Genomic DNA, 144179 nt, shown 5'->3' with positions numbered 1-144179 from the left:
TTTTCTCATTCATATTTAAAAATCAGACTGGATTAAATGTCCAACACTGAAACAGTGAAATAAGGATGCGGGGAAGAAATACCCACGCCGCCCCAAAAAAAACCACGTAGCCTATGATAACTGAAAATGTACGCATATGGCAGTTAACTATTCTGTGGAGATGATATGTCCCTTTTCTTTGGACCTGGAGTATAATTCTTCCTTTTGATGCAGTCTTGTCCTGTAACATCTCTGCTCGGCTTTTGTGGACAGCCCCTGGATGAAAAAGAATACTACTAAATATTTCTGTTAAGTGGCCATAATATTCTAAGCAGATTCACTAAAGTGATATACTATAAATCTACTAAAGTGAGTTATCATTTTCTAGGGAAATACTATTTTAAAAATTATGATCCAATATATAAGCACTAATTAAATTTGAAATGAATCTTCATTATTTAAGAATCTGCTAACTCAAAATTACTGGTAATTTAGACTGTGCATACCTGGGCTGCCTTACCTTTCGGGTATAGTTGAAAAGAAATTGCTTGACCAAAATAATAATAAATAGCAATAGCAATAATAGTAAAATGATAAGGGATATGTGTGAATTACTATATTGTTTTTCAAACCCATTTCATCTCTTGATTCCCTATCTCAGTGAAAGGCAGTGCCCGCCATTGGATGCTAGTCTTTCAGCCTTTTATGCCACAAATATTGTTTTGCGCTCAGCTCTGGATTAGCCACGGGGAATGAAAGATGAATAAGATCCAGAATATGCACCCAAAGAGCTCCCAGTCTCCTGCTGCCCACTCTTGAACAAACAACGATGATACACTGCGGGAGGCCGTGTGATCAAGGCAGCAGGTGTTTGGCCAGCAGAGAGGAAGGGCAGACGTACCTTCAGGAGTGTCAGGAAAGGATCCCTAAAGAAGATGATGCTGAACTGACCGTAGATAATGAACTGGAATTTTTCTGCCTCCACGTGGCCCCGCCCCCGGGTCTCTCCTGCACCATGGCCAGCCCCTCTCTTCCGGTTTCCCCACCAGCCTCTCCCAGTGGAGCCCACAGCGCTTACAGAGCAATATCCCTGAAATGCACCCTAGAACCCTCCTTTCTCTCCCAGTGTTCACGACTGCTTCTCGGCACATGACACTGAAGAATCTAAAGATGAGGAGCCCACACCCGAGGGTTGCCTACTGGCCAAGGGCCAATCCGCCAGCTGCCTCTACAAGGTGTCTCTGAAGTCCCCTGCTTTGTTTTTCCAACGTATACACACTTTGGATTCTAGTTTACATGATACCTTTGCTTGTTTTAATATATCAGTAGTTTTTTCCCCAAACTGTTGAGTACATCTGTAGCTCCGTGCTGACATGGCTGCGTCTCAGCCCCCTGCGAATGGGCATCAAGCCCCTCAGAGGGGAGCCAAGGGGAGAGGATGAACCCTGATGCCTCAGGACAACAGGCAATGCCTTCACAATTCTCTCTGCCGAACCAGAACCACTAGGATGCTTACATGTAGGAAGAGATTTGTTTTAAGGAATTAACTCAAGCGATTATGGAGACACATCAGTCCAAATCTCCAGGGTGGGCCTTCAGGCTGGAAACCCAGGAAGAGCCGATGTTGCAGTTCAGATCCAAAGGCCGTCTGCTGGCAGAACTTCCTTTTGATTGGAGGAGGTCAGTCTTTTGTTCTCGTCAGGCCTTCAACAGGTTGGGTGAGGTCCACCCATATCATGGAGGGCAACCTGCTTTACTTCAAGTCCACCAGTTTGAATGTCAGTCTCATCCAAAAACGCCCTCAGAGGCACATTCAGAATCATGATTGACTAACTGTCTGGGCGCCAAGGCCCAGTCAATTTGACACACAAAATTAACCATCATCAGCCTAGTTCCTGTACCTTTCAGGTGGGCTCCTCCTCCCCCATCTGTGGCCTGCTAGGGGCTCACATCATCAATCACTCTCTCAGCGCTGATGGTGGATGTGATAGAGCAAAAATAAATTCACTCCCTGACTTCACGGACCATATATTCTAGTGAGGAACTTGTAATAACTCTAGAGACATTAATGAAATAAACACAGAAACGAATGGAAAATTGCCAGGGTGGCAGCTGTTTTCAGTGGAGGCAATAAACTAGAAGTGGTACCGAGTCTGAGAACTGGGGGGAAGTCTCCCCAAGGCGAGAGGCTGCATGGCGCTGGGGCAGAGTGTAACCACGCTAGACTGTGCCTAGGGGTCCCACTTTCTCTCTGCGGCCATCAGTCTTTAAGATGTCACGGCCGCACATCACATCCTAATGTTCAGTAAATTACAGGAGCCCCCTTTAAGAGTGCACTCAGGGTCTCCCTTCCCCCCTGGAGGGGGCTTGTTTCGTTCAATACAGAGGATGGGAAACAGGGAGACATCAAAAATGCCTTCGAGAATTTTTGAGGCCATCACTGATGACTTCAGGTAACACTAGTGCCTGGAGCTTTGATTCTGTGTCAGGACTGCACTCGGGCCACACAGACAGATGCCGTGCTGGTCTTCAAGGAGCAATGCAATGGGTGGACGGTGTGTGTTAGGTTCTTTGGATCCTGCACCAGCCCCCGTGGAATGTTGGGATGACCCCGGGGGAGGCCAAGGTCGGGGGCGGTAGGCAGGGGACAGAGAATTTCCCAGCAGGCATTCTATGAGCCGACTCTTCAATGCTGAGTCCTAATCATCTGAGTGATGGAGAGAAAAGCAGGGTTGATATATAGAGAGAAGCATGAGCAGAGGCCCAGAGGGAAGAAAAACATGCTTAAGGCTCCGGAGAGCTGCAAGTAGCTTGACCCATGGGAGAGTCGGGCGGTCCCGGGAGAACCTGCTTTGATAATAAGGGAGTAGGCAGGGCGGCTGCTAGAAAGTGTTTTTCAAACTGATTTGACCATGAATCGCAGTAAGAAGTACCTTTGGCACTGAGACCCCGTCCACAGACGCACGTGCACGCATCTGTGTAACAGCAACACTCGTTTCACAGGACAATACCCATGACTATTGAACATTGACTTGCAATGTTCTAATATTTCCTATTCTAGTTTATCATAGTTTTTATAAGATGCTGGTCAAGGACAGCTAAATTGATTCTACGACCCCCATAACTGTTACTCGTAGCATTTTGACCAGCACCACCCTAAAATATACTAAAAAGTTTTAATTTCATCTCGAGGGCTCTAGAGAAATCTTCAAGGATTATAAACTGGGGGTGGGAGGGCTGACATACCAGGCCCATATTTTCTCAAGATCCCAGGGTAACAGTGAGAGAGTGAAGCAGAGGGAGACACACCTAGAGGTACAGAAGTCAGTCTGAAGGTTGTTTACTAATTCAGGGGGCACCTCTGAGGGCCTGGACCAAAGGGTCGGTTGGAAATGGTCCAGCATTAGGTTGACAGAATGCTCAGGACCGGAGACTAATGGATGACACAGAGGGAGGAGGGAGGGGTCATTTGAGCCGGGGGACAGTGGAAGAGGGGGTGGCTTTAGACAGAATGAGGCACCTGTGGGCATCCCGTAGCAGTGGCCATGGGCAGCAGACCACAGGTGAGGCTCAGGGGAGAGGTCTGTGCAACTCAGGGGTTTGACAACCCAAGACCAGCCGAGAACATGGGTGTGTGCTGGGCCCCAAGAGACTTAGAGGGAATTCAGGGAAGAGCCCAGGAAATACATTTTAAGAGAAGCGTCTGGTATTCTGGTCAGGCCATTCTCTCCACCTAGAACAGCTGTTGTCCAAGTGTGGTCTCGGGACCCCTGGATGTCCATTGAGGGCCTCTGAGAACCTTTCAGATGGTTTAAAAGATAAAAGCTATTTGCTCATCATGTTAGGAGGTCATTTGTCTCTTTCATTCTCTTCCTTTCATAAATACACAATGGAGTTTCCCAAGGGCTTCCCAACATGTGATATCGCACTACTTAATATGACCCAGTGTTAACATAGGCTCCATGAAGTCAGGAATTAAATTTATGTTTGCTCTGTCAGATCCACAATAAGTCTTGAAGATGTGAAAATCTAGCCGTCTTCTTTTACGAAAGAGGTTGGCCGCAACTTAAAACAGTGCAACTCTCCTCATTAAATGTTTTGTTGGGGAAAATGAATTTATTTTTCTTGAAATATATTATTTATGACAACTGGTAATGCATTTGTTATCGTTTTTGAATGGATTAATAAAGAAATATTTCTAAAACCCAAAATTCTCAACTTGAATTTCCAATACTTTAAATATCAATAGACAGAACACACATAAATAAAAGCTCTTTTGGGGAGGGCCTCGGTAATTTTTAAGATCATAAAGCAAGCCTGGGACCAAAAAATTCCGCAAATCATAGGACTAAAAGAACAGCGTCTTCCTGACCTTCACAACTGGCTCACAACTACCTTAAGCCTAAATCCTATTCCTCCTTCTGGGTCAGACTCAGGCGCCCTTGTCTGTGGAGTCTTTGCTAAGCCTGTCAGGCATAATTAATGGCTGCCTCTTCTGTGCTCACCAACCCTCAGCTGGACATTTCGACTACAGTACTTCTGCTATTATGTTTTTTTAATATGTCATTTATCGGCACACTTTAAAAAGTACTTTGATCCTACTCCGTGCTAGCTACTGCAAATAGAGAGAGACAGCATAAGAAACAGATAACCACAGAGTTATCAGGGGTCCCAGACAGAATCCAGAGGCTGTTACTATTCTAGCACAGTATTGCTTATCGAGTATGGAGGAGGGATGAGAGGAAGGAAGGAAGGAAGGAAGGAAGGAGAAAAAGGGAAATGGAGGGAGGAAGGGAGGGAAGAAGGAAGAAGGAAGGAAGGAAGGGAGGAAGAAGGGAGGGAGAGATAAAGGAATGGAAAGAAAGAAGGAAGGAGGGAGGTTGGTTCCAGATTAATAATAATAATGCAATCAATCTTTATTTCCCTGTGGTATAAAGAGACAGAGTTAGTTTTCATGAATGACGCTCGTGGATAAATGGACTCCTAGACATCCAAGTTTAGCAATCCGCTTTCTTCCCCAAACTTGACACGTTGGCGTTTCTTTCCTTTCCAGGTACTAACCAGCAGTGAAGATAGAGTAAGAAAAATGAGACGCCTAAATCCCTCTCTAGACATGTGACATCGGGACTTGGTGGTGTCCTGAGCCTCTAAGGAAGGCGTCCCCCCACCTCAGACCTTCCTCTCTGATATTTCCATTTCCTGCCAACTTCTAATTCCTCAGGAAAAGAGAATGTTCTCTCTGTACTAGGATCTGACAGTGTTTGACCTTGTGACTGTCGGAGCCGGCGGACTTTCCCCTGTTTGAAATTTGCACCACAGGAAAGCGACACAGAGAAGTGTCTTTAACTTGGAAAGGAGATCAAAGTGCTGGAATAATTACACTCAGAATAATTCTGAGCTAACCATCTTATACCCCCACCTATGAAGGTGTAACCTCTCACTCGGAGAGCCGGATGGGAAGGCAGTAGGGGTCATGGGAGGGTCCCCACGGCACAGTGGAGGGTCAGCAGTCAGCCTTGGGTGGCACGTGGCCTCAGCCTCAGGCGGCCTCTCATACACCCAGAATTTAACAGGACTCAAGATTCCAGTACACGATGGTCTTCCGACAAAGAAGTCTTTTTGAGAGGATACATCTTTTTTATTTTAGTTATGAATTCTCTCAACTTTTGAACCTGGAAGTAATACGTGATAGCCAAACACTTGACTTTCTAACCATAAGATGATGATCTGCCCCATAATTGAAGATTATTTATTCCAACCCAACTTCCACACCATTAAAATCTACATGGATTCTGCCTCACATAAACGTATTGAGCACAGGGAGATCAGCTCGGTGCTTTGTGACCACCTAGAGGGGTGGGATGGGGAGGGTGGGAGGGAGACGCAAGAGGGAGGAGATATGGGGATATATGTATACGTATAGCTGATTCACTTTGCTGTACACTAGAAACTAACACAATATTGTAAAGCAATTATACTCCAATAAAGATATAAAAAGAAAAGTATTGTTCAGAGACCACTGTTACTTGTGAGAAAAGTCGCCACCAAAATTCAATCTATTTTCAAAGACGCATCTAGGAGCTCACCATTCAGCTTCAACATTTACAAAATTAGCACAAGGTGTCAGCCAGCTCTGCTCAGGCAAAGCTGGTCACTCTTCCTAGAACAAGAGGACTTTACAGTTTGTTCGGAACTGCAAATTGAGAGAGAAAATGATACAGGCTGATTTACAGCACGTCATGTGCTATTATTCTCCGTCAAGTTTTAAAGCCCTAAGAGGCCGTCAGTAATCATCATGAGCCCGGCAGGAGATAATACACAGACCTGCTAACAGATTCCAAGTCCTGTCCACAAAAGAACTGTGCCGGGTTCAATGTCAGAAAGGCGAGGCCAGGTTCTGGGCCGTAATACAGGGCGGGGCCCGGCTCACACATATCCAGGAAAAGATCCCTTAATAAGTTGCATGTTAAGGAATCTCTTCATAAATACCATAAATCCTAAAGCTTCCAGAGATTTTCCAACTCTTTTCATTAAAGTAATCAATTACATAAGTAATGCCATTTAAGATTTATAATTTTATGACATTTTGGGGAAATAAATTTACAAATCTTGATAAATAAATTTTTATCCAAGTATGACTCTTGGTTTTGGATCCTCAAAGTAGAGTCAACATTCATATAAAAGGACCTCATGGGGGCTTCCCTGGTGGCGTAGTGGTTGAGAGTCTGCCTGCTAGTGCAGGGGACACGGGTTCGAGCCCTGGTCTGGGAAGACCCCACATACCTCGGAGCGACTGGGCCCGTGAGCCACAATTACTGAGCCTGCGCGTCTGGAGCCTGTGCTCCGCAACAAGAGAGGCCCGCGCACCGCGATGAAGAGTGGCCCCCGCTCGCCGCAACTAGAGAAAGCCCTCGCACAGAAACGAAGACCCAACACAGCCAAAAATAAATAAATAAATAAATAATAAAATCAATAAAAAAAAAAAAAGGACCTCATGGGATAGGGTTCCTGATCAGGCAAAGACGCTCCAGGTCCCCCCAGCCCGGTCCTGGAGAGGGTGTGGAGAAAAGGGAACACTCTTGCACTGTTGGTGGGAATGTATATTGATACAGCCACTATGGAGAACAGTATGGAGGTTCCTTAAAAAACTAAAAATAGAAGTACCATACGACCCAGCAATCCCACTACTGGGCATATACCCTGAGAAAACCATAATTCAAAAAGAGTCATGTACCACAATGTTCATTGCAGCTCTATTTACAATAGCCAGGACATGGAAGCAACCTAAGTGTCCATCATCAGATGAATGGATAAAGAAGATGTGGCACATATATACAATGGAATATTACTCAGCCATAAAAAGAAACGAAATGGAGGTATTTGTAGTGAGGTAGATGGAGTTAGAGTCTGTCATACAGAGTGAAGTAAGTCAGAAAGAGAAAAACAAATACAGTATGCTAACACATATATATGGAATCTAAGGGAAAAAAAAAAAAAGTCATGAAGAACCTAGTGTCAAGATGGGAATAAAGACACAGACCTACTAGAGAATGGACTTGAGGATATGGGGAGGGGGAAGGGTAAGCTGGGACAAAGTGAGAGAGTGGCATGGACATATATACACTACCAAATGTAAAATAGATAGCTAGTGGGAAGCAACGGCATAGCATGGGGAGATCAGCTCTGTGCTTTGTGACCACCTAGAGGGGTGGGATAGGGAGGGTGGGAGGGAGGGAGATGCAAGAGGGAAGAGATATGGGAACATATGTATATGTATAAATGATTCACTTTGTTATAAAGCAGAAACTAACACACCATTGTAAAGCAATTATACTCCAATAAAGATGTTAAAAAAAAAAAACCCTACAATTTAGGGTCCCTACATAGTTGTCTGCTCAAAGCAAAGAATAGTGACTTGCCATTCCTGTTTTAAAATACTGTTGTAGTGAAAAACTTAAAGGGTACAGATTATCTCTCTAATCATCTCACGCTTTCCTTTGGAGCTCATTTGAAGAAGATGCTGAATCACAGGTAGGCAAACTATGGCCCACAAGCCAAATCCAAGCTGACCACCTGGTTGTGTACGGCCTGAGAGATAAGAATGGCTTTTACAGTTCTTTTAATGGTTGACAAAAGCTAAACAAGAATTTCATGACACATGAAACTTTCAAACTTCCAATCCCAGTTCCGTAAATAAAACTTCCGTGGAGCGGCCAGGCTCACCCAGGTGCATATTTTCCGCCTCAGGCTACAAGGACACAGGTGAGGGGCTGCAACAGAGACCATCTCGCCCACAAAGCCTAAATATAGACTATCTAGCCCTTGACGGAAAGGGAGTTTCAGTGCCAGATGATTCTAAGATCCGAGACGTGGTAATGAGCTGGGGAGTCCCTGCCGTCTCACTGTTTTTGCCACTAAATACTGGGAATTTGTGAAGCTGCTACGTGGACTTATTTTTCTAAATGTTCTCCAAGGGAATCAAAAGAAGTACTCTATGTCTTAACACATACCACTTTCTTCCTCTTTTCTAGGACTTCTGTCCAATTTTTTAAAAGCAGGTTGATCTCCACAGAAAATGATAACCCACACGAGTCTTAAAAGAAAGATGGTAAGTTTCTTATCATGTTTCCATTCTCAGTTACTATTGGAGCATCTTTCTCAGTTTGGGGCTCGACACCTTAAAAGCGACATGGAAGTTTGGGGAAGGTTCTAAGACATTTATAAGGATGGCTGGATGTCGATTTATAATAGAGACAACTCCTAAATAAGGATTAGGAAAGATGTTGCAAAAGCCTTGGCAGCCTATGATGTTTATCACGGGTAGGAAAGTTCTTCTGTAGGTAAAGTAAATGTCTTTTCTCTAAAAACATAAGGACCAGATAAAAAGGAAACTGATGAAACAGACAGAGTAAGGAAGCTTGGCTCTAAGGATGGAATTTCCTGGGAGTGACTAAGTGGTGAATATGTCCTGGAGTTTCCCTATTGGATTTTTTCAAAGTGAGAAGGCTTCTTATCTCAGAGACTTACCTGAAGGCAGAGAGGTGGGCTTGGTGCCCCTGTTCTGCACATCTTGACTGTGAGTCTGTGATAACGAATGAGGTTGGTTCTTTTCTTTGAGCTGGTCTTGGACAAGACCCTGACACCCTCCCCAGGAGGATTGATGGGAAAAGGCAGTAAGGACCATATGGCTGCTTGCAGGAAAAAAATGAGAGAGTTCTGTTTCCCTTAGAACATCTCTGGCGGGTTCATTTCATCCTGGCTCAGAACACTATTCTCCTCTTCTAGAACTGATGTCCATGAGGACTCAGAAAGCAAGAAGAAGTCGTTTTTCTGAAATCCAGGAGGATTGCCCCTCTCACATCTGTGTGTGAGCCCGCTGTCCAGCTCACCTGGCTGCTCTGGGAGCCCAGTGCCAGGACGGGTACCTTGAGGTCATCTTCAAGATGGGCAGAATGGATGGAATAACCAGATGCCTACTCTTTGATATCTTTTTTGCTGTAAAACTCGATTCTTTCACCGAGGATAGGGTAGGAAAATGGGAGGGAGGGAGATGAAGCAAGACGGACCATGAGTTGACAATTGTTGAAGCTGGGAGATGGGTTCATCAGGCTCGTTATCCTATTCTCTCTACTTTGATATATGTGCGAAATGTTCCAGAATAAAGATTTAACATACTGCAGTCCTCAGGCTTGATGAAGTTAGTAGATTTCCTAAAAGAACACAGATAATACAGTCATAGATGTAGAAAGCAAATTTAAGGTTACCAGAGGGTAAGGGGGTGGGGGATGAATTGGGAGATTGGGACTGACATATATACACTACTCTATATAAAACAGATAACTAATAAGGACCTACTGGATAGCACAGGGAACCCTACTCAATACTCTGTAATGATCTATATGGGAAATGAATCTTAAGAAGAGTGGATATATGTATATGTATAACTGATTCACTTTGCTGTACACCTGAAACTAACACAACATTGTAAATCAACTATACTCCAGTAAATTTTTTTTTAAAGAAGTTAGTAGATTTCCTGGCTCCAAAATTGAATTATTTTATCAGATCCCTTTTTCACTCCTTCACATGCACATACCTTTAACTGTCTTGAGCAAAATCTGATATACAGATTTCAGTTTCCCTTGCTCTTAAAAATAGAAGAATGACAGGTTTCTCCTTAAGAGGGAGAAGATGGCCCAGATGATTTGGCTCAGTTGTACGAAATCTTTCTTAGAAGCAAGAAATCATGGGCTTCCCTGGTGGTGCAGTGGTAAAAGACTTCACCTGCCAATGCAGGGAACATGGGTTCGACCTGTGGTCGGGGAAGATTCCACATGCCGCGGAGCAGCTAAGCCCGTGCACCACAGCTACTGAGCCTATATGCCACAACTACCTGAGCCCGCGTGCAACTACTGAAGCCCATGTGCCTAGAGCCCGTGCTCCGCAACAAGAGAAGCCACCGCAGTGAAAAGCCCGCGCGCAGCAACAAAGACCCAATGCAGCCAAAAATTAATTAATTAATTAATTTAAAATATATATATATCTGTATTAAAAGCTGAAAAAACCCCCCCACGCTGGGGAAGGTTTGCGGTGAAATACTTCTCCCTATGCTATTGCCCTACGATAGTGAACCTCCCCTACCCCACCACTGCCACTCCATCACCAACCATCACTAAAATGTCAGTATTTTATCAGGGAAACAGCAGGGGAAACTCATTTGCCACTTGCACCTGGCTGGCATTAAAGCCGTCAGGAGACTCAGGCCCGCCCCGCGCGGACCTCAGGAAATGAGTGGAAATGTATGAAGCATCACGAAAACCTGAGCTGGAATGTCTAGCAGCTCGAGTGCCGTGTCCTCCCACAATCTGAGGCCTCGCGGGTGACAAAGGGAAGCCATCAGCCAAAGGAGGAGGCCGGGCATCCAGGCAGGGGCTGTTTGGCTGAGCAGCTAGGCGACATCAGGAGCCGGGACCAAAGTGGCCGGTGGCCTGGAACACCGGACAGGCGCTAGTGCTGTGTGTGCAGCAAGGAAAGACCTGAGACCCGAGGTGTCTGCGGGGTCCAGGCACTGAACCCACAAACAGGTGTGACGCAGGGCACCCGGAGGGGACAGTTTTCCTCAACCCCCTGGATGTCGATAGTTGGCAGGGGGGGTGAGGTCTTGCAGGCAAATGCAGTATCCCACCAGCCCATGGATGAGCGTGGCCATCTTCCCCGGGCACAGGGCACAGGGCTTCTGCTGTTCTTCCTCCCTAACGTCCCCACCGCAAGTGGCTGCTTCCCTGTAACCGACGGGCAACATGGTTGTTTAAAGCTCAGTGGCAGCCCGGCCTCAGGGTTCCCTGGAGCACGATGCCATACCTCCGCATTCCTCCTCTGTCACTCCATCCACATCTGCTGTCACCAAGTCACTCGAGGACTCCACGCCCTCCGATCCCTGGGACTTTGCTCAGGGACTTTGCCATCAGGCTCCTTGTGTGAAACAACTGAAAAGCTTCCCCTTGTCCTTTTAGCCAAAGCCTAGGGGTTACTTCCTTAGGAAGCCTTCTGTGCAGCACCCCGCGGAGGCAAAGCCACTTCTAGGCTCTAAGCGTCTTTGTCTGTATTTGTATTCTAACACATTAAACATTGCATCACAGTCATATGTTTGCCTGTCTTCCTCCTCTCCCCATTCCCCTAAAATATTCCCACAAAAGTGCAAAACTCCTTTGAGGACAAGTCGTTATCTCACATATTAATCACAGCTGGAGGCAGATAGATTAAGAGAAAAAGAATAGGGAGGAATTTGTTGTCAGGAACTCAGAGTGGATATATGTAATTATTTCTGTATACACACACACACACACGTGAACAGATTCTTTGTGTAGTTACTAATCCCCAGCACCCTTTTATGTGGTTAAGATGCTATCATATGATTAGGACTATTATGTTCGCCATTCACAACACTTTTTCAATAGAGGCCTATGAAAGCACAGGGAAGTTTTTCAAATTCTCACTAATCATTGCAAAGTAAAAGAGGAAAGGTGACTGTGTGGCTTTAGTTAAAAGGCTCTTCTGTATCAAGACTGAGCCTGTGGCATCTGGTTTAAAATGGCTTCTGAAAAGTCGTCCCCAGCGTGGCCTCTTCCTTCTCCCCATGAAAATGCTGAAGAATACACAGAAAAGGCATAAAATGTGTGCTGAGAAGTCCAAGATCTAGGCCTGCAGTCCTCGTAGAGAACCCTGAAGTAAAGGAGTGATAGACGTGGCCCACAGGACAGGGGGAAGCGAGACAGCCTCTCAGGTGTTTACACCAAATAGAAAGAACTCCCAAACTTTCTCTTCCATGGCTCAGAAGCCACACTCTCCCGGCTCTGCTGTCTCTGTGTTTCCTCTTTCTTCCAACAGGCTCTCTCTGCAGGGCCGTGAGGACCCTGAGACCCCACGGTCATGGCCTCCCCGTCCAGAAGCCTTGGGAGTGTGGTCTAGGGCCCACGTCCAGGGGGCAGGCTCTGAGCAGTCCAGCTCACGTCCATCGGGACCACGGCGTGGGAGAGAAAATGGGGTGGCTCACCTCAAGGGCCATTCCTGATGGGGCAGGGAACAGGCGTGGACAGGCTCCGTGTCCTTCCAGAAGACAACTGTGTAGGGCAGAAAGATGGATGGGACACAGCAGATTCTGAGATGTGTGTGCAGTAGTCAGCTAGGGCCACTGGAACAAAGGGCCACAGACTGGGTGGCATAAATAAACAACAGAGGAGTTTGGGATTAACATATGCGCACTACTATATATAAAATAGATAACCAACAAGGACCTACTGTACAGCACAGAGAACAATACTCAATATTTTGTAATAACCCATAAAGAAAAAGAATCTGAAAAAACATATATATATATATATATATGTGTGTGTGTGTGTATAACTGAATCACTTTGCTGTGTACCTGAAACTAACACAAAATTGTAAATCAACTCTACTCCAATTAAAAAAAAAAAAACAGAAATTAACTGACTCACAGTTCTGGAAGTTTCAAGGTCAAGTGATCAGCAGAGTTGGTTCCTTCTAAGGGCCATGAAGGAAAGATTTCCTTGGCGTGTAGATGGCCATCTCCTTATGTATGTTCACATTGTCTTCCCTCTGTGTGTGTCTTTGTGACCCAATTTCCTCCTTTTATAAGGACCGTTGTAATATTGGATTAGGGTCCACCCCAATGGACTCACTTTTTATTAATTGAGAAAGAATTGACATATAAGACTATCTTAGTTTCAGGTGTACAACATGATGACTCAACATTTATACATATTCTTAGAATGGATAAACAACAGGGTCCTACTGTATAGCACAGGGAACTATATTCAGTATCCTTTAATAAACCGTAATAGAAAAGAATACGAAAACGAATGTATATGTATATACATGTATAACAGAATCACTTTGCTGTACAGCAGAAATTAACACAACATTGTGAATCAACTCTACTTCAATAAAATAAATTTTAAAAAAACATTTGTATATATTGTGAAATGATCTCCACAATAAGTCCGGTTAACATCCAGCACCATACATAGTTACAAAATTTTTTGTATATATGTGGCTATAAAACCAGCTGTGGTTTTTGGATGTCAAACAGTTGTCCCCTGCTGAGAAAATATTTTCCAATTATATGTGTTTGGACTCATGTGAGAATAGGCTGAATGTCCACTTTTTTGTTTGGTTTTTGTTTTTTATACATAGTTACATCTTGTGATGAGAATTTTAAGATCTACTTTCTTAGCAACTTTCAAATATGCAACAGAGTGTTGTTGACTATGGCTACCACGCTCTACGCTACATCCCCAGGACTTACATTCTGACAGCTGGAAGTTTGTACCCTTTGACCCCCTTCACCCATTTCACCTACTCACACCCCGACCTCTGGCAACCACTGGTCTTGTTCTCTGCATCCATCAGCTTGTGTTTTTGGTTTTGCTTTTTTGTAGATTCCACATATAAGTGAGACCATACAGTATTTGTCTTTCTCTGTCTGACTTATTTCACTTGGCATTATGCCCTCCAAGTCCATCCATATTGTGGCAGATGAAGATTTCATTCTTTTTGATGGCTGAGTTTTATATATATATATATATACGTATAATGTATATGTATATACATATATAATGCTGCAATGAACATAGGAATGCATATATCCTTTTGAATTAGCATTTTCATTTCCTTCAACTAAATACCCAGAAGTGAAATTTCTGGATCACATAAGAGTTCTATTCTTAATTTTTTTAAGAAACCTCCATACTGTTCTCCACAGCGGCTGCACCAATTTACATTCGCACCAACAGTGCACGAGGGTTCCCTTTTCTCCATGCCCTCCCCAACACTTGTTATGTCTTGTCTTTTTATAATAGCCATTGTGACAGGTATGAGGTGATGTCTCATAGCTTGGATTTGTGTGTCTCTGATGAGTAGTGATGTTGAGCACCTTTTCATGCCCCTGTTGGCCATCTGCATATCTTCATTGGAAAAATGTCTTTCCAGATACTCTGCCCCTTTTAAAATAATTGGATTGTTTGGTTTTTTTGCTGTTAAACTGTATGAATTCTTTACATATTTTGGATATTAACCCTTATCAGGTACAAGATTTGCAAACATTTTCTCGCATTTCGTTGCCTTTCTCGCATTTTGTTGCCTTTTCATATTATTTTGGGGTTAATGGATTCATTTTAACTTGATTACTCAGTAAAGAGCTTATCTCCAAATAAGGTCATATTGTGAGGTGCAGGTTGGGGGTTAGGAATTGAACATATGAAACTGAGGGAGGCGGGGACATAACTCACTCCATAAGAGTAAAGTTCTAAGTGCACAGACACACAGGACTTGGGCAGTGTAGTATTTGATGTCCTTTCATCTCAGAGTGACGTAGTCCCTGGGAGCAGTTAAAACTGTTCAGTGCAAATGCTCACCAGAAATTCAGAGCAGGGCGAGGGGTTACACGGGCACCAGTGCCCCAGCTGTGACTGTGGGAAGACCATTTATGAGCTGATCCTTTTAGTGACTACAAGTACGCAAAACAAGATGGCAACAACAAATCACCTTTACTTCCATTGGGCTGACAGAAAGTTGAAACGATACGCCATCGTGAAAAGAATGGTTTAGAGGAACACACACATGCATTGATGAGGGGAATGCAAGATGCAACCACATTTCCGGAAAGAGTTTGGTGATTTAATCAAGGCCCCTTTTTTAAAGGTATGTAATCTGACCCAGGATCCCTGATTTTAGAAACTTTCCTTCAGAAACTAACAAGGGCTATATTGCAATTTTCGATATTCTTCCCAACATTGATTATAATAGTGAAAAAAATGCGAAACAGCCTCAATGTCCAATAAAAGGGGACACTGATATATTCTGTCCAATAAAAGGGGATAATGATGTATTCAAATGATAGAGAACTACACCAAAACAAAGAGTTTTCAAATAATTTGTTTTGATGAAAAACAATTTTATGATATGATATTAAGTGAAATAAGCCTTGACTGTATAATATAAAATGTAACTAATTTTGTTTAAAATATTCTCAAGAAATAATGGAAATCTTAGCAATTATTATTTCTTGGTGATAAGATTAGAGATTTTTTTCTATTTTTTAATTTCCATATTTCCTAGCTTTCTTACACACAGTATATTTATGTGTTAATCCAATAAAGCACAAAGGACGGAATTATTTTAGTATCGTGCTCCCCTTTCAGTTCCCTTCTCTCCTCCTCTTGGTTTATTTTCCTTAGGGTTGTAGGTTGAACAGTGACTAAGTACTCGTAAGTCCATTACCCTCCTATATTCATTACTACTGCATCCATTATAACTTCAGCCATATCGTGATGCTCATGAAACTTACATGAGAATCTCAATTTGTTTAACCTGCTATCGCTAAGTAAAGATGCACTTGCCCCTTTGCTTCAGCTGCGTCATGGCACTGGGATGAAAGTGCTTTTAGTGAATGGAAAATGGATTCACATTAAGATTTATAAGGGCTAGAAATAGAAATAATCCAGCTGGATTACTGTCACTTATAAACTATACTTTTCTATATGTATCTTGTAATTCCTAACTTGGAGTTCCCCCATGATAGAAATAGTCTGTCCTCCCTATCGAAAGAGAAAAAGAAACAGAGGTAGATGTAGAAGTAAGTGTAGATGCAGATGTAGAAATACAAATGCAAATATCAACGTATTTATTAGTATGGCGTCACAAATTTTTCACGAATTCTTTCAATACTTTCTTCTCACTTCTGCAGGATAATTATTCTAAAGAAAGAATTTGATCATGTGAACTGCCTGGTGTGAAATTCTTTTAGTGGGTGCCGTGCTGTGCCACCTCAACCCACCTTCAGAACGAACACTCGCTTCCCCAGTTGTTGGTAGTCTTGGGGGCTAACGGCTCTCCTTTGAGTGACCCTCCAGGAGCTGCCCTCAGCCAAAGACAGCAGCTTCACCCCAGGTCACCCCTCCAGGGACAGCCCGCATCTAATGACTCATCAATGCAGGGGTATAAAGGTCATCCCAGGTCTAGAGCTCCCTGTGGGATGTGCCTTGCAGTTTACTGCTTCCCTCTGCCCACCGCTCCTTCCTTCACTCCCCTACAAACGTCGGTCCTGAGAACACTTTCTAATAAATACTTACACACACACACACACACGCACAAACCTTCTCAGCGTTTGCACCTGGACCTAATCTAAGACTTGGTGCCAGGACTGGCCGGAGGAAACTGACTCTAAAATGGGGTTTCGGAAGGAGATTACCCTGGGTAAGCTGGCTGTGAAAATCCTATCAGGGGCGGTAGACGGAGCATGAATAGCCCCAGGCATCCTGCAGCAGTGAAATTAACTTTCTCCAGTAGAGAACTGGGATGGGACACCAGCGGAAAGAAATGCACTGGAGTGGGAGACATCTCAGAGAAATTTCAGGAAAGTAGAAATGAAGGATTACTGGAATCAGGTAGCAATTTTGGAGTGCGATTAACACATTGAAGAAAACAATAATCTGGGTAAGTCTAACAGTCAGAGGGCTTCCTTGTCATAATATTAATATAAAGAGATGCTCATCTTCTGCAGCGGAAGGACAGAAATCACTTAGGATCAAATCCAGGACAGATTGGCAGGGCTTCAGAGGAAGTTGAATTCTCAACCCTAGAAAGTCTTCTCTGCCAAGGTCAGGGCCCTTGGAAAGGAGAGGGGCCCTGAGACACAGGATGAGGGGCCTTGAGACACAGGATGGGGATATCTGGGCTCATGCACTTGAAAATTTGGAAAGCTAATCCCTCTGGAATCTCTGGGCCTGCTTGAGTAGCTACTCTTCCTTGTTAAAAGCTAGGATTCTCCTCTCTTGCTTGAAGATGGTAAGCATATCTCTGTATTCAAGATAGCACACACCTCCTTCAGGACCTACACTTACATCCTCTCCTGGACACAAATCAATAATTCAGGTTAAGTCATAACCTAAACTTGCCAGGAAGATGCTAGGCTTACTAAGAGAGGAAAGCACTATCACCCAAAGAAGCCACACCACTTAGCCAACGTGAACCAGTGGGAGGTGATATGTGGGGCTGTATTTTAATGGTCTGAATCAAGGGAGGCAGAAAAGTTGTATAAAAGTTTATTCACATGGACGTACTCTCCCATGAGACAGGATTTAATATCCAGGCAAAGACCCCAGAAGATAGTACTAACGCCATGCTTGACTGGTTCTTAGAACCCTGGAGAAAGCAATGGCTTGTGTGCATGAAGTTGCCATGCCAGGACCATGGCAGTGGGATAGGAGATCAAAAGCTCCGAGAAGTACACATACTGGAGGGAACACACCACACAAGGCCAGAAAACCAGCTAGCCGCCGAGGTTCTGCTGGAAGGTACCAGTTACAAAAGCAATAAAAAGCATACTGGTAGAGGGCTTCTCTGGTGGTGCAGTGGTTAAGAATCCGCCTGCCAATGCAGGGGACACGGGTTCGAGCCCTGGTCTGGGAAGATCCCACATGCCGCGGAGCAACTAAGCCCGTGCACCACAACTACTGAGCCTGCACTCTAGAGCCCGCGAGCCACAACTACTGAGCCCACGTGCCACAACTACTGAAGCCAGCACGCCTAGAGCCCGTGCTCTGCAACAAGAGAAGCCGCGGCAATGAGAAGCCCGCGCACCGCAATGAAGAGTAACCCCCACTCGCCGCAACTAGAGAAAGCCCTCGTGCAGCAAAGAAGACCCAACACAGCCAAAAATAAATAAGTAAAATAAATAAAATTTTTTTTAAAAAAGCATACTGGTAGAGATGCTCAGAGATGACTGTGCTTTCTAGACCAGGCTGACGGTAGGAGGTGATGTTATAGTCTTGGGTTCCCTAACAGCACTAAGGATGATAAAAATACCAAAATAATAGAGGAGGGTGCCACGCATAAACATCAGAAGCAAGAGAGGACAATTTTCATAATAAACTCCTAAGAGTTCACAAGCTCCTCATTACCCTCTGGATACAGTGAAACCCCTAAGTCTAAAGGGCATTGGACTTGCCCATTTATTTATCTTCCCTGTAAAACTGCAAGCAGTGCCTGCCTCCCATGCATTCTTGCCATCCCTGTGATCAGCGCAGTCTGGCTCACGGTAGGAATTCAATAAATACTCAGTGAATTAATAAATGTATGAAAATTTGTCAATATTACATTTTCTTCCCGTGAGTATTTTGCTCAGATGCCCTTATTTTGCTCTCTGCCCCTTGTATAGGATACAGGCTTGTAGATGTCGGAGGCGTGTTCTGATAGCTGCAAACTTCAGAGATCAAACCAGAAAACTCAAATTCCTGATCATTTTGGCAGCAATAGTCCAAAAAGGTAGCTAAGACAAGGTTTATAATGGCATCCTTAAGTCAATGAAAAGGAGCTATAACTTACCTCAGTAAAATCTTTCCTTAGGGAAAAAGAAATATATGGGTCCTACTAGCTCAGGGAAAAACGTAGAGCCATAAGGTGATTTTTTTCCATGCCTTCCTTCTCTTTCGAAGTAAAGCCCAAATTACCCCCACTTTAAATGTACACAGCTACTAGATTTCTCCTTCTTCTTCTTCCTCTTCCTCTTCCTCCTCCCCCTCCCCTTCCCTTTCCCCTTCTCCTTCCTCTCTCTCTCTCTCTCTCTCACTTCAAATGTCTTGACTCTTGGGAAAATATACAGTTATAATAATCCCCATGTTCTATTTATATAAAATCAAATTCGTGTAATGACCCTTTACTGATTAAGGAAGAAAGTTACACTTCTTCAAGGAGATGGCTGACCATTGCCTTTAGAAAGAAATGTGCAATTTATTTGTAAATTACCGTGACTCTAGCAGCAAACTGTATTAATTAAGCTGCCTTCCACACACATCATTTCACTGTTCCTAGAGGCATCAAACAAGTTTTGGCACATTTTGTACAAAACTGGTTGCCTGATGATAAATTACATAAAAACTGAAAATACCAGCAGTATTCTTTTTTTTTTAATTGAGGTATAATTGGCACTGAATATTATATTAGTTTCAGGTGTACAACATAATGATTTAATTGTTGTATATATTGCAAAATGATCACCACAAAAAGTCTAGTTACCATTTGCCACCATACAAAGTTAATACAATATTGTCGACTATATTCCCCAAGCTGTACTTTATGTCCCCAGGACTTATTTATTTTATAAGTTTGTACTTCTTGACCCCTTTCACCCATTTCACCAACCCCCCAACCCCACCCCTCTGGCAACCACCAATCTCTTCTCTGTATCTATGAGTCTAGGTTTTGTTTTATTTTGTCTGTTTGTTTTTCAGATTCCACATATAAGTGGAATTATATGGTATTTGTCTTTCTCTGCCTGATTTCTTTCACTTAGCATAATACTGTCAAGGTCCATCCATATTGTTTCAAATGGCAAAATTCCATTCTTTTTCACGGCTGAGTAGTGTTCCATTGTATATATACCACATCTTCCTTATTCGTTTGTCTATCAATGGACACTTATGTTGCTTCCATATCTTGGCTACTGTAAATAATTGTGCGATGAATGTGGGGGTGCGGATATATTTTTGAATCTGTGTTTTTATTTTCTTCTATTTTGGATATATACCCAGGAGTAGAATTGCTGGATCATAGGGTAGTTCTATTTTTAATGTTTTGAGGAGCCTCCATACTATTTCCATAGTGACAGCACCAATTTACATTCCCACCAACAGTGTACGAGGGTCCCCTTTTCTTCACATCCTCACCAATACTTGTTATTTGTGATCTTCTTGATGATAGCCATTCTGACAGGTGTGGGGTTCTCATTGCGGTTTTGACTTGCATTTCCCTGATGATTAACGATGTTGAGCATCTTTTCACGTGCCTGTTGGCACCATCTGCATTTCCCCTCTGGAAAAATGTCTATTCAGTTCTTCTGCCCATTTTCTTTTTGAAGTATAGTTGAGGTACAATGTTATGTTAGTTTCAGGTGTAATCCTCTGCACATTTTTTATTCTGATTGTTTGGGTTTTTTGATATTGGGTTGTATGAGTTCTTCATGTATTTTGGATATTAACCCCTTATCAGATATATGATTTGTAAATATCTTCTCCCATTCAGTACATGGACTTTTCATCTTGTTGATGGTTTCCTTTGCTGTATAGAATCTTTTTAGTTTGATGTAGTCCCACTTGTTTATTTTTGCTTTTGTTTCCCTTGCCTTTGGAGTCAGATCCTAAAAAAAATCACTAAAACTAACATCAAGGAGCTTACCGCGTATGTTTGCTTCCGGGAGTTTTATGGTTTCAGGTCTTACATTCAAGTCTTTCATCTGTTTTGTTTGTTTTTGTGTGTGGTTTAAGATAGTGGTCCAGTTTCACTTTTTGTATGTGGTGGTCCAGTAGTCCGGACATCCTTTATTTCCAGTTGCGTTCTTGACAGTGTTTCGAGGAAAGTCAAGTCAAGACAGTGACATGGTCCTAAGCGTGTTTCAGTGAAAGTTAACTAGAAACTTCTCTCATGTGTGACTCCGTGTTTGCAGTTGACAGAATCCTGCCAGGCTCTCCATCCAGGACAAATTCCACGGCAGGAGGTTCTGGGTGAAGTCCTGACCAGGATCTGCACTTACCCGCTCACTAGGGAGTCTGAGTTTGCAGCTATAACAAGCAGTTAGTACAGCGAACAAAAACAATACAACCGACTCTTCAGCGTCTCAGGATTCAGAGAATTTCCTTGAGTTCAAGAAAAGTCCTCAGAGGCAAAGTGTGTTTCATCCCAGATTCCCGCGGTGCAGAGCTGGTAAACAGCGGTAGCGGATGCAGCCAGGGCTCTGCCCCAGCCCCTCCATCCCTTTGGCATTTTCTGCACACGCCCCCGTCTGGCCTCTCAGTGACGGTGACCGTCCTCAATCGGCCAGACCCGCTTTGCCCGCGAAGGGCAGTCAGAGGGCCTGGAAACAGGGAGCGGGGGAGCCGCCCCTCATCAACACCCGGGCGGGGCGGCTCCATAAACCCCACGCCCGTCACTCCCAGGCTTCGAGCCAAAGTCACCGTCTGCGGGGACCCCTCGGCAGCACACGGCCTGCAGAGCACAAAACCAGCCCTGCTTGAGACTCACGCCTTTAGACAAAACCTGGAGACGAAAACAGCCTGCCTTGGTGGTAAAGCAGGACGCGCCAGCATCCCAGGCAGTGGCAGCCCCCATTTTCAGCAGTCGGATCCCAGAGCCCCCGCTGCCCTTGGGCTCCCTGGGGACCGGCTTTGCGATGGGCAGGTGCAGGCGGGGGGGGGGGCGCCCAGGAGCAGCCCTGTGAGGGGCCGGCAGAGTAGCAATGGGCAGAGGAAGAGGTTCACCCGGGAGACAGACGAAGAAGAGGCCTCCCAGGACGCCCGGGCTCCCGTGGCCCTGAGAGTTGGTCCCGTGGAGGCCAAGGCAACCGGCCATTCAGGCCACCAACAGCGGGCCGGCGGTGGGAACCGGGGCATCCCTGGAGGCGATGTGAGGCGGCTGCCACCCTGAGGCCGGTCCCAAGGGAGGCCGAGCTGGGAGCTGCCAGCAGCTGACACCGCAGGCAGCGGGACCGGGCTGGCAGGTGCTGGCGGACAGGCCACTGCGTCCGCTGCAGCATCTGTCCTCAGGGGCCTGGGGCCTCCATCCCAGCGAGAAATCTGGGATCCCGGTGCCTGCGGCGGAGGCCTGCCCCCCACTGCACACAGCCAGACAGGGAGGGTTTATGAGTCAGCTGAGCCGCGTCCTTCCGGAAAGCTCCCGCACCCAGGCCAGGGCGCCCCGCTGCCCGGGTCTCTGTTCTCCATTAGCTGCCAGCTTGCCTCCCTGGGTCTCCACAGAGCAGCCAGTGCGGGGCGGGGTGGTGTCAGGCTCGGGCACTGACCTTCTGGCTCTGATGTGACCCTCCTTGCAGGAGTTGGTTACAGGCGATGAGAAGGCTTCAGGCTGTGCGGTCTGCCCCACCTTGCGTGTGTTCAGAAGGACACACAGCAGAGCAGGACTCAGCTCTCGTCCCCTCCGGCCGGCTCTGCTCTCCCAGCCGGGGGGACCGAGGCCCTCAGCCTGCAGCCAGCACGGCCTCTGGGCCAACAGAATTGACCCCTGCGTGTTCCTTTTCTGCAGGAACCCCTGAAATCTGTCTGCTGCTGCTTTTCATTCACTTACCGACATTTACTGAGCTCCCATCAGGGTTCACCTGAAAGGCTGTTCGGCTTGTCCCCCTGTCCCCCATGCCCCGTAATGTGATATGCGTCCAGCCACCACCAGGCAGACTGTCTGCACCACTGACAAGCCTGGTGTGCCCTGAACGTCCCTGTGCAAAACCCGGATTCTTTAAAATCACTTATTTCCAAGACTCAGAATCCTAAAAGGGGTGACATCAGCAGAAATACTACAAAGAAATTCTTAAATGTTTTCAAATATGAAATCTGACTCTTATTAATCATCAGTAAGTTAAAAAATATAATTTTAAAAATGTTTCTACTATAAAATTATTAATTAAGAGGTAAAAACTACTATGGATGAAATGAATAAGCTACAAGGATATATTGTACAGAATAGGGAATATAGCTAATATTTTATCATAACTTTAAATGGAGTATAGTCTATAAAAATTGTGATCACTATGTTGTACATCTGAAACTAATATAATATTGTACATCAGCTATACCTCAATAAATTATACATAAATCTAAGCTGACATATCATGTAAAGGCAGGCCTTTTCCTTTCAGAAGTACCCCCTGCAAACCTGTCACTGAGATTCTGTGGCTGTTTCTACCCTAGACCTGTAAATGCCTGGAAAACTGAAGCCAGGATCTTGTCTCTGTTTTGACCCGGAAGCTCAGGAGCAGGGGGCTGGGGTTCAAGGGCATCAGCCACTGAGACCGGAAACGAGAAGGGGGTGTGTTAGAAACCTCACCCTGTTCTTTGTCCAAGATTTTGCCAGATAGCCTCAATTACGACAAATGAAGCAAACACTCTGTACCTTGGTTAGACCGTATGTCTGCCGGTGCTCCTATGTACGGTTCAGAAGATAGGAAAATATTTTCACTGTAGGTACGAAACGTAGTGAGAACCCTTTACCTAAAATCTCCCCATCATGATCATATTCATAGAAACTGTGGCTCTTCACCCATTGAGTCACACCCGGTGATGAGAATCTGATGCGTTCTTCTCTCCACAACCAGGCACAGGGAACCTTCCAAAATTTTCAGACACTTCCAGGGGCCTCATCGGCTTCAGAAGTTCCCTGCGCCCCTTGGAGCCCAGGAAGAGAATCCCAAGCTCCCCACCAGGGGAGCGCCCCGACTTTCTCTGACATGTACAGGGAGACAGTGTCTGCACCCGCTGTGCCCTGCGACCTGCGACCTCCATCACTCAGTCGCCTCGGCGACATTTGGAAGCCCAGCGGCCTGTAAATAGATTTAGGTGCATGATCACTGAGTTTCACAAGCTATTATCAATTTCATGTGTCCCCTTTCATGGAACATTGAATGTGTCATTATAAAAACCTTTTGAGATGCTTTCTCCCAATTACATATATTTTAAGAAATAAAAAGGGGACAAGGTAAGTATAATCTCATCACAGCAATGGACGGTACTGTTCTACTGACAGTATCTACATAATCAATCAGCCTGCAAAAATCCATGACGAAAAGTGATGTCTGGTCTCCCAATAACCCAGGTCTTGTAGATTTTCCATTGTTAGAGAAGAAGATAAAACTCTGCCGTAGGCTCGAGAGTTGACATTTGGTTCTGACGTACCCATTTTTGGAGAAAGTTCTTCAGGTCTAAGTAAGATTGTTTAGAGAATATCACACAGGAGATGATTCTCACCAGGCTCATCACTTAAGAAACTCCTGTTCTTCCCCATTCATGAAATCTTCTCCCTGATTCCTTTCACCTGTTTAACACCTGCTGTGATGCTATAAGAATGGACAATACTGCCAGAGGAAAGTTGAGCTGTATTTCAGGAACCATATACATTCAGTTGCCTCAAGGAAGCCACCCAGGAAGGTGCAATCCACACATGCTCTCTCTCTAAAATTCCTAGGCACCCAGAGTTTACAGCATTCCTTCAAACACTGAACTGTATAAAACTTGGTTTCAAGCACGGCTACCATCAGCCCAACCCATTTGTATATCTCTTGAAGACTGAACTCCAGCTATGGAATTTCCACTTCAGGGATATTCAAATAATTAAAAAGAAATTTCTGATCATTCAGAAATGTATCAAGAATAGAGAGTTCATCCACAATGCTATCAATTTATTTTATGAACAATAATTGTGAAATTTTTATCATAATGGATGTTATTCTCTCAGTGCTGACCCAAGTTGAATTGCTATCTTATCTAAAACCATTCTTATAGTATGATTTAGTAAAATATGGTTTAGATACTATATATATCTACTGTGGCTTCATGAATATATATAGTATCCTGGTAAGCATAGGCTAGAGATGTATGACTAATTAGGTTCTGAGTTTGACAGCCTACTAAGAAATGGTAACTAATTTATATAGCGTTCTGGAAAGCTCCCTTCCCTAAATTAAAAGTTATTAAAACATGCTACTTATAAACCAGTGTATGGAAAAATACGAAAATAAATATTTTTATTTTAAAGTGTGATCTGCAGAAAACAGAGATGAGCTCGAAGATTTATGTATAAGAATATTTGTTGTCAGATTATATATAAGATTAAAAAATGGAAAACATTATAAATTTTCAAGAAATAGAGTTAATACAATGCAATATTATACACTCATTAAAAGAGAGTTTTAGGAGAATTTTTAATAACGTGGTAAAATCTTCGAAATTATATTGTTTTAAAAAGTAGGTTATATTGGAAATTCCCTGGTGGTTCAGTGGTTAGGACTCAGTGCTTCCACTGCAGGGGGCCTGGGTTCAATCCCTGGTCCAGGAACTAAGATCCCGCAAGCCGCACAGCACAGCCTAAAAAAAAAAAAAGTAGGTTATAGCATTATGTACAGTATGGCTTCTTATTTATTTTAATGTATAAAAATCCAAAGGAAAACAATATTTTAAATATTAACTGTGATTAGCACTTGCGAATGAGAATTTGTATTTAAAATCTGTATTTAAAAATTTTCCCCCAGTGCACATATATGACTTCTGTAATCAGAAAAGAAATAGCAAGCATTTTTTCAAAAAAATTGATATTCTGTATTGGAAATACAGTTTTTAAATAAATTCTGATTCTAAAGCATAATTTCTATTAACAGCAAGAAAAGTGTGAACTCATAAAATTTTCTCTGAGATTTAAAATAAATAAAGTAGAATTCACCTAGCACTCTGATTTTGTTTTCCAAATACTATTCTCCAATAAAGGAAACCAGGTATTTTTAGGGGTCGAATTCCAGGGACTGAGGCAGGGAAAAGTCAAGATGAACTCTGAATATCTTTTCATTTTTTTTTTTTAATTTTCATTTTGCACATAAATATTTTTATTCTTAATTTCATAAGCATTACATGCAGAAGTAGTGCTTTGAATGAAACACATCCGAGAGTCCATACTGACATAAAGATAGATGATATAGATAGATGATAGATAGATAGATGATAGATAGATAGATAGATCGATAGGAAAATGAGGGGGAGGAAAAACGCCTCCTTACTGTAGAATTCCCATTAATAAGTGAGCTTTTAGTAATTGTACTGTGGTTACAGAAAATGTTAACATTTGAGAGGTTTGATGAAGGAAGTCAAGAACTCTTCTAGTTTGGCAACTTTTTTGTAAACTTAAAATTATTTCAAGACGAAGAGTTTAAAAATTAGGATGATTTAAATAATAAGGTATAATTATTTTATATTATTAAATTAATATGTCATGGTTGTAGAAAATGGAATAGGAGACAAAAATATCACAACTCACAGATCAGTCAGACAAAGATACATTTCTATTGTCTTTACTCTTTAATGGGTATTTTTGAAGGCACTTAAAGGCAAGAGCTGTATACATGTAAAGAGAAACTTGCAATGCCTGCTGGGTTTATTCAAGTATCTGACCCTGAGCTCTTACAAAGGACCTTAGACAGACATCTTTGCAAGTGTTCTGACTCAGAATTAAATCCACATGTTGAAACATGGGAGGACAGCGGGCCAGTATCAGACATGCCAAAGAGGGCCTCTTCCCAACCACTCAGAGCAAGCTTCCGGCCTGGAAACTGCCATCAGCCCATCCCATCTGGAGAACATTAGCAGGAATTTCCATTGGTAGCATCAAAACTCCCCTCCAGGCATGAAGGGGCCTGATGACAACCGGGAGATGCTAACAAGATTTCCAGCAGAAGAGAAAGGGCAAAAATTATGTTTAAATTATGTAAAACTGCTTGTCTTAATATAGAATCTTGACGAAAAACCAAGGCATCTGAAGTAATTACAAGGCATCTACCTGGTAAGGCATCGTTACTAACTTGGAAGCAAACAAACAAGAGGCAGCAACAAGGACATGCCTTCCATTCAAGCCACCAGAATCTTGGTACCATGTTACACACCCCACTAGAAATGATGGTTTCTAGCTGGACGGGGAGGGGAAAGCAAGCTCAGAGTCCCATGTGAGCCAGCACAAGGGATCTGGTCTCTCCAGCTGGAACTAGGCTGTTGCTGTAGCAACCACCAGATGATGGACAGATTTCTGAATGTGCAGGGGTCTGGGATAAGCGCTTCCGGGTTATCCAATAAGCATTTTCAAACCTCCTAAAATGTGTACACTGTGGAAAGATACTAAATGCTATGTTTCAAGATCAATTTTAAATGCTTTTCTTTTAAAACAAAATTGAAAGGATGGACAATCTGAACTATTTTTAGTCCTAAATAACCATTTGTGCTAATACCAGTTTTATTCACATGTCAAGTCAAAACTCCCATTCTTTGGGCAGCTCTGCTTATTTGCTTTCAGGAAGGTTGGACAGAATTAATGAAAAAGTATAGTGGCCCTAGATCACAGGAAGTTCTTTCCGAGGTGAATTTAATGCCAGGAGTTGGATAGGTTTTAGAAATCAACATAGTAAAAACACAGTGGGATGCTTTTGACCTTCACTTGCTGTATATACTTGACTCATTCCCTTAAGAAACTACTGTATCCACAAAGCAATTTCACTTTGGTTGAAACAGGAATGAATAATGCCCATACTACAGTAGCATTTCCAGGCAACCAAGATTCAATTCTCTGAGTTTTATGCAAAGTACCCTTGACTTCAATACATCTAAAATGCTTTTGACACCCAACATTTAAAAAATGCAGTGAGATGCCTAGAATTACTGGAATTTGGAGCAAGTGGTTTCCTCAGATCCTGCCTGGAGAAGACCCTGGTAATCACATAACTCACAGCTAACGTCTGAAGGAACAATCTTAAAATCCAGGCAAACCTTTTAGTGGGTTTATAATTATAACTTAAGCTTCTTTGATTGAATGTGGATTGGCTTTACTAAAAAACCTAAGCTAAAAGTCATCTATCTCGAGGCAACCATCAGACTGATTATCTTCAATGACCTTTTCATTGAAGCACGTTATATTCAGGTAGAGGGACGTACCCATATCCTAAGTGTAATCAGCTCAACACCTGTGTAACCAGCACCTAGAAGAAGAAACAGTATGTAAGACAGAATAAGAAGGCAGAGGGACCTTTGTGCTCCCCCCATCACCGTCCCCCAATGGCAACCAGACCCTGACCCCATAAATTAGCTCCCCTGCTGCTGAGCTTTACACAAACAGACTCACACACTGTGCTCTGTGTCTGGCACACTCAACTCAACTGTCCTTCCATGCTGTTGCTTGTAATGATAGTTTGTTCATTCTCATCCCGGTACAGTATTTGATCTATCCTTTCCATTAAAAAGATGATCTGGATCTACTTTCACATGGTCCATTCTAGGAAATAGTTACAATTTTCAAAGTAACTTCTTCTCAAAGCTGAAAAGCAAACAAGATAACAGAGAGCGGGGCGGGGTGGTGGTGACACAAATGTGTTTTTCCTTGAAATGTGAGTGGTGATACTCCTGTCGTGTTGCTTTGATGGGATTAGAATAAACATCAAACGTGATTGCCTCTGAGCACTGAAAAGCACTGAGAAACAGTATTTTCAAAAGTCACCATAACTTTTTGTGTACAACATGTTCAAATCCCGTATATTTTCTTCCATTTCTGAAACCCACCCTGAGATTTGGTGGAACCGTTTCAAGGAGGTGTTAACTGATTCCGTCTTTTTTTTTTCAGTCTAGAAGGTCTAAAATGATTTTTGAAAGGAAAAAAATAACACATTGCCAGCATGCATATTTTCAAATATATGACTGGTCGGAAGAGGCAGAAATCCCATGCCTCTGTACCAGGAGCATATTTTCAGAAGAGTCCCCATTTTTATTACTGCTGGGGAAGCAGTGGGACCATCTGCAGAAGCCCTAGAGCAAACACATTATCTTGAGAGCCTGCAACATCTTACCCAAAGCACAGTTCTGCTTTCAGACTGCTTCCTGGGAAATGCTTCCACACACCTCCCCACGTCATCCAGATGAGAGCTTAACGTGGTCACCGCGTCATTCAAATGCACGATCTTCTCAAGCTCATTTCCATGAAGAAAAATGCAGGCTCTGCCTCTAAAGGCAGGTACAGACCAAGGCTTAAAAGTCAAAATTAATTCTATTTTTTACACTCTGCTGCATTAACTAACGAATCAAACCTAGATGATCTTTTCTTTTGAAAAGGAGTTTTAGGAGCTTTGACATCTGAGGAGAAAGAAACCAGGTAAAGCTTTTGTCTTACGTTTACTCCAAAAGATTGAAAAAGTAGTTCAGAATGTTCAAAAATTAGAAGTATGTCTTTTCAGCCAACGGATATTCCTTTACTCCTGCTTACCCTTTCCCGAAAACATTGTGTATAAAACACGAGCAAGATCTAAGCTGATCTCAGCCTCAAACTTCACACGAACACACACGCACACTTGTGGTTTTGTGTGTATGCACAAGACATATAACACGAAATCTAAAACAGAGCTGTTGTCAGGAGTGTCCAGCTGGTCGAGAAGGGCCAAGACCAACCTTGACAGCCAGGTCTGCAGGGGGTGGGCCGGGGCACAGTCTCCCCAAGGTCAAGATTAGCACTGAGCCCTCCGTTTCTCTGTCTCTGTTTCATTTTTTATACAACTCAAAAGGATTTGACTACATGGTCTAAGTTTCTTTCCAGAACTAACAGGCTTTGATTCTTCTTCAGAAATAAATCAAATGGTGAGAGGCAGGAAGGAGGTCAAAGCAGAGGCCAGGAGCTGGGTGATCAGAGTTAGAGGAAGTTGGAGGCCTGGCAGCTGGTGAGGGATAAAGGATCAGATCCCCAGGGATTTCTGGAAAGGCCTCGGGATCTAGGAACAGCAATAACGCACAGCAATGGCCTAATCCTCGTGCCTTTGCATTTCCTGCTGACTAAGGGCAGGTGGGGGAGACAATACAAGAGTCAGAGTCTGTCCAGAGGGAGGGCAAGTTCAGGAGATGGGCATCGCCAGACCATGGGGCTCCCCACCCACTTCAGAGAAGGCAGCAATTCAGGGGAGAATATGGTATTTGGATTTTTTTAATAAACTTTAAACAATTTTAGAATAGTTTCAGATTTACCTAAACACTGCAAATTTTTGCACTCTGCTCAATGATGGATAAATAATGTGAATGAGTAATAAACCTTTGTTTAATTCAGTTAGATTAAACTAAACTCCTGCGATTTTAGGGTCCCTTTTACTCTGTTTCTGTTGCAGGATTTACCTTTGTTTTTTCCCAGATGCTTATCCAGTAGTATCATCTCAAATTGTTGAGTAGTTTGTCTTTCTTCAGTTACCATACACAAAATTTGAATTAGGGTCAGTTGCTGGACTGTTTCTTTTCTAACTGATTTTGTTTTCCATTGGTCTGTCTAGTTATGCAGCAATACCATGCTGTTTTAATGTATCTGGCTTTGCGAGTAACTTTTTATGTCTCCTAAGTATAATTCTTGCCCATCAGTCTTCTAATTCAGAGTTTTCCCCAAATTCTTTTTTTTAATTTTATTTATTTATGTATTTATGGCTGTGTTGGGTCTTCGTTTCTGTGCGAGGGCTTTCTCTAGTTGCGGCAAGCGGGGACCACTCTTCATCACGGTGCGCGGGCCTCTCACTATCGCGGTCTGTCTTGTTGCGGAGCACAGGCTCCAGATGCACAGGCTCAGTAGTTGTGGCTCATGGGCCCAGTTGCTCCGCGGCATGTGGGATCTTCCCAGACCAGGGCTCGAACCCGTGTCCCCTGCATTAGCAGGCAGATTCTCAACCACTGCACCACCAGGGAAGCCCCTCAAATTCTTTTTTAAAATTTTTTCCATGGGCAATTTCGTATCTTTCTCTCGTATCTTACGTCTACTCCTAAATATGTCAGTTTTAAAATTGCGATCCTTGGACTCCAGTTATTACAAATAAGATAGCTAATTTTTCTCAATTTCGTTTTCCTTTTCTCCTTTAATTTTATCAGTGGTCTCATATACACATTATTAGGTTATTTAGCACTGACATTTGTGTTAGTCTTGGTTCCACTCCTACATGTGCAATGCTTACTTAAGTCTTTCATTGTGGTTTCTCTTAGCATCTCTTGGTTAGCTAAGAGCACCTTCCAATAACTCCCTTAGATGAAATCACGGGAACAATGTTTCCCTGAGTTTGCCCAAGTTCAAAACCATTTGCCTGTAGCCCTTATACCTGAAGGACATTTCAATGAGTATAAAATCCTTAGCTCATTCTTCATTTCTTTGGATGTCTTTGTCCTGTCGCAAAAGTTCCTGTGGAAAAGAGCAAAATAAACTTCATTCTCCCCCTATGTCTTAGTTTGCCCTGCTGCATTAAAAGTTCTTTCTTTACCCTTGAAGTTATGTTTTTAAATACATTTTTCCATTCTGTTATTTTGGTTTCCTTTTTCAGCAACTCACATGTTGGATCTCTTTTGCCTATCATCTATATTTATTTTTCTCTTTATAATTTTTTTTCTGATAAAATTTCAAGCACACAGAAAAGTTGCAAGAGTTGCAGTACTCTTATTTTCCCTTTCCCATTTTTTTAATATTTTGCCCCATTTGCCTTATGGTTTGTGCATTCTCTCTCTCCTCTCTTTCTCTCTCTCACATATATTTTTATTTGCACTCCTTTACCTTAAATATATCAGTATATTCCCTAACAACAAGGCTATTCTTTTATAAAACCACAAAACAATGTTCAAATCCAAGAAATTTAATATTGATACAATACGGTTATGTAATTCACAGTCTCTGTTCAAAGGTCATCAACTGTCTCAATAATGTCTATCATAAAGACTGCCTCCCAGCCCTGCCCAGCCCAAGGTTTCATAAAAGGCCACACATCATAGTTCATCATCATCTCTTGCATCTCCTTTAATCTGAAGCGTTTTTACACTTCGCTTTCTTTAATAACTTTGACCAGTTGTCTTCGAGAATATCATTCAATGTGGGCACTTGGATGTTTTGGTGTGATTAGTTGCAGGTTACATGTTTGGGGCAGAAACACCACAGAAGTGATGTTGTGATCTTCTCAGTGAATCATAGCAAGAGGTACTTGATCTTGCTTTGGTGCAAAGTTAACTTCCATCCTTTAGGGAATATGGTGTCTGCAAGGTTTCTTTGTCTCTAATAAGTGTCTTGTGGGGAGACACTTGGATGGAAACAAGATGTTTACAGGCTCAAACTTTCTCCCCCTGGTTTTGACCCGAGTCAATGGCTGTCCAACAGTGATTTCCTGAGGCCGCTGTCCCTTCCTCTTTTCTTTGTTGGTTTTCTACATGAAGAAGGAGTGTTTCCTTCTCATTCATTCATTCATTCAGGGATTGACTGATTCTCAGTTTATTCAATGGATAATACCTTCTTTCCCTTGTTATTTATTTTGACGCTCAAATGGTTTCAGAATGGACCAGGGGGAATGTGTTTGTAAGTTGGCTCGTAGGGCCTTTTGGCAGGTCTCCATTCTCTGGTTCCTTTCTTACTTTGAGCACAAAAGGATGCTCTGTTCCTCATCTTGTACTTTCCTTGCTGCAACCCTAGAATCAGCCACTTCTCCAAGGAAACCATTTTTTTCAAGCCATTTTGTTAGAGGATGGTTTTCAGAGCTCAAGATGTGGGTCCCCCTGGTGCTGAGAGAGCTGGGGACTCTATGGATAGAGTCACACATGTGTGCACCTGCACATGTGTGTGTGCGTGTGCATGCAGTCGTGAGATTACACAGACACCTCCAATTCCTCTGCACACAATGGGGTTCGTTTTAATCTCCACCCTCTCTGTACTTGTAACTCAGCCATCCAACAGGAGAGGAGAAAGTTGAGGCCAAGTATCCTCAAGATATTTACTTATTTTCTCAATCCTAAAATACTCAGAGGTAGTTTCAGAGTTAGTAACCGAAATGACTGTGAAAAACACAGTCACTAATTAGGATTCCATATGTATACACTATTTTTATCTTCAGGCTGAGGTAAATAGTCAAAATATTGTGTTCAAAGTTTTTTGGGCTAGTTTCCTGCTCACCTTTGTCCTGTAATGTTTTTAACACTTTTTCCCCTGTTTTCTTTTGAGCTTTCTCATTTCTACTCTTCATGTCACTTCATTTTTTTTTTAGTGTTTCTTTGCCCTTAGACTCTATCCAATTCCATCCTCATTTTGGTGATGATTTGTGTTTCATCATCTTTCACCTGAGTTCTTGCATTTCTGCTTCATTGTATACCTTTTTAAAATAGCACTTATTTTAAATTAATGAAAATTTTATTTTTTACAATTTTCATCTCTTCCAAATCAATGATTTTCTGGAGAATCCCCTTCCTCTGTTGGTTGTCTTCACTGTCTTTTCTTTCTTTTGCAGCGTCTTTGTACGGGTGGTGTACAGAAAGGTTCTCCTTCTTTTTCCATCATGCTGGTCAAGTGAGTGGGCATTTGGAGCCAGTTGCCTGCAGGACTGAGTGAGGGTGAAGCGGGTGTGTTTCCACAAAGCACATGCTCTACTCCTTGGCCTCCACACGCAACTCCTTCTGAAAAATTGCTGTTTCTGTGCAGTTCCCACAGCCCACCTCCTCTGCTTTTCTTTTTATTGTGTCACCTAATTCCTATAATTGTTTTTCACAATGTTTTCCTCAGGGTGAGAGCCACATGTCCTCAAACTTCACTTTTGTGAGCCTTTTGAAAATCTGCTGACACTGGGCTCTGTCTCTGTGAACATTCACCCACAGGTCGTTAAATCAATAGGTTTGGTCTCATAAAAATTCTATTTTCTTAAGAGCCCGGCCACTAATGTTTACAGCTGCGTGCTGCCACCAGCTAGTAGTTTTTCCCAGGGAACTCACTGAAATGCATTCAATGGATTCCCCTAAGACAGGGCCAAGCATGCTTTTTATGGACGTGAGTGTTCAGAATTCCCTTGGCCTGGTTCCTCAGAGAGCTTACGTGTTCCTGCTTTGTTAGGAAGTGAGATCTCTGAGATCAGGAGTGGGAGAAAGGAAGAGGAAGCAGGGAGAGGGGGAGAGGCCAGCAGAGTGCATGGCAGAGCTGCCCGGCTCCACAGCAAGCTCGCCCCACTGTCCATTCATCCACTACTGTCTTGGAGGGGCCCTCTTCCTACATGTGTCAGGGAAGGAAGGGGAAAGACAGTGCGCTGGCTCCCATTCCCCAGTGATCACAGCTTTGCCCCACCGGTGGTACTTTCTCACACTTCCAAGCCGAGGCCACGACTCTTACACCTCAGAGTGGGCAGGCAAGCCCTGATAAGAGCTGCAGGTGGGCAGGCAGGAGTCACCACTTTGTGCAGACTTAGCTTGGCCGTCCGTCCTGGTTCCCCAGATGTCCCCATTTGAGTCCTTGGTCCCAACGTACTTATTAAAAGCACCTCCTTTTGCTGAAAAAAAATGTTTGGGGATGGATGACAAATCACATGGTTATACGGCTGGACCAGGAACAATGAGCCCAGCTCCCTGGAGACCGGTGTGTCTGACAGATCCTCTGTACACAGAGGATGTACACAGTCTGGAACATGTGTCTGGATGTCTTGCCTTCAGGTAAGCTGCCTGGTCAGTCACTCGCTCTGAGAGGATGAGGATGGCTTTCTCCTTTGCTCAGAAATGTTCATCTTGATGTTCTGGGGACCTAATTCTCTCCTGCATGTGTCTGCTAATATTCAGATATTCAGATATAAGAAACACGATACAATGCATGGGATGGTACTGACCTGATAATCCTCAAAGGAGGAGATGAGGTATTTATTTAGATGAGATATCCAATATGACCTGAGGAAATAATGGGGAATGTAACATTCAACCTGAAAATTGTCACCTGTCAGTGTCACTTCAGTGGTGACACGCATTGATTGAGTTTAATTAACTGGCCCATAATGTACTATTAAAAAGTTTCTGCTCAATGCAAACTAGTTTATATAGGATGGATAAATAACAAGGTCCTACGGTATAGCACAGGGAACTATATTCAATATCCTGGGATAAACCATAATGGAAAAGAATATGAAAAAGAATGTATATATGTGTATAACTGAATCACTTTGCTGTACAGCAGAAATTAACGCAGCATTATAAATCAACTATACTTGAATAAAATACATTTTTTAAAAAGTGTGTGCTCAAAACTACTTCAAGAACATGCATGTAATTTAGAAATTGTTACAGGGTGCTAACTTCAGCCACATCTAAAAAGAGCATTATCACACAAAATTTATCTTCCTAAATAATCTCTAAATATTTTCAAACAACCCAGACCTAGTATCCAATGTACTGTTCTGCTTCGTGTAATTTTGGCTTCAAAGGTAAAAGTTAATTGGATATATTGAAAACCTCAGTGACACCCCAGAGGTAAAAGTCATCCATTTTAATTATGAAATGTTCAGAGCACATCATGTGAGCTGTGGTCAGCCAGCATCCGAAATTCAGATCATGAGTCATCCCAATATGCAAATCACAAAGCAAGGGGCAAGATTTTTCCAAATGTTTTCTCTCCCACAGAATTGAATTTGCATCTAAAATCACAAAAATAAATTTCTGAAAGATTCAGTCACAACACCAGCAAGAGAAACATTAGCTATAAACTGTTCTTTGCTAAGGCACCAACAAGAGAGTTGGGAGGGGTAGGCCACGGAGCCCCTTCAGTCAGTGAAGTCAACAGATCAGAAACCTGGGATTTGAGTTTAGAAGAAAATGATTATAGACAAAATATTGGAAAATAAAAACTACAGGAAGAGTCTGTGCTTCCTTATTACACAGATGTTTGCTATTTCCTTGATTCTCTGACACCCTCAAATAGAAGCTGCTTCATCAACTTAATAACAGACTTTTGGAGAAAAAAATGTACATATGTTTGGGTTTTGTGTTTATTTTTTAACTAAACAAACATAACATACATACCACATACTAACTCATTATTCTTTCCTTCTGTTGTTACAAAAGTTTCCCTACTTTCAGAAGTGAAAGATTATTCTAGAAGACTTTTGGCCATCACTAGCCATAGATAAGATTATGGTGGCACATTGTCTTACAAAATCCATACTTGTTAGTGTTTTTGACCTATTTAGCTGTTTTAGAATCAACAGCATAATTTTGAAACATGTCCAATAACATTATGGTTTTGTCTGAATTTCCTATGATTAAATGTATAGCTTAATTTTTTGTCTGACTTGAATCATATGTTGCTGAAAGTTAAGCAGTTCTTCTTGACAGACATTTTGACAGACAGATATTCACTGAGTGACAGAAATATGAATTCATTATGCCAACCATTCCAAATTCCCACTATGAGACTTCTGGCAATTCCTACAACCTTTGATTATATTGCCTGTAAGGTGACAGGCATTTTTTGGCATAGGAAGTGGTTGTATTCTTAAAGTTATAGTTGTAAATTTATGTTTTAATATATCTTAAGCAATGAATTACAGATCCAAAACTGAGTTAAATTTCAAAGGCGTCTACTACTACCATTTCTATTGCAAATAACTCTACATATGTAGAGGATGGACAGTACTTTCTAGGGCAAATCCATGAGTAATAATAACCAATAATCATTTACAGAGAAGTTCCACTTCTGGCTTGTAGCAGACCCATGCTCCTACTGCCTACAAGATTCGGATTAAAATTCATTTAAAAATCCTTCTGAAGGAACTGGGGAGCAGCTGTGACAAGATTTGAGTGGCCACGTCTTGGAGAGAAGGGAAGTTCTTAAGGTGTGCTTACCTGTCTGTGTGTAGCTCTTCTTCTCAAAACGTGTTTCGATCCATGGCTCATGGCAAGAGTGTGAGAAGCTGGTCAGTGGGTAGGTGTTGGGAGGCCGAGAAGCCAGTAAAGCTTTCAGCAGCGCCCTAAACTTAAAAGACAGACATGGAGTTTAGGCCAGCCAAGGTCGCTGAGGTGGGTTCCAAAGAAGCAACATTTGAGTTGGCTAATTGTCTTTATCACTTGCCTGTTTCCCTTTTCAGTGATTCCTGCTCTGTCTGCTTTCTCTTGTTAAGTAGCATAGAGTCAGCTCTGCTTTGTATCTAGTCTGAAAATCTCAGCCTTTTAATTGGACTGTTTATATCATTTACATTTAAAGTAATTATTGATAAGGTTAAGTCAAGGTAACCATTTTGTTATGCCTCTTCTATTTTCTTTTCTGTTTTTGGTCACTCTGCCTCTTTTCCTGTCTTCTGCTAACATTGTTACGTTCTCAGTCAGAGAAAAAGCACTTTAACTCAATATGCAATCAAGGAAGCTATGAAATAAATAAATGCAAAAGGGCTTGAGTAGAAAAAACTTAGAACCTATAATGCATTTGCCCAGGACACTTTTATCCTGAAGAGAAGAAGGGTGTCAGAAAGGGAACGGGGAGTAACCAGGGACTCCTACACCTAACCATTCCACCCTGTTTACAGACCTTCACTCAAAGCCAAAGTAAAAATACACTTTGTGGCAGCCATTAGTGCCATTTAGAAATATCCTGGTTCTTCTCCTTATAATGCCACGGTAGGATTGTACTTCCCTCACCCTTTGAAACTGGGTGTGGACGCGTCACATGCTTTGGTCATGAAATGCGAGTGGAATAAGTATCACTTCCGGGCAGAAGCTTTAAAAGCAAGTGTATGAATCACAATGCAATCTCCCCTCCACCTCAGGAATCACAAGCTGTTTGAAATCAAAGTCTGCCAGGATGAATGTGTGAGCGAATGTGACAAATCTGCTGACCGTGTCAGAAATGAGTGTAGTGAGAAATAAACTGTGATGTGGTGAGCCAGTGAGATGTGGGGTTGCTTGTAATGCAGCACGACCTAACTTATCCTGATACACTCTCTACAACTTTTCAGATGAGATGATGCAGATTTTATAGCTATGCATCCGCACATATGTACACATGAACACAACATGAGTTTCTTCTTAGCTGTGGTTGTATGTTTTATTAATATTCAGGTTCTGATTTGTACTTCTATCCTCAATTTTATTTAACATAGAATTTAGTTTTTGCAGTACAGCAGAAATTAACACACAACCATACTTCAATAAAATAACTTTTTTTAAAAAGAATTTAATTTTTTTCAAAAGTATCATATTATATGTAGAATCACATGCTTTTGATTATCATTAGTGGGCTTTTCCAGTCTTTTTTTATGATTACACCTTTTATTCTCAGCATTTAATCTAAAATTATTCATTTTGGGAAAGACTTGGGCTAATCCGTTAACAGGGAAGTTATGAGAAGGCTACTTAATATATATCCTTATATAATGTTTTACATTTCCTCAAACTCAAGCAACTTACTAGAAATGGATTTTGTGGATGAAAAAGGCTAAGTATTGGGCTCATTAAACAATGGACCCGGACTCTATCTTATCTGTTATTTTTATCAGTGATTTTTAAATTGCAGAGTAAAATCCCTTGGTTCACACCTGCCTAAGATCTGCTCTGTAGATAAGAACAAGCTCCAAACCAATAAAAATGACTTGTATAAAATCATAAAATTATAAACCTTTTTTACTAACTCAACATATATTTATCTGACATCTGCTGTATGCCAGGCCTTGGGGACACACTGGCAAATCAAAGCCTTTGACCTCATCTGCTTGCATTCTTCTAAAGGAGTCAGATAATAAATTTATATTTTTGTGTAAAACATACAATATAAAATCTCAAAGATCCTAGGCAATTATATACACTCAGAAGTCTGAGTTTTTCTCCACTTTGCCTGCACTGTGTCCTCTGTGTTTCTGCTCCCGTTCACATCTATGGCACGTCCTGCCCTCTGACAGCTGGCTTTCCTCCTCTTCCATCTGAACACGGGCTCTCCACCACGGCTCTGGTTAGTCATAATTTTTGTTTCTCAGAATATCACCTCCCTCCAGGCTCACAGTCTATCTCATGGCCTTTCTTCAAGCATCCTATTAGCCTGATTCCAGCTACCTGTATTTCTCCATATTTCTCAGCTTAAATTCCCAAGACACCGATTCGGACTCGTCCAGCGAGCTTTGGCATAAGCCACTTAAAAAGCATGTAGACCACCCACATTTGGAGGACGTGCACACCCCAACTCAGTCAGGGCCTGAGAAACATGCCTTCCCACTGCACAAAAATGGATGAGGACATTTCCTCAAAAAGCACCAGGAGTGGAGATGTTTCCCTTGAAGAAGCAGTAAGCATGGTTCATGATTATTTTGCTATTTACAAGTGTTAAAAGAAAAAAAAAAACCACTCTATTTAGACCACAGGTTCTTAGCTATTAAATCCAAAATAAGGATGAAGAGTCAATATAAACTCCTTATGTTACAAAGACAAACTAAACTAACATAAACAACACTCAACTAACATAAATTAAACTAAACTAAAATTAAATTAAGTTAAAGCCAATACGACGAATGTTGAGGATGTGGAGAAAAGGGAGCCCTTGTGCGCTGTTGGTGGGAATATAAATTGGTTCAGCCGCTATGGGAAACAGTATGGAGGTTCCTTTAAAAAATTAAAAATAAAATTCCCATATGATCTAGTAATCCAACTACTGGGTATATATTCAAAGGAAATGAAATCATTAACATGAAGAGGTATCCACACCCCCAAGTCCATTCCATTACTTAAAATAGCCAAGATACAATGTGGAAAGTGTTCACCGACAGATGAACTGATAAAGAAAATGTCATATATGTATGGCCCACAGCCTCTCTCAGAGCACCCAAGCCCTGCACTTTATTCCACCATAAATCTTCCCCATTCCTCTCTCTGCCTTTGGAGTCTTGAGTCTCTGCCGAAACACAAGTGACAGTGCCTAACTCCCAGCCATAAAAAAATAGCCTCTGTTTGTTTTCATTCAGGGACCTTTGTTTACTACCGCAAGAAAAAAAAAAAAGTTTGGGAGTTAAGATGATAAATACCTATAAAATCAGAAAGGATTTGAGTAGGGCAAGCAGAGACTTAATCAGTACATTTTTGTCCTTTGAGAAGGACATCGTAAGTTACTCAGTGTCATTGAAACTTAAAGTCAAGGTCAGGAAACGTCCCCTATGGAAACAATCATACCAAAACAGACATGTCAGGTAACCATGAAGGAACCCGTCTTAGGAGATTATTTGTAAAGTTGATATTTACTAAATACAGTGTTACCGCTGTTTCTTCCAAGGTCCGGCTATCAAAAAAATTTGACCAAGAGCTGAGTAAGTAATAAATCCACAGTGAGAGGCAAAAACTGAGATATTTGAGGGTCAGCTCTGATCCACATCCTGCCTCTTCCTTGAAGCTGGTGCAGATCTTTTAAGCACACTCAGCTCTCTGCTTGCCTTCAGTATCACCCTCACAGCCTACGAGAGCCCATGACCTTAAACTCCATGTTCTGTCTGATGCACAGTTAAGTAACTACTGTCCCCGGTCTTGCTAGGGTTTCATGAGTTAATATCAGATCCCTCAAGCAACGGTTAATTTTCTGAGGGCGGAAGTATAGACGTACATACTGGACCACTCACTGCGGTAGCGACACAACTGGACTGACCACGGTCACAAGTCCTCGTGAAGCGCCTATGTCTTCCCACATCATAGCTCTTCCCGTAGTGTGTGCAGCTGCCTGTTTTCTTAGGCGTCCACCACCCTACTAGAAAGACCCTAGGGCAATAATTGGGTTCTTTCATCTTTACATCCCTGGTATGTAGCATAGGATCTGGCTCATAGTAGGGCTTGATGCTGATGTCTCCCAGGCTGTGGACTCCCATCTGAGAAAGAGCTACACATGAGTCAGCAATGACCTGGCCGAGGTAGCAGTGGTGTGTTTAACATACCAGGGGTTGCAAAGTTTTCCTTAAAGGGACAGATGGTCAGTTTTCCTTTTGCAAGATACGGGGTCTCTGATGCAACTACTCAACTCTACCCTTGTCAGACAGAGCAGCCCTAGACAACAGAAAACAAATGAGCATGGCTGTGTTAATACCACTTCCTTCACAAAAACAGACAGAGGGCTGGATTTTGAGACCAGCCATAGACCTACCTTTGACATAGAATGTCAACACCTCAAAGGGATACGAGCATTAGAAACATCCAACAAATCCAACAATACTTCAGCCCAAGGCTCTGTCTCTGGACCAGTCTCAAAGGCGATGTGATATGTTGCCTGCATTCACAGAGGCAGGAAGCGCAAATTTTCACATCAGTTAGGGAAGAGGAAAGTGGAGGCTGGGTGAAAAGCCTGCCCAGGGAGAAGCAGAAGGTACCTTGGTCTTCAGTCTCCACGACGACCGTGAGTGAGGCTCCGACCACCTCACTTAATGCTCAAAGAGCCCTACAAAGCAGGCATTATCATTTCTGTTTTACACCTAAAGAAACAGTGATGTAAGTTTGCAAACTGTCTTGTTTGAGAACACAAGGCTCCTGGGAGGAAAAGACAATGTCAAGTCCAGGTCTACCCACTTGCAGTAGCCCTGGGCTCAGTTCCAGGACTAGAGCCAGTGTCTCAGGACAAGTCCTGGGTGTATTTACAACAATGACCTGCAGTGACCAAACAACCCTAGCCTCCATTCACAATATGATGTTTGATATTCTCTTAACTCTTGAAATCTGTCACCCAAAGATGAGAAGAAACCTTGTATGATGGAATTAAACAGCTTGGATTAACAACTGCACTGAAATTACATTCATGATCTCAGCAAAATGCAACCCATTGCACGTTTGTAAAGAAAGAAGTCTTTGTGTTAAAACGGTTCCATCTATTTCAAAAGTAGAGAATATAGTTCTTCTATAATTAAAACAGACTATTTTTATTACTTAAACACATTTTAAAGGTGTATAAAAGTTCTAGATTTCAAGTTCTCACTAAGATGAGGTTGAACTTTTAAAATGGAATGAACGTTGATCCATAACATTCATACAACTTGCTATGTCCTCTATTTCTGGCAGACCTTCTTATCTTTTCCTCCTGGCCACAGTCTTTCTTTATACAGATTGCATTAAAAAGAAGCATGAAGATTTGGGGAATCAAAATCACACACACACACACACACACACACACACAAAGCCTGTTAATATAACTGACTCAAAATATACACTAAAAAGATGATAAAAGTTCATTTGTTCTCCAGTGGATTTTGACCTAAGCTCATTAGCTGTCTCCTTTCAAAAGATGCAAACTTTTTAGAGGCAGTGCAGAAACAATGGCTAGATGCCCAAGTGTGACAGTGGAGGTTTTCCTTTTGAGATGCTGATAAAGAGGTTGTTTGGTTTTGTTTGTTTGTTTCTCAAGTTTTAAACACACACACACACACACACACACACACACACACACACACACACCAATGGCTGGAACAAATTCCTTGTTAGAGTTCGAGGGCAGTGAAGCTCTCACGCTTCCTCTTAGGAAGTCTTTGCACTGACTCTGCCCCTGTCCCCAGACCCTCTCCTGTGCTCGGGCATCTCAGAATCTCCCCGCCACCAGCTCTCCAGAGGTCTCCTGGCCCTGTTAGCCTGTCCTGGAGACTTGAAGAAATTCTTGGCTATGGTGTTTTTCCTAGAGTTTTAAAAAGTCATTTTCTTAAAAAATAGCAATTTAACATTCAGGTTATTTTGAAGCCTTTGCAATCAAAGACTGCACAAGCAAAGGTTCTTATAGCACTCTCACCCACATGTCCATATGTTATATTTTGGATAGCCAAGATGTTAAACATAAGCTTTAATAAATGCAGCGAGGCTAAATGAAGTCAGCAAGCATGACATTTGCATTTACTGTTTAACCATGATTTAGCCTCCCTGTTCCAAATGAAGACAGACAGGCTTGAGCGTGAGAGGGGAAAAAAATCAGTCTCCCTGGATTTTTACCATTTTGTGGACATACATTATAATTTTCAAGTATACCATCTCATTTCTAGTCTTTTCTTTTTTTTTTTTTAGCTTTTTTCTTACCTCATTTTTCTTTCTTCATAACCTCATTTCGTGGCTCAAATGAACACAGAGGAAGTAGGGAAAGAATATTGCAAACAATACCTCTGAGGTATGTTTGAGATAAGATTAGAACGCAGAGGCTCAGGCTTGCCTGGGACTCGTGATTCACGTGATGTAAGTTACCATCCTGATGACTGTGGCTCGTTTTGTAAAACACAAAGTCTTCAAGAATACTCCTATGATTGGGTAGTGAGAGGAAGAGCTACAGAAGAATACATCTTTGTTACTTGATTTCAAGTATAATCGCAAATAGCTTTCGACACTGACAAGGGAGCAACATTCAGACACTCTCCTTGTGGAGCCGAGCCAAACACCTGGATGGAAACTGAAAAAGAAAAATCAAGCAAATTACCTGTCATTGAATTGTCATGAAGTGAAACACTCAGGTCTTTGGAGACATCAAACACAACCTTTTGATGAGTGGATCCCTCTTCACAGCTAAAATTCTCTTAAAACTGCCCTGTGTTTCTTACATAAAAGTCAGAGTGTCTTCAAATGAACTTATCTACGAAACAGAGACTGACAGACACAGAGAACAGACTTGTGGTTGCCAAAGGGGGAGGAGGGATGCAGGAGGGATGGATTGGGAGTTTGGGGTTAGCAGATGCAAACTATTATATAAAGGATGGATAAACAACAAGGTCCTACTGTATATAACACAGGGAACTATATTCAATATCCTGGGATAAAAAGAATAATGGAAAAGAATATGAAAAAGATATACATATGTATAACTGAATCACGTTGCTATACAGTAGAAATTAACACAACATTGTAAATCAACTATACTCCAATAAAATTTTTTTAAAAAGTCAAAGCATCTTACGTCACAGAATGGCGCAGAGTTACAGAGAAACGGGACAGCAGTGGGGAGAGCACTTCGGGGGCTGGCCTGTCCTCCAGCAAGGAGACAGGAGGTGAACTAGGACACACCACCAAAGACAGACTGACAGCCAACATCTCTGAGGATTCACGCCAACAGGTGGGGGCCAAGTAATTCACCTCATTAAGCCTCAAAACACCCCCGGCATGTAATCTGTACTGCTCCTATGATACTACTAATGCTACTGCTAAGAGTAGCTATGACTCATTGAGTGATTGTTGTATATCAAGAACTGTTTTAAGCACTTCATGTTTACATCTATGCATTTAGTCCTCTGACAACCCATGAAATCAGTCCCACTTACTAGATGAGGTCACTGAGACCCGCAGAGATCCACTTACCCAATCGACATACCTCAATCCGTGTGGACGGGGTGGTCCTAGAGAGGACGGCAAGGTGGAACATGTCCCCTCAGTCTCTGAAAACCGGCGGCATTCCAGTCTAGAGTGTTCTGTCTAGGGATCCCTTCCATCCACTCAACACGTGACTAGTTGAATAACTACCGTTTACAGGATGCTCACTGCTCTCGGACAGAGCCTGTGCCCTGTTGGTCTTGGTTTTTTCATGGCTCCTGTTTATGAATGAAGATACAAACCATCTGATGACCATGAACATTTTCAGCTGTTCTTTTCCTCTGCTCCCTGTTTTCATACACCTCAGAACTCACAATCCCACTGCTTAGTTATTAGTTGTCAGCAATAATGAATAAATTGAGAAGGATACAGAAAAATGCAGAGAAGAGAGGGATTCTACTACTTACTTTATTCACCATGATCCTGGCAACTAAAACTTTTTTTTTTAGTTTTTATTTTATAGTGGAGTATAGTTGATCTACAATGTTGTGTTAGTTTCAGGTGTACAGGAAAGTGATTCAGTTATACATATACATATATCTATTCTTTTTCAGATTCTTTTCCCATATAGGTTATTACAGAGTACTGACTAGAGGTCCCTGTGCTATACAGTAGGTCCTACTAAAACATTTTTAAGTGTTAGCATGTGGTGCTCTAGCATTTAGTATTTTTACCCTGTAATACATTAATACAAGTTTTTTCATTCTAAGGATGAGACCTTCTGGTTTGACCTTTTAGAGAGAACCTTATTTCATTATAATGCCGTAACTATCTATCTTTTCTGCAAACGTCTTTCAAATATTGATATCAACCTCAGATTTTCACAATTCACGTAAAGCTTGGAAACAGGAGTTCACTGACCTGGAGAAGGTAGAATTCCAGCTCACTATAACCAATTAGACAACAAAAGCAACGCGAGTAGAGAACTATGTTTAACACTGTCATCCGACCTCCCCCATTTGTAAAGAAAGCAGGAGGATGACAAGGGAGGTGGTGCCAGAATCATCCCTTCAGCTAGAGAAGGGACTGCAAGCAACACCTAGGCCAGCAGCTACCTTGACACTTCACAGCTCTGAACCTGCTAGTGTATGATGATGTTGTTTTTCTAACTTAATTGTTAAACCCAAGGCAACATAAGCCACTTTTTCAAAAATGGTTCAAATCATTATGCTTTGAATTGTTTGTCTTTAACAATAAATGGATGTGTTATGCCACGTAATGAGGAATCAGGGGTCAGGTGGTTTGAAAATTGGAAAACTGAGAGTCACAACAACTTCCCCAGAGACCCATGTTCTTTCCACCTTCTGTTTTACCATTTGGTTGTCTTTTACCCACATGCTTGTCCCCTCATGACTGCAGGAAGGCTGAGCAGGTCTGAGCATTCCATCTTTTTTTTTTTTTGGCAGACTTCATTGTTGTTTTATTTTAAGAAATTTCCACAGTCACCCCAACCTTCGGCAACCACCGCCCTGATCAGTCAGGAGCCATCGACTTCAAGGCAAGCCCCTCTACCAGCAAAAAGACTACAACTCGCTGAAGTGAGCATTCCATCTTCACACAGCGGTAGCCAAGACCTGGGAAAAGAATGGTCCTCCTTTGCACCACCTTTTAATAAAGAAGAAAACCTTTTCAGAGACCCACCACCAGCAGCAGCAATGATGAATTCTGTTCAGAACTTTGGCCCATTTTTTTAATTGGATTCCTTGTTTTCTTACTGTTAAGTTTTAAAAGTTCATGAATATTTTGGATACCAGTTCTTTATCAGATATGTGTTTTGTAGAGATTTTCTCCCAGGGGGTCTTTACATTCTCTTTACAGTGTCTTTCACAAAGCTAATTTTATTTTAATTTTAAAGAAGTCCACCTTAATAATTTTTTCTCTTTCATGAATCATGCTTTTCACTTTGTATCTAAAAAGTCATCACCGGAGAGGGCTGAGTCAAGATGGCAGTGTGGGAAGACACGGAGTTGGCGTCTCTCCACGACTAGGGCACCTGCCGGCCGCTGGTGGGAGACTCTGATGCCCAAGGAGACGGGAGGAACCCCAAAGTGAACCAGTAGGACGTGGGGGGACTGAGGGGGGAGGAGAAGTGGAGGCCAGACAGGGTCATCGGCCCTGAGGCCAGGGAGATCAGGAGAGGCAGGCGGGAGGGGCCCTCCGGAACCGAAGGAGCAGGAGAGGAGAGGAGGGCGCTTGCCCTGCCCACTCAAGCCCAGGAAGCCTGCTGGGCTCCCAGGTGAGGTCCCCTGCCCTCTGAGACCAGGGGTGGGGGGCACGCCTGGGCCCCTTCTGTTCCTTGAGCCTAAGCCCCACCCCCGACACCCCCCAGGGCCTTTTCCAGCTCTGTGGGTCCTGAGCATTGGCCCCGCCCACCACCCAAACCTCGCCCTTGCTTAGGCCCCGCCCTCCACAGCCAAGGCCTTCCCCCCCCCTTTTTTTTCTTTTCCCCTCTTCCTCTTTTTTACTACCGTGGTACTGATGTACTTTCCAGTTGTTGATTCATCTATATTTTTATTTTTACATTCTTTCTAACATATCTGTTAGTTTCCTAGTCTAATTTTATTTTTTACTTTGTTATTGTTCTTTTTTTTTTTTTTTGCCACCCCACGCAGCTTGTGGGATCTTGGTTCGAGAGCCTGGGGTCGGGCAGAAGCACCTGTGGTGGGAGCTCTGAGTCCAAACCACTGGATTAACAGAGAACCTCAGACCCCAGGGAATCTTCATCAGAGTGAGGTCTCACAGAGGTCCTCATCTCAGCACCAAGACCCAGTTCTACCCAACAGCCTACAAACTCCAGTGTTGGAAGCCTCAGGCCAAACAACCAGTAAAACAGGAACACAATCCCACTCATAAAAAAAAAAAATGAGATGGCAAAAAATTATATCACAGATGAAGGAGCAAGGTAAAAACCTACAAGACCAAATAAATGAAGAGGAAATAGGCCACCTACTTGAAAAAGAATTCAGAGTAATGATAGTAAAGATGATCCAGAATCCTGGAAACAGAATGGAAGCACAGATTGTGAAAATACAAGAAATGTTTAACAAAGATCTAGAACTAAAGGATAAACAAACAGAGATGAACAACACAATAACTGAAGTGAAAAATACACTGGAAGGAATCAATAACAGAATAACTGAGGCAGAAGAACGAATAAGTGAGCTGGAAGACAAAATAGTGGAAATAATTGCTGAGGAGCAGAATAAAGAAAAAAGAATGAAAAGAACTGCAGACAATCTCAGAGACCTCTGGGACAACACTAAACGCACCAACGTTCGAATTATAAGGGTCCCAGAAGAAGAAGAGAAAAAGAAAGGGTCTGAGAAAATATTTGAAGAGATTATAGTGGAAAACTTCCCTAACATGGGAAAGGAAATAGTCACCCAAGTCCAGGAAGCACAGAGAGTCCCATACAGAATAAACCCTAGGAAAAACACACCAAGGCACATATTAATCAAACTAACAAATATTAAATTCAAAGAAAAAATATTAAAAGCAGCAAGGGAAAAACAAAAAAACATTCAAAGGAATCCCCATAAGGTTATCAGCTGATTTTTCGGTGGAAACTCTCCAGGCCAGAAGAGAGTGGCAGGATATACTTAAAGTAATGAAAGAGAAAAACCTACAACCAAGATTACTCTACACAGCAAGGGTCTCATTCAGATTTGATGGAGAAGTCAAAAGCTTTTCAGACAAGCAAAAGCTAAGAGAATTCAGCACCACCAAACCAGCTTTACAACAAATGTTAAAGCAAATTCTCTAGGCAGGAAACACAAGAGAAGAAAAAGACCCACAAAAAACAAACCCAAAACAATTAAGAAAATGGTAATAGGAACATACATATTGATATAACCTTGAACGTAAATGGATTAAATGCCCCGACCAAAAGATACAGACTGGCTGAATGGATACAAAAACAAGACCCATATGTATGCTGTCTACAAGAGACCCACTTCAGACCTAGGGGCACATACAGACCAAAAGTGAAGGGATGGAAAAAGATATTCCATGCAAATGGAAATCAAAAGAAAGCTGGAGTAGCAGTACTCGTATCAGATAAAATAGACTTTAAAATAAAGACTGTTACAGGAGAGAAGGAGGGACACTACATAATGATCAAAGGATCAATCCAAGAAGAAGATTTAACAATTATAAATGTTTATGCACCCAACATAGGAGCACCTCAATACATAAAGCAAATGCTAACAACCATGAAAGGAGAAATCGACAGTAACACAGTAATACTAGGGGACTTTAACACCCCTCTTACACCAATGGAGAGATCGTCCAAACAGAAAATAAATAAGGAAACACAAGCTTTAAATGACACAATAGACCAGATAGATCTAATTGATATTTATAGAACATTCCACCCAAAAGTGGCAGAATACACTTTCTTCTCAAATGCACATGGAACATTCTCCAGGATAGATCACATCCTGGGTCACAAATTAAGCCTCGGAAAATTAAAGAAAATTGAAATCGTATCAAGCATTTTTCTGACCACAACTCTATGAGATTGGAAATCAATTACAGGAAAAAAACTGTAAAAAACACAAATACATGGAGGTTAAACAGTGCACTACTAAATAACGAAGAGATCACTGAAGAAATCAAAGAAGAAATAAAAAAATTCATAGAAACAAATGACAAGAAAACACGACGACCCAAAACCTACGGGACACAGCAAAAGCATTTCTTAGAGGGAACTTTATAGCAATTCAATCTCACCTCAAGAAACAAGAAAAATCTCCAATAAACAATCTAACCCTACACTTAAAACAACTAGAGAAAGAAGAACAAAGAAAACCCAGAGTCAGTAGAAGGAAAGAAATAAAGATCAGAGCAGAAATAATTGAAATAGAAATGAAGAAAACAAAACGAAGATCAATAAAACTAAAAGCTGGTTCTTTGAGAAGATAAACAAAATTGATAAACCCTTAGCCAGACTCATCAAGAAAAAAAAAGGGAGAGGACGCAAATCAATAAAATTAGAAATGAAAGAGGAGAAATCACAACTCACCGCAACTAGAGAAAGCCCACATGCAGCAACAAAGACCCAACACAGCCAAAAATCAATAAAATAAATAAAATTTTAAAAACACTTTAAAAAAAAAGAAAGAAATCAAAGATGACATAAACAGATGGAGAAATATACCATGTTCTTGGATTGGAAGAATCAATACTGTGAAAATGACTATACTACCCAAAGCAATCTACAGATTCAATGCAATCCGTATCAAATTACCAATGGCATTCTTCACAGAATTAGAACAAAAAAATCTTACAATTCATATGGAAACACAAAAGACCCTGAATAGCCAAAGCAATCTTGAGGAAAAAAACAGAGTTGGAAGAATCAGGCTCCCCAACTTCAAACTACACCACAAAGCTACAGTAATCAAGACAGTATGGTACTGGCACAAAAACAGAAATATAGATCGATGGTACAGGATAGAATGCCAAGAGATAAACCCATGCACATATGGGCACCTAATTTACAACAAAGAAGGCAAGAACATACAATGGAGAAAAGACAGTCTCTTCAATAAGTGGTGCTGGGAAAACTGGACAGCTACATGTAAAAGAATAAAATTAGAACACTACCTAACACCATACACAAAAATAAACTCCAAATGTATTAAAGACCTAAATGTAAGACCAGACACCATAAAACTCTTAGAGGAAAACATAGGAAAAACACTCTTTGACATAAACCACAGCAAGATCTTTCCTGACCCACCTCCTAAAGTAACGGAAATAAAAACAAAAATAAACAAATGGGACTTAATTAAACTTAAAAGCTTTTGCACAGCAAAAGAAACCATAAACAAGACAAAAAGACAACTCTCAGAATGGGAGAAAATATTTGCAAATGAAACAACTGACAAAGGATTAATCTCCAAAATATACAAACAGCTCATGGAGCTCAATATCAAAAAAACAAACAATCCAGTTAAAAAATGGGTGGAAGACCTAAATAGACATTTCACTGAGGAAGACAGACAGATGGCCAAAAGTCACATGAAAAGATGCTCAACATCACTAATTATTAGAGAAATGCAAATCAAAACTACAATGAGGTATTACCTCACGCCGGTCAGAATGGCCATTATCAAAAAAGCTAGAAACAATAAGTGCTGGAAAGGATGTGGTGAAAAAGGAACCCTCCCACACTGTTGGTGGGAATGTAAATTGATACAACCACTATGGAAAACAGTATGGAGGTTCCTTAAAAAACTAAAAATAGAACTACCATACGACCCAGCAATCCCACTACTGGGCATATACCCTGAGAAAACCATAGTTCAAAAAGAGTCATGTACCAAAATGTTCATTGCAGCTCTATTTACAATAGTCAGGACCTGGAAGCAACCTAAGTGTCCATCATCGGATGAATGGATAAAGAAGATGTGGCACATATACACAATGGAATATTACTCTGCCATAAAAAGGAACGAAATTGAGTTATTTGTAGTGAGGTGGATGGACCTAGAGTTTGTCATACAGAGTGAAGTAAGTCAGAAAGAGAAAAACAAATACCGTATGCTAACACATATATATGGAATCTAAAAAAAAAAAAAAAATGGTACTGATGAACCTAGTTGCAGGGCAGGAATAAAGAGGTAGACATAGAGAATGGACTTGAGGACATGGGGTGGGAGGGCGAAGCTGGGGCGAAGTGAGAGTAGCATCAACATTTATACACTACTGAATGTAAAATAGTTGGCTGGTGGTAAGCAGCAGCATAGCACAGGGAGATCAGCTCAGTGCTTTGCGATGATCTAGAAGGGTGGGATAGGGAGGATGCGAGGGAGGCTCAAGAGGGATGGGATATGCAGACATGTGTATGCATATGGCTGATTCGCTTTGTTGTGCAATAAAAACTAACATGGTATTGTGAAGCAGTTATACTCCAATAAAGATCTATTTTAAAAAATAAGTTATACAATGAGAAAAATGCAGGCACTGTTTAAACTCTTGATAAGTATTTTACAAAGAAATAAAACTTTAAAACTCTAAAAAAAAAAAAGTCATCTTCACCAAACCTAAGGCTATCTAGAATTTCTCAGTGTTATCTATTAGAACTTATATAGGTTTGAATTTTACAGCTATGGTTCCTCGTACTGGTAATTGCTGTAGAAATGGGCAGAAACACATTTGCCTTCCTACAGCAATCTCTGGTCAGAGGTTGGCATGAACTTAATTGGTTTTCACTATTGATTTTTAAACTTCCAACATTGGAATCACCTGGCATATTAGTCAGGTTGAGGTTGTCCAGAGAAACAAAACCAGTAATGTGTGTGTTTGTGTGTGTGTGTGTAAATAGGACTTGGGTCACACGTTCATGGAGGCAGGTGAGTGCTAAATCGGCAGTGTGGGCTGGTGGGCTGGAGACCCAGGATGGTACAGTTCCAGTGCAAAGGTAGTCTGATGGTCAGATTAGCCAAAGTTTAAAGAAATCCATGGTATTCTGTGATGGAGAGAATTTGGGGAGAAAAGGGCATGTCCACCATTTTCTGGAAAGTGTGGATTGCAAAATTTTTTGCAAAATAGTCAAACAATTTCTATAAATTTAAAAGGCACCTATTATTTGAACAAGCTATCATACACTGTGGAAATCAATTCCAGGAGTTTCAGACTGTAAACTTTTTTGTTGAAAAATTAAAGAATGAAAGACAGAATAAGGAAACAATATGTGTAAATACAGAGAAAGGTTTAGAGGAATATTCTACCAAATTATTAAAAAGCTGTGTTGGGGGGGATATTGAAAAGATGATATTAAATTTATTTTATAAAAACAAAACAAACAAACAAACAAACAAAAAAAGGTAGTCTGATGGAGAATTCCCCCTTGCTTGGGTAAGCAGGTCTTTTTGTTCTATTCAGGGTCTTCAGTTGATTAGATGAGGCCCACCCACACTATGGAGAGCAATCTGCTTATTCAAAGTTCACCAGTTTAAATGTTAATCTCATCCAAAAACACCCTCCAAGTTGCATAAAATTAATCATCACACCTGGGGAGCTTTAAAAAATACTGATGCCTGAGTCTCATCCCCAGAGATTTTGATTTCATTGGTCTAACATGTGTTCTCAGCATCCAGATGTTTATCAGGGGCCCCAATGGTGACACCTCACATTTTATCTCTGGAGATTTCACCTATAGATTCAGAAAGAAAAGATAACACCAACATACAAGAATCAAACTGTATGCTTCTACTATAGGAAGAAGCTATTTTTGTGTTACACTCTACCCACCTCTTTAGGGCTGTAATGATAATAACTGACTTTTTTCTCTGCAAAGTTGGGTTTTTTTGGTTTGTTTTTGTTTTAGGTAAAATGTCAGAACATGTGAAAATGCTGTACTTATTTATTTTAATATGCTAAAAATAGTGAAAATTTAAAAATTCTTCATGAGTCCAAGCTGGGCCATGACTTCTACTGATGGGGTTTACCCAACGCACTAATTCCAAGTTTGGTGACCATCAGCAAACTGGCACCTGCAATTAAGGCTGCAGGCATAAATTTTCCAGAGTGGTAGAATCTCATTCCCATATTGCCAGCCAAGGTTCCAGATGTAACTAAGAAAACCCAAATGTTCCTTGGATCCTGAGACAGCTAATAGGCACCCAGGCTCACTAATCCACCGAACGGGAGCCCAGCAGCCAGGTATGGGACACTGCCTGCTTTTGCATAGCCAATGATCCCGCCGGAAGCAACCAGTGCTACATAGCCAAAGCCAATCCAATGTTAAGGCACTAGTGGGCCGGAGTCCTTCTGCATTGTTCTCTTTCACTCCGTCCAAACGGAAGATCACACCAGGCCTTCACCTCCTTCCCGAAGGTCTGCGTTTGCCGACAAGGGTGCAGAGGCCTAGGAAACCTACTGTTTCTGCCACAAAGTTTAACAATATTTTTTTCTAATTCTATTACTAATCGATATCCTCATTCCTCCTTGTTTTACATGTGGCCATTTTAATTTATATTTATGGTAATTAAAAATAAATTAGATTTAAAATTCAGTTTCTTAATCACAACAGGACTTTCAAAGGATTCAAGAGCCACCTGTTTTGGCTACTGTGCATGGTGTCAGGCAGCACAGATACAGGCTCTTTCCATCTTCGCAGAGAGCTCTGTTGGGCAGCCTTGATTTAGAACAATAAACTTAGCTCAGCATGCGTTGTGCCAAAAACTGAGATTACTGACACACAATCCTGCCCTCACAACACTTAATATGCAGCTGAAGAAACAATGCATGTGAATACATAATTATAATACAATGTGATATTAACAATCATAACATATTCATTACACAAATATTTGGGAATCATGATCCCCTTCTTTTTTAACAATCCACCTTTTAAAACATTTCAGTCCCACTTTTTCCCTTAGGTATTAAAATTGTATTTCCATATACTTTAAAAAAAAAAAAAAAAAGAATGTTTATAAGCAGCAGTAACAGGGGTAATGTGGTAAAGAGATGTTTCTTAAGGTAATTTCCTGCCCTATAAAAAGTGACACCCCCCGCACTGTCGCCAGGTACAGGGGGTGACCCAAAGCAGCATGTCTGTACAGTGTGATAGGACCAGAAGGGCTCTAATTAAATTAATCCTCGAGAACTGTAAAAGGAAGTGAGAAGCATGAATCCTGCAGTGCAAGCAGAACCGGGGGTGTTGGTTCTGCCTTAGAAAGCTCACAGGGCACAGAAATATGCAGCCAGAACGCCAGCTCTCATAGTTACAGCCAAGCGGACCACAAAATTATGTCAGCCCCACTGCTGAATTCTCTCCCCCTTGGCGAGTTGCACGAGAAGCCCAGTCATCAGAATTTCATTTGTGCATGTGGCATCAGAGTTATTCCTTGGAGAGTGAAGTGGTGGCCTGGGGTGTCTACAGCCCCATAAAGGAATTACTGTCAGGCCGTGTAGACATGCCAAAGAAACAGGGTCTCAACACATGGAAAAGAGCAGATCAACTTCGGGGGTTTGGTTTCGGAGCCGCTCGGAAAAGTCTCTCCCTTACTCTTCTTCTGGCAACTGACCCCCTCTCCTTCCCTGGATCCCTCACCTGAGAACTGTGTTCAGAACCTGGGGACACCCGTCTTCTCCTGGCTCAGCATCCGGACTCGCTCCACAGGGCCCCGCAGAGGCTGTGGGGCACTCACGTGACACTGGACCAGCCAATCAGCCTTGAGGGGCGTCCGCGGAGGCCTCACCACCACCCCGCCCCGGATCCCGACTCAGCTTGGTGCCCTTGCTCCCCGCCGCCGGCGGGATGCTTGCTGCACCAGCAGAGAACAGCAGGCATTTGGAAACCTTCAGACGGATTTGTAAGTCTTTAAGCAACGTCGTGTTCTCAAAGAGCAGAAATGCTGGAAAGGGAAAATGTAAATAAAGAATGAAAAGGTGTTTGATTTTCTGATATAGCCTAATTTTACTACAATATTAATCCAGTGACTCATGTCTTGAAAAAAAAGAGAGAGATGCCCTAGTGGATTGAACAGTGGTCCCTAAGAAGATATGTCTAAGTCCTAACCCCCGGAACCTATGAATGTAACCTTGTTTGGGAAAAGGGTCTCTGCGGAGGTAGTTGAATTAAATATCTCAAGGTCATCCTGGATTATCTGCCCTAAATCCAATGACCAGTGTCACAGAGGAGGCGGCCATGTGAAGACAGTAATCAGAGTGATGCGGCCACAGAAAGCAGTACCTGAAGCCACCAGAAACTGAGACAGGTGAGGAGGGAACCTCCCCCAGAGCCTTCAGAGCGAGAGAGGCCCTTCCCAAACCTTGATTCCAGACTTCTGGCCTCCAGAACTGGGAAAGAATACATTTCTATTGCTGTAAGTCACCACGTTTGTGGTCATTTGTTACCGCAGCCCTAGGAAACTAATATAAATGCTAAATTAAAAACTTTATTTGTGGAATCATTCAAAATTTTGGCTATAGGAAGTATATACCTAAAAACAACTTCTTGCTTGTATTAATGCTTGGTCTGACAGTAAAAGAATATCCAACAAAATGCTTGGTGCTTATCCAAAAATATTTTCTTTCAAGCTAAGCCAGATTTGGGGAAAGTCTTGGCCTGGTTTCCCAGACTGGCTTTGAATCGTATTTCTTAAGTCAAAAGCAATGTCATTTTTGACGGCCACTAGAAGTGGTAGAGCAAGAGCATTTCAAAGGGAATCTTTATCTTCAAATAGAATTGCAGATTTCTTACGTGGGGTTTTTAACCATGTGAGTATTTTGACAGATGCACTTAAGGCATTTAAAAGTATCTCCATTGTTTGGTTTTCATATTCTTATATTACAGGCCAAGATAAAACAAGGAGAATGGGTAAAATTGCTATTATTCCTTTCAGGAAATAGAGGACAGAGTCTCCTCCATACATTTAAATTGGCTTCTTCATATTTTTACAATTTTTTCTAAGGCTTCTGGCAACCAAGGAGCAGAAATAGTACTTCCCTCTTGTAAAGCGTCACGTGGTTCCCAGCAAGGAAAGCATCCGATTGATTATAGGGAAAATTAAACAATTGTATTTTCAATTGATTCTTACAATGCCCGAGTGTGGCAGCTCAAAATTACTTCCCACCAAAGCATTCAGTGGCTCAGGAAAGGACAGACCTCTGCCTCTCAGGGATCTGTATTAGAACACCAGGCCCTAGTGTGAATTTACTCATTCACACGGCTCCCCTGTTGAATCAGATCTTCGCAGGGGAGCTACTTGTCCTTCAACCGAAGCCAGAAGGAGACTGTTTCCAGAACAGCTGTAGGAGGGGACCCATTTGTACTTACTGGTGTTCCCCTCCCACTCTGCAGCGAGCAGCCTCTCTCAGCCGCTCCGGTGCCTGGAATTGCCCTTAGACACGCGTTCCTTCCCTTCTCAGCCTGGAGTGGTAACTTCTCAGCGTGGCTTTGTCTGAAGCTGCCTTAGAGAGAGGAGACCTAGGGTCACTCGAGAGCCCTGGGACCTGTCCTCAAAGAAGATGGGAATAGGGAAAGTTCTCACAAGGGCAGTGGAGATGCTGAAACAAGACCCAGGGAAGATAAGCATCCTCCCGAACCGTGTTCCTGCAACAAATACAGAAGAAAAAAACATGGAGGGAGGGCCCCAGCTAAAAGAGGCATTTTTTTTCATTGGGTATTTCAGATTGTGCCAAAATGTGCCAGTGCAGCATTAGGTCCCTTCTAGGTGCCTGCTTGGCTGGTGGCAATGATGCTGTCAGTGCTCTGCTCGTACCCATCAGACCTGGCCACGTCAGCGCAGCAGGCTGACTTCCAACTGTCACCGCTTCATCCCTGTGCCTGGGGACTTCTTCTGGCAGCTGGAGTCTCATTAGGCAGCATCAAGGAATTAACACCCCCTCCCACCCCCACCCCCACCCCCCCCTACACAGCCCTTGGACAGAGACTGGGAGGAACTAAAGCCTAAAAGCCCTGGCTCCATCATGCTCTGAGCTGAGTGTACTCTGCTGGTGCCCACGGGACCCCCGCAGGATTGAGCTCTGAGCGCCCACACTGGTTATCTTCTTCACAATGCACTCTTTAGTGGCTGCCTCTGCTTACGGGCCTTCCTTCCCCAAGCCCCCTCCTACTGATGTTTCCTGGCCTCTCCTCCAGAAAAACTTGCACTTGTCTCAAGGTCTGCTTCTGGGGAAACCAAACTAAAACAACTGGCAAAGTTATCTGTAAGAAGAACCTCCCCTCTGCCTAATGGCTGCTAGCTGTGCATTCGCAAAAGCTCTCTCTGTTCATAGCACTATCTCATTCTCTCAAGAAAGAATCAGCCAGGATAGTTATCTGGTCTAAATACATTGTTTCCCTCTTGGCTTGTGAGTTGATTGTTGACAGAGAAATATTTTAGATCTATCATTTGTAATACACCAAGAAAGAACAGTATGCCAGGTACCAAGGTGGTATCAGCTAGAGTCCTAGGGGGACTAAACCCTCACCCCCAACCCAGAAATCCAAGGAGTCAAACCCTGCCCCCAAGGAGGCCAAGTGGAGAATCTAGACTTTCACCACCACCTGGAAGTCACAAGGTAACATCCCCTTACCCCCGCTGGAGTGGTATCAGAGGAGCCCTACCAAAACACTAGACTTAAAATTAGATCCTGAACCATATACTGCCCCAAATATCCAGGTTTTAATTTTTAAAAAATCACTTTTCATACAAAACATCAGGAATATCTCAAACTACATGAGAAAAGACGATCAGTAGACATCAACACCAAGACGACACAGATGTTAGAATTATCTGACAAGGATTTAAAGCAGCCATCATAAAAATGCTTTGCTGACCAAATATGAAAAAGTCGAAACAAATTTTTAAAATTGAAAATCTCAGAAAAGATGTAGAAGATATAAAGAAGAACCAAGTAAAAAGTTTAGAACTAAGAAATGAAATAGCCAAAATAAAAAGCTCAGTGATGGGATCAACAAGAGAATGGAGAGGAAATAAGAAACAGTCAGTGAACTTGAAGATGGAAGAATAAAAATTACCAAATCTAAACAACACAGAGAGAAAATAGATGGAAAAAAATTGAATAGAGTCTCAGGGACATGTGGGATTATAACAAAACCTCTAACGTGTATGTCATTGGAATCCCAGGAGATCAAAAAGAGGATGGAAATAAAAAATACTTAAAGAAATAAAGACTGGGGCTTCCCTGGTGGTGCAGTGGTTGAGAGTCTGCCTGCCGATGCAGGGGACACGGGTTCGAGCCCTGGTCTGGGAAGATCCCACATGCCGCGGAGCAACTAGGCCCGTGAGCCACAACTACTGAGGCTGCGCGTCTGGAGCCTGTGCTCCGCAACAAGAGAGGCCGCGATAGTGAGAGGCCTGCGCACCGCGATGAAGAGTGGACCCCACTCGCCACAACTAGAGAGAAAGCCCTCGCACAGAAACGAAGACCCAACACAGCCAAAAATAAATAAATAAATAATTAATTAATTAATTTAAAAGAAATAAAGACTGAACACTTCCTAAACTTGCCAAAAAGTGTAAACCTACAGATCAAGAAATGAGCAATCTTCAAACAGAATAAAACCAAAGAAACACATGCTAAGACACATTATAGGCCAACTTTTGAAAACTAAAAACATGTGCAAGACACTGCTTCCTTCAGGCGTGTGCCCTGACGCGCTCAGCTGTGCTTCAATGTTAATGGGTCGACAATATATATTATACAAGGTGTCTTTAAACAGAAACACAAATTTAGAAGGTTATCAATTGATCAGCTCATGAAAATGTTGTGGTCAGGAACTTGCAAGACCCAATCCTGTGTTTCACATGGCTCTGTGATTCAGTATTGCCAATCCACGGTTCATGGGGACATTCTAAAACATGACTACTACAAATAACTGAGAACCGAGTGTAGCTATTTGAAAAACAATACCTATGGGTTGAAGAGAAAAATACTTTTGCTTCGTTCCTAAATATCCACGTTACTTAATAATGTGTGTGCCTGTTGGCAGCTGCGTGGCTTCCCAAGCTTGGGATGAGATGGAGCGAGGCTGTCTCCATTTCTGTTTCCACTTTGGTTCTCACATGATACTTACTTTTAATCACAACAACTTCTGGAACCGCAATCTCTAAGAGATATGATATCGCCAGTGACAGTGTAGCACGCTGTAATGGTGAGGCTGTCAAACCGTGTTATCCCACAGGCATCAAGTATCACCGTGTTTCCCTTGAAATTTTAAACTATCCTGCAGCCTCTCAGTGAGTTTCTGTGCTGTCCGGGTCATCTCCACACAGTTTGAGAATCATGGGTCTAATTAGGGAAAGAATAAAGACACAGTGAAATTGAATATTTTATTTAATAAAGAACAAATTTTGTTTTTTTCCCAATATGGAAAAAATTGCATTTCCTTTTTTTTGCAGAAAATAGGCTGGGAAATGAGGTTTGAATTAGCAGATGAAGGCTTTGAACACCACTTTAAATGTGTTTACCTTTCATTCTGAAGGCATTAAAGAACCAAAGATGGCCTTAAAGAGGGAAAGGCAGATTGGCAAATCTGTACATAAATGTTTATATAATATTGATATGTAGATTTATCTATGCATGGAGATAGATAAGTTTATATATATTTGTGTATAATATAAACATAATAGACATGAATAGTATATATTTAATGTAAACAAATATATAAATATAAATATATAAATAAATGCCTGCATAAGTATATAAATAAATGCCTCTATAATTATATAAATATATATATATTTATATAAATATATATATATATATATTTTTTTTTAGGAACACAACGTGGTGGCCATGAAGGACGGATTGAATTGGGCATAAATTAGAGGTAGGAATGAGGTAGGAGATAGATGGGCCCCTGGGCCGGACAGCTGGTGTTTGTCAAGTGGGGTAACACTGAAGCTTTGTTCTCACCCAGACACTCCAAGGACAGAGCTAGTGGCAGAAGCTGAGCTCTGCTGAAGTAAAGGGATAAGATGAGCACTCCTGAGGTCAAGGACAACTTCCCTGTCTGCACATATGCGCAGGAAGGCTCCTTGGGGGCCAAAAAGGGAGGGGGGCACCACCCCATAATCAGTGTGGACATGCACCCACAGGCCACTGTGGTGGGATCCATCTTAGCAAAAAGTTGCACACACATTTTGGGGAGGGTCCTAGGACCCATCAGGTGTGAAAAAAGAAACAAGATAATTGGCCAAAGGTAGACAAAGACCTGGAAGGACTGTCCTATATAAGTGATTTTAATCACCTGTTTACCGGGCTCCTCCTCATTGGGGGGACGCCCACACCCTTGCTCTCCGGGGGTGCATCTCTGCCTCGCTTCTGTCTTAACTAAACAGACTGCTTCTCCGTGTGCTCTCCCATACGTTGTGCTGTGTCTCTAACAGTAAGCTTTGTACCTGTTTTTACAGTTTTTGCCTCCTTGAAACATTCTTGCTTTCAAACAGAGGTAAGAGCAAGGGAAACTTTACCTCTAGCCTCTAGCCCCTCGTGGTCTAGTGGCTAGGATTCCTGGTTTTCATCTCAGGCTATCCAGGTTCAGTTCCTGGGCAGGGAACTAAATCTCCCTTCAGGACCGCTCAACTGCTGTCCCTCCGAGATCAGGAAGACCAGACTGTACAGTAGTTGATCACTGTAATTACAGTTTTGTTACGTGTGATGAAAGAAAAACACTATGTGCCATGAAGTTATATTTTTAAAGGACTTAGCCTGGTCTGGGGTGTCGGTAAGTTTTCTCTAAGCTGAGATGTGAAGGATGAGAAGAAAGGGGCTGGAGGGGGCGGAGGGCGGACACCAGGCAGAAGGCACAGGGAGCGGGGGAGGGGACGCAGCAGGCCAGCCTGGAGGGGCGAAGGCAGGGTCTGGGGCGCTTCCGGGGGGCGGGGGGGAGCGGTGAAGCAGAAGACAGACGGGTGGAGCTCAGGCTGCTGTCCACCAGCCAGGGAGCCCCGCATTCGAGAACATTTTCATGGGCAAACAGGCTCCAACCCTCCAGCAGAGGGATTCTCCAACTTTCTCATCTCAGGACTTCTTTCTGTTCTTAAAAACTATTGAGGATCCCAGAGAGCTTTTATTTATATGGGTAGACCTATGCATTTCAACCATATTTATTTATGTGGGTTATATCTATTGCTTATTTCCCATAATTAAAACTAAGAAATTTTTAAAACACTGAATTCACTTAAAAATAACAATAATAATAAGCTATCACCTGTTCACGTGAGTCACACATTTTTGTGAAAATGTAACTATGTTTCCCAAGACAAAGCAAAACAAAAAAACTAGGGAAAAGAGGCAAATTGCTTTAATGTCTGGCTTAAAATACAACTGAATTTTCACAGCTGCTTCTGCAATCAGTCTGCTGCAGAATCACGCCACATAGCCTCTGGAAAACTCCACCATACACTCACAAGAGAACGTGAGTTAAAAAGGAACCTAATCTCTAGCATTATTACGAAGATAGTTTTGACCTCGGGAACCCTTCTTGAGAGGGTCTTGAGGCCCCCAGACCTGAGCCACACTCAGGGTCCCCTGCTCTCATGTGGGAAGGTGTCCGTGCAAGACAACCTGCCTGCATGAGGACAACCCAGGATGCTGATGGCTCTGAACTCGTCCTCCAAGAGGGCTCGTAAGTGGATGTTATCATTCTCAAAAAAAAGTAAAATCATGAGTGTACTTTTATCACTTTTCCTTTTATCATTTCTCAGTGATTCAATACATGAGGAACATCCTCTGCAACCCACGTAAACTATAAAGGAAAAGAAGATAAAATGTTTAAATTGCTAACCTTTTCAGAAGAACAAGTATGACATCAATGCTGCCATCGTAAGTTACAGCTGAACTAAAAGGCAAAAGAGATCAATCTGTCCCTCTAATATTTTTTCTTGTCACAGGATAATTGGTTCCCCTCAGATAAGTCACTCAAAAATTTAAAATTTATTTCTTGCATGTAATGTAATACCGTTTACCTTGGCAATTCTTTTTGGCTCTTGTTGCTATTCGAATTAAGAAGTGTATGGCTATCTAAACGTATGTGCTATTGAATACATAACTTACCGCCCATCCCAGTTCTGTGAGAATTCTCTTGGGAAGCAAGTATTGATTTTTTTAACTTTATTTATTGAAGTGTAGTTGATTTACAATGTTAATTTCTGCCGTACAGCAAAGTGATTCAGTTATCCATCTATTAACATTCTTTTTCATGTTCTTTTCCACGCTCCCAAAGACATTCTATGAAGCCACCATCACCCTGACACCAAAACCAGACAAAGACACTACTGTAAAAGAAAATTACAGGCCAATATCTTTGATGCATATAGATGCAAGTATTGATTTTGAACTGTGTTAAAGGAGACCTAGAAATATGTTGGAAAGAATAGCTTGAGTAGAACAAGAGAAGTATCAGACAACTTAGTACTTCTTCAAAAAAAACGAATAGGGTTTTAAAAAATGGTCCAAAGTTTCCACTTTGCATTCATGCTTCTGCTGTCTCTTAAATTAGTGCAATTATTACCCATTAGTTTCTATAACTAAAGCTGTTTTGTACCATTTCTATCACTGGTTGAAAAAATTTTTAATTGCTGTAGGATTTAGACTTCTGAAATGGAATGCTGTTTAAAACTCGGTTGTAATTGTGTGCAGTACAGCCTGCTTCACCTTAAAATGATGAGTGTTTTGTGAAAGATAACAAACTGCAGAGCTAATCAATGGGAAAATTACTCAGCAGTGGAGGTAGGTTTTAATTAATGATATTGCTTGCTTGTTAGGAGAGGTCTTTGGAAAGGTAATCAAAGAAACATCACAAATGGGCCATTTGTTCTCGTAAGACTATTTTTAAAAAGGGAATTTCTTGACTAGTTTTCGGTCCATCTCCAAATCCTCCTAAGGATTAAGGATGGAATTATGTGTCCCCTGGCAACTTTCTGATGGGTCTCCCCTCTCCCTGTGTGGAAATAAATGAAGACCACCCAGATGAGAACCAGCAAAGGCTGATATTCAGAGCTGGCAGTAGCAAGGGAGTCAGCCATCATCGCTTGGTTTTGACAGAGACTCACAGGCAGGCAGAGGAGTGCGAGAGCTTGATAGTGGAAAAAATGGAAGGTTTCAGGGATGCCCTGATTGGAGACTGCTGGCCTGGGGAGGCTGCATGTGGGTGCATTCGTTTGCAAGAGTTGCCATAGCGAAGTACCACAGGGTGGGTGGTTATTTTCCCACATTCTGGTGGCTGGAAATCCAAGATTAGGGTGTCGGCACAGCTGGTTCCTTCTCGGGCCTCTCTCCTTGCCGGGTAGACGGCCATCTCCTGGCTGTGCCCTCGTGTGGTCTCTTCTCTGTGAGGTGGTATCGCTGGGGTCTCTCTGTATCATAATCTCCTCTCCTTATAAAGACAGCAGTCATGCTAAATTAACACCCACCCTAACGACCTCATTGTAACTGAATCTCCTCTTGAAAAGCCCTATCTCAAAATACAGTCACTTCCTGAGGTACAGGGTGTTAGGCTTTACAGTACCAATTTTAGGGGCATGTAATTTATCCCGTAGTCATGGGCTAACTAGAAACGGGGCATCCTCTGTGGTTGGTTAGGGGAGCGTATGTGGCTTTCTAGGGATGCTGTACGTCAGAAGTGAGGGCAAACATTTGAGAAGTTGGCTGTTATTAAGCCCTGACTGTACACAGGCTGGGTTTGGCTTCCTGGTCGGGGTGCTGCAGATGTTGGGGCGGAGTTTTACTGTCATATACGGTCTGCTGTCTTGGGTTTGTATATTCAGTCTGATGTGGAAAAAACAGAAGCACCTGTTCTGTCATGACGTCTGTGTCTGCCGGTCTGGAACTGAAGCTGGCTGGCTGAGCGCTGGCACTCGACAAACAGTGGCCGAAGGAGAGGACTCGAGTCGGAATGCTCCTCTGTAACAAGCATCCCTCTCACCCTCTACGACCGGCTTTTCTTATCTACAAATGAGCACGCTCCACCCTCCTGACAACAGCCGTTTACTGAACAGTTACTAGCTGTGCGATCGGGGTAGGCACTTTGAAGTCACACTGAACAGCCCTATGGATGATTATTCTCATTTTACAGACGAGGAGATGGTTTCCGAGTTATTGCCTTGCCAAGTTTCTTCCATCACTGGATGTGTGACCCAGGACAGTCCGCTCTCTTTGTCTGTGACCTTTCAGTTTCCTCTTTCCAAAGAGGGAGGAAAAAAACACTGGCATCAGAAGCTTGTTATGAAATCAAGAAATGGGGGAAATGAAAAAAGCTCTTCCTTGTGGCAAAATGCCAACCACTCCATGCAAAGGGAGAATGGAACTAGGAAATCATCGTCCTTGCAGGCGAGAATCACGATCAGAGGCTTAAACCAGCGAGTAGGAGTTTGAGGAGAAACAGAACATTTACATACTCTCCACGTATCTCCGCACAAATTACCTTTAATTATAAAGGAAGGAACAGTAAAGTCACTGTGGAGAAACCTGGCAGACGCCACCTTAACCATGTAATAAAAGTTAAGCTCATAGTATTGGAACAAATGAAGCCAGTACGTAATTTTGAAATGATGCTCTGAGAAGGACATAACACTGGGGTATTTCTGGCCAAAAAGAAAACAGCATAATCTGAGGTTAATCTGAAGTTGATTGTGAGGAAACAACAGACAAGCCCAAATGGAGGACACTTAACACAAGAAATAGTCTGAACTCTGCAGAAATGTTAAGGTTAAGGAAATTCTGTTCCAGATTAAAGAGATCGAAGAGAAGAAATAACTAAGTAGAGCAGATGATTCTGGATGGGGTCCTGGCCTCTATTGTTTATTATTATTATTTGCTATAAAGCACATTCACAGGACAATTGGTAAAATGTGAATAAAGTCCGAGATTAGATCATAGTATAACAATATTATTTCCCTTATTAGGTAAGAGAATGTCCCTGTTATTAGGAAAATAAAATAAAGCACAGGTCCCCCGCCCCGCCCCCGGCTCTCTGAAAGTAGAGCATTCCCAAGGAAGTTTTCGTAAGCCGAAGAAGTTACCTTAGGACAGGTCTTGCTAGCTGGTGCACAAAATAAAGAGAAAAAGCACAGATGCTCACAGACGTGCTTCACAGACCTGGGGGCTGGACGCTGAGTGTGGCTCCAGGAAGGAGCTTGGCGGGGCCACGCGTGCAAAACACCTGGACGCAACTTTCACTTTTTGCCTTTTTTTTTGTAAAAGTGAGAAATCCTCCTAGGATTTCTTTCTGTTAGTGAAAACAGGCACTAATGTAGGTTTTTTCTAAAAGCGAAGTGGCTTTAAGCGAACTTATGGAAAGCGGGGGATCCCTGTATTTAGGGGGAAAAGGGCAGGACAAAGCAACTTGCCCTCCAGCAGTTCACAACAAAACAAACAGAAGCAAAGGATGATAAAGCAAACCTAGTCAAGTGCCAACCTTTGGGGAATCTGGGGGAAGGTATTGCTTATCCAATTTTCTGTGTCTGAAATTATTCCAAAATAAAGTTAAAAAAAAAACAACCCTTGTTATGAGTAGTAAATGAGTTAATATTTATAAAGGACTTAGAACATAGCCCTTAAAATATCAGTGTTAGGTATTATTACTGTCACACAATTCAGAAGTGGCAGGGCCACCTCTAGATGGCCTTTAATCCCCTCATACCTTCACTTCGTAATTCGGAGTTGTGGGGCAAAAGCCTTTACATAAACTGTGAAGTGCTGTACCCTTGTGAATGTCTGTGAGCTTGTGATGTGAGCTCAGGGTCTTGTAGGTGTTTGTAAAGCAGGCTTAGTCTGCATCGCTGACAAGGTCATTGAGGCAACACAAGGTTCAAACAGCTTCACGAAGGTGACAGGTTGGAGGAAAATCCAGATCTCCCAGATTTGAGTCCTGTCCCTTTAACTTTAGGTTGTGGGCTACAAGGGAAAGTTTAGGAAAGGGGAATTTCTTTCACAGCCGGACTTGTTTTCCGCTGGCTCAGTCCTGCAAGTGTGGCTGTGACCCCTGACCCCGCTGGAGGCCAGGTCTGCCTCCCAGTGGACCTCTAGGATGGGGAGGTGCGGAATGGATGACAGCAACCCAGGGGCAGCCAATCACACCTCAGTGTCTTCTCGTCTGCATCGGATGCTGAAAAGGCATCTTACTTACATCTGACGCTAAAAAAGATCTTTTTCTCCCCATCTGAAAATATTGTAGGTGTTAGCTGGTGTTAGCTCCTGCACGTCCAGGATTGTGGCCGCTACATGCATCCAAAATCCTGAGCCTGTTTCTTCTTAATAGTGGTCATCTCCCCATTAACATTTCTAAAGACTAAATGACAATTTGAAAGAAGAAAACCTATGAGTTGGCTGGGAAAAAAATGTTTCTTCCCATGTTAGCATTGTTTAATGGGCTCCAAACAAGTATCTGAAATTCATTTTTGCACTGCCCACTAACAAATTTGTTTCACTGATTAAGTATGAAGAACACGTCTGTAGGTTATTTTCCTCCCTGAGGTATGAATTTCATTTACAGAATGGCAACTCAGGTAAATCAGAACCTGAAGACATTACGCTTAGGGAAAATGATCCTATATATATATATATAAATATATACACACACACATATATATATGTCAGCCTCAGTTTCCCCATCTGTAAAATAATCTGGAGGTTTATTGTGAGAGCTGAGAGGCATAATAATAGGAGAGAAATATTTTCTATGAACAGTAGTTAAGTGAAAACAAATACCCCAGATTCAGCAATGGTACCGTTAGAAAATATTTCCTCATTTCCTACCCAAACCCAGATACTTCAGAGCTGGGAGACTCACGGAACTTCCCGATTTGACTGCTAAACAAAGACAAGGTTCAGAAAACAGAAGGAATGTTCCCTGTAAGCACAGCCCACCATCCGTCAACAGTGGATTAAAAAAAAAAAAAAAAAGGACAGTGGTGGACCCTGAGTTTAAAAACAGAAAAGGAAATTCAGGTTATTAGGAGCAAATGGATAACATCAAGTGGGTTTCTGATGCTTAGGAATAAGTTTATTCGGGTTTTTTGGTTTTTGTTCTTGTTGTTATTTTAAGAAAGGAATATTAAAGTGCCAGAAGAGGCTGGGAATTCCTAGCAAATCCGTAGACTGATAAAAAAAATTAAATAATCTGCTCCTACTTTGGGTGCCTCTAAGCAATTAAAGGATGTCAAAACATTTTATTTGCCATACATTTGGACAGAAACAATCATCCATTGATAGCTTTATATATATCAACTAGCTTTGTGATTTCCTTAGGAAGCCAGAGATTAAGTCCATTTAGCCCCACTTCACTGATTACCCCAACCATAAATAATAAATTCACTTAAAATTTTACAACAATGATTTGCATATTTGCCCGCAGGTGGTAATTCTTCTACAAGCATTAAGTTATTTGGCGACCCTTATTGAACTTCTCATTAAATTTTCCTGAAGGTAATCAAGGCGTCAACTTCTGTAGCGTTTAAATACATATACACTAAAAGAAGAGCATATAAATTATTTTCCTATTTCATGGTTAAGGGGTTTTAGTAATGGCACTATTATTAATTACTACAATTATTAAATATCACATTCCAGGTACTAGGGAGACATTTCAACACCTGATCTCTACTCTTACCATAAACTTTGAAGGTAGGTACTGTTATGTGCCTTACACAAAACACAAAACCAAGGCCCGTAGAGTTTGCGACCTGCGCGGCGTCCCTCGGGGGATGCAGGGTGGATTCTTCAGCATTACCCCCATGCCCACTAGCCCCAGGATTCTATCACGTCACTTTTCTGTAGCCATATTGTCCCTATTTCACTGTTACGAAACACTCTTCCTTAAGTCCGTGTGCCAAGTTGTCCTTTCCATGCAGTTCCTCCGAATTCCAGGTGTCAGAAACTGTCACCAGAATTGGGGAAACACTGAGGAAGCGTTTTCGGCCCACACTTTTGATTGAGGGCAGCGCATTTTGCCCAGTCGGTTTTATCAATGGTTGAACCCCTGTGACGTTTTAAATTTCTGCAAGCTTCTAGAGGATAAGGAAAGAGATTCTACTCACGTTCGCATGGCTACTGCCCGACCCAGAGTCCCCAGCACAGAGCGGGCACTCAATAAATACTGAATGAACTGAGTATCTAGTTCATTGCTTTTTTCCTAAGAATTCTCAGTGAGGTCAATGAACGTAAATACATACGAATTTTAAAGTAGTATTTTTAATGAAGGATTTGTGTCTCCAAAATGTTAGCCTTCGCAGCGACCCGGGACGGAGGGGCCAGCGGTAACTTTTGTCCCTCTGAGATGGGCACTACCTTGTAGTGTCACTCAACTCCTCAACGCAACCTTGCTCCACCCGGGGGTCCCGTCAACCCGCACCCCAACAGCCCTGTCGGTCCGCGGGAGGACCCCCGCGCAGCCAGCGGCCCACCGCCTCCCACGCACACGCTGGGAGCGCCTTGAAGTTCAAAGGTGTTCACCAGCAAACAAAGGGCGGCGCGGTCTCCGTCCCGGGACCAGCTGCGGTCCCCTCGGAGAGGAAGAGGGCCGCAGGGACAAACGGGCGTTCCGCACGCGGGCACACGGACATCCGATGTGCGGCCCCATCCGCGGCTCCCGCTCCGGGTTCTCCGCGCGCCGGGCCGGCAGCCCGGGTGCCGCGGTCCCGAGAACTTGGCCGGCCCTCCCGGGGCCGGGCGCGGGCGGCGGGGAGTCCGGGCAGACAGGGCACTAGGGAATTCCCTGGGGCAGGTGGCCCACTCCCGCTCCAACCCCGACCCCGGGCGCCGCGGAGAAGCTCCCGGGAGCGAGCGCCGGGCGGCGGCGCGGAGCCCTGGCCGAGCGCGCGGAACAAAGGGAGCCAGCGGGCCGGGAGGATGCTGCGCTCGCCCCGCTGCGCCCCACCCGGCCGGCTCCCGGGCTCTGCCTCGCGCGCAGGTAGCCCGGCCTTCGGCGCCGCGGGAGGGTGTGCCGGAGAGGGGCGCACAAAGACTCACTTCCGCGGGGCCAGGCGCCCCGACACCCTCTCTGCCACTCACAGCCCGTCCTCATCCCTGCATCCCTGCCGCCGGCGGGGCCCGAGTGCCCGCGGGTGCCACGCGCCGTGCCGGGCGGAGCCTGTGCAGGTGACCCCCGGAGGACCGGGGCTGGCTGGAGGCGGCGGCGGGGACAGGCGTGCCTTCTGAGGCCGCCGCGCCGCCCGAGTCTGCGATCGCTCTGTGTCAGGAGCGGGGCTCGGCGTGCACCCCCTGCGCCGCCGCGGCAGGGCAGCGGGGCCGGGGGCGTGGGGAGCCGACGGGAACTTCCCGGGGCCGGTGGCCGCCCGCTAGGTGAGCGGGGCCGGGAGGGGAGGCCGGAGGCGGCCGCGGAGGCGGAAGGGCCTGGGGGCGGGGCGCGGCGCGGGCTCGGCGCGGGGGCCGGGAGCCCAGAGCCGCCGCCGGGAACAATGAGGCGCGCGGCGCGGGCTGAGCGCAGCTCCGCGCCGGCCGCCGCCGCTGCCGGGCGCCGAGCGATCCGGACCCGCGAAGGCGGCTCGCCGGGGCTCCGGGGCGGCGTCGGGAGGCTGCTCGGCGGAGGCGGGCGGGAGCCGCTGAGCCGCGCGCGTCTGGCGCCCGGGCCCCGGGTCCCCGCTCCAGTTGGCGCGATTGTGGGAGCGCGTGGCGCGCGCCCGAGCGGCAGCCGGAGAAGAAAATGTGACACGCTCGTCCCCGGCTCCAGCGCCTCGGGGTCGGGCGCCGGGAGGCGCGGCGTCCGGAGAAGGTGGGCGACCGGGGGCTCGGGGTCGGGCGGTGCCAGGCGTCTGCCGCGGGGTCGCCGCAGCCCGGGGGCAGCTCAAGCACCGGGTTAGACTCGGCGACCCGCACCCAGACCTGTGGGCGGGATGTTGAGGGCGGTCTGCGGGGGAGAAGCAGGAAATTCTTAGAGAGGTGAGCCCCCCGGCAGGCTTGCGCTTCGGGGACCGGAGGACCCAGTGTGCCCCAGTGGCTCAGTAACAGGGATCTTTTCTTTGGGCTCTGGAAGGGAATCGGGGTCTTTAATTGTCTTTCTCGACCCCGCCCGCAGGCAAAACTGAGCTTCTTAAAGCTTAAAGTGCGTTCCACTGATTTCTAGTTTTCTGTAGCTGAGGCGTTTAGGGGCAGAAGAGATCTTTAGAATCCTGAATACCCGGGTATTCATTCTTGCGCACTTGGCGCGAGGAAAACTCCTGCTTTTGAGTTGTTTTACTTTCCACCGTGTACCGAGGGGAGATTTGATGCACTGGGGGTACGGCATGTAACATCCACCTCGTTCGGATTTTGCGATGCAGGGGGACGGAGTGAAGTTAAACTCCTGGCTTGAGGGAAGCAAGTGATGTCTCCTTCCAAAGCGATCTGAATAGCTGTTCGAAGAAGCCGTGCTTTCCAGGAATTTAAATGAGACTTATTGTGATCGCCTTCCAGGTCTCTCCTCCTAGTACCATATTTGTTTTGTCAGGCTGAACTTTCAAAGCTGTTTTATAATCCGAGAAGCACTTTGGGAGAAAAGTAATGCTTGGCTGGATTTTTTGTGAACGTATTTTTAGTGGTCACGCTGAAAATTTGAGGAGAGACGAACCATATTTGGTCGAAATCTTTGCTTTCTGTGCGGTTGGCGTTCTAACGGTGAAGGGGCAGCTGATCTTCAGCGCGGCGGGCCGTCTGCTTGGTGAGGACATTGCTGGCGGACTCGGAAGGCATTTTAAGTACTTTCTGAATGTTTTAAAAAGCCTCATGCGTGTTGCTTGATACTTACATTTTTTGACATTTTGGTCAACATACTTTGCCACATTGAAATAAAATTCGTGACCCAGGAGTTTCAAAAATTGAAACTCTGTTGTTGCAAACTCGGGGCTAACATTTTCTTTTCAAAGGAGAAGTGATGGCCTTGAACTTATTTTTACCCTGTTATTTTTCTGAAACTGGCAACCAGAATTTTTACCACACTTGAAGGCTCGCATTTCCCACTAATGCCTCAGGGAAACTGTTGACAGTAGGGGAAGGATATTGTGATCAAAATGAGGAGTTCTAAAATAATGGGTGAATTGCCTTGAATTTTACAGCTAGGTTAAAAAAAATGTCACTGAAACATGTTGGAATTCTTGATACAATTTTTGTTGTGAGTGATAGAAACGAGCATTTTACCTTTTTGCTTGGTGCAGTTAAAGCTTCTGGAGCTTTGAGCTGAATCTCTGTAGAGGTTGTGGTGTGAGCCTCGGCTCTTGGTGGGGTTCTGAGCCCCGCAATTTAGACAGGAAGGGGAGATGGTGGAAGAGAGTTCAGAGCGGAGACCAGCATTTGGTGAGTGTATTATGTATGCGATCTGGGAAGTCAAGATAAAGAAATGAGGACATTTAGACTGGAGGATTCAAGGCTGAGATAATTTAATGTTTGAAAAAATGTGAATGGATTTATTATGCAGAGAAGGGCAATCAACTGTGCTCCGTCTCTGATGAGGATAATTAAGAGGGATAGGCTTTCCTCAAGGCGTGAAGACTTAAGTTGGGTCTAGGGAAGGATTTGTGGGTAGCCAGCGAGACTGGTTAAATAGGGAAGTGGTTGCTGAGAAATTCCTGTAGATGTTTGTTTCTGGAGCTCTTTTTCTGAGATTCTCCTCTTCCTGAGATGATGTAAGTGTGTGAGTATCTGATCTAGTGCTTATACTAACTGAGATTTTATACTCTGGGTCTACAGTTTATCCAAGCATTTCTCAAGTACTCTAGCCCGCCCTACAGTGACAAACTCATTTCTAGGCTTCTGTACCTACCATTTAGCTAAGCAAATGATGGGTTCCTTTCCAGAAACTAGGAGATATTTGCTCTTTGAGAAACTTCTATCAATTTTTGGATTTGGTGTCTCATTCTTCATAATTTTGAATAGAAATATCTTATGCATTGATAATTGGGACAGTCTTTGTTTTCATATTCACGTCTCTTTAAGTGTACAGTGTTTTTCCCCCTCCTGGACCTTCTGTTATGTGATCTTAAATTTTAATTGATTAATTAAGTGAACTACTTGCTTAAATGTCTTAGTGAAAGACAGTGCCTTCAAGGCAGGTGTATGTTAAGCTTTGAGATTTTAACCATTGAAAGCGGCTCCTTAAAAAAGAACTATGGGATGAAATTGACAACTGACAGTAAGAGAAATAATTACATAGAATCAGATACTAATTTTGGAACCAGGACAGTGCAGGTGTAATTTACACAACAGTTTTCAACGTTCTTAACAGATTGGTGTCAAGTCCAAACCCTGAATGTGCTGTAGAAGGTGACCAGCTACTGTTAGTCTATAAACATCAGACTCTCGATTTAATACATCTGCCATTTTTCTACCTTTGAGAGATTAATTTGTAAACATTATGAAATACACAGTGCATGGGCAGCAACATGGATTTATTATGACTCTTGCCAAATCCGATCCTGATCTGAAATTCCAAGCCCCTCCTCCAAATTGATGGGGTAGAGTCTCAATTCAGAATGCTTGGAGCCCACCTGGCCTGTGGGTGAAGTGGTAGTCGTAGTATAAAGGGGTGAGGTGTGGCCTGGCCAGTCCTAAGCTAGTGGTTTGGTCCAGCACTCGCATCCGTCCTAGACCTGCCACTTGGTAAAAGCTGGGCCCCAGCAGTGGTCTGGCTACTGTCTTCACCCGGCCGCGTGCAGGTTGCGGGCTGTCCCCCGGCGCCAAGTCCCTCCTGCTTTGGGGAGGAATTGCTCTGTGGATGGGAATGACATCAGACCACTGCCCACTCTCAGGGACTTGTCTGCACAGACCTGTCTGTGCCCCTCCTGGTTTCTGCTGCCCCCTGTGGTCTTCTCAAGGAAAGAATTCCCAGTTCCAGGCAGATGTTGTTTCTGACAAGGGTGTGAGGATTGGGGTTGTGGATTTGCACTGGACTTTCTCAGAGCGAAGCAGCAAGGAGACCTCCTGGACGCGAGTCCTGCGGTGACCGGCGCGTGGTTTCCAGGGCTGCAAGATAAAGACTCAGGTTAAACCCTCTGCAAGGTGTCCTCCGGTGCTGGGATCGTGTGGAATTGATAACTGTGTATTCTGGCGTACCGAAAAGCAGATTCCCCTGCACAGAAGAGAACGAGCATTTAGTTTTCATGCTGGACATCCCTGCCAACACCACATAGCCCCAGGGAGAGCAGTGCTTCCAAGAATAATAACAGCCACTGCTTCGAGGTCTGCACGGGGCACCAAGGGGTACCTTGGCCACAACCCTGGGGGGGGGGTTATCATCCCCATTTTACAGATGAGGAGACTGAGCTCAGAAGGAGGAAGTGGCTGCCTCCAGAGTGAGAACGTGGCAAAGCTGGGATTTGAGCTTGGGTTCCTGTGTCTCCAAAGGCCGTGCAGTGAGATGAGGTCTCGCCGCGCAGAGGAAGGGGGTGGACTTCTCTCGCTGTCCTGGAGCCAGACGAAGACTGACCGGGAGCTCCCAGCCTCAGCCGGGCGTGCTGGCCCCGAAGGTTTTCCAGGCTGCAGGCGGGAGACGGGGAGCCCATGTCTTCCAGAACCTGGAGGCCGAGGGAGGCTTGAGCTGCAGTTCAAAGGTGGCTCCTGCCGTTTGGAATCGCCAGGCTGGCAGTGTTAGGATGAAACTCAGGCTCACAAGGTGATACAGCAGTGAAATTTCCAAGGAAAAATTTAAACTAAGTTTCAAGAGAATTACCCCTGTGCTTTGAGTTACTGGGAAAGTGAAGAGCACAAGCTTAGAAAGTAGTCTCCTGGGACATTTAGAAATGGATTGGCTAAAGCATTAGAGAAAACACTGTAAAGAAAAATCCTGCAGTGTCTTGATCAGAAGCCTCTGTTTTCAGAAGTTTATAATTCACACATCTAGTCCTACGCTAGGCTGCTTCTAGGATTTGAGCCTGAGAGGAAAATGCTTTAATAAATTTAGAACAATTGGTTTTGCATGTTCAAATTATACAAATTTTTCAAGTAGAGGTTCTTGCATGTTGGTAATTGTGGCTTCTAAAATGACTTGGCTTTAAATTAAATTTGGGAAAGAGTAAATCTCGTAGATAATCCAATAGCTTTCCTGATTCAGAAATAAATGTGGGGCTTCCCTGGTGGCGCAGTGGTTAAGAATCCACCTGCCAGTGCAGGGGACACGGGTTCGAGCCCTGGTCCGGGAAGATCCCACATGCCGCGGAGCAACTAAGCCTGTGCACCACAACTACTGAGCCTGCGCTCTAGAGCCCGCGAGCCACAACTACTGAGCCCACGTGCCACAACTACTGAGCCCGCACGCCTAGAGCCCGTGCTCCACAACAAGAGAAGCCACTGCAATGAGAAGCCTGCGCACCACAACAAAGAAGTAGCCCCCGCTCCCTGCAACTAGAGAAAGCCCGTGTGCAGCAACAAAGACCCAATGCAGCCAAAAATAAATAAGTCAATAAATGTATGAAAAGAAAAAAAAAGAAATAAATGTGAAAAGCAGCTTCCTCGAAAGTGTACTGATGACTTTTTTGAAATATATTATGTGTTAAAAACCTATATTTGTACCTCTGGCCACAAATAGGTAGAAAAAAGTACAATTAATACAGGATTTGTTTTCTAACTGATACAGTTAATACAATGACAATGTCAGACTCAAGGTGCATGAATAAACGAATGAATTTGTTTTTACTATTAGAAGAGAGATCTTACTACGTAAATTATATTTTACAGTCGGGTAAACTATATCCCCTGAGAAATCTCAATACAAAAAAAAAGAAGGGCCTTTTAAAAGAACCCCACGAGCACACACACACACATTTGCACACAGTCACACTTCAGTGCAGGAATACATCCCTGCATTGATATGTTTTTACATCAGTGATGAGGGGAGAGAACTTGAATTGGGACACGTAAGTATTCATGGCTGGGATTCACAGCTGTTGAGAAACAAACTGAGGAAGGACTCGAACACTGGCCTTCTCACTGAGAGAACGTTCTTTTTCCTATGTCACTAATCTCTGGAGAATTCCAAATTACGAGTGGGATAGAAAGATCTCAAAAATGGTTAGTGTTTAAACTGTACTCTTAGTTTATTATAAGTAGAATATGTGTGGGAACACACTTATTTCTGTGTGTGTGCAGTGTGTGTTCTTATAACGTCAGAGTCTTCAGGTACCCAGGGTGGCCTGCAGGATGTGTTTGATCCTGGGGACTGACCGCCAGAGGCATCTCTAGCAGGGCATCAGGGGTGCTGGGCTGGGCCAGGTGACTGGAGTCTTGGTATCAATTAGCTCCTGGCTACCGTGAAAGAGGTTGGGCCGTTTTAGGTGTTTCAGGTCAACTTGAAGTTGGCCAAAGTGGAGGTAAGTCCTTCTCTCTTCTGGGGAACAGCTAACTCTTTCAAGTTGCCCTGAATCGTAAAGTCCTCTAATCACTTTAGACTTTAGGTAAAAGAATTAAGACCATAAGCAAAAGTGTTTTGTTCCTTTTTTTAAAAAAAAATATTATACCCGCTAATTCCCAAGGTATTAATACTTTTTGAGCAAATGACGAATAATGGGAAGCTGACGGTGCAACATGGCTTACTTGATGTTAATATATACGTGTATGTACATGGTACGTAATGTGTATGGAAGTATATAATCTCCATTTTCCAAAGGGCAGTTTTCCCCCTTTGAGTCAAGAGTGTGGTTACAAACTGTATTCCTCTGCCCTGTGTTCAAATTTAGTAGCTGGGAGAGTTGAGCTAATTAAGTAATTTGCCTGACTCGATGCTTGGTACTTTATAATGACTGAATTCAGAGAGGGCCATTAAAGAGATTATCTCATTAACTCTTTGAGGGGGGAGAGTGAGTGTCAGAATTGTGTTGATAGTAGGAGGATCATGTCTGTAAGGTGTGCTGGCTTCGGTAAGTTACACCCAAGCATGTCTCTGCTGGCCTCCCTCTATACTTTCCACCACAAAATTCAAACATACTGTATTAAATATAATCATATCCTAGTAATACCCCCACATACTGCTATCTGATACAAACATAGGAAGAGCAGAATTAATTTGTGGTTTGAGTTTTTTTTCAATATTTTCATGACTGGTAAGCATAGGGTTAGATGTAAAACCAGAAGTGGATTAAAAAAAAAACACTTTAAATTGTTCATTAATGTGCCGCTTAAGGAATAGTCAGAGAAATCCGAGACCAGGGCGCCTTTGTGTTTCTAGATGGTTCGTGAAACCCAGTTTCACATGGAACTCCGTGGGTGTGATCGGATGCGTGGCGTGCACACTTTCCTGGCAAAATGAAACTTGCTTTACCCCGAATCTCCTCCATGTGGGTCCCTGCTCCTCAGTTGCCCACATTAGATCTATACTGAACTTATCACACCGTATTGAAAATGAGAGGTGAGTTTATAACATGGAAAAAATGAAGGGACCCTGCATGGTGGCCAACACGTTTGGGAATTACTGTGCCCATGCAATGCAGGGTGACAGCCCTACATGCTTGGGGTGACGGCTTCAGCCAGCAGCCAGGTCCCTGCACCCCTGGACCCCAGCAGCTTGGCCGGAGGGCCATTCCTTAGAGCCGTTCCTTGCCCGACTGAAAGGCATGCATGGATTGACTAATTTGCTTTCCAGGGCATATATTTCCTATAAGCCCACATACTCTTTTCTCTCAAGTGAAAATTCAAGTTCTCTATGTGCGGAAAGGTGGACATAGGACAGGATTATAGGAGGAAGGTCAGATGTGTGTGTTGGTTTGCTTTATATTGTATTTTTACACCGTGGGTAAAAGTGGGATTGATGGTTACAATTAGGTATGCAGACATTCCCCTTGTTACCCTGTGTACTTGCCAAGGACATTTTTCCTTAGAGATAAATTCCAGTGCCTTGGGATGTCCAGTCACCTGTGTACCTCAAAATTAAATGTCCTTCCCTTGGTGCCGGCGGTTTGCAGGGTGGACAAGACACAGCGACTGTCATGGCCCCATTGCTTGTGTGGGGAGAACGGGGGAAAGGATGGTAAAGTTCACCCCAAGACGCTCAAAGCCTCCTACGTTTGTTGAACTCCAGATGCCGTGGGGAGTGACATGGAACACAACGGGTCTGGAGCATGTCTGTCTTTTCTCAACTTTTTTTTTAATTCACAAAACTACGTTGACCTTCCTGTGATGTTGTTCTTGCCAGCTTCATGTATGCTCGTGTATCAGATTTCATCAACCTCAGGTACATAAGATAGAGGGGAAACAATGTCCCCAACCATCTCCTGGGATCTCAGAAGGATGGGGAGAAGCAAGCTTAGGGTCCCCTTGCCAATCGGAGAGGCCAGACGAGATTTGCCGAAACATCCTGATTTGGGACACTAGCCCTCATGCCTCTTTCCTTATTGGTCCTCAAAGCAGGAGTGGGTGCCGTCCAGTGGGATTTGGGAAAAGAAAAGAGGTGCATAAAGACCTGACATCCCCACCTCACCTCCTGCTGCCACTAGTTTTTTCCTCCCAAGAGTTCAGAACTCTGACTTTCTTCCTCATTCCTGGGCTTCCTGCATCCATGTATATAGTTGGGAGGAAGCTGTGTCATTTCTCCAAGGTTCAGTTTTACTCCTGCTTCCTTCAGCTGTGTCTCTCTAACCAGAGGATTGCTACATAGAAAAGCTAATTATTAAATCCTTTGCCAATGCCAGCTGTGCACACACAGATCAGAAGTGTAAAGTCTGTGACTTTCCATCAACGGAATCTACGTGTGTAACTGGCTAGATCAAGAAACAAGCATCACCAGCATCTCAGAAGCCTCCTTGTACCCCTTTCCGGTCTCTGTCCCCAAAAGATAACCACTCCCCTGATTTCTAACAGAATAGATTAGTTGTGTGTCACCTGCCTGCATTCAAGTTTAAACAAAATAACTTTTTAACAATTTAGTGTATGTGTCTAGAGTCAAGGCAGAGTTAACCTGGAATGAAATGCTATTAAAGTAGAAAGTTTGACGTATGTTCATCATTGAAACTCTGTGCTGCATGATGTGCATTTTGTTGTTAGTAACATAGGAGCTTGGTTTTGCCATTTGTTGGGTGCTACAGATCTTTCTTTCAACTCATGTCAACCACAGGATCAAACATAAATTTTAATGCGCTAAAAGGTAGTGAGGGCATTGTGCTCAAATCAACCCTTGAAGACGTATTTTACCATATTTCAGTTTAATAAAAATAAAGGTGATTCTATCACATTTATATGGAAAAAAACACTTTAAAATGAAGTTTTCCTTACTAACTGTATTTGATTTCATTTGGCAACTTGTAGCCTCTGAATTGTGAATCGGTATACTTTAATATTGCAAGTGGACACCGGTAGATGGGTAGTTCTATGAAACATTTTATATAATATCATTAGACACTCTTAGGAGATGTTCTTAAGGAACCGGCTTGTAGAAAATTTCAGCAGGATGGATAAACAACAGGGTCCTACCGTACAGCACAGGGAACTATATCCAATCTCCTGGCATAAACCATAATAGAAAAGAATATTAAAAAAGAATGTATAAATGTGTAAAAGAGAGTCACTTTGCTGTACAGCAGAGATTAACACAATGTTGTAAATTGACTATACTTCAGAAAGAAAAAAAGAAAGGGAGGAGGAAGGAAAGGAGGAAGGAAGGAAAGAAAAAGGGAAGGAAAGGAGGAAAAGAGGAAGGAAGGAAAGAAAAAGGAAGGAAGGAAGAAAGAAAAAAGAAAGAAAAAGGAAGGAAGGAAGAAAGGGAAAAGAGAAAAAGGTAGGGAGGGAGGAAGGAAAGGAGGAAGGAAGAAACGAAGGAAGGGAAAGAAAGGAAGGAAGGAAGAAAGGGAAGGAAAAGGAAGGAAAGAAGGAAGGAAATTTCCACAAGACATGGAAGATTAAAGTTCTTTAGATTCTTCAGGTTTTTTTGTCCTCACAGAGTTAGTCTACACTGCAATTTGGAAACCATAAATAAAAATCTAAAAACTAGAAAAATCTGAAACCTCAGTACAGGCTCTCAGTGGCCTGGGCTGTACTTGGAGTACCCAGACCAACTTTGAGAGAGGTTTCCACTGCACCAGACACTCAAGTTCAAAGGGATGTAAAGAAAAGGTAGAACGATATCTTCAAATGTGTAGAAAAGAAGAGAATAAGTAACTGAAATGTGATTTTAAAAGTAAAAAGGGTAACAGGCAGATGGCTTCATAAAGAGCTGATGTACTCCGACTGTATTGTGTAAGTTCGGGATTTTCCTAAAGCCAGAGATCGGCTTAAACCCAAAGCCAGATGCCAATGGAGCCAGGTGGTGTGGGGCAGCCGCGCCCAGAGGGTGTGCAGGGACCTGCCCCTGACAATGCTGGCTTTTCTACAGGGCGCCCTTGGGCATGTGCTGCGTCAGTGGCTTCAAAATGCATGACTCTGCTTCGTGTGCCCGCCAGAATCTCCCTCCGGATGGAGACGGTGGCCTTTACAGTATCTGGAGGGCAAAGGGTGTCTCAGGCTTTAGCTTCTAGTGTTTATCATATTCTTTACAGAAAAAGTGGAGGAGCCTGCAGTGTTGGCAGTGGAAGGGGCGTTTTGTCTTAGGATTCATTTCACAGGTGTCTCATCCCTTCTGGCTCGCCTCCTGCACCCCCATCCATCGTCCTTACTGGACAAACCCAAAGCTCGATCGTGACCTTCCCCTCTCCTTAGCTGCTCCAGGCGCCCATACGGCTTCCAGGACACAGTCTGGGATGTTTAGAGCATCGTGTGCTTCTGGATTGGCCCCCGGCTTATGGTCTCCGCCCTCCCACTTTTAGGCTCCGACCACATTAGGCTGGATGTAAGGACAACCCCGGTTCTTCTCCCTCCATCACCAAGGCTTCCGTTACACACGTGTGGGCGCGCACACATACACACACACACACACACACAGTGAATGAGTGGTGCCCTTCCGTCTACACCTCTCTCACTCCTCCTTACTGTGAGGTCCTTGCCGGCAGCCCTGAAGCTGCATCCAGAGCACTTAGCACACCTCAGAGACCGAGCTCACATGCTTCATCCATGTCAGCTGACTGCAGCTGAAATCCTATCAGATTGAAAGGACCACCGTCCGCTCCCTAAACATGATTTCTGAAAATAGAGAAAGGGCAAGGTCTTATGTCTTTTTTTCAAGTTGAATCCCCATGTACATACCTCCCTCGGTTCTAGCGATCCAGTGGTAAACAGGACCTTGTCAGGACGAGGGACCGTGCATCAGGTGGACCATTCTGTACATACATTATCTTTCGAGGTGCAGTTCATCCCTTCGGCGAAGCACATTTACGAGCTATGTTAGGAAGTCAGAGTTAAACCATTCAACCGTATTATTTTTATGCTTCTGTGAATCTCAGAGAGAAAAGCTGAAATTCACCTTTCCTTTCATAATTATCGCAAATGTCGTTGAGCATCTTTGTTCTTTTCATAATTATCGCAAGTGTAGTTGAGCATCTTTGTTCTTTTTTTTTTTTTTTAACAAAGCGTTCAGAAGTGAGGGACATGTGTAACTGGTCAGTAATTAGTAAATAAATTGGGTAGGATCTGCCCAGGGAGAGTTTATAAAAGCACTTGTCTTGGATTCATAAATGTATCAAATTCTAACAATTAGAGCCACATATGTTATCAGCACCTGGTGTGATAATAAGGCTGCTCCCCAGTGGTGGGCTCGGTGGTGTTTCTGTTGGGGCCGTGTTTTTTCCTGCCTGCCCACAAATCATCTGTGAAGAGATATTAAAATTTGGAAAATGTCCCTCTAGGGGAAAGTATAAAATATCAACTGTCTATGAAAAATTGTAAATTCAGTGCCTTGACCTTGAGTTCAGACCCACCAGGCGCACGTGGGGAAGGTAACACACACTCTTGGTGGGAAGCCGAGGATGGTGCTGTGTTGTGCCTCCCCTCCCGTGTGTCAGATGTGGCCGTGAGTGTCAGACGTGGCCGTGACCTTAACCTGCCAGCGCTTCCACTCGGGCTGAGGGCACCTTGCAGTGACAGAGGGACAGCGTGCATTTGGGTCATTAGAGTTTAGATGGCGCTTCCTGTATTTTCAAAGCATCATCCTGGACTCACATCCTCTGTGTGCTAAGCGCGGTGCGTTTCTCTCCCAAAAGGTCAAGTGAGAGCTCGGGGCAGGCCTGGGTGAGTCAGTTAATTAAAGGGACTCTTTCCCTTACTCTGAGCCCATACTAGAATTAAAATTAAAAACGTTACCAGTGGTGGGCTTCCCTGGTGACGCAGTGGTTAAGAATCCGCTTGCCAATGCAGGGGTTTGATCTCTGGTCCGGGAAGATCCCACATGCCGCAGAGCAACTAAGCCCGTGCGCCACAACTACTGAGCCTGCGCTCTAGAGCCCGCGTGCCACAGCTACTGAAGCCCACGTGCCACAGCTACTGAGCCTGCGCGCCTAGAGCCCGTGCTCTGCAATAAGAGCAGCTACCGCAGTGAGAAGCCCACGCACTGCAACGAATAGTAGCCCCCGCTCACCGTAACTAGAGAAAACCCACACGCAGCAACGAAGACCCAATGCAGCCAAAATAAATTAATTAATTAAATTTATTAAAAAAAAAAAACGTTACCAGTGGTTGAAGTTAGGGACTTCAAGTGATTCTCAGTGGTAAGTAGAACACTGCAGTAATTTCATGAAAGCACATGGAGTGTCAAAAAAAATACATGGGGCATTTGAATGAACTGTTCTCTTGTTCCACTTACGTATGCTTCAGATACAGGATATCACTTGCAAATGAAGAGAGAGGAACCTAAGTGTGGCTTTCCTCTCACCCAAGGAAATAATTTTTCAATCGCTTTCATCATCTAGTTAAGTGGATTTTAATGATTTCATGTGTGTTGGCTATTAGCCGCCATGCTGCTGGCTGTGACACCCGGCATTCCACCTGGTGACACCCTCCCCCCACTGCCCGGGGTCTCCACAAAGTCACACAGACTGAGGTGTGTCCTGGAGACACACACCCGGCAGAGGAGGCTTTTTGGGTTGGGTCCCAGAGCATCAGGTGTTACTGATATTTACGGTAATATATTAGAATGTGAAAAATCTGTGAAAAGTATTCCATTTTTAAGGACCTTAGCTCTCTGCACACCCTCAAGCCCTTTTAATTTTCCTTGTGAGTCACGCTGTGCCAGCTTAATAAGGTTTGCATTATCGGTGGGTTTCTCTGCACTTTTTAATTATGTTGTCGTTCTGCACAAGGTTTTTGATAACTGGACGTGGTTAGAACATTCTGTTACCGGTTTCTGGAATTCTGGTGCCAGCCAGGAAGGCCTAACCCTGTGATAAAACCCACCCAGCTTATCTTGTGCTCTTCTGGGGACTCAGAACTGTCGGATAGTGAAACTGGTTTCTGGTGGATCCCAAGCTTTTAGGAGAGGGTGCGAACTCAGGCTAGACCTCTGTACCGGGTTAGCTGTTTGCTTGTTTATTTGTTTGGTTTTCTTTTTTCCAACTGATTTAGACTCCTTAAGAACGTTTACTCTCAGGCAGGGAGCCTCAAAGTCAAGATGATTTTGTGGCCTCCGAGAAACTGATGATGAATAACTCGGATCTAACAAAAGGTCCTGCCTTTTCCTTGCTTACACGTCAGGAATATCTGAAGTAGGTGGAAATTTCAACATTTGAGGCCCTCTTAGTGAATTACTATGAAGCATTCAGTTTGCTCACCAAAATAATCGTGTCCGTTCTCTTTTTGGAAAGGAAGGCCTTGTTCTGGGTCCGGGGGAGGAGGTGATACGCACACTGGCCTCAGGTCTCGGCCGGGTGATAGGTGGAGCATCTCACTGTGGGGCCGTCGGGAGGATTCTTCGTCATGTGGTGGCTGAGTGACACCCCCAGCCCCCAGGTGGCTGTGCCGGTGGCTCTCCCTACCCCTCCCCGCTGGCCATTTTGCAGACGGGCCCCCTGACAGGCACCCCAAGCCCGTCGACCACACCAGGCAAAGGGGGACCTGGCTCCACGCGAGGTGGCCCCAGCGCAGTCCTGACAAACAGGTAGATAAGGGTGATCTGTCTCCCAGGCGCAGAGGCCCGGCCCCCCCTGTGTCTAGCCCTCCTGCGTGTCGGGAAGGGGTAAGGCACAGGTGTCGGGGAGCGGGGTCCCCCGGAGCTGGGGGGGCTTCAGCTTCAGCCTCAGATCCCTGCACTGCTGAGAGCAAAGCCTTGGCTCTCAGTCGAGTTAATGAGAAGCACTAAAAAGCAAACAGATCCTTTCTTCCCTCCCCAGGGTTCTTCTGCCTTCTGGAAGGGTCTGGCTGACAGCTCTGAAGTTGCCCAGGGAGGGGAGACGGCGGCAGGGGCATCGGCCCCGTGTAAACGCAGCCTCTCCATCCCTGACCTAGAAAACAGGCGGAGGGGTCCCTCTGCCCCTGTCTCAGCAGGCTCCCGGGACCAGAACGGTTATCACAGAGTTCAAAGGGCAAGTGTCGTTTGGGGGCTTCTGGAGGAAAAGAGGAGACGGAATGTGTTTTCTGTTTGCCGGAGGAAATGAACAGAGTTGCCTGGGTTTGGTATTTCCCGGAGTGTCCGAGTGGAAGGGGCGAATCTCTGTGCGCAGGGAGCTCCGGACACGCGGCCGCCTTCCCCTGCTCCCCGGCCGCCCCCGCGGGACGGTGCCCTTCCAGACCCAGATCCAGATCCTGGTCCAGACCCAGATCCAGACCCTGATACAGATCCTGACCCAGATCCAGATCCAGATCCTGACCCAGACCCTGATCCAGATCCAGATCCAGAATCCTCGGGAGTCAGTTGGGACCTCCCTCCCCAGGACTGTCTCAGCGCAGTTCACATCTCCTGTGGGCCGTCCTATGCTTGTGGGCATCCTGGCCACCTCCCCAAATCCTCTCCAACACCCCCCCACCGACCATTCCTAGATGTGGGAGCTTATCTAATTTACCTTTGTGTCGCCAGGGGCTGGAAAATTCCTCCTGTAGATATTTGTTGAATCAAAGACACTCCTTTCATGGCAGACACGGGCTTGTTGCCATCGGGCATGGGGCTCCACCCACCGACTCTTTTTTTTCTTTTTTAAATGATTTTTTAAAATATTTATTTATTTGTTTGTTTATTTTCTTTATTTTTTGGGCTGCATCGGGTCTTAGTTGCTTGCAGAACGCGGGATCTTCGTTGAGGCATGCGGGATCTTTCATTGTGGTGTGCAGGCTTCTCTCTAGTTGTGGCATGCGAGTTTTCTCTCTCTAGTTGTGGCCCACGGGCTCTGTAGTTTGTGGCATGCGGGCTCCCTCACTGAGGCGCGAGAGCTCAGTAGTTGCGGCGCGCGGGCTTAGTTGCCCCGCGGCATGTGGGATCTTAGTTCCCCAGCCAGGGATGGAACCCGCGTCCCCTGCATTGGAAGGTGGATTCTTTACCACTGGACCACCGGGGAAGTCCCCACCCACCGACTCTTTATCCCGTGGCTGAGGTGTCTCGGAAAGGGATGGATGGCTCTCCTTCAAGAATTCTGCCTTTCATAGGGTTTTTTTTTTTTACTGCACCCACTCCCTGATTCACGCTCTTCAGCCATAACTAACACATGTGGGAACAGGTACATTCTGAGGTTAGAAATTTCCTTCTTAAGAAGAGAAGCAAGTTGGCTTCTTGTGATTGTCTCTGAAGCCCCCAGACTCTACCCTGAGGGTGGGTGGGCGAGGCTTTTCATCCTGGGTTCTGTCCTCGCCTCCCCTCAGCCTCTCTCTCTGTCTTTCTCTGACACGTCACGTCATCACATCCGCATCAACACAAGCTCTGTGGAGGCACGGCTGGGGGATTCCAGGGACTGATCTCTGCCTTGGGACTTGTACACAGATGCTTGCTTTCTTATGGCAGGTGCTAACAATTTATGACCTGCGAGAAGTTTCTTTGCAGTGTAACGGAGGTCAGAATTGGACATTTAATCTGAAATCCACATGGCCCTGAGTTGAGAGTATGGGGAAGCCCTTTGTAAACTGTAGCGGGCGGTCCCTGCGAGAGACACAGGCTCTGGAGCCAGCAGACCGAGTCTCAGATTCCAGGGCCTCCACTTCAGGGGGATTTATGGGTGTTATTCTTTTTTCTTTTCTCCTCTCTTTTCTACTCTTTTAAAAGACTTTTAGAGCAGCTTAAGGTTCCCAGCAAAAGGGAGCAGAACATAGATTTCCCACACCCCCTGCCCCACACGCGCACAGCCTCCCCCATTATCAGCATCCCCCCAAATGGTACATTTGTTGCAGTTGATGAATCTACACTGACACATCATAATCTCCCAAAGTCCGTGGTTTACATTCAGGCTCACTCTTGGGCTTGCACGTGCTATGGGCTTGGACGAACACATAAGGACATGTATCCATCGTAATAGCATCACACACAGTAGTGTCACTGCCCTAAAAATCCTCTGTGCTCTGCCCACTCATCGCCCCCGTCTCCCACCCACCTGCTCCTGTAGCCACGGATCTTTTACCGTCTCCGTAGTTTTGTGTTTTCCACAGTGTCGTCTAGTTGGGATCCTATGGTAGTTAAATCTCTTCAGACCATCTTCTTTCACTTAGTTATATGCATGTAAGGTTCCTCCATGTCTTTTCATGGCTTGATAGTTATTTCTTTTCAGTGATGAATAACATCCCACTGTCTGGATGGACCACAGTTTATTTATCCATCACCTACTGAAGGACATCTCAGTGGCTTCCAAGTTTTGGCAATTATGAATAAAGCTGCTGTGAACATCCGTGTGCAGGTTTCTGTGTGGACGTACGTTTTCAACTCCTTTGGGTAAATACTAGGGAGTGCAACTGCTGGATCGTGTGTTAAGACTACATTTCGTTTTGAAAGAAATTGCCAAACCATCTTCCACAGTGGCTGTGCCATTCTGCATCCCCACCAGCAATGATGGGAGTTCCGGTTGCTCCACATCCTCACCAGCATTTGGTGTTGGTGGTGTCTGGATTTTGGCCGTTCTAGTAGGTGTGCAGTGGTATCTCATGGTTGTTTTAATTTGCATCTCCCTGATGACATAGGATGTGGAATATCTTATTACAGGCTTATTTGTCGTCTGTATATCTTCTCTGGTGAGGTGTCTGTTAAGGTCTTTGGCGCATTTTTTAATCAGGTTGTTTATTTTCTTATTGTTGAGCTTTAGGATTTCTCTGTATAACTTCAGTAACAGTTTTTTATCAGATGTGTCTCTTGCAGATATTTTCTCCTCCCTGTCTGTGGCTTGTCTTCTCATTCTCTTGACGTTGCTTTCATGGAGCAGGAGTTTTTAATTTTAATGAAATCCAGCTTATCAATTATTCTTTCCATGACTGTGCCTCCGGCGTTGTACCTAAAAAGTCATTGTCACACCCAAGGTCATCCAGGTGTTCTCCCGTGTTGTCTCCTGGGAGTTTTACAGTTTTGTGTTTTACATCTATGCCTGTGATTTCTTCCACTTTTTGTTATAACAAAACAGGAAAAAGTTAACCGGATTCTGGGCTTCAGTTTCTTCCTCTGTAAAATGAGAGTCAATGATCTGGGTCTTTTTTGACAAGCAGCGGTTTTACGTGTCCATCAGCACATCTGCACCAGGCCCAAGGGTGACATCTGTAGCTATTATTACTAGAACACAATCGCTATACAGTGGTAAAAGGACATGGAATTGGCTGCATGACCAGCAAATGCTTTATGGCTTTTGTGGCTTTAGGCCACCCTCCTAAAGGTTTTGGGTTGTTGTTTTGTTGTTTCCTTACTTTCTTATGCAACACCTTATCCCAGGGGCATGACTTACAGCTGATGTAACTTACAGCCCATTGTGTGTGGTGTAAGTTACACACACACACAATGTAACTTACATTGTGGGGGGGGAGGGTCTTCTGGATGCAGAGGTCCTGGGGTGGAAATTCCCAGACTTTGAGCCTCTGTGGGACCCAAGCACACAGAATGCTCACCCGCTGTTTCGCGCCCACGTTTGTGTTCACCGAACGAGCCCCCTTTGAGGAGGAATGAATGTCTGCCTATCAGCACGTGCTCATCCAGCCCCTCCCCCTTCCCCACCAGCCCTGCCCTCATCCTTGGAGAGATTCCACCTGCCATGAAACACAGCCCCTTGACCAGATAATGAAGTGCTGGGGAAAAGAAGCAGAAAGACTTTGAAGTTACATGAAACTCATCAGTTCTTTGTTTTTAGTAGCATTTTTAGAAATGCCTCAGCTGTCCGTGTCTCTGAAAGTAGAAGCTTTGCTGATTCTCCGTTGGGTGACATAGTTGTGTGTTCCTGGGTCAGAGTGATGATTTGCTCAGTGAATGGAGAAAATGCAGCTTCAATGATGCAGAGAAAATAAGAAAAAAAAGAAAAAAGTCAAAGGGGGTAAACACATAAGGGTCAGATGTCCAGATCGCTAACGGTGGAATCACGACAAACATTTTCCGAAACTACGCAAACCCCGCGGCCCTTCGAGGGAGCTGAAGGAGATGCTGCCAAAGCCAACGGGATGTGAGGTCAACCTGGCTCACATCCTGACTCTGCCACTTACCAGCCATGTGACAGCAGGCTGGCTGAGGGACCCCAAGGGAGATAAGAAAGGACGTGATATGGGCCCTTGGTCTATGGTGTTTCTTTCCACTTTGAGAGCAAGCTCTGGTTCTAACAGGAAGCTTGGCCTCCCAGGGCTCTGGGGTCCCCCACTTAGTTACAGAGGCGACATGTCACCATGCACTCTGAGTCTTGCTGAACTGCCGTGCACAGTGGGCACCCGGGGATCCGTGCTCCTGGGGCATCACGGCTGCTGTATGTGGACAAGGCAGCAAGGGTTGGTGGTCACACGTGGGACACGCGTGCTGTGCACGTCTGTTCTGCTGGAGCACATGCTTCGTGGTCCCGTTCTCCCATCCAGCTTCACTTAGAACACACAGACTCAAAGACACAGCTGTGAAGAACTCCAAGACAGTGAGAGGGAAGCAGAAAACCAAGGCTGGCCCTTTGCACGTGGGTTCCCATGGGGCTACCAGCCACGTGCCCTTGAAGCCGGCCCTAGTGATGTCTGATGGATTCTTAACCTCTGTCTCCTCTTTGTAACATTGAGGCACTAATAGTACCTATAACTCATAGGCTGTTCTCAGGTTTAATGACTCCATTTATTGCTGACACAGTGGCACACTTGGCCCCTGGTGGACTTTACCCCTTCCACTGCCGAGCGAGGCTTCAAACACAGATGGCCTGGTGCAGATGCAGCCAGGGCCACTCGGTGTCACGTCCAGAACCGAGCAGGCTGCACAGAGGCTTCTATAAGTCACGGAGGATAAATCTTATTAGCCCTTTGGAAATGAGTCAGTGTCTGCACAAATGAACAGCAAATAAAATAGAGCGCCTTCAGTGCTTTGAAGAGCAAGTGGTTTCATATAAGTACAAGACCTGGCTTCCAGCCCCTGTTCCTTTCCCGTGGGAGCTCGCTTCTTCCTCTGCATCTCAGCATCCTCACCTGCAAAGTGAGAGCCTCAGAGGCTTAGTGGGTCCTGAAACTTGGACATCATTTATCTTAGGTCCAGTCTTGCAAGGAGACTGGACCTAAGATAAAAGCAAAGACATAGCAGTGTATACAACAGGACGTGATGGGCACCAGTAAACCAGCTTTATCATCGCCGTGCTTTCGCCTGGGCCCTGGCAGCGGTAGAGCTGGCAGCTCTCCCCACAGCCAGGGCTTTGCCCACGTGCACCTGTCACTGCCATACAGACACCGGCTGTCTTGTAGCCGTATCACACCCACGTAGAAGGTCTGAACTCGTACTTCCTGCATTTGTTTAAAGGACCCCGCGTGTATAAAGCCCTCCAACAGGGTGCCCTGGCATAAACACCGTGCACAGTCGGCTTTTTCTGGGTGGGGTGAGGTGCCCTAGTTTGCTGCAGCTCCCTTGTCAATGTTCCGGAACATTGTGAGCCACTTATTAAATTATATTAAAAAGAAAGGTAGTCAGTTCTCAAAACTCATCAGTTCCTAATGATTTCATCACATTTTCTGTCCTCTCTCTTCCAGGAGTCCTTTACATCTGTTTGCATCCGTGTGATACAAATACTGACCCGAGATGAGCTTCTGTGCATCTCTTCCCAGCTCTGAGTTCAGTGACGACACGTCAGTAGTTTGGAATTGGCCGTGGTGGAAATACTTACACCACAGAAATGGGCAGATGTTAAAAATCAGGTCTCCTCCCCCCCACCCCCCTTCCCCGAGAGCCAATTTTAAAACTGTTGAATGGGGATGAAATTTAGAGAAGTTCCTTTTGGAAGGTTTGTTACAAGCTGTGTCTATTGTGGACTATTCCAGAACCCACTAGAAAGTGTGGGAAAGGGAAAAAGGAAGAAGGGGATGAACATTCTTGGAGCATCTTGCCTGGCAGTACACTGATTGGTATAGAATCTAATGAAAATCCTCTGAAAGTCTGGCTGAGCTGTATGACGGTACCTCAGCCTTGCAGGGGAGGAACCTGGTCTCTGGTTGGATAACTTGCCCTTATTTATACAGCTTATCAGTGAAGAAATGCATGTCGGAAAAGTATTTGGATTTAGGTGTTTGTGACTCAGCTCCTTAACATCTTTCTTCGGTAGAATGGAAATCTGAATATGTTTTGCAAAGGTAATAGTGTTCAGCGCTCTGGGAAAATTTTTCTAAGTATAATTACACTCTCTTTTTCCTTTCATTCATTTATCTGTACATCAGGCATGGAAAGTCCCGCCGTTGGTTCTGCCTGTAGGAGAAGCAGGCACAGGTGCAGCGCCAGGTAGCACAGAAAGTGGCCAGGGAAGGATGCCCAGGCTGGTTCTTGAAAGGTGGCAGCCCCAGTTTTCCTGCAGAGGAAATAGCCCTTGCAGAGGCACTTAGATGTGAGCCGGGCATTGTGTGTGGGGTCCAGGGTTGCAGGTGTCGCGGTGGAGGCTGGTTTGGGGAAAGGTGACGGGGATTGTGAGATTTTGGTCAGACAGGCGTCTGTGGGTAGTTCTGTGGGTGGTTTGGGGCTTCCTGCGAAACCACCTCTTGACCGCACGGTGGGGCAGGGGTGCAGGGCCCGTCCTCTCTCCCGCCTTTGGATCGCACTCACTCACACCCCCCATCCGAGGGCCGACATCCAAAGGGAAGCTTCTGCAGTGCAGGTGTGTGGTCCCTGCCCCTGGGATTTTGGTTCAGCAAGTCTGGAGCAGAACCCAGGAGGTTTCATTTTTAACATACGTGCAACAGTACACACAGAAATATCGTTCTAACTTCAGTGTCTTCACCACCAGGAAGAGAGGACACACACAGTAATAATAAGGCTCTTCCCAGCTTCACATCCCTGTGACACCCAGTCTCCATCTGTCCCCACGATCACCTTGTGAGATGTTCAGGGCCGTTGTTACTCCTTATCTTACAGTTGAGAGAACAGAGACGGCAGAGGTTAATTAAGGAGCGCAGGTCCTGCCATAGCACCTGGGGGCCCGCACTTCTCGCCATTTGCCAGTGTGTTTTCCTCGGGGACACAGGCCCCAGGAGTCCTGCCCGTGTGCCCTGGATGCCACCTCGTGGCAGTCTGCTCCGAGGCCAACCTCAGAACCATCGTGCCTTGAACGGGGGACCACCTGGGCTCCCCAAGATGTCTTGAGCTCCATTGGGATGATTCTACAGACTTTACAGCATAGTAATTTGATCCTTAATGTTCCTCCTATTCAATTCCCACCGCATTCTGTTCAGCTACTGAACTTTATAAAATTGTGGAAGTAAAATCCATGATCCGATCTACTTAGTATCATTAGATGACAAGGAGTGTAATGCTAGTAGAAGAGATTTCTGTGGGTTTTAGGTATTTCCATCCACTTCCATCTCTTAATGACAGAGAACAAGACAGAACGAGGGTGTGAGCTTGAGCCCGGGGACCTGTGTTCTCATTCTGTCCACCACCAGCCAGCTCTGTAGCCACAGATAACGCACTGCGTGCCCCCAGACCGTGGGTACCTCATTGCAAAAAAGAGCAAGTGGGAGTTTTTGTAAGGTCTCCCCCAGCTTTTGTGAAAGCTCCCAAGTCTCCCGGATGGAGGGGAAAAATTTATCAGCACGAATTTCAGGTTCTGTGGCTTTTCCAAGACAAACAACACATTTCCATTGTGAACAATGAACTCATCATTCTACCATTGTGTTCATCTATTTAGGGGTGGGTAAAATAGAAATATATTTTATTCATCAAATTAATTAGATTTAAAGTAGTTCAATGATGTGTTTTCTCAAGAGTTGAGTCACTTTTCTCTCCTGCCCTGCTCCGCATCCCTCTAGAAACTCGTTCTTCTTATGTGACCCACCTGTTTAGTACCCGCGTAAAGGCACTAAATGTAAAGGATAATAAAATTGCATTCATCTCGGTCCACACTTCTCAGTTGTCTTCACTTAGAACTGATACTTTGTTTTACTGTAGAAGTGGGACTAAAAATTTATAGTAAAATGAGAAGGGCAACCAAGTGAGAAGTGCTTTTTTAGCCTGTAAAGCAGAGTAGACCCACAGGAGCTATACATGGCTGAACTTGAACTTGACATTCTGAGAAAGCCAGAACATATTCTGGGGTGTATTCTTTTTCTTTGAATTCAAGGTAATAACTGTACACTTTTCAGAAATGAATTCCAGATACAGATTTTTATCAAACTCATCTGACATTTTAAATAAATTTTAGGCCGATGAATTCAGTGTTTCTGTGATAAAGATCGTAAACATTTTCCTTTTTCAAAAAGCAGTCTGGGAGTGTATATTTGTACTGGAGTTAATGCTGTGTTAAGTCATTGTAACATAGCTGCTGCAAACATTTGTAGAACAAAGAAAAAAGCCTTTATTTAAATCTTGCCAAGAGCAGAAATAAAATGAACAAACGCATACGGGCAGGAGAGGCAAAGGAAAGATTGGAGCTGTTTGATTACCGTGGTGCCGTGGTGCTGGCGTCTTGGTTAAGCTGCATGTACTAATATGGTATGACTGCTAATAATCTTAGGTCAGAGTGCTCCTTACAAGAGATGTTTGAGGAGTGAATAAATGTTGGAGCAGTTGATTTTTTTTTTTTTCTGCTACAGAATTTTCACTTAGTATGGAAAGTAGAAACAGAGACCCTAATTATAATAGTATCTGTGTATTTACATAGAGTAAGAAAGAAGAAGAAATGAACATAATTTCCACTTAATAATGAAATACTCTTGGCTGACACAGGCACCATGAAGACAGTGTTAGCGGTTATTCTCTCTGAATTATAGAATCACGGAGGATAAGACTGTGTCGTATTGTCCTTTTAATCCCTACCGTCTAGCACAGTGCCGGACATATAATAATTGCTCGTACATTGTGTGTGTGTGTGAATTCCCATCAGGAGTGGATGGGCAGCTTATATGCCACGACTTAAATAAGAATTAGAAGAAAGCTAGAAGAAAGCTTTTCCAGGCCAGAGAGAAATTACAGTAGCAGGAGGAGGGGCTGGGATGGGCGCGGGTGGGGAGATTCCCAGATTACGTGTTTGGCACAGATATTGAACCAGGATTCAGATGATGTGACCCCATCCATCACCTCAGAAACTCACAGTTTTCAGACAGCATCCTTCCTCTCCTTTGATGGACTGTTTCCTTGTCATCCTAGTTGGCTTTCGGTTCACATTTTGGTGACTTGCCACAGCTGTGGTCTCACCCTTCTGGTCTTCCTTGAACTTCTGCCCCTGACCTTTCCTGAGCTGGGCAGGCCTCTCCCCAGGGCGGGTCTGGGTTCCAGCGTTCGGCGTGGGTGCATCCTCGGTGCCACCACCCCGTCCCGCTGAAGCCCTGCAAAACTTTTGAGCCATCAGTCAAGGCTGGGGAGTGTGGCTATATTATTATGTTCACTTTTCTCTCTTCTTCCTGGTTCCACATGTCACAAAATAAACTTCCAGAAGTCGTACGTCTGAGTTCCCAAATCTCAGTTGTATGTCGTTCGGTTTTAGCTAAAACTATCTGTGAGGGAAGGTTTTTACTGAGCTCAGACGGGGAGGTTGAAACCCACTGCATTTTACTGCTGTCATTAGATGTGATGAAGACGCTAAAATTATAGTGTTTCTCACAAGTTGTTGTTAGTATATTTCACAGAAGCCGGTGTGTGTGTAGATTAAGAAACAGGTGGTTTGAACTTTATGGGAGGTCTGTGATGTACCCGGAGGCTACCCAGATTTCAATTCTCAGCGTGCCAACTCCTCCCCGCCCTGCCTCCACAGCTCTTGTTCGGTGTGTGATGCACCTGGCCGCTAGGTACCTGACTCCCCATCATCAGTTTGTCCTGGGCTAACACCTCACTGCCTGCACATGACCTCCCCAGGCCCCCCATCTGAGCTGTGCCCTGAAGCCCTGGTCTCCCAGTCCTTCGTTCTTTACGTTCCCCGAGTGGCTAAGCATTTAGGAAAGATAGGTCTGCCTCCTGGGGCTCAGGGCCCCCTGGGAACACGGGGCCAAGTGTGGGAAGTGAGGTCAGAGAGACAAGCAGGTCACGCACGCCGTGTACCTCGTGGAGGTCAAGACCGCACGTGTCTTATAGGGGGAAGAAGAAAGGAGGGTTGAGAGCAAGCAACCAGCTACATGAAATCTCCATTTAAAAGTTCCACTCTGTCTCCAAAGAAGACATCCAGATGGCCAACAGGCTCATGAAAAGATGCTCAACATCGCTAATTAATAGAGAATTTCAACTCAAAACTACAATGAGGTATCACCTCCCATTGGTCAGAATGGCCATCATCAAAACATCTGCAAACATTAAATGCTGGAGAGGGTGTGGAGAAAAGGGAACCCTCCTAACACTGTTGGTGGGAATGTAAGTTGGTGCAGCCACTATGGAGGACAGTATGGAGGTTCCTGAAAAAACTACAAATAGAACTACCATGTGATCCAGCAATCCCACTCCTGGGCATATATCCGGAAAAGATGAAACTCTAATTCGAAAAGATACATGCACCCCCAATGTTCATAGCAGCAGTATTCACAATAGCCAAGACATGGAAGTAACCTAAATGTCCATCAACAGATGAATGGATAAAGAAGATGCGGTACATATATACAATGGAATCTTACTCAGCCATAAAAAAGAAGGAAATAATGCCATTTGCAGCAAGATGGATGGACTTAGAGATTGTCATACTGAGTGAAGTAAGTCAGGCAGAGAAAGACGAATATCATATGATATTGCTTATGTGTGGAATCTAAAAAACTGATACAAATGAACTTAATTACAGAACAGAAATAGACCCACAGACATAGAAAACAAACTTACGGTTACCAAAGGGGGAAGGTGGGGAGGGATAAATAAGGAGATTGGGATTAACAGATAACACACTACTACATATAAAATAGATAAACAACAAGGACCTACTGTATAGCACAGGGAACTCTACTCAATTCATATAGGGATAGAGATATATATATACGGATCACTGTGCTGTACACCTGAAACTAACACAATATTGTAAATCAACTAGACTTCAATAAACAGACACACGCACACGTGTCTCACTCTTCTGTTTCAATTCCCGTTCTCCTTTTCATCAGCCCAGAGAGAGTTTTTATCTCCCCTTGGGCAAGAGAAAACCGGTTCAGCAAGTATCCTTCCAAATTTTTGTCCTCCCCTTCCCCACCCCTTGAAATACAGCTTTTGAACTTAAACTCCAAGAATTTACATACTGGGCTCTTGGTTCCTCTGTGACAGTCATCCTTGGGCATAGGAAGTCTTCTGTTTGTCCCTGTGAATGCAGGAAAGTCAGGGGCAAAAGGGAAAGTGGAAACAATCAGTTAGGATGCACAGTGTCCTGCCAGACTTACTTATGTACTTGGTGTCTGTCTTTCCCAAATCACTTTAGGCTCAGTGAGGGGGGATTTATTCTTTGATTTGCTCAGCATCGTATACCTGGAATCCAGCACGTAGCAGGTGTCCAGATATCTGTGGAATTTATGAATGAAGGAAGTAATGGTAGATCAGGGCTGTGCTCATGGGCACACACGCACCAGATACAAAAACAATTGTTCGGCTCTTGACATGGGCACAGTGACCCAGTGACTGGCCGTGACCTAGGTAGGGTCAGTGACAATTAGGGGATATTGTAACGAGTGGCCAATCCTCAGAGTTAGAAACTTCAGAAATGATTTCATAACCTGGAAACTTTTTACTGGTCTTTAAAATGAAAACTGGAGAAGCAAGCTAGAGGGAAAACATCCGAACCATGTCTGGGTTGCCCTGATGTCCGCTGAGTCCACTCCAGCCTCTCACACCTTTGCACAGGGGGCTCTGCGGATGGAGAACGTGGCTTTGGAGCTCACAGGGCAGAGTTGAAAGCTCCACACTGAGAACTGTCTTTGAAGTCTCATGTTTTATATTAAATCTTCAGGTTGATTTTCTATTTGACTCCGTGATATGTGTGTATATGTGTTTTAAAACACAAAAATTAATGTGTTTCTCCCAGCCCACTGTGAGCTCAGAGCTCTTTTATGCCTTCGTAAATCACTTTAGCTTTAAGTTTTTCTTTTGCAGACTGATAACATTGTCACATGAAAGTTTTAACCAAAGCTGGCATCCAGCGTACAATGTTAGATTTCTATATTGTGCTGATGTATTAGCAGGAATCATGACCTAAAGAGATTAGGAAATAGAGACATAGATATAAACACAATTAATGAGTTCTCCTTCTTGTTTTTACAACTTTCAGGACAAGTTTTATGTTGACAACTTTTGTTATGTTTAAAATCATAAGTACTTTAAATCCACGTAAAATAGAGAAAATAGTAAGAGAGTTTCTGGTACCCAGATTGAATAGATGTGAATATTTTGCCATTTTCCTCCAGATCTTGTCTTTATGAGACAGGACATATTTGAGTGATAACTCAGGATCTGCCCCCTCCTCTCACCCAAGCTATTTCCCTCCCTCCTCAGAGGAGCTTCTCGCTGCAGCTTGTATCGGGTTGTCAGATTTTACATAAACAGTAGGATGTGCTGTGTTTGTTTTTGCAGCTCCTGTTTTTCCCTCAACGTTTCTCTGAGATTTATCTGCACTGATCTTTGGAGATGAAGCTAGAGCAGTGAGCTTGGTTTTTTAAGAGGCGGCTTTTGCCCACATAAGACACTTTCCTTCTGACGGGATTCAAGTGCCACGTGGGGTGTTCGAGGTCTCCCGAGAGGGGGTCTCCGAAGCACCCTCTCGTCTCTGGGCTCTTGTGAGATGCCCCAATTCCAGACTGCAGAGAGATTTTGGATTTTGAATCTTCAGTGTACTTTTCGTTCATTCGTCTGCTACTCAAGAATTTAAATCTAATGCTTCCCCAAGAATGTACTTTATTTCCTCAAGGGCAAAGAATCAGGTGATATCTATTCAATGTGACATTAGGTTTAATAACTATTTGCTGAATTACAGCCGCATAAATTACAATAAACTTCTGAGCAGGACGAAGCCATTAGAAGATGCTCAGCAGGTATTCAGGCCACGATGGGTCTACTTTTTACGACCGAAACGCCAGGCAGGGAGTTTACTGGGGGGCTCACTTAGTGCTTATCAGCTTGATCGGGGCCAGGTGTTTATCTAAACCAGGGCACAGCCATTTGGGGTCATTTAAGGGATGCCCACCAGTGAACCCTCGAGGGTCTACACATGGGACCAATACTCATACAGTGAAATCCAGGCTTGGATTGCTTTTACAGAGATCCAAAACCTGGACTGAAAAATACTATTTCTTGAGCTCTCACTGGGAGCCAGTCACTGCGCTAAGTCTCGCAGACCAACGAGGATCAGGCTGTGTATGACACTCGCTGAATGAAGAAACTGAGGCTTAAAGGATTATCCGAGGTGACAGGGAGGATGTGAACAGCCTGTCCCGTCCCAGGGCCTTCTGGTCAACCACACGCTGTAGAGTCCAACACGCAGAGTGTGGACCGGGGACGGTGGCCCTGAGCTGCCACCTGGGTGGTGCCAGCACCCCTCACCACTGCACCCCACTCCCTGCCGGCCCACGGTGAGGCTCTGGACACCTCTCGGACGAGGGGGGTGCCGCTCTTCCTAAGGAAGGGGGTTTTCTGCTGCTACGGAGGCCTCCTTGTAAGAACCACCTGCCGGACACCTACACTCCCGCTGCGAAGCCCACTTACATTTGAGGGATCGGGGGAAAAGTTGTACATCTCAGTGGCAGGTATGCAGTCTCCCATCCTGACTCTTCAGCATGAGCGGGAAGCTAGTTTACTGCTTCAGCCGCGAGCCTTTTTGACACATGATTGGTACAAAGTGTAAATACTCCAATGATAATTATCGTAAAACAAACAGACCGCTGTGTCCGGAGCAGACGGCTATGATTCAGGCAGCCAGAGGCCCCAGCTAGCGGGCAGCTTGCGCACCTCGGCACAGCCAGTAACGGGCAACAGGAACGCCTCCCCCTGCCCTGCTAGCCCCTGCCACCTCCCTGCAGAAAGCCCCGAAAGCTAAAAGTTGCCCAGAGCCGCTTGCCTGTGCGAGCCTTTGCCTTTTAAACCCTTTCCCATCTGCCCTGCCACCCGAAGACAGACCTTGGACTGCTGACCAATTGACCCAGAAAGATGGCCCCAGGGCCTCAACGAGCGGGCACCTCCTTGTCCGGCTGGAGATCCCATCGCTCCTGGTCACCTGTCTGCTCACCAGGCAGCCCTGGCTCAGGTACGGCCCTGGCTGGAGGTGGGTAACCCCTCCCACACCGCGCTGTCCCTCAGTGTCCACGTCTGGTCCCCTCCTCTTTGACGCAGCCCAGGATGACTTCGGTCCTGGTCGCTCCTCTGCACACTCACCCGTCTTGGGACAGAGGAAGCAGTCAGAATCATCATTTGTCTTCCTACCGAGAGAGCAAATCCCCTGCGATCATGAGCCTTCACACCCGGAGCCTCTCTGGCAATGTCAGGGAGCCGGCCTCCCCTTCGGACTGGCCAGAAGCCGCGTGGTTGACGTGCCAGGCGAAGCCGTCTGCAGTGGCCGCCAGCGTGGAGCTGTGTGGTTCTGAGGCCTACCTGGGAGGCTCAGTGTACCCAGTGAACATAAAGAGGGATGTTAGGGAAAACGGGATTTTATTATCAATGCTGGGAGCTAGGCTGAAATTCAGCATGCTACTTCGTGGCAGAAAGGAGAAAAACCTCATTAAAATTTTAAGCATGGTGCACCCTCCCTGGCTTCAGGATATAGTGCAAGAAGACAGGGTTTTGGAACAATGTACAGGAAAGGAACCACTCAGAGCCGAATGAGAATAATAATGTTTGTAAGGAGTTTGTTATAAAGATTAAACTAAAAATGAAGAATTAAAATGAGACAGTGTAGATGAGGCCCTGGGTGCAGTGTCTGGCCCATGGGGGCACCTGGTGATGGCAGAGAGTGATGCTGGTCTGGTCCACCACCCTGACAGCTACCGTTCATAATACCAACCCAGTCCGACCTCACCTAACCTGACTGCACGACACCAGTTACCTTCGCTGGGAGCCGCTCACACAGGTTCAAGTAGCTCACACTCATCTGCACTGACATTGCCCCAGCATCCAAATTTTGAACTAAGGGAAAGCCTGGCACTGCTTTTTGTAACTTACACCTTTGCCAAGCGACCTCCCTCAAGTGGTCCAGCCCTCGCGGCATCCTTCCTCCCATCCGGGACTGCTCCATTCTTTCTGGGGCCTGGGGTCACGAGAAGACTGGCCAGAAGCCGCCAGCAGTGGGGCTGCCCTTTCCTTCCGGAGGATGAATTGCAGTCCTGCTGAGGCGGGAGGTACAGAGAAGGGGCTACCCTCCCACCACCACTGAGCTCTGCTCGACCCTGCTGACTTTTTCTTTCTGTTCTTGTAGACATTAGCTTAAGAATGGGCTGGGATGGAGAGGGAATGCACTAGGGGGTGGACCCTTAGTGGCCTTGAGGACTCCTTACATTTATAGAAAATGAAAAAAGAAAAGAAACTGGGTCCTTTGTGAAAGGACCCCCCTGAGGCGGTAAAGAGGCTGGGAAGGCACCCTCCCCGTGCTCTGCAGGCCAAGTGTGTTCTTGGACATGTGATGAGAGCTAATTTTAGAAAAATGATTCTTGAAAGAAAATGACTCTTGAAGGCTATTAAGATCCATGAGTGCCTCACTATAGCTCACACACTAAATCTTCTTTACTATTATTTCAGAGTTAAAATAAATACTTAGATTTAAGATCACTGAGACCACTTCTATACACAAAAAAAGGCACGAGTGTTTCTCCAACCAAGAGAAAAGCTGGCCAGATGGCAGTTGTAGCAGACGCATCAATCAATGTGTGTTAAAAAAAAACTCTACATTCAAGAAAACCAGTGACCAAGCTTGTCAACCTCAGGGTGTAGGAAGGACATCATTCAAATGGCGCAGCCCAGAAGTAACTTCTCCTAACCCTTAACAAAATAAGAAGGTATTAATCCACAGCTGCATCGTACGTAATGTCTGTCTGTGGTGGTGCTTACATTTCATAATTTCATTGGACAGCTTGTCATAAATTGTGCCTTTTGGGGAATGTGATTTCTTTCTGAATGACTTGAAGAAACATTTAAATACTCTCACGCTCCTCTGAACATCAATGCAGCAGTGGGACGCATTTCTTTGAGAATTCGTATCTAAGATTTGAGCAGCGGAATTCCGGAGCAGGTAGAACCATCAAAATGATTTCTAGCAGTGGGTCACTTTTTTGTTCTGTCTCTAATCATTGTCTCTGTGTTATCGTACAGGTTTCCTAGAGGCTTGGCTAGAAAGGCGACAGAAAGTGGGGGAAAGGTAGGATCAGAGAAAATTGGTTCAAATAGGCAGAGAGCATCCACTTGAAATCTATGCCCTAGCACGGCCGGGTGGTAATGTTGGGAATTGCTATGGGAGAGACGAGAAAGCCACACGGCACAGACGATGCATCTAACTTTGCCAGTCCTCTTCCCGGGGACCTGGCAGGACCTCAGCAGCCTCAGTCACTGTCTTCATCCCCGACGAGGCTGCATGAACCCGTGTTCGGGGGCCCATTTTCATCATCGCCTGGGGGCCTCTATTTGTATCTCCCAGATGCAATTTTTGTCCCCCTCCTGATGATGGAATGGAGCGGCAAGTGTAACAGATGCTACCTGTTTGAGCTGTATCATTACAGCATTTCAGATGTGCTATACTAGTGGGGAAAGGTGTGTCTTTTCTGTTGTTTATCCAACATTTCTTCCTATTAGGCTGTTCGGTTACTTTAAGGAAAAGACTGGTCCACGGCTCGGACTTTGACGGCATCCTCCACCTCTCTGTGTCCTGGATTTTTGCAAAAATGCTGGTGACTGGGGCCATGATACATGTAAATGATTCCTACAGCATTTTGCTAGCAGAGGATTTGCGCTGCCTTGAGATTTCATCGTTTTGGAGGATGTTCCCTTAATTGACAGGAGAGGTTTGCAGTGACAGAGGGTGCAGGGAAGGCTGTGCATTATTAACAGTTGAAGCCTCACCCGGAGCGGAGGCTGCGAGCCCACGCCTCCCTGTTATTACCGAGCATCAGGCAAGTCTCACCTGATGAGAAGGCATCCTGTGCCTTGGTATGCTGTTCTTTTCTCAGCGTTCAAGGCCTCACAGACCCTGCCCTTTCCATCTCGCAGGGCACCAGGTGGAGGGGACCCCGGCTCCCCCAGAGTCCTGGCCCCTCACAGCCCCATCCGTCCTGCAGGGCTTTTCCTTTCCTCCCTTTGAGTGCCCGTACCTCCTCTCATACTTCGCTCCCTTTCATGTCTCTCATCCCCCCATGAAGGAAACAGCTTCTCGAGCCTTCGGCTGGGAGCCAGGCATTTCCGTATAAAGCAGGCTCTGTGTGTGATGCTCTAAGTCCTGCCCTGAGATGTGGCAGGTCCCCTCCCAGCCCAGTTCCCGGGGCCTTCTGACCCCACTGAATGGAGGCAGCTGGGGGTCGGCTGGCCTAGGGTGCGCTGGCCCCCGGCTCCTCCCAGCAGGTCAAGGTTTCCCCCACCCCAGCCCTGGGTACACGCCTCACTTTGAGATTTTAAAAATAGTCTCTCAAGTGAATGCTGGAATAAGAAACCTCTGTTTCCTATTCTTTAGTGATCCACCAGGATAAGCCTCAGAGCTGTTCTCAGTGCAGGCAGCCAGGTAATAAGGATTTCCAGCCAGAAGCAGAAAGACTGCCTTTTAAATTAGCTACTACAGCCTTGCTGTGGTATAATGATTTGGCCTTTGTCCCAGTTCTAGGAATGGAGCTTCTAAAACCCTTGAATTTCCTGACTTATAAGAGTGTCTTTGTTATGCTAATGAGGTGAATCTTGGTGACCCCCAGGATGGGGGCTGATCACCAGAAAGACAAACCCTGTGATGAGGGGCTTTGGGCCAGCCTGACCTCTGGGGATGGGAGGGGGACTGGAGTGTGAGTTCAATCACATGGCCAACGATTAGCTCAGTGACGTCCACCTAATGAAACCCCAGCATAACTCTGGGGTCCACTGCTCAGGAGAGCTTTGTGGTTGGTGGACACATTCATGTCCCAAGAGGGTGACATTCCTCAACACCAAGGGTAGAGGATATGGAATCTCTGCCCTTGGGATGACCCCCACCCAGACCTTGGACTCTGTGTATCCCTTCCCAAAAGACTGTGATCATTCGTTTAGCGCTTTCCTGAGCTCTGCGAGTCTTTTTAGCAAATTTTCAAACCTGAGGGTGTCATGGGGAAGCCCCCAAATTGGGAGCCACGTAGTCAGAATGTTACCGAGTCCAAGCCCGCTCTGCTCATTGCACAACAGGCCCATGAGTCGGGAGACGAGGTGCTGAGGCCAGGAATACGACGTTATTCTGACGTTATTCGGAAAGTCAGCAGAGCGAGAAGATAGCAGACTAGTGTCTCAAAATAACCATCTTATCGGGGTTTGGATGCCAGTTTCTTCAATAGCACAGAGAGGGGGAGGAGATGAGGAAGTAAAGTACAAAGGCCATGAGATTTGCAAATATCCCCTGGAATGGCCAGCCTTGGGGAGGCTGTGTTAATTTGTGTTAATTTCTTGTTCCTTGCTGCCATCCCAGTTGGACAGGGTACGGATGCTTCCCTGAACAAAGGCACTTTGGTTTAACCTTCAGGCAGAGGGGCAGGGTTCCCTGAGGCAGGCCATTGTGTATAGACAGTATCATTTTAGTGAACAAAGGCAGCAGAAAGCAAAGGTGAAAGTAAAAGAAACAGAGCCAACAGGTAGTCAGATTTGGCTCTTCCCCGTTGCAAGAAGCACAGGTGGCCTGGGGACCCTGCTTCAGGCTGGTGTCGGAAGCGGGGGCAGTCTCGTGGGACTGAGTCCTTTCCCCGTGGGGTGCCCGCTAACTGCAGTGGTTGGTGTCAGAGCTGTATTGCAGGGCACTCAGCTGGGGGGGAAGCAGGATAACTGCTATTAAGGGTAATTTTGTGATTTCTAATACAAATGTTGAAATCCTGGAAACAGCTTTTAGATCGTCAGGCTGGAGCGTCACGGTTTGAAGCACTGGCTCCTCAATGGACAGGTTTAGGAAGATCATGTAGCAGATCCTGCTCGAAGTGTGGTCCCCAGGCAGTGCCCGCCTGCACGCTGCTCGTTGATGAGCTACGGACAGAACTTGGTGAGCCCTGAGAAGCTTTTCCAGCATGGGGACATTGCCGAGACGGTCAGGAATGGAAATGTGAAGGTACTCAGATTGCGACAATTTAGGGGGAGAATGATCCTTCCCCACAGACAGCTTAAGAAGGCGTATTTAGAATAGATGGCCTCATCGGGTACAGTCAGATGGAATCAGAACTTAGTGTTCAAAGTGTGAGCAGATGGTTTTTATGTGCTATCTGCTGCTTGTTATCTCTGTGGCTTTGGGCAAGTTACTTAACCTCTCTGGGCTTCAACCTCCTCATCTATAAAATGGACATCACAGTATGTCCTTACTAGGTGTTGGGAAGACCAAATGAGATAATCCAGAAAAAGCATTAAGTGAGCACAGGGTCTGGCACGGAGCAAGTAAACTGCTGGCATTCTTTCTTTCTTATTTATTTATTTATTTTTATTTTTGCCTGCACTGGGTCTTTGTTGCTGCGCGCGGGCTTTCTCTAGTTGCGGCGAGCGGGTGCTACTCTTCGTTGCGGTGCGTGGGCTTCTCATTGCGGTGGCTTCTCTTGTTGAGGAGCACGGGCTCTAGGTGCGCGGGCTTCAGTAGTTGTGGCACGCGGGCTCAGTAGTTGTGGCTCGCAGGCTCTAGAGTGCAGGCTCAGTAGTTGTGGCGCACGGGCTTAGTTCCTACGTGGCATGGGGGAATCTTCCCGGACCAGGGCTCGAACCCGTGTCCCCTGCATTGGCAGGTGGATTCTTAACCACTGCGCCACCAGGAAGTCCCTGGCATTATTTCTTGTATGTTCGTTTCTTGGCATCGTTGTTTCTGGCTTGGTGAGACCATGTTCTGTATATGGGTTTGATATGTGACTGCGAGGGAAATCTACAGGCTTGCTTTCATGTGACTACAAGGTAAAGCAAACACTTGTTAAGTAGCCACAACTTAAACAGGTCACTGAATGTGGCTTTCACATAACCCCTCGGAGAGGCTAGACTGTTGGATGCATTCTGGGCTCCTCTCATCTGGCATTGCTCCAGTCATCGTTTCTGATGCAGCAAATCAGCTCGAGACTTGGTGGCTCAGAACAGCGACCTGTCATGATCACTCCTGGTTCTGTGGGTTAACTGGGCTCCGCTGGGTTCTCACACTTGGGGTCTTACGTGCTGCTGCAGCCAGAGGTTGGCCAGGACTGAAGTCATCTTAACACTCCACTGGGCTGGAGTCCAAGGCAGTGAGAGGCTGGGACAGCTGGACAGCCTGGGCTTGGCTGGGCATCTCTCGGTCCACATGGCCTTTCCCACGCGGCTAGCCTGGGCTTCCTCACTGCATGGTGGACTCGGGTGAGAGAGATGTCTGTCTTTGCTGGTGGCTACTTCCCCCATCGTGAGCATTTCAAAGGCAAGACGTGGAAGCTGCTGGACCTGGGCCTGGTGCCTGGTCAGAGCCCTCCCCCTGCTCAAGGCGGGGAGACACAGACTCACCTCTCCATGGGAAGAGGGCAAAGGACCGTGTCCATCTGTAACAGGCATGTGGGCTTCTCACTTTCACACATCTTCTTTTCCACCAGAGACGGTGTATAGCTTCCCCAGGTGACTACACTGACCTAGGGATCACCCACTTTGATTTCAGTTCTTCTCTGAGTAAAACCCCCTGCCCTTGCATTACGGCCTTCTCCTCACCTGCCTCCTGGTTTTCCTGGAGGCCGTTCAGCCTGTGGAGGTGGGGGAGGAGTCCCCTCTGCGAGCCCCTCCCATCAGACGGGCTTCGGGAATGTCTGCTTGCTGCTGAGGCCCCCCTTACCCCACTTCCTGCCTCCTTCCTCCCACTTCCCTGAAAGCCCCTGCCACCAGCACCTCCCTGCCTTGCTCAGAGACCTCCCTCCTCCCCATTTCTCACACAGCACGTGGCCCCGACTTCCCAGTAGGCCCCCATCCCCACCCCCAAGGCTGGAAGGGGCAGCTTCCCAGCCTGCTTTCCCCCCAGATGGTCTCCCCACTTCTTCCAACACTGTCACCAACACACAGCTGTGCACACCTGCAGACACACAGCTCCCACCCCCAACGCACGCACACACACACACACACACACACACACACACAATCATTCTTTCAGCAGTACTTATTCAGGGCCGGCCTGTGCTGGGCTCTGGGCTCCACAGCTTAAAGCTCCCGCAGCTCACTTAGCATTCCCTATGTTTGTCCTTTTCTGAGGCTTTGCTTGCATTCCTAAAGCTTAGGTGCATTTCTTTTTTTTATTTTTCTTTCTTTAAAAATTTTATTGAAGTATGGTTGATTTACAATGTTGTGTTTAATTTCTGCTGTAGATCAAAGTGACTCAGTTATACATATATATTCTTTTTCACATTCTTTTCCGTTATGGTTTATCACAGGATATTGAATAGAGTTCCCTGTGTTATAGAGTAGGACCTTGTTTTTATCCATCCTGTATGTAATAGTTTGTATCTAATAACCCCAGACTCCTAATCCTTCCCTCCCCGCACCGCCTTGACAACCACAAGTCTATTCTCTGTGCCTGCAAGTCTGTTTCTGTTTCATAGATAAGTTCATTTGTGTCGTATTTTAGATCCCACATAAAAGTGATATCATACAGTATTTGTCTTTCTCTTTGTGACTTACTTCACTTAGTATGATGATCTCTAGTTGCATCCATATTGCTGCAAATGGCATTATTTCATTCTTTTTTGTGGCTGAGTAGTATTCCATTGTATACATGTACCATATCTTCTTTATCATTCATCTGTTGATGGACATTTAGGTTGTTTCCATGTCTTGGCTATTGTGAATAGTGCTGCTGTGAACATAAGGGTGCATGTATCTTTTCAAATTAGAGTTTTTCCTGATACACGCCCAGGAGTGGAATTGCGGAATCATATGGCAACTATATTTTTAGTTTTTTGAGGACCCTCCATACTGATAGGAAAGGCCCCTTGTGAAGACTGGTTCATATAGGGACGGGGAAAAGAGCAGGTGCAAGTATGACAACTTCGTGATCTGCTATTAGCTGCATTAGGTGCGTTTCTTATTGATATTTTGTCATTTCCTTTAGTGCCAAGCACTGTGCTTGCTACCTGAGTAACAAAGAAGCGATGATCGTGGGCTGCGCTACTGAGTGGAGAAGAGGGTCCTTCTCTCTGACTCTGGATCTTGTACTTTCATCTCAGCCTCCTTCCTCACCCTTTCCCAGTTGGAGGCTCACCTAGCTCTCTCATCTCCTCCCTTGTTTAGAATTTTGACATTTGTCCCTCTTATTCCATCAGAGGCTCATGGTGAGAGCGATTGGTATATCTCAGAGGCTCATGGTGAGAGTCTGTATTTGGTATACCTCAGGGTCCCCCCCGTGTGTGTGTGCATCTCTTAGCCGAGATGGATTCTAGTGGAAAGGCCTATGGGTAGACTTGACATCACTCCCTTTTTGACCTCCAAGGAGCTTTCTAGTCAGGGAAGTCTCCTGACTTCGAGAATGAGGAATATGTGGTCTCTTACCTTCTGTCTGGGCAGGGCCCAGCCTCCTGTCTCGATTGTCCTGCTGTTCTCTTCTGGGAGTATCGGGCCACAGGGAACAAATCTCCACTTGCTTACCTTGGGGGGGGCCATCTACGTCCTGCCTCAGTGGGACCCCTCGTCTTGCAGACGTGATGAGGGTGGGGGGCATATGACCCCTGAATTCAGCCGAAGCTCCGGATGATCCTGGTTTCCGATGCCCCTTCTAACCCTCCCGAGACCCTCTAAAGAGACTGTCCCCAGCGCTGTCCCGCGCGCCTCACCGTGACACCCGGCTGTTTTTCAGGTCCATCCCGCCTCCCGCCACCTCGGGACACCAGGTGCTGACCCCGCGGACCTGCCATGAAACCACACTTGAAGCAATGGAGACAAGGAATGCTCTGCGGGATATTCGCTTGGGGTCTCCTCTTCCTGGTGATCTTCCTGTACTTCACCGACAGCAACCCTGCCCAGCCCGCGCCCAGCTCCTTCTCCTTCCTGGAGACCAGGAGGCTGCTGCCCGCGCAGGGAAGGCAGCGGGCCATCATGGGCGCATCGGAGGGCCTGCCCGAGGGCGCGGACGCTCGCAGGGGGCTGCCCCGCAGACACCCGTATGGCCCCCTGCACGCGGGGCCGGGCGACCTGTGGGCGTGGGCCCCAGACGGCTTTGAAAATGAAGACGACTTCCTTTCGCCCCAGACGGGGAGAACATCGCAAAGCGCTTTCCCCCCGGAGGACGCCGCCCCGGGCACGTCGGGGGGCCCGGAGGGGGCTCGGTCGGCGCGCCGGGCCCGGGGACGGCGGTCGAAGCGAGGGGCCCGGAGGCAGAGCCGGAGCGCGGCGCCCGGGGTGGGCGAGGACGGGGAGCGGCTGTACTCGTCCACGTCCCGGGCGCTCCTGCGCCGGCTCTGGAAGGGCGACGCGTCGGCGCGGATGCTGCACCCGCGCCTGCAGAAGGCCATGGGCGCCTACCTGCGCGCCAACAAGCACGGCGTGCGCTTCCAGGGGCGCCGGGCGGCCGGGCGGAGCCGCGCGGAGCTGCTGTGCGCCCTGCGGGGCCGCGTGCGGGTGCGCACCCTGGACGGCAGCGAGCCGCCCTTCTCGGCGCTCGGCTGGCGCGCGCTGGTCCCCGCCGTGCCGCTCGGCCGGCTGCTCCCGCGCGGGCTCCGGACCTGCGCCGTGGTCACGTCGGCCGGCGCCATCCTCAATTCGTCCCTGGGCGAAGAGATAGGTGGGTCCCCGCGGCCCCCCGCCCCCAGGGTGGCCGCTCCTGCACTGTGTTTCTGGAAAGTCTTAGGTCTTCTTCCTTCCCTGGGACGGAATGAGCCTCGGCGGGTGGAATCCCAGCAGAGGTCTCCTTTGCGGAGACTCAGAGCAGAGACAGGCATCCTCCCAGGAGCTGGGGGCCCGGGAAAGGGAAGCCCGCGGCACTCTCACCGCCCCTGTCTCAGGATCCACCTCCTGCAGAGCCCACGTTCTGCACTGACAGCTCCCAGCCGGGCCTGCACCCCTGATGAACCCTTAATGTGGCAGGATTATGGGGGAGCAGAAAGGACAGCAGGGGAAACCCCACCGGGCGACGAGCCTTAGGGGGCAGCTCCAAACAGGAGTTTGCAGGATGATCATTTTAACTCGCTCAAGGACTAAATCCCTGTCCCTGGGCTCTGCGGAGAGCCCGACAGCTGGTGAGAGCATTGATCCGGTGGGCACCGTCACCTCCAAGGTTGGCACACACCCAGCCTCTGGGTCCCAGCCGCCTCCCAGGGACCTTCTCCAGGATGGCAGATAACCAGCTGCAGCCTGGGCTTCCATCTTCCCTTCTGAACTGTCTTCAAATCCATGCCTGAGCCCTGGAGAACACCCCTGTTAGTCTGGCCTCTCCAGAGAAACAGACCAGTGGGATATGTGTAGAGAGAAAGATTTACTTTAAGGCCTTGCCCCTGCCATCCTAGTGGCTGGCAAATCTGAAGTCTGCAGGGCAGGAAGGTAGGCTGGCTGGAAATGCAGATAAGAGTTGATGTTGCTGCCTGAAGCCCCAAATCTGCGGGGCAGGCTGGCAGGCAGGCAGCTCGGGAGGGCTCCTGCATCTGGATGCAGAAGCCGTTCTTCCCCAGGAACCTGCAGTCTAGTCTAACGCCCCTGAGTCCCCTCAGCGCCCAGCCCATCCTGGCGCTGCACCCGTGACCCTTTAGGCTCATTTAGCAAACACGCATGTAGCCTCTACTCTGTGCTGGCTTCCGTGCTAGGTACCAAGAAAACAAGTGTGGATCAGACACAGCATCTGCCTTGAGGCCAGATGTAAAACATACATTCTCACAGGTGGATGGTGTTAGCTTGTAGCTGACCTGAACGTGACATTCAGGCGGCACTGCCCACTTGATAGAAAGGAATCGTCGTTTCTGGGGCCCATTCATTGTTCCGTGTCCTCGAAGAGTGGCTGATACTCCAGAGCCATCTTGAAATAGGGTGACACCCTTATTGTCAGGTTGCACAGCCCTGACCGCCTCTCACAGGCTCTTGGGAATGAAGCTGAATGTGAAATTTTTAAGAAGTTGAAAAAACAAGGCCCAAGTCTGGACTTGCAGCCTGGGGTCCCAGTGTCCCCGAGCTGACATTAAGCAGACTCGTAATCACGCTGTCTGTGTGTCACGTAAGCTTGCAGCCAAAGCCGAGTGGAGCGGCTGCTACCAATTAGGAAGGAGCATTGGTTCAGAGGCCCCCAGGGCCAAGTAAAGCCACACTTCTCTCTGGTTTCCAAGGACCATGATTAATCATGGAAGGAGGAATTTAAGCAGCACGCTTTAAAGCAGGCGGTGACTTGCTCTTGGTTGTTTTTTTTTTTTTTTGCTTTGTTTTAAGCCCCACCGCATCATAGCTGCACATTTGCCTCGCTCTCACCTGCCTGGGAGAATTCCCTTGCTCTTTATTCTGGTGTAAATATCCGTGACCCCTGACCGGAGTCTTGTAAACTCTCCTCTATTCAGAATTTGGAAGAGAGTGTGAAAGACACTGGGAATTCCACATTTTGGGGGAACATGGCACGTCATTTATATCTTTGTTAGTTTCTAGTGTCCACATTTAATTGATAGCGTCTGTACTTCTACAAAGGTTCATGATTAGAATCGTAGAAAGGTAACTGAAGAACAAACACACTCAGAAAATTTTTTAAATTCTCTATTGTTTTGCCTCAGTTCCTTTGAATCCAATTTTATATCTATCAATACCTTTTTAAGAGTATGTAACGTAACACAATTCAACTTGTAAAGACAAGAAGTCTCGCTTTTTTATAAGCTGGCATCTCTCAGCATCAGCCCTTGTGCCTGCCATGTGCTGACATCTCTCCTTCCGACTCTCCTGAACATACAGAGGCTTATCAACACACAGTTGTTAACACCTCTCCTAATGAGAACAAATTCACATAGCAGAGTCCTTCCGGAAACTTGGAACCGGGCATGCTGTACTATCTAGCTAAATCTATCTTCACCCCTAAGCATCTACTTGTGAATTGGCTAAGTGAAGATTAGAAGTCTTGCACGAGGTCGTGGTTTTATGAAAAACTGAGGGCAGAGCTAGAAAAGTTCCTGCGGGTTGCCCCCTGTCTGCCCCCCCTACCCCCCCTGCCTGAGGGCTCAGCCCCTGCCCCTCCCCCAGGGGACCAGGGAGGCACCAGGGTTGCAAGTGGCTCTGCTGGCTGCTCCCTGGGCAGTGCCGTCTTGTTTCTCCAGTTCTGTTAGACTGAGTCATACCTTGTAATTGTTTAAACACCTCCACTTTGAATATGTTATTGAAAAGCAAACTGAACTGTTTTGGAAACATGGAACATTCTTTTCTAGAGTGGTGAGATGATCTTTTTTCACCCATTCCTGTAAATAATAATAATCTGGTAGTGAGATCACTAGCAGCAATTCCGTGGAAACACACTGCAGATGAGAAAAGTACTCTGAACTTACAGCTGTCGCCTTGAATGGGAGGTCAGGATCTGTTACTTGAAACTCGGATTCTGGGAAGTGTGTGGGAAATGGGAGGGTAGGGAGGAGGCTGAGTAGGGAGGGGGCATCTTCCCGTAGCGAGCTTGGGATTTGGCGTCCTGTTAACCTTAAAAAAGCAAGAAAGCAGGTCATGTAGTCATTCAACAAGCATGGGTCCCCAACTCTCCACCAGATACTGTGCTCGCCACTAGTGACAGAAAGATGCATGAGGCCCATCCCTAACCCTCAAATCCTCTGCTTGCTAGTGGGAAAGACAGACTGTAAACAGACAATTCCAGTATCACGGTTAGAAGGACAGAAAGATGCGCAGACAGACAGAGAGGACATGACCGCGGAATCCCGCCCCACCGTGAGGGCAGGTGTGTGAGGAGGGGAGTCCAGGCCAAAGGCCAGCAGAGCATCTGGATGAGAAACAGCGCAGTGTGCGGGTGATAAGGGCTGGGGACCACCGTGGGCTGGGCGTGGAGAGCAGACAGGTAAGCTGGCCGGGGGGGCAGGAGGTCAGCCGCCTCTTGCTCCTGGATGTCATTCCCCAGAAATTAGACTTCTCATAATGATTGTAATCATAGATACCACTTACAGGGTGTTTACTGCAGGGAAGGTCTCATCCTCAATGCTTTTATCTGTGAACAAGCCTTGCGATGCCAAGTGACAGACACGATTATTCCTGTTTTATGGGTAAGGAAACCAAGGTACCCAGAGACACAGAGGGTAGAGCCGGCTTTGAACCCCAGTCTGGGTCCCAGAAACTCCAGCTCCGGCCCCTTGGCCTCGTGGTGCAGAGGCACTGAAATCTTTGAAGCAGAGGAGTGATGGGTCAGTGTTCCATTACGGAAAGACTGCTCCAGAGCCTAGATGGGAGTAAGCACGTTGCAGGAGTCCCAGTGAGGCGAGACAGACCAGGGCGGTGGGTTTGGGAGAGAGGAGAATCACCTCTTTGGCAGGCCATTCCCCGTTCCCCAAAGACTGAAGGCTCCGGCTGCCCTTGCAGATTCCTTAGCTCGGGGAGGGAAGGGGGAGGTGGGGATGCAGTGCCCAGGGCTGGGCAGGGATTTCGCGCTGCTACGCCTTCTGGCTGGCTGCTCCTTGCGTGGTTTTCATCTTCCTCGATGATGCTCTTAGCCTGGCTCTGCTCTCAAGGTCAATGTGAAATGGCTCTAGCCTGGAAATGCCGTCTCCAAAAATGACGCTTTGCTTTCTTCCCCTGTGCTGGCTGTCTGATCCGTTCCTCCCTCTCTAAATGTGAACAGACAGCTTAGTTTTGAAGGTGGTTATCTGGGAGAGGCACAGCCAGGTGCGCATTTACGAATGTGTCCACGTGACGGACTCTCTCAGCTCGTCCTCCCCACACGTCCCCTCCCATCCTGGTGCATTCTTCTCCCGACCAGCTGGGGGAAGTTCAGTCTCATCCACAGCAGCCCCGTCCCTACCTACCTCTCTGTGTCCTCCATGAAATTGGCTTTTAACTCTTCAGCCTCATACGACTTCCAAAGGAGTGAACCTAGATGACCTTTCTGCGCCCTGTGCTTTGTCAAGTTCTAAGGCTTAAAACACACCTCAGTGTAGAACACCAGCTTTTAAAAGCTGGGACATTTTCCGGGGTGATATGATTCTTTAGGAATTTCTACGTAATCAATTAGAAATGTACCCACTGCTTGGCATCCTCAGTTTGTTCACCTTACCTCTAGACGGAGGCTGTATCTAAGGGTGGCGTGGTTTGGTGGGAGAACTGGTCCAGGAGTGCCAGCATCCTGCTTCCTGCCCTGGTGCCATCCTGGTTACCTCTGAGTGCCGGGAGGCCACCCCACTGTCTGGGCCCCCCTCTCACTCCCTGCCTATGGGAGAGTTGCCCCAGGTGAGCAGGTCATATAGTGTCTGGCCTTGCACTTGGAGCCCCCATGATCCTTTCAGGGGCTCACAAGGTGAGAACAATTTTCATCATAGTACTCAGAGGTCTTTTTAACTGTTGACATCGGAACGGATGATGCAGGAGCAATAGTGGATAAAACTGCTTCTTAGCACAGATCAAGGCAGTGGTACCCAACTGTACTAGTCCTCACGGAATGTTTTCCTGCCAAGCTTAGCAGTGAAAGCAAAGCATGCCAGTACCACGTATGGATGTCCTTAATGAAGCAGTAAAAATGATTCGTTTTATTAGAGTTCAGTCTTTGAAGTACATGTGTTTTTAAGACCAAATGGGAAATAACATGAAAGCATTTCTGCAAACCAACCCCCGATGGAAGGTCACTGATGTGATTGAGCTGTGAGTGGCACTAGCCGCTTTTGTCACAAAACACAGTTATACTTGAAACAGATGACTGATAAACATACTTAATTTAGACTTGGACATTTGGCAGATATTTTCTCAAAAAGGAAGTAAGTAAGCCTTCACTTTTAGGAAAATAACTGACAGTGTTTGTTGCCAATGATGAAATTAAAGCTTTCAACCCTGAGCTCGGAAGCTTCCCAAACTTAAAAAGTGATGAGATCCGTGGTGACATTAATGATATTTGATACTTTACAATGAAATGCTTCAGTATTTGAAAGATCTGCATTACTTATTGAACTGATGGCTTCCAAGTGACCGTTGCACAGTGTTACAAAATATACATGGATGAATCATCCTTTTTTTTTTTAATTGAAATATATAGGGTTGGCCAAAAAGTTCATTCTGGTGTTTCCATACCATCCTATGGAACTTTTTGGCCAACCCAGTAGTTGATTTACAATGTTGTGTCAGTTTCTGATGTACAGCAAAGTGATTCAGTTATACATACATATATATATATATTCTTTTCCAGATTCTTTTCCATTATAGGTTATTATGAGATATTGAATATACTTCCCTGTGCTATGCAGTAGGTCCTTGTTGGTTACCTATTTTATATATAGTAGTGTGTATATGTTAATTCCAAACTCCTAATTTATCCCTCCCCAACCCGTTCCCCTTTTGGTAACCATAAATTTGTTTTCTGTCTGTGGGTCTATTTCTGTTTTGTAAATAAGTTCATTTGTATCATTTTTAAAGATTCCACATATAAGTGATATCATATATTTGTCTTTCTCTGTCTGACTTACTTTACTTAGTGTGATAATTTCTAGGTCCATCCATGTTGCTGCAAATGGCATCATTTCATTTTTTTATGGCTGAGTAATATTCCATTGTATATATGGACCACATCTTCTTTATCCATTCATCTGTCAATGGATTATTTAGGTTGCTTCCATGTCTTGGCTATTGTAAATAGTGCTGCTATGAACATTGGGGTGCGTGTATCTTTTCGAATTAGAGTTTTGTCTTTTCCAAATAAATGCCCAGGAGTGGGATTGCTGGATTATATGGCAACTCTATTTTTAGTTTTTTAAGGAACCTTCATACTGTTTTCCACAGGGGCTGCACTGACTTATGTTCCCACCAAACAGTGTAGGAGGGTTCCCTTTTCTCCACACCCTCTCAGCATTTATTACTTGTAAACTTTTCTCTTTTTTTTAACTTTCGGCCGTGCCGCACCGTGCAGCATGCGGGATCTTAGCTCCCCGACCAGGGATCGAACCCGCACCCCCTGCAGTGGAAGCACAGGGAAGTTCCTATTTGTAGACGTTTGGATAATGGCCAGGGAAGTTCCTGCACCGCCAGGGAAGTTCCTATTTGTAGACGTTTGGATGATGGCCATTCTGGCCTGTATGAGTGGTACCTCACTGTAGCTTTGATTTGCATTTCTCTATTAGCAATGTTAAGCATCTTTTCATGTACCTGTTGGTCATCTGTATGTCTTCTTTAGAGAAATGTCTGTTTAGATCTTCTGCCCATTTTTTGACTGGGTCGTTTGTTTTTTTTGATGAATCATCCATTTTAAGAGCAAGATTAACGAATGGATTTTAATGTAACAGCACAAAAATTGATATTGTTTCACATTCCACACTGCCACTAACCTTTCAGAAACTAGCTCTTGTGGAGTTACGATGAAGTATCAGAGGAGAATATTCCTAGTCATCTGGAAAGACTCTTGAAATACTCCCACCATTTTCAGCGATATATCTGAGTCTTCATATACTTCAACTAAAGCAATATATTGCAGCAGATTGAATAGAGAAACAGGTATATGAAACCAACTCTCTTCTAAAAAGCCAGGCGTTAAAGAGATTTGCAAACATTTAAAACGGTGCCCTTCTTCTCACTATTTTTTGAAATGTAGTTATTTCTCAGAAAAATGCGTTATTTTACAGATAAATTAATAAATAAACATTTACAATTTTTCGGTTTTACTCACTAATGTGATATATTCTGAAATCTGTAATCCAGATAAACAAAAGGTCTCTGGGTTGTCAGTAATTTTCAAGAGTGTAAAGGCATCCGGAGACCAAAAAGTGAGAACCACTGCTGTGGGTGATCTGATTTTTCTAGCTCAAGTATCATTTGAATTTTTATGACAAAACACTATTCAATAACAATAAATAATAAGGCAAATCATTACCCGCCCAAATTGCAAACGCGTGCTTAAATTGGGAAGTTAAGAAAATTGGAAGTATTGGGGGGTTCTGGCATCATTTATGCAAAGCATAGATCACGTCGAATCTGGAGATTGGCAAACCTTTCATTTCTTTTTTTTTTAAGAGCCAGGTAGTAAATGTTTCAGGCTGTGTGAGCCACAGGGACTTTGTCACAACCCTACTGTTACAGACGACAGCTAAACACCAGTGAGTCTGTGTTACAGTACAACTTTATTTACTAAAATATGCCATGGCTTGCTGACTCCTGGAAAATTTCCCCTAAAAGAATGTTGTAGGATTTTTGGATGGCATGTGTTCCAAAAGTATAGTGATTTTGATGCCCAAAACTGGCATCCAAATTCTTCTGAGTTCTGGGCTTGTGGAGAAGGGCAGGCTGTTTCGTAACGTGGTTGTAATGCTGGCATGCCCGCTGAGTGTCTGCTGCTTAGGGAAGGTGGAAGCTACCTCCCAAGGAGACCCTCAGAAGGGATGGCAGATGCGCAAGAAGAAGGCCGGCTGCTTTAGGGGCTGGTGCAGGCTCCGGCCGCAGCGCATGCAGCGTGGACCTACAAGGCTCTTTGACAAATCAGAGATACGTTATCTCACTTCTCACTCTCTCACCGACAGGCTTTGTTGTTTGCTTCAAATTAAATTAGGAACATGCATGGGGTTTTTGAAGCTGGAGAAAACGCATAGAAATTCCCTATCTCTGATTAACTCTGCTTTCAGCCCTGTTTCTGGGAAACACATTAGACTCCACAAAGCAGTCTAGATACACACATATGTCTTGAAATTTCCTGTGTAAGGCATGTCTTTAAAGACCATGAACACATACTAAGTATCTAAATATAACTTAGATGATATAGGACCACTTGTAATGGATTGCTATGTTTTTATGTTTATTTGCCCCCAGCCAGGATCTCATTCTCAATAAATAGTATGCCAAACAGTGTGTGTGTGGGTATCTGAATTTTACTGGGGTCTAGTTAGCTTCAGGTATTGAAAGATTTGCTTTAAGATATTTTCCTAGATTATGCTGATTTTTATGCAGAGGGAAAAAAAGAAGTAAGTTTGTCACTTATGTGCCCTCAGATTCCCATGATGCAGTTTTGAGATTTAACTCTGCTCCTACCCGTGGCTACGAGAAGGATGTTGGAAATAAAACCACCGTCCGCATCATTAATTCCCAGGTAAGATGGGTGGACTGTTTTCACGGTTTTCACGGTGGACTGTTTTATAGGTAAATAGCTTAACTGGGTGAATGAAGAGAAATCACCCAGTTATCCATGACCATGACCTTGCTTATTTCTAAAGGTCTTGTAATTATAAAGAATTAGGGAGGGAAAATGCAGAGAAATGGGAATTCATGTGTGCTGTGAGTAGGAAAAAAGTAAATAAGATCAAAAGGAAAAATCAGAGTAGAGGTACAAATATATATATGTAGCATATTGCATTTTGTGAACTGAGGAAAAGAAAGGTAAACAGAGTAAATCTTGGGGATGGAGGGGAGAAAAGCAAAGGAATAGAATTCAAGGGTCAGAAGAACAGCTCAGAAACTTTACTTTGTTATTGAACATTTTAAAAAGGAAAATATATCTTTTTTGTGTGTTCTCAATAAGAATGTTTTCCAAAATTCATAGCAAAATCAGTCTCAGAACAAACCACACCAATTTCTAGAGTTCCAAACTGTATAGAAAAAAATGGGGTGATGAGCGATTTATGGTGAGTTTGTTGCAGAACCAAAGATCAGCTTTCTTCGTCGGGCTCTGGGCTCGCAGCCTGCAGAGGTGAGAAACAGGCCCCGGTTTCCTGAATTCAGAGATGCCACTGATTGAAGATTCCTCATCTGTCTGATGACAGCTTTTAAGAGAGGAGAAGATAAGCCCCAGCAAATTAAAATACAGGTCCCTTGTGAGACACACCCTAACTTCAGAAATATTAAAATGCCAAGGAAAAGAGGGCATCTTAAAAACTGTGGGAAAATTCCATCTTAAAAATGAAGCAAATCAAATGCATCCTTTTTCCCCCAGACTATAGTTGACCAAAGGTGATTGGCCGGTGAGACTGAAGGACTCACTCAGGACCAGAGGGGGCCCCAGAGGGGGGACAGTCATACCGGCTGGATTCACGTCTGCTGGCCTCTGGGCCCAGTTTGTCCTGAGGCTGGCACTCGGCAGGTGCTTAAGAACCCCGTCCTTCTAGGCCTGCAGCTCTCTCTCCAGCGGCCAGTGAGGGCAGTTTTCGTTGATGGGGTCTTACTCAGCCAGGAGTTCCATCAGGAGCTGGTGCCTCTAAATGACTCCAGTGCTGCTTTTTTTTTTTTCTTTGGCGGTGCCGCATGGCTTGCGGGATCTTAGTTCCCCAACCAGGGATTGAACCCAGGCCCTCGGCAGTGAAGGCCCGGAATCCTAACCACTGGACCGCCAGGAAAATCCCTGGTTCTTTTCTTAAAAAAGAAAGCCCTCCTTTGTCTAAATATTTCCTGAGTGCCTTAGCGTGTAAAGCCTGCCTCTCTCCCTCCCCCCAGAAAGTCTGAGGAACATTTATTTTTTTTCTTGCTCCAAAACTCCTTTTTAAAATTTTTACCTCTTTTTAAAATATAATTGTGAAGGCCCAAACCCTTGTTTTGAAATGATTCTGCTATGTATTTGCAGATTCTGACCAACCCCAGGCATCACTTCATTGACAGTTCGTTGTATAAAGATGTCATCTTGGTGGCCTGGGACCCAGCTCCTTATTCTGCAAATCTTCACCTGGTGAGTATTTCCTTGGTGCCCCTACCCTTGAGGGTCAGACAGTGGCCTTTGACCGATACATAACGGGAGTAAGTCAGGGATTAAACTTTGACAGGCAGAATGAAACCGAGTGTGGGTGCGAATTAAATTCACGTATGTTCACACGGTTTGAGTGCTGGTTGCAGTAACACCCTTGCTGAGTGAAGTCCCTCTGATGCTAAAGTGTTTTTCTGGAGGATTTCAAAAACAAAAACAAATGTACAATGTCTAGATGTTCAGAAAGTCCTAGCGACACCAGAGGTTGGGCTGCTTAAACTCCGAATTTTTCCATTGTGAGACGGTTACATCACCTTTCAAGTAGTTACAAGACCTTTTGAAATACATGGGAAGTTCTTGGCAAGAAAGGCTAAGCTTTGTGAATCCTTATTATTGAAGTGGAACGTGTCACAGGCTTTTCCTGAGTGTGCCACTCTTGGCTTCTACCTCCAAATCTTTTTAATCTTATACGATACAGTGTAAACAAGGTTATTACTAGCCATCAAAATATAACCAAGTTATCAATACATCCACGGCCTCTCTACTTTTGGTGAAACCTGTCATGAAGAGTCAGCGCACCTGTTCTGAAAGGGGGCTGGGAAGATCGGTTACAATCTAGCCCGGTGAGCGATGCTGTCAGCTGTGCCAGTGTCTGTGGACTTGTTCTGCCGTGACCCGAAAGGATGCCAGCTTCCTAAGATGAATGTGGGAACAGATCTCAGCCCCACCAGGGGTAACTATCCAGAAGAGCTGCCCACAGTCGATGGTCCCTCTGGAAGGAGCATTCTGTCACCATGCATCCTAAGACGGAGGCTGGACACATACCTGGCATGATTATAACTATTCTCAGCCAGGAGTTCACGTCAGCATCATCTGGAGAATCACTGTTCAGAGTATCCGTCAGAGCCCATTTCCCAGGAATCCGGGCATATCCAGCCTCCATGTGTGGGGTTTTTTTTTGGTTGTTGTTTTTTTAATATTTATTTATTTATTTATTTGGTTGCACTGGGTCTTTGTTGCGGCAGGTGGGCTCCTTAGTTGTGGGATGCGAACTCTTGGTTGCAGCATGCATGTGGGATCTAGTTCCCTGACCAGGGATCGAACCCGGGGCCTCTGCATTGGGAGCACGGAGTCTTCACCACCGAGCCACCACCAGGGAAGTCCCCCATGTGTGTTTTCGAGAATGCTCTCTGGTTGATTCTCCTACACACCATCTCCTGAGAACCAGCATCAAGTGGGTGTTCGAACTTGTCAGCTTCCTTCCAGCCTGAGGTTCTGCGGTTGTAAGTTCTGACAGCTTTCTTGCTGTTGGTGGACCCATGAGAGCCTCCGGCTGTTGGCCTGTGTTTCCTCTTGCACGGGAAGCAGCCCAGCCCAGGGCACACAGCTGTCCAACCGATGGACGTGGGCAGAGGGGCTTGGCTGCTCTCAGGGGCACGGGCTCTGATTCTGCTGTGTGAGGGTCTGGGGGAGACGGCACAGACTCCGAGCCCCGAGGTGCCCCTGCTTTCCCTCTCCCTGCCCCGGGCTTTGGGGGCAAAGTTCACTAAAGATGATCTGGCCCGTCCTTGTCAAAATTTTTAAAGCCACAGACCCCATTCAACCAGGGACTCTTCCTTGGGATCTTCATCCGAGCCCATCTTTGCCCGAGGTGTCTGTTTGAAAGGACTGTCAGAGCCCTATGAGCTGAGCCTCTCCCCACACACCTCCAAATCCCATTTCTCGGTGGCACCTGAGACACTTCTGAAGGCTTGTTTTTTAAATCAACCTTATTGTTTATTTTTTCCTTACAGTAATTTATGTGTAACCGATTAAGTGCACATTTTGATGGGTAGTAGCGAGTGTATACAGTCCTGTATCCAGCACCACAATTAAGGAACAGAATCTTTCCACTGCTCCAGAGTCCCCTGTGCCCACCCATCTGTCTCCCAGACCCGACCCGAAACCCAGGCAATTACTGACATCTTTCTGCGCTAGAGATTAGATTGGGAAAACATATTTCTGAAATACAGTGATTGAAACTACGGCCGTGGGCCATCCGGCCATGTTTTTTGTTTTTGTTTCTTTTTTTCTCTTTCTTTTTCTTCTTTTTGTTTTTTCTATTTATTTCCTTCCTTTTTTTTTTTTGTTTTTTCTATTTTTTTTCTTCTTTTTTTTTTTTGGTTTGCCCCTGTTTTTGTAAATAAAGTTTTATTGGAACACAGCCTCGCCCATTCATCTTGTACCCTCGGTGGCTGCTTTCCAAGTAAATACACAGCAGAGCCCAGTAGTTGCAGCAGAGACTCTATGGCCCTAAAACCCTGATGTGTTTACTATCTGGCCCTTTCCAGAAAAGTCCAGTGACCCCGCCCTAGCCCTTCTCCCTCATTTTACTAAAGAATAAGGCACCAGTCCCCCAGGCTAGACCTCACCTCTGTACTCACCCCCTCATCCAGTGCGGAAACGCCTGCAGAAGAGGGGGTCCGCATCCCCTCCCAGCCCGGCCCCTCAGCCTCTAAATACCCCCCAAGGCGGGCGCTGCCCAGCTTCCTCTTCACGGCGTGGTCCTCTGACTGTGTTATTTTTTTCCGCTTAGTGGTACAAGAAGCCGGATTACAACCTGTTCACTCCATATGTTCAGCACCGTCAGAGAAACCCAAACCAACCATTTTACATCCTTCACCCCAAGTTTATCTGGCAGCTTTGGGACATCATCCAGGAGAACACGAAGGAGAAGATCCAGCCGAACCCGCCGTCCTCAGGCTTCCTTGGTAGGTGGATGCCAGAAGGCGGGATGGCTGGGCGGCGGGGTGAGGCTTAGGGTTTAACAAGTATACATTCATGTTAGATGATAAGAGCACCTAGAAGCTGGCTTTAGAGGGAACATAGATGAACTGAAAAGGGCACAAGGACACTGTCCCAGTTTCCAATGGGCACGTAACAACTCCCCCAGCCCAACCTTTCCAAGGGTGAAACGAGAACTGCTTTACCTTCCCTCACGACGGGTGGGTCAGGATGGGCCCGGCTGGGTGACCCCTTCGTTCCACCGGCCTCGTGGGGTCACTTGCAGGTATTCAGCTGCGTCATGGGGTGGCCTCACTCCCCTGCCTGGCCCCTCGGTGGGGACGGCTGGGAGGCCGGCTCAGCTGGACTGGTGACCGTGTGCCTGCAGGCAGTGGCCTCGCGGGAATTGGACCCTTGACGGAAGCTCAGGGCTCCTGGCAAGTGTTCCAACGACAGGAAATCGAAGCTGCGGTCTCTCAGGGTGGAGGCCTGGGGACTCTCTGTGGGTCACCGAGAGACTCAAGGGCTGGAGACCCCAGGGCCACCCGGGACCCACCACCCACTCGCGTGCACGTTGCTGATGTGGGCCCGGATCGAGGATGGGAGTTTGTGGCCAGAGGACCACACCCCAGACGTTGCAAGTTTCCTGGTAGGTCTGGGCTTTGAGTAGCCGGATTCTAGGGCCATGTCCCACTCTCTCCAGCAGACCCGCCAGCTGCGATCTGAGAATGGACTTCCTGTAACAAGGGCATCACACTTGGCTCTTGTGTATTTTTCTACAGCCAGGCTTCGATCCACAAGTTTGTGGTCTTAACCCACTTCTTTTCCTGTGTTTCAGCCTCTTACCCCTACATTTCCTTGGTTTTACCTGAATAGGGTAATATTAAGGGAGGTCTTAGATCCCCTTGGCAATATGAAAGCTGCAGAGGAACCAGAAGATAGTAACTTTGTCCATAAACCACTGCTAATGTTCTCCACCCTAACTTCGATGAATTTACACCCTGCACCTTAACTCGGGTGCACAGTAGGTCCTCATGACTAAAGGAGCATTTGTGGAGGTGACACGGGTTGGTGAGGGATGCAAGGCGCAGGAGTATCTGAAGCAAGGCTTGTGGGTTTTGAAGCGGGTTCGAGGTACTATAATAATGTGAAATATTTTACGCAGAATTCAAAACAGATTAACGACGCTGCATGCTATTTTCCTCAAGCATAGCTCCTCCCACCCATTTTATGTCGTGCCGTCAAGATGCTTTGTTTCCAAGTCACTTTGCAAAATCCTAAGTGCTGTATCTTTTGTGTGGTTTCACGGAATCCTGCGGATTTAGGGAAGAATGTGTAACGGGATGGAATGATGCTGAGACAGCATAACAGGACGCGGCCATCTGATCAAGCCTTTTTCCCATCCGTGCCTCCCCGTGAATTCCTGTGGCCGATATTTGATTACAGCAAGAGCTTGGGAGACCAGTGAGGGCTGTCAGGTACCCTTAATGTCGACGTGCAGTTTGAAAGTTTCCACTGACATAGTCGTAGCTGGAGAACACTATTTCCTCATGTGTTGAAAGGAATCCTGCCACGTGTGGACAGCTTCCTTTCACAGCTATTTGCTGAGCGTTTGTTTGGAGTTTTCAGGGGCTGCTGCTTGCCTGGGTGGCATCTTTTCCGGGATGAAGCGGACTGCCGTTGGATGTCACTGCAGGGGTGGCGGCTGGGCTAAGCGACAGTCCTTCTCTGCTGTCACTGGGTTTCCAACCATGGGCGAGTCACTTACTTGTGTGAACGTCCCTGTGCTCCTGGGAGAAAAGGGAGTCATAACAACACCTTTTTATCAGGCCGTTCGCAATCGTTATTATTTTCTAGCACTGTCCTGTCCAGTACAGTGGCTACTAGCCACAGGTGGCTGCTTAGATTTAAGTTAATTAGGATTAAATAAAAGGAAAACTTCTCTTCCTGGGTGCACGAGCCCCATTTCAAACTCTCAAAGCTATGTGCTCCCGGTGGTTCAGTCCTAGGCAGTGTAGACGGAGACCGTCTCCACCACAGGGAAGGTGGTAAAGGACAGCACTGTCACATCGTGCTGACCGCAAAAGGATGGAAGGGAGCTCGTGGAGAAGGTATCAGGGTCCCACTGGACACTGCGCCCTGTGGGTGGGGACACACGTGATAGAAGATGTTTGCTATTATCAATCAGATTTCCTGAAGATAAATTCCCAGGAGTATGAGTGCTGAGCAAAGGGGATGGCGTGTCGATCATTGTTGGGAAGCGCTGACTTACCGCTTTTTCTTTGAATTCTGACCAGAGGCCATATTTGTCCTCCCGGGTCACAGAAGGACAGCCTTACAATAGTAAGTGCATCAGAGACGTATGCCGTGAACCGTCCGCTTCTCCAGAGCAGCAGTGAAGGTATTCTTACCCCTCCGGCACTGCACATGTATTTTTAAAATTAGAAGGAAGTAGCGTGGATCCAGGCGATTTAGATGCTCCATGGGACCGGCTTCTCTGGAACAACTCCTTCACTTTGTTAGGGCCCTCACCCTCAGCCCGCTGGGAGCTGCTTGTTCACACATGAGGGACATTTCTCTTTCATCCCCAGTTGGATACTGGAGGTTTTCTCTCGTTCTTTGGTACTAGGAGGTGGTTTTTGACCGCACCATGGCCTGGCTGAGGATAGGGAATCATTTCCTTGGAATCCCATTGTTTCGGTGTAGCTCTCATACAGACGGATGTTGTCATAGAAGGTCCGTGAGCTCGTCTGGGGTCCTGCAGCCTGGCTGGATGGTTTTGTCACCTGAGGTAGTGGGGCCTCCAGCCAAGCAGGAGGCCCAGCTTCACCCCCCGGGGCTCGGGGCTGAGCATCGTCAGGCAGACGGGCCTGGTGCACCGGCCTGACCAGCAGCATAGAGAGGGGACTCCTCTAGCCTACAGGTGACAAGGCCTTTATTGTACAAACCACCAGTGCCTCCTCCTACCTCTACTGATTATATCATAAGGAATGTTTCCAGAATTCACAGATGCAAACGCTACAATTTCAGCCTAGTTAATACATTCACAAGAATAATATGCTTAAAAACAGGTCATAACTTCCTTTCTTTTCCATTTTATTTCGAGTTTGGGGTTCTAATTTTCCAATATATCATCCAAACTCAGATGTTAACACAAAATAATAACACATTAACCCAAACTAATAAGCCGCTTAACATCCATATTTATGAGTGTGTAAAATCAATCACATTATGTTGGTCAGGAACAGTTTTTTACATTTCCCTGTAAATAGTGAATCCTGATCAAATAATACAATATAAATGAGCTAAAAACTTGGCTTTCAAGTATTATTTATGCATTATATGATTTTACTTAATATAGTAGATGCTTCTTAAATTATTTTATTTCATGAAATGCAAATTTCCAAACCACCTTTTAATTACAGATATTTTCTGGAATTATCACTTAAAATGTCATTTGTGCTCCTTCAGTAATCTTAAGTATAGTTCTCATAACTTTCCGTCTTATGATGAATTTATGGGGAAACCACAGCATAGCTGCTAGGTTTCCATTGGATCAGCATATTCAATACACTTAACCTTTCACCCTCACCCGTCATTCCGAAACATGTTTTGCAGTGTTTTATTGGACATGCTCAGAAATTTCTAGTTTACCTCACATATGAATTATGTTCAAGTGTTACCTGGAATGGATGAAAGCCAGTATTTTTCCCGTCACTTGCATTAGGTTCTGTTTATATCCACAGCTTATTTTGCTCCAGGTTAAAAGGATCTGTTCATCAAGGAAAAAATTCTATTACTGGGAACGATTTGGGGTGTTGTTACTTTAAATATTTTGCCAGGTGCAAAGTAAGACAATTTTCGTGGGAGCACAATTAAGGTAAAGGCTCAAGGATTAAACTCTGGTGGACTCTGACACATATCAAAGGCATCTATATATATGCAAAGTAGAGTTTTATAGGGGAACCTCATTCATTCAGGATCTGTGATCATCTGAACTTGGGTGGAAGTTTGCTTTTTATCCAGGTTTTGGACAAATAAATGAGGGTACTTACTGCTTGTTATTCTGAGTCATATCATGTGACATTTTATTAAGACCAGTGGAAATGCTTTTTAATTGGTTTGATAATTACATTGAATTATACAATATTTTAAAACCTGTAATTTGGCAAATGAATGCCTCTTGAGTCATAATTGCCCAGGAAAATTTGCACTTTTTTTTCTTCAAATGAATCCCTCCTCATTTGTAAAAACTGGCCAAAAAACTTAACGTTAACTGAATTATGAATTATGTTCAAAGATTTTTAAGAACTGGCTGCATGCCCATTTTGATTGGCTTGGAAAAATACATTAAAAAGTGTCTCAGTATTGAACCGCCCATCAAAAAGTCTGGCTCCACATTGAAAGCAGTAAAATTTTATTAGTGATGAAAGCAGTTACTTTTTGGTAGTCCATAAACAAAATTATGTAACATAAAAGTTCCTTAAGTGATTTTTTAAAAAAATTCTTTACTGAATAGCACAGCATTAGATGGTTTGTATTCGTTTCGCTTTTTGGGTAATCCTGAGCAGTCCTAAGAAAGGAAATGAAAAACACACAAAAAAACATTTTTAGCATAACCAGCTGTGAATTCCCCATGTCAGCCTGGCATGGGGAAATGATTAGGAGCTAACCTGATACTGTGAATTTCCAGGTATATATGGCATCTGTGCAGAAAAGAGCCACCATGGCAGGCCTGACTGCCGATGGCTGGGAGCCCTGCTTGCAGGGTTGACCCTTGGCTGGCATCTGGGAGCCTGGGTTTGGGGAGGCCCCCTTAAGTGCCAGGGTGGGTCACTGTGCCCAGATGCTTATGCGGCAGTGGGTCCACCCCCAGCACCTGCTTCCTTCTGGAGTCTGGAATGCTGGTGTGTGCCAGGCACAGCAGGCCTGTAATAAATCGTTGGCTATGTGCTGCGTCTGGTGGTCCTCCTAGCAAATCATCAAACCCGGAAGTAAACTGGGGCCTCCCAGCACGGTACCTTGTCAGTGTACCTCAGAGAACATCTGAGGACCACGTGCTGGTGTTGACGTCACTTGTGGATGACAGAGCCCAGCATCACAGCACGTCAGAAGAGATGCTGGTGGCAGTGCTCAGACATTGTTCTCAGTACGGTAGTTAAGACGCTTTCTTCAAGTTGTCCTAAGAAATGTAGCTTATGAGCTTGCCACCTATTGTGAAACTTAAAGTTTCATTCTTTAGTTGGATTTACTTATTTTTTTTCTTAAAGAAACTTTCTCCAAATCCCCAGTTTTCAGCACTGTGCCCAGTTGAATATATGTGTGAGTTTAATTGAAGAGGCTTCTAACCGTGCTTGACAGCTCTGGTTTCTCCCGGTCTGGTCCCAACCCTATAGGTCCCGCACCCCCTCCTCCCCACACACATGCCCCGAGCTGTGCCAGGACTGTTACACCCCTCCTGACATTGAGATCCACCTAGGTCCCCTTTGTAATACATGAAGAAGTTTCATCTTCAGGGTTTTGTGTATGACTAAGTACTCTTAACTCCTAGGAAAGTGATGTGCAGATATAACCACATTTAATAATGATTTTCAGTATTTGTTATATGACAGAGTCTGAATCTAAACTCAAATTTATGTGTGATATCGGCCTTAATAAATTAATAAGCAGAGTATATATATGCCAAATGAAATGACCATGCTGTCTAAAAAAAATTTTAATTAAGAAAAAATATCCTCCGCCTTTGATTTCATAAATCTTGTCCACCTTTCACATGTACCAATGAGTTATAAATTGATTTTCCCTTCCCTTTGAAGGTGCTGCCATACCGATTCTGATATCAGTACTACAGCTGGCTGTCATTTAATCACTTAGAGCAGAGTCAGCTCTAACTTAAATTTTAGGATGCTCTGGACCAAGGCTTATGGTTATAGGAACCCACAAGTTCATATGGAAGCACAAAATGAGATGCAAAAACCAGGAGGATGTACACAGATAACTCAAAATAAGACACTTTCTGAACCTCTGTTGGCCTTCAGTTTGGACGGCTGTGAACTGCCTAGCAAATGTCAGTATTTCTGAAGCTCTAGAAGTCACTTTAAAATACAAAGTATTTATATATGAAAATGCAAAAATATGCCTATTTACTTACAGTGAAACCATAACTTTTTTGCCCAGTCATATGACGAAATCTATATTGTCTATTTAATAAATATGTGATTTAAAATGTATTGATAGTAGTTCACTAGCAGTAAGAGGAAACCTTGTCTCTGGAAAACTTTCCAGAAAACAATAACCAGATTCGAGCACTTAGTAGACCTTTGAAGCCAAGTAGATAGCAAGGACATCTAGAGAAAGTACTCAAACTTCTTCTTACTTGGGTGTGGGTAGCAGTTCAACTCTAGGTTAGTTGTCTAACATGCAGAATGGTCAGCTACTAAGGAGACACCTCCGGGATCCTTACGGTAGAGTTTTTCAAAGAATACGTGTGTGAGACCAGCCTGGTCCTCCAAGCGTGGTAAGCAGACCAGCATTGGTCCAGGAACGTTTATTATTAGTCTACGACTAGACAGTGTAGAAACTGAAAGTATTTGGCAGGTTTTATAGCAATTTGACATAGCATGGCAACCTAATATGTGATCATTTTTCTAGTAGTTCATTGTTCGTGTATTTTACAGAAGTATTGGTCTGTGATGGATAGGAATTTTTTTAATGGCCCTTCACCACAGGTAGTTTAGGAATGCTTGTTAAAAATTCCATTTCCTTGGGACTTCCCTGGTGGTCCAGTGGTTAAGACTCCGCCCTTGCAATGCAGGGGGCATGGGTTCGATCCCTGGTCTGGTCAGGGAACTAAGATCCCACATGCCACGTGGCATGGCCAAAAAAAAAAAATTCCATTTCCTGGACCCCAACATACACCAGGGAACCCAGGTCTCTAGGGACGGGGACAAGCCTGGTAATCTGCATTTTAACAAGCTGCCAGGTCATCCTTTCACGCTGAAGGTTGAGAACTGCTTTCGAGGAAGGACAACCGCATCTCTCAGGAATGACAGTGGCTTCTGAAAGGCATCCACTTGGAGACCAGAGTGGCAAAGGCGACAGCTAGTGCACGCTGGTCGCAGCCCCCGTGGACGAGGCTGTGTTCTGGGCTGACAGTAATGAGAGTGTGGTTTCTAGACACAGCTCCACGTTCATTTATCAGAAGCTTTTGTGCAAAAGACACCCTTGAAGGGGACTTCCCTGGTGGCGCAGTGGTTAAGAATCCGCCTGCCAATGCAGGGGACACGGGTTCAAGCCCTGGTCCGGGAAGATCCCACATGCCGTGGAGCAACTAAGCCCGTGAACCACAGCTACTGAGCCTGTGCTCTAGAGCCCGCGAACCACAACTACTGAGCCTGCACTCTAGAGCCCGCGAACCACAGCTACTGAGCCCGCGTGCCACAACTACGGAAGCCGGCGCGCCTAGAGCCCGCGCACCGCAACGAAGAGTAGCCCCCGCTCTTCGCAACTAGAGAAAGCCTGTGCACAGCGATGAAGACCCAACGCAGCCAAAAATAAATAAATAAATAAATTTATTAAAAAAAAGAAAAAAGATACCCTTGAAGCCTCTTCACTGCACTGCAGGAAAACTGTTGTAATAAACGTACGGAGGGAAGATGTTCAGGGTGTGAAGGATTCTGGGATGCTTTGATGTGGTTCCTTGGGCACAGCTGGCCACGCGCCACGCCCAGGGAAGGGAAGGGAGGGCGGGCGGCCAGCGCGAGCCCTGACGGGCAAACACTGAAGCGTCCTCGGCTCCACAGACACAGGCCTGTGACTCTCACCCAGAGACGCACACGGCAGAGGCGGCCTTGCTCATCAAAGATTTAAAGTCACGGGAATACACGAATGTAATTCTCCGGGCACATGGCTTTCTCATCCACTGTGTCAATTCCTCATGGGTGATTTTGTGAGGACGAGGAGAAATGTACACAGAGCAGGGATACCAGGGGGGAAGGAGGGGGCAGGATAGTTTGGGAGTTTGGGATTGACGTGTACACACTACTATATTTAAAAGAGATAACCAATAAGGACCTACTGTATAGCACAGGGAACTCTGCTCAATATCCTGTAATAACCTAAGTGGGAAAAGAATTTGAAAAAGAATCAAAAACAACAAAAGAGGCAGATATCTTATCGCCTGTGCGATGCTGGGCTGGTGCCCACCCCCTCGGTGACTTGAGGAAGAAGGTGCTGGTCCTCGGTTCTCTCTTGGCTCCACCTGGATCACGGTCACGGCGGGCGGGCCCACGGACGGGGAGGGGAGAAGGGAGTCGGCAGAACTGGGAGGAAGAGGGGGACTGACCAGGGACTTGAAGTTCCGACGCAGCTCTTGGGAACAGTGTCACTTCCTAGACCTTGACCTGAAGAATCTCTGTCTCTCGTTAGGAGCATGCTTTACTCTCAGCCACAGCAGCTTCGCGGCCCTCGAGGCACATCCTAACGTCTTCTCAACAGGACACCAGGGTCCTCTCTGTCATCCTTTCTGCTTCCCCTCCCCTCCTTCCCCCCGCCCCGCCCCGCCCAAGGTGGTACCTGCGGGTTCAGGCCTCACCTCCCTGGGGACCTTTCTGGATCCCCAGGCAAAACCAGTCCCTTCCCACTGCTCCCCTGGGCCCCTCGTGCCGGACTTTCTCCAGTTGTGGGGATTTTCATGATGCACGCACAGTTGATTAATTAGAAATACGATTGTCCTCTGCAGAGAAACCTTGTCTGTAACAGGAGCTAACTGTGTGACTTCATGTGTTTTTCATGACAAGGGATATCCTTTCATAAAAGGGCTAAGCATATTTTTTTTTCTTTTGTTTTCCTCTTGGGGTGTTGTTTTTTTTTTTTTGGCCGCGCCATGCGGCATGTGGGATCTTAGTTCCCCGCCCAGGGATCGAACCCACGCCCCTTTCATTGGAAGCGTGGAGTCTTAACCACTGGATCTCCAGGGAAGTCCATATGTTTTTTAAGTTTAAAGAATGTTAACAAAGATGATGGTGGAGCTAGGAAAAGAACGCTCTTTAGCATAGATCCAGAACGAGATCTGCTCAATGACCATATGGTTTTACAGCTATTTTGAACATTAAAAAAAAAAAATGAAAGCAACTTTAATATTGATAGTTCCAGTGAGAAAAATAATTTTAATATTAATTTTGAACTCTGTGTCTCCATCTGTTTCATTTAAGCAACTATTTTAGCATCAGTTTTTTTTTTAATTATTATTTATTTTATTTATTTATTTTTGGCTGTGTTGGGTCTTCGTTTCTGTGCGAGGGCTTTCTCTAGTTGCGGCAAGCGGGGGCCACTCTTCATCGCGGTGCGCGGGCCTCTCACTATCGCGGCCTCTCTTGTTGCGGAGCACAGGCTCCAGACGCGCAGGCTCAGTAGTTGTGGCTCACGGGCCTAGTTGCTCCGCGGCATGTGGGATCTTCCCAGACCAGGGCTCGAACCCGTGTCCCCTGCATCGGCAGGCAGATTCTCAACCACTGCGCCACCAGGGAAGCCCCAGTTTTTTTTATAACATGCATTTCTTTGATATATCACAGTCTTCCTGCTGCAAATCGGTTGGACCTGCATGTCGAAGGTGGTACATGATATTCTGACTTGGGGATGCAGATCTGTCGCTGACTGTCCTTTCCTTAAGTTTGATCACTTTGTCTTTTCTCCTCTCATTCCTGGGCCCCCAGTGGTCAACTGGACGAGTGAATGTTTAATAGCATCACGTCTTAACACGCCCCCAGCCCCCAAACCGCACACATGCTACTGACTGGAAGTTAGAGCCACAAAGTGAAGCCGACAAGGAAGGGGGCACAGAGCAGGAATCTCCTGCCCCAGCCGTGCCCCTCCACCCCCGCCCCTTCAAAGACATCCCCCACCTCGTTACCTTACCTTTAAAAAAAGCAAGAAAGCAGGTCATATAGTCATTCAACAAGCATGGGCCCCCAACTCTCCACCAGATACTGTGCTTGCCACTAGTGACAGAAAGATGGATGAGGCCCAGCCCTAACCCTCAGATCTTCTGCTGTCTGGTGGGAAAGACAGACTGTAAACAGACAATTCCACAGACGTCACGGTCAGAAGGGCAGAGAGATGCGCAGACAGGGAAGACATGACCGCAGAATCCGGCTGCAGCGTGAGGGCTGACGTACCCCCTCCCGAGTCGCTCACGGCTCTGGTTTCTCCCGCAGGCATCCTGCTCATGATGACCCTATGCGGCGAGGTGCACGTGTACGAGTACATCCCGTCCGTGCGGCAGACGGACCTGTGCCACTACCACGAGCCCTACTACGACGCGGCCTGCACGCTGGGCGCCTACCACCCGCTGCTCTACGAGAAGCTGCTGGTGCAGCGGCTCAACACGGGCGCCCAGGGCGACCTGCACCGCAAGGGCAAGGTCGTGCTGCCCGGGCTGCGGGCCGTGCGCTGCCCGCCGGGAGCCTGAGGGGCTGGCCGGGCTCCGAGTCCTGGAGATGCTGGAAGGTGCCCTGGAGGTGGCGCGGCCTTCGGTCGCCAGCTGTGACTTCGTGGTGGCCACGGGGCTCCTTCCCTTTCTAAGCCATTGAGTATTAACGACTGCTTTGAATATAGAAATGGAACTCAAAGAAATAAACTCAAGAAAGTTGCAAAAAACTTTTGTAAAGAATAGCTAGAAAAAAAGCAAATGTATAACAAATGGGTAAATAGCTCCAAAATGTTAGTCTTCTCTTTACTAGGGCTGGTTTCAGCAGCAGGTGTCAGGGATACACCTGATAGATGACAGTTTGTACCTGGAAGCACCCATGCTGAGGGACAGTACATGTCCCATCGACTGTGCCACTTGTACGTGCACTTGTCATGAAAGAGCCTAGAGTTGATGACGAACGTCTGGATTAGTGCCCAGGCATGTTTACACTAACAGCAGAACCCACGGTGTATCCTTTGAGGGGTTTCTAGCCCTCGGCACCCCCATCTCTGCTCCCAGCTGCCACCGAAGGCTTTGCTCTTTGTGTATCAGACACATTTCTAAAACCATAAAGCCTTCCTCCTGAGCAGTCCAAGAAAAAGCCAACCCGGAAGAGCAGCACAGGGGAAGCACTTTGTTTTCCTGCAATATTTCCTTACTTGACTAGGAACGCCCCCAGGCGGACAGGAACATCCCTGGCAGGTAAATGCAAAATCGGGAGCTGCAGGGTAGCCCAGGGCAGGACGGCCCCGGGCCGCAGCTTTTCTGGCCTCCTGACCCGCCAGCCCTCCCCATAGCCTTCGTAACCACAGGCGCTGACGAATAGGACACCCCCGGGGGATGTGGGCGGTGGCTTCCAGCCTCTAGCTTCACCCTGTGCTTCTGGGGATGCACACCTGTCTCTCTCATGCTTTTTTCTTGCAGGTTAATATCAGCTATTGGGATCCTGACGGTGATAACACTGATTTTTCACTAATTCTTGCTACAGACAGATGTTTAGGAATCCCACCCTTGTTTTCACAGACCTGTTTTATGTCAGCAACGTAACAAAGCCATGTAATTAAATACAGTTGTGTGAAAGCATCGCTCTTTAACAAATAGGAAAATAAGTATTAATATATGCTTCAGAGGGAGAGGCAGTGAAAGGGAAGATTGTCATCCCAGTGTGTTAGCTGTATCAGTTGGTTTTGTTGTAATCTCAACTTTTGTCACTGATACATCAAAAAAAAATTTTTTTTTTTTTTGGCTGTAAATGTAGTGAAACAGAAACATTTTGGAATACCTTAGTCAAACATGCAATTTCAATCTATAACTAAAACCTATCTCAGTGGTACAGTTCAGACTTCTTGGCCATGACAATAGCAGCTTAATTAAATATGTTCTCCTTCGCCGTTGTGTGAACGTCAGGAGAGTTTACTGCACAAGGTTTTTTGTTCCAGGATTGGTTTTTTTCCTGAGCAAGGGTGGCTGTTTGGTTGGTCTACTCAGCAGAAATCGGGTTGGGTCCCAAGCATCTCCTACAGCTTATTGTTATAGTGAAGGAGGGTGTCATTGAAAAACTTCAATCATGACAATATCCACTAGAAGCCCACTTTGAGAGCTTTGCTTCCGGATCTGTGAGAAGGGATGGTAATTCTGTTCAGCACATTGGCTTATGTCTGAGCAGATGTGGCCAGGCCACTTTTCTTCCTGGTTTCCTGAAACAGCGTGCTCCTGTCCCGTGTCCGGTGAGTAACACTTCAGTGACTCTGGGCACTGGGAAGTGGCTGATGCGGGGTGAGCCGTCCAGCCACCCTTGTCCCCCCGCTGGACCCTCCAGGCTCTGCCTTCAGAGGCCCACGACACTGAAGTTTCTGTAATAATCTTCCTACTGGATTTCCCTACCAGCTTCCTTATGTCCAGGACAGCCCCCTCTGGTGGCATGAGATCATGGGTAGAAGAAAATTTACTGGGGGTCAATGTAAATATTCAAGTTCAAAAGCCCCAGAAAACTGCAAAGATCTTTAAGTACTGATACCCTTTATTGTGACACATGTACTTTTAAAATGTACTTTCAGTGTCACCGAGGTTATAAGATTGAAGAGAGTAAAGAAAATTTAATTAAAAGTTTTGGATTTATTATGGCCTTAAAGACCCTTGGGAACCAAGGTCTGCTAAACATTGAGAAAATGGGGTACACGTATTAATACAACGTGGGCTGGGCATTCTTCTATTTAAAAGTTTAAATTGTTTAACTCCTTAAAAGTATTAGGAGGTTTTATTTGATGTGCCGGCTGCTTCTAGTATGAATGAAATCGGCTCTAAGAGGCAGTGTTTTCCCAGACATTGATGAAGCCCTCAAATGCCACGGACGGCAATAAGCACCCAGCCTTCCGTGGAGCAGTTACAGGGAACGGCGCCCAGCTGCATTTCTTCCAGGCTTCGCCTCTTCCAGACCCTTCACCCTCTGCTGAGGAGGGATGTTTGATAAACCGAAGCCATTAGGTGGCCCTTTTCTTCACTCTCAGGACTGAAGGAGGTCACGTTGCTTTACATCTCGAGGTAACTTCACTTGATCTTTTGTTGCTGCTATTGTCACAGTGAAACCAACACTGACCAAGAATAACAACTCACCTGCATCCAGGTCCTTCCCCAGGTACAAGCGGAAGGTCTAACAGGTGTGGCACCCTCACTGTCCCCAGGGACGCCAGTGCTGGTCCTGTGTGTCACCTTACAGGGCACAGGGCCCGCGGGTTGGCAGGTAGGAGTTGCAAGTAAGCATCCTCCCCCCTCAGGGCCCGCGAGGGGCTTAGGCTCATCTTTCGGTCCCGGGGTCTACCCTCGTCTGCGGGACGCAGGGCTCAAGGAACCTCGGCCCCATCCTCCCCATGTGTCCCTTGCCCTCAGCCGGCAGCCGGACCTTTAATCCACCCTGGGCTCCCCAGTAATCTTCTGTCGTGGTAGTCGTAGCATCTGCACAAAGCAATGCTGAAATAAGCGTTAACCTTTTCCAAATTGGGAAATGAAATCAAGTGTTTAAAGCCGCCCCGGGTTACTCTGTTACATGATCATGAGCCGGTTCATTCTGGTGGAACAGATTAATACCTGATGTGGGTTGACCCTTCCAGGCAGGACCACTTACAATCACTGAATTAATTAGGTCCCATCTGGCTGCGGAAGTGGGATCGGGCTCACGTGAGTAATGGTAGGTGATGGAGGAATTTCGTGTGCACAGATGACATAATGAAAGCTCTCTCTCTCCAGCCTTTTTCTTAGAGATCAAGGCACCGTGCGTGGTTGAGACTGGTGGCCAGAGTGACCTGGTCTCATTGCTGCTTAGCTGTGGGAAGAAACGGAGCCAGGAGGTGGGGTGACTATCGAGAAACACGTGACTGAATGCACAGGCCAGATAGGGTCTGCATATATTCACTCAGGTTGTCTGTGTCGACTTCTCACTTTCTGATCCTTTGGGACTCTTGCCCAGTGGTTCCACAGCTGATGAGGGCAGCTGCATGTAGAAATTCAGTGCTTAGGGAAAGTGTACCTGAGTTCAAACTCGTGCTTTGTACTCCAGATATTTCCTTTGTGAAATTATTCTGCATGTTTCTGTCTCTCGGGCATTATTTTACACAATTGGTAAATTATTTTACACAATTGGTAAATTATTTTACACAATTGGTAAATGAAAGGTATTTATCTTTCAAGGAAATAAACTGTAAGTTCTGATTCTTGCTTTATTAAGTGAATGAAGCCTTTTTAGTAAGAAGAAATCCAACAAATTAGCTTGGGCTAATGGAATTTAAAGAATTAAAGATACTGATATAGTTCTTACTCTTGTTATAAAAAGTGTGCATGTAGATATAGTTATATAATTGTATATATACGTATCTACACACATGGTTGCTTTTATATTGTCTTTTTTCATCAAACTTTATTTCTGAAACCTTTACAATAAATTTTGTTTTAATTATGCAAACACCAATTTTTTAAGAGAAGTAAGCAAATGTTACATATCCTTCTGTCAAACAGAAATCCAGTCTTCCCACGCACTCATATTTCACACATTCTGGCTACATTAAAAAGTCTGACAGAAAAATTTAAAAGGTGCTCTGAGGGTAGAACTATGACCTGAAGGTTGTATCATTGCCAGAAGTCTAACTGAACTCTGACCTTTGATGGGTAATTGATCTACAGCTCATGGCTTTTGCAAGATTAGGAGAAGAAACACTTTTTTGGTTCTATGGAAAATAGTCTTCTTACTTGGTAGGTTTCACACAAATTAACTGCATTGCAACTGTTAAAACCTAACATTTATGATACCACACAGCCTGTTTTACTCTAGATAAAAATCCTTATGAAGTTTTTCCAGTGGAAACCAGTGAACTTTTTTAACAGCTTTGGGAATTTTTTTGTATGATAATTTTTAAAATTGAGATGTGTACTCTTCAAATGAATTAAGGCTTGAGGTTTTCCAGGAGTCACCTTTTAAAAGTGTTTGTACACATTTTAACACTTTGATATTTTCTAGTTCGGTTTTGTATATTTTTACGTGTACACAGTGTACAGACTTTTTTCTTGTAAATAAAACGTTTTCATTTGTCTAGAAGTTTCTCTGTTTTAATTTGTAGAAGTTGCACAAAATAGTGAGCCACCCCTAGAAAAAAAATGGCACAAAGTTGAGACCTAATTGGAAGACTGTAAAAAAAAGTAACACCAGCAGGCCTTCAAACACTGAGCGTGGACACAGCCCGGCCTGAAACAGAGGTTGGGTCAGTGTTCCTCACCCAAGGGTTCACTGCCAGACCAGGAGAAAGGCCACGGCGAAATCCAGCAGAAAAGGCAAAGTTAGGCTAACAGGTCCTGATGTTGACTTAGTAGGCCAGCATTTTGAGTAACTTATTGCCTTGAGGGACGCTGCCAGCATGACAGAGCTCTTAGTCTTAGAGAATATAAATAAGTTATTAGAGGGAAGACTCACCCACTACCATGTCACATTAGCCCTGGTATTTTCACACTTGCCACGTGAAGGGAAATCAGTTAATTAGGCTCCTAGAAGGAAATTCCCAGAGGTTTGCTGTTTCCGGTTAGAACGTGAAGAATCCTTGAAGGGGAGGGTCCAGGGTTCTGTGTGAGGAAGGATGTGAGCAGCTGGGGAGCCGGGGGCCCTAAACCCCCTCTGCAGGACGTGCTGGCTCCGAGAGGACACCCACACCTTGGCTTGCCATCATTTTTCTTTCCCCGCAAGATGCAAGATGCCTGCTTCCAGGTAATTGAAATGCAGGCCGGATTCACAAGGACCGAAGATGGGGCCCTGGAAGGATGCCGGGATGCGGCAGCCCGGGACCGAGGTGTGTGCACAGGAGACGTGGCAGCAAACAGAGGAGCAGGGGGGCTGAGTGCCTCTGCCTCAGGCTGGCGACGCATCGGGGTGATGGCCCTGGGCACGCCGTGCTGGGCTCACGAAACCCCCGGTGCACAGAATCCAGCAGGAGGGAGGCCCTCTGGCAGCAAGCCTCCGCTGACCCCTCATCCGAGCAGGGGCTGGCAAACGGTGGCCACAGCCTCCTTTTGTCAATAAAGTTTTATTGGGCCGCAGCCATGCTCGTGTGTTGACATCCTGGCCGCGGCTGCGCCAGACAAAGAGTCGGGCAGTTGCAACAGAGACCGTATAGCCGCCAAGCCTAAAATATTTATTATTTGGTCCTTTACGGAAAGGATCTGCGGAGCCCCGATTGTAAATACAGTATATGAGACTAGTTAGGCAAGCCTTGTGGTAGATGGCGGGTAGGTGGTCCTCACAAACCACCTTGTAAGGTAGGTATAATATTAGCTTCAGGAAAGCTGGGGTCAGCGAGGTTAATTCATCAGCCTGCAATCCCACAGCCAGGAAATGACAGAGCCCGGCTTGCGGTCCCCGTCTGACTCAAAGCCCCCGCTTGGAACCCTTATGTCAGGCTTTTTATTTTATTTGTATTTTATGTTAGAGTATAGTGGATTTACAATGTTGTGTTAGTTTCAGGTGTACAGCAATGAGATTCGGTTATAAATATACATATATCCATTCTTTTCCGGATTCTTTTCCCATATAGGTTACTACAGATTTTTGATTAGCGCCCCCGGTGCTCTCCAGTAGGTCCTTGTGGACAGGTTTCTTTTTTTTTTCTTTAAATATATATCCTTTTTTAAAAAAAAAAAATTATTTATTTATTTATTTATTTTTGGCTGTGTTGGGTCTTCGTTTCTGTGCGAGGGCTTTCTCTAGTTGCGGAAAGCGGGGGCCACTTTTCATCGCGGTGCGCGGGCCTCTCACTATCGCGGCCTCTCTTGTTGCGGAGCACAGGCTCCAGACGCGCAGGCTCAGTAATTGTGGCTCACGGGCCCAGTTGCTCCGCAGCATGTGGGATCTTCCCAGACCAGGGCTCCAACCCGTGTCCCCTGCATTAGCAGGCAGACTCTCAACCACTGCGCCACCAGGGAAGCCCTGGACAGGCTTCTTAAAGCAGCCTCTCCCTGAGGTACTGCTCTGCTTCTCAGATAACCCATGGACTCCAAGGGCTCAGCTCTGGGAGGCTCATTATACTTTGAATATTTTGAGAAATTGTGCTTTGAAATTTATGGAGCAAACAGAGTTCTCTAAATCCCCAGAACACTAACAGGTATCTGAACAGCATGTGTCAAGGGCAATTTCTATCTTGTGATCAGAAGCCAGTCTCTGTGTTTGTCACAGCCCCGTGGAAGGAGGAGGTCTGACGTGCATGGAGAAAAGCCAGCACAGGGGACTGGCACCCACCAACTCCACTCGCAGCTCCTGTCCTAACTACATGGTGTCATGCTGGAGAAGCAGACTTGGAAAATGAGACACGAGGTGTGAAATGATCACAAAAGTCAAAGGGACAGAAAAATCAATGACCTTGAAAATACATCCTCTCCTGTCACGGCTGCCTTGCTGGCACCCAGAAGGGTGGAGGAGAAAGAAGATGAGAAGAGCCCGTGGCCCTCGTCCGCTTTAACGCGATGCTGGCACGAAGGGGTGGGGGATCGTTCTCATCTACGAAGCCTGTTTGAAGGAGCCCAGCAGGGCACTGGCAAACCCGGAGGAGACATTCGGAGGCCTTGGCGGCCACGCTGCGCCCCAGGAGAAGAAGAGCCAGCAGAGATGGTACAGCCGCTGCCTCTCTGCAGGGACCAGAGAGGCTGACTCGGAGCTCATCCGGAATAACGGGCAGGCAGGGGGACCTGGACAGCTGTCATCTAACTACACCCCAGGTAGGTAGAAGAAATGCGACTCGGGAGGGGAGGGGAGAGATCAGCTAGGAGTTTGGGATGAACAGATACACACTACTATATGTAAAATAGATAACCAACAAGGACCTACTGTAGAGCACAGGGAACTATATTCAATATCTTGTAATAACCTATAATGGAAAAGAATCTGAAAAAGAATATATACATATAACTGAATCACTCTGCTCTACACCTGGAACTAACACAACATTGCAAACTAACTATGCTTCCCATTTAAAAATGGTTACAACAAAAAGAAATGTAACTTTAGTTTCTCTATAACTAAACTTAATTTCTGTCTTGAATCCCCTTCTCAACACAAGGTGAAAACTACCATTTTTCATCTAATCTAAGACATCATTCAGCATGAGATGCACCTGTCTTTTGTGAACCACTACAAACAAAAATGCTGTCATTAAACTAGTGGACCCTTTGGTGTGTGCTGTGAACACAGTAGCCACACGCCACCAGAGGATACTGAACAGCTGAGTCTCATCAGAACTGAGACGTGGAGTGTAACATACACCCTGGATCTCTAAGTCTTAGCGTGAAAAGATGAATGTAAAATATCTCAATAATTTTGTTATATTGATACGTTGAAATGAAATTTGAGATAGAAGGGGTATTCGTGGTTCCGAGAGACTGGAAGGCAGAAATAACTTAATAAAAATTAGAAAGCTGGTCCATGACAGGAGCAAGATCTAATCCAAGCAGCTGGTTCCATAGCCCTTACTCATTTTGCTGTGATGCTTCTGTGTCACTGGCTGCTTGAAGCAGGCCACTAGGACACCACTGAGCTGCCAGGCCCACTAGACCACCATGCTTAAGGGTCGTTAACGAGACAAATAATCAGAATCTGAAAACCAGCCACCCTCACCCTTCCCCAAGGAAAAAGAAATCTGGAAAAAGAAATCAGCACTGAACTTGGCGCTGAACACCCAGTGTGTAGCAGATTCTGGGCCAGTGTGATCCCATGAATCCTCAACAACACCCTTGGGAGGGATCGTCACCCCCATTTGATACACAAGGAAACTGAGGCCCCAGGAGACTTGGACTGGACAAAGCTCATCGTGACAGAGCAGGGTCTGAGTTCAGGTCCTCTCAACCCAAAGTCTGTAATTGTTTCACCTAACCTTTCTGTCTAAGGAACAAAATGAATTCCAAGGATAAACACTGGGGCTTGCCCTATGCAGAAGACATGGGGACATCCACCATGAATTCATAGTATTTCCAAGGAAATGTCCTTCACTCTTCTACAGCCCAACTTTGCAGACACACCATCGAGTACAAAGCCTCAGGGAATTCCACACAGCTATGAAAACCATGGCTAAAAAGACAAGTAATAAGATAGGAGAAAGTGCATGGTATAATGTTAAGGTCAACAAATAGGATAGAAACTGTATATTATAGTTAAAATCTCTTTCTCATGTATGTACACACACATACGCATATATTACTTACACATTTATATAGATATGCACATATATGAGCCATACGTAAATACACAGATGGCTTAAAAATATTTTAATATGCCAAAATAATTAGAACAAGCGATTATCTCTGCATGGTGGGAAAATGGGTGGTTTATATCTTATGACCTTACCTTACTTATCTTAATTGTACTTCATTTTACACATTTTTAAAAGATCTATTGAATATAATTACGAAAAGCAAATTTTAAAAATATTTAGGAGGTCTTGTGCTCTAGTGGGAAGAGATGGGCTTTGACAGCGTGGCTGGTCAGAGAAGAAAATCCATGTCCTGCTTTGTGTTTATTCAATTATGTGATCCAGGTATGACAGGGGATCAGAGCCCCCCAGATATTCGCAGCAGTACAGGCTAGCTCATCACCCAGCAATGTCACCACCAACCGCCATCAAACCCTGTGGCAAGCACCTGGGGTCACATTATTGATTAGAAAGGCAAGGTCAGTGCCTGCTTCCTGTGCTAGCTATGCGAACTTGTGTACATTACTTGTTCTCTCTGAAGTTCCGTTTCCTCATGTGCAAAATATGTGCAAGAGGTAATAACAGTGCCTGCTCACGGAGTTATTGCAGTGACTAATTTAGGCAGTGCATGTAAATTATTTATCACAGAGCCTGACTCCTAGTCAAATTGTTGCTGGTGTTATTGTTATTTTTATATTTTGATCTCCTCAGTCTAATATATCTAAATAATTAATAGAAGAGAACATTCACAGATGCTAAACATTGCAGATGGTTGCTTTCTCAGGGAAGTTTCATCTGCTTAAATTTTTTAGGTAAAATAAAACTATGTCTTTGTGGTGATGATTTGTTTTCAAGGCTCTCTAAACAAAACTCGGCAGGAGTCCTCTTTCACGAAATAAGAAAGTCCAGGTCCCTATGTTTGGGATTCTTTTTTTCTTGTTTCTGTCCTTCTGTCCCCACACGAGGGTCAGCACCTGCTGTCAGGACGCCTGCGGTTTATTGCCCCAAGGAAGCTGTTACTCATCCCGCAATGATTCTGGTGAGCATACACACAAACTCTCACTAAACGGAATAAAGCAGCAACGAGTGTTGTAAACAGCTCGGTTCCTATTTGTTTTCTCTTCTTCACAGCTTTCTGCTCTCTTTGAACGTTCGCACTGTTGGTGTATCCGTTATCTGTTGCTGCAAAGCAAGCTATAATGGCTCAAAACAGGAGCCGTGTGCTGTTCCTCCCACTCCGAGGGTCCGTCGGGCAGTTCCTCTGCTGGCTCCTGGGTGGCCTCCTGGGCTACGTGCAGCTGTGGAGTCACCCAGGCTGGATGGTTCATCTCATTCCCACATAGGACGGATGGGGACGGGGGAGGGGGAGTGAAGGAGGGATGGTGTGGGTGTTTGGGGTTAGCAGATGCAAAGTATTACATACAGAATGGATAAACAACAAGGTCCTACTGTACAGCACAGGGAACTATATCCAATATCCTGTGATAAACCATAATGGATGGTTAAGAATGGCACAGTGGTTAAGAATCCCCCTGCCAATGCAGGGGACACAGGTTCGAGCCCTGGTCTGGGAAGATCCCACATGCCGCGGAGCAACTAAGCCCGTGCGCCACAACTACTGAGTCTGCACTCTAGAGCCCGCGAGCCACAACTACTGAGCCTACGTGCCACAACTACTGAAGCCCGCGCGCCTAGAGCCCGTGCTCCGCAACAAGAGAAGCTGCCTCAATGAGAAGCCTGTGCACCGCAACGAAAAGTAGTCCCCACTCGCTGCAAGTAGAGAAAGCCCATGCGCAGCAACGAAGACCCAATGCAGCAAAAAATTAATTAATTTTTTTAAATGTTCGCCATTTTTATTAAAAAACAAACAAGCAAACAAAAACAGTGTGGTTCTGGCATAGGATAGACAGACAGACCAATGGAATAGAATTGAAAAGCCAGAAATAAACCCTCACTTCTCCAGACAATTGATCTTCAACAAGGCTGCCAAGACCATCCAGTGGGGAGAGAAGGGTCTCTCCCACAAATGCAGCTGTAGGACCGGACATCCACAAACAGAAGAATGGAGCTGGACAGATACCTCACATCACATACAAAAATTAACTTGAAATGGGTCAAGAATCTCAATATAAGAGCTAAAACTATAAAACGCTTAGAAGAAAACATAGGAGTGAAATTTCATGACCTTGGATTTGCCAATGGATTCTTAGATATGAATCCAAACGCATGAAAAACACACACCAAAAAAATAGATAAACTGGACTTCATCAAAATTAAAGACTTTGTGCATCAAAGGACATTATCAAGGAAATGAAAAAGACAATATACAGAATGAGGGAAAATATCGGCAAATATCTGATAAGGGTTTAGTATTCAGAATATATAAAGAACGCTCACAACTCAGCAATGGAAAGATAAAGTGCCCTATTAGAAAACGGCAAAAGAATTGGAATAAATATCTTTCCAAGGATACACAAATGCCCAACAAGCACATGAAAGGATGCTCAACATCGTTAGTCACTAGGGAAATGAAAATCAAAACCACAGTGAGAAACCACTTCACATGTGCTAAAATGACTATTAAAATAATTTGAGAGAGAAAGAGGAAGGGAGGGAGGGAGGGAGGGAGGCGCTAGGTGTTGTCGCGGACATGGAGAAATTGGATTGGAGCCCTCGCACATTGCTGGTGGGACTGTAAAATGGTACAGATTGTGTGGCAAGAGTTTGACGATTCTCCAAACTATTAATCAGAGAATTACCCTGGGGCCCAGCAATTTCACTCCTAGGTAAACACCAAAAGGAAATGACCAAAGATATTCAGACAGATCTTTGTACACTAATGTTCACAGCAACACTAGTCACAGTAGCTGAAAGGTGAAAACAACCCAAAATGGATGAACAGATAAATGGATAAAGAAAACACGATATGTACAGAAATGAAATATTATTCAGCCATTTAAAAAATGAAGTGATGACACGTGCTACTTCATTAAAAAACTTCAAAAACATTTTTCCAAGGAAAAGAAGACAGGCACCAAAGGTCACATATTGTAGGATTCCATTTTTGTAAAAATATCCATAATGGGTAAGTCCATCGGGACAGAAAGCACATTGTTAGCTGTCAAGGCTTAGCGGGGGTGGGCAGAGGGAAGAATGGAGAGTAACTGCTTAACGGGGCTTTTTGGTGGGTGATGCAAACGTTTGGAAACTTGATATAGGTGGTGTTTTCACAATATTGTGAACGTACCAAATACCAGAGAACTGTACATTTTAAATGGTTAATTTTATGTGAATTTCAGTTCAATTTTTTAAAAACTAAAAAAGAAAATAAGCATTTTAAGAATATCCCACAATTGTATCTCTCTCAATCACTTAAATTTTTTTTTTAATAAATTTATTTATTTTTGGCTGCATTGGGTCTTCACTGCTGTGCGCGGGCTTTCTCTAGTTGTGGTGAGCGGGGTCTACCTTTCATTGCGGTGCACAGGCTTCTCATTGCGGTGGCTTCTCTTGTTGTGGAGCATGGGCTCTAGGTGCTCCGGCTTCAGTAGTTGTGGCACGTGGGCTCAGTAATTGTGGCTCGCAGGCTCTAGGGCACAGGCTCAGTAGTTGTGGCGCACGGGCTTAGTTGCTCCGCGGCACGTGGGATCTTCCCAGACCAGGGCTCGAACCCGTGTCCCCTGCATTGGCAGGTGGATTCTTAACCACTGCGCCACCAGGGAAGTCCCTCAATCACTTAAATTTTGTGAAGGGTTTTGATTGCAGAGTGAATTGACAGCTACCAGTTTGGGGTTGCCCCAGGGAAGGTGTCACACAGGAGTGTGTCAGTTGTCCTGTATGTGGTTAAAAAGGACAAAACCCTCCTCCAGGGCTGTAGGATCTTGAAAAGGCATCCTGGCTCTAGTATTCCAGGCCCTGGGGAACATAATGATGGTCTTTCTCTAGGGTTAGGATTAACTGTAAGATGTGCTTACATAATCAAGACATTCCTCATCCCACATGCTTATGGTAAAGTTGCAATATTATTAAAAATCTGTATGTCTCTATACGCCCATAGGAAAAGACCAACCTGTCATTATGCATTCTGAAAACTTCCTTATTTAATCCTCTAGTTTTAGGGGTTTGCCTCTTAAATACTGTATTTCCTCTCAACAATATTTAAGACCTCTACACACAAGGAGGAACGACCATAAATCAATCGTTCTGTAACATTAATCCAGCATTTAGACCTGAATAGAGATTTTACCCCTCATTGTTTAGATGCACCTTAAATTCCCGTCTAGTACATGGACATCAGGGGATGATAAACCAGGGTGTGTGCACGGAAGCATTTGATCATTCTTCGTGAGCCGTTGCCGGGGGCGAGGGGGGATGTTTCCGGTGGACCGCATCATGTTGCTGCACCATTTTGGATAAACACTGCCAACATCTAAAATGTAATCTCTTCGGGATGATGGTGCTTTACAGGAAAACTGGAAAGGGTGTGAAGAATTCAGAGGTGTCTGCCACACACAGTTTAACTAAACAATTTGCCAGTCCGGTCTTTTCAAGTGGCATTTTTAACACCTTCGTAAAGCAACAACATAAAAGACGGACCAATCTAACATCTATTCAAAAAGACAGCCGGTTCTTCTAATAAAAGCACAGCCAGAAACATAGATTCCATGAGTTAATACGATGCAGAGCTGCACGAGAATCCCTGGGGTCATGAAGACAATTAAGTCGCTAAATGACAGAACTACTTGGAGTCCTCAGTCAAGAAGGAAATAAAAATTATTCACTTGATACAGGTTTGCTTATTTATAGACCATAGGAAGTTATGTATTGTTTTCTTCCTTTCTTTTTCCTCCAAGTTTCAGAGTCCCGCACTTAGGAACTGTTTCAAAACTTTGTAACTTTATTAGTAAAGGTCTTTCTCCCTTCTGTTCTTGTATCCACTTACTGGACATTAAAATATTGACATATATCATCAACTATTTTGAAACTATCATCAGCTATTTTGAAGCTGATGATATATGTCGATATTTTAATGTCCAGTAAGTGGATACAAGAACAGAAGGGAGAAAGACCTTTACTAATAAAGTTACAAAGGCTCCTACAAGCTGCTCCCCCCTCCCCCTGGATTCAAATTCCCACAGACACCTGGCTGTATATCCCAGAAGAATTTAACAGAATGAGTGTGAAAAGCAAATATGTGATGTTTGAGATGTTGGCAAAATGACTGGGGTTCAAAACCTGATCAGTTTGACTTAAAAAAAGAAAAAAGCCCAATGACAAAACAAAACACACACACACACACAATTCAGGACCTTTTTAACCATAACATATTCAAAGTTAGTTCTTTCATGTTATTTAATAGCCTTAAGTGTCTCAAATTCAATTTTGCA

At 45.1% G+C, this 144179-nt stretch overlaps 1 protein-coding gene and 1 pseudogene across 2 annotated transcripts; one reads left to right on the top strand and one right to left on the bottom strand.

The window, feature by feature from the left end:
- Positions 1-52523: 52523 nt before the first annotated feature.
- Positions 52524-52991, bottom strand: LOC133105318 (transmembrane protein 14C-like; annotated as a pseudogene).
- Positions 52992-68838: 15847 nt separating this feature from the next.
- On the top strand, positions 68839-133965 carry ST6GAL2 (ST6 beta-galactoside alpha-2,6-sialyltransferase 2). 2 transcript variants are annotated; one of them, XM_061211339.1, is made up of 6 exons: positions 68839-68935; positions 105907-106830; positions 115172-115269; positions 116734-116835; positions 119426-119600; positions 129828-133965. In XM_061211339.1, the coding sequence occupies exons 2-6, from the start codon at positions 105963-105965 to the stop codon at positions 130079-130081; spliced, it is 1497 nt and encodes a 498-aa protein (XP_061067322.1). In that variant the 5' UTR covers positions 68839-68935; positions 105907-105962; the 3' UTR covers positions 130082-133965. The 2 variants fall into 2 exon arrangements, with proteins under 2 accessions (XP_061067322.1, XP_061067321.1); XM_061211338.1 differs by lacking the exon at positions 68839-68935 and adding an exon at positions 69123-69365.
- Positions 133966-144179: the final 10214 nt, after the last annotated feature.

Source organism: Eubalaena glacialis, chromosome 14 (genome assembly GCF_028564815.1).
Source record: "Eubalaena glacialis isolate mEubGla1 chromosome 14, mEubGla1.1.hap2.+ XY, whole genome shotgun sequence".
In the NCBI taxonomy this organism is placed as follows: Eukaryota; Metazoa; Chordata; class Mammalia; order Artiodactyla; family Balaenidae; genus Eubalaena; species Eubalaena glacialis.
This window is presented reverse-complemented; position numbering and strand designations above follow the sequence as displayed.

Excerpts from the sequence above, each read along its gene's own strand:
- ST6GAL2 (XM_061211339.1), top strand. The coding sequence starts at position 105,963 with ATGAAACCACACTTGAAGCAATGGAGACAAGGAATGCTCTGCGGGATA. Across the intron at positions 106,831-115,171 it reads GTCCCTGGGCGAAGAGATAG|ATTCCCATGATGCAGTTTTG; the intron begins GTGGGTCCCCGC and ends ATGTGCCCTCAG. Across the intron at positions 119,601-129,827 it reads GCCGTCCTCAGGCTTCCTTG|GCATCCTGCTCATGATGACC; the intron begins GTAGGTGGATGC and ends TTTCTCCCGCAG.